The following is a 140,300-nucleotide window of genomic DNA, read 5'->3' as shown; positions in this document are numbered from 1 at the left end:
AAACATGCTCTGCCTGTAATCTAACTGTTGGGGTGTATTCCAGAAACTGAGGTTAACCATCAGCAAAACCCTGAACTTTTGGTTGATTTAAGCCCAGTATACACTGTGCAATTTTAAATCGTCATTTAGGATTGTTGCTTGCCACACTGTGCCATCAAGCCCATAGTTAAAGGTATTACGGAAGATTTTCTTTTTCCGGGTGGATCATCAAGACTATTGGTCATCCCAGTTGTAAATTATTCTGGTGATATGTTTACGTAAGGCCGTCGTACGTGCTCGTCCCTATAGGTTCGCTTTCTGCGCCTGTGCACTTTCAGGTGTATATGTGTGGTGGGCTACGGTTTCAACCATTCATTGAATCTCGCATTCTCACCGTATGTTTTTCAATAAAATGTCTGAGGGTCACAAGAGGAAAGGTGTTTACGAATTGTATGACAAGAAGCGAAAGGCCTCTGAAGAAAGAAACAAGACCAGAGTGTTTTGCGGAGAATATTTCACACAATTTGGGCTTCACACTGATGCCTCAGTCGCAAAGTTTCTACTTGACAGGTAAAGTTTGGCATGCTATTTGGAGAAATCCATTTAAAATCACTGCTAGTAAAAGTTGATGTAAGCAATGATTAGCAAGGCTATCCCTGGCACAAGTCACGAACCCGCGCAGACACGGTAAACATCTCAATGTATGAGCCATGCCGGCAGCAACTTGCAAACAGAGAGAAGAGAAGAATTAGGCTCATGCATGCTCTCTCTCGTGCACACGTTTAATAGGCTTTCCATCTCAGGAGCAGGTAGAGTGTTTCGCATGTGCACTTTTTTTATAAAAGTGGAGGGGCGGTTCTTTTAAAAAAATCGGGAAAATCTTCCCCTATACCTTTAAGTTCATGTCACACTGTATGATCTCAGTTTCCATCAATGTCAGACTGTACGAATTTAAAGACTTTTAAAAATCGGATGCACGCAAACAACCGCGTCCGTAGTTTTACGTCATCGATTGGGGAGAGTTCACGGGGGCGCGGAATCACACATGTTCACATATGAGGTAAAATTTGATGCAATAAATGTGTTCCTCTAATAATTTTATCTTTTTAAAATCATTATTCAACATTAAAATCAATCACGTGGCTATAGCTTATGTCATTTTCGTTGTTTATATACTTTATGGATTTAAAATGACATACATTTAATAGGATAATGCAGTTGTTGTGCAAAATGCATTAATGACACAATTCAACAAGTCATTAAACAAGACGTAAATAAACAAAGCATGCCGTTTCAGATGTAAATATGATGCCAATGTGTCATTATTCCGACTGAATAGTATTTGATATAAAAATTAGCCAACACTTTTGGAGGTTTTTTCATGAAGGCAGGGGCGCTCAGATTGTTAAAATGTAAGTGCCTGTGTATGCACAAATTTCTGTGAGCTGTGCACACTATGCCCCCTTAAAAAAGAATTGGTGCATGACGCCCCTGGATAAGAGTGCCTCCTACTGGTAACCGAGAATTAATGCACGTACATGGAGAATAAGACATTTTCAAATTCAAAATACCCTGGTATGTCACATAACCAGCTTCTGAAATACCCCCTTGGTGTTTTTCATATCAGTACTTTTACAGTTGCTGGCATCAATGAACGCCCTATAGCCATTTCATCAAAACCTGCTCTGCCTTTAGGCTATAACTGATGTATTTCTTATTTATTTATCAGTGTGCAGGTGACATTCTTGCAGGTATTTTGATCAGTTAACGGGTTGTTTTTCTGACAAAATAGACTACATTTTCGCTATTTTGGAGGGTTTGTTTCGGATTATTTCATCTTCTATGATTTGAGGAGTTCGGTCAAACTAAAATGAATTTGTTCACAGTGTTCGTCTCTCTGTTTATCCTAAATGGTGTGTTTAACAACAGAGTTTCACTATGATGTTAAGCTATATATCATATATCACACTTAGTCGGCAGTTGTGTTTTGAATTAGCATTTGGCTTTATGTTTGGGTCTCCATCTTTTTAACCTATAGTAATTAAAATCCTTCTTGACCCTCCATCTAAGTGCAATTTACACTTTTGAGAACCAAAGAATTCGAATATAGGTTCTTAAATATTTAAATATTGTCCTGTAATTTGTTTTTCTTGTGAGGAGAAAACAAAGTAAATATTTCATTTTACTTGGTAAATATGACAATTAAAAACTTGAAACTTAATGTTCAAAAATAAGTAAGAATGTTACACGATTAGCTACATAACTTGTTCAAACATGTTTATAGTCTACATAACAGTTTTTAAGATATAACATAATTTTCAATAACTTTAGATTTTTAGTAACTTGGTTTATATTACATGAGTGTTTCTTTGTTTCAGGTGTGTTTGGTGTTGATGGAGATGAAGTGAAGTCAGTGTCAGTGATGGAGGGAGATTCTGTTACTTTAAACACTGATATTACTCAAATACAGAAAGATGATCAGATAATGTGGAAGTTTGGACCTCAGGAGACTCGTATAGCTCAAATTGATAAAAAAAGCATTGATATGTATGACAGTGTTAAGATATTTGGTGACAGACTGAATCTGGACAGTCAAACTGGATCTCTCACCATCACAAACATCAGAATCACACACACTGGACTTTATAAACTACAGATCATCAGTAAAAGTGGCATTAAATACAAGGCATTCAGTGTTACTGTCTATGGTGAATACATTGTTTTTCATAAAATGAATAGGTTTATATAGTGTAGAATTTATTCTGGATGTTTCTTTTCATTTATATATACATCATTTTGATCCTTGTTTATTTTTACATATTTTCAGCTTCTCTGTTTGTTCCTGTCATCGTCAGAAAATCTTCATCAGGAAGATCATCAGTCTCAAAATGTGTGTTATTGTGTTCAGTGTCAAATGTGAGAGATGCAAGTCTGTCCTGGTACAAAGGAAACCGTTTATTGTCCAGGATCAGTGTGTATGATCACAAAAACAAACTCTGTCTGCCTCTGGAGGTTGAATATCAGGATACAAACACATACAGATGTGTGGTGAGCAATCCCATCACAAACCAAACTAAACATCTCAACATGGATGATGTCTGTCAGACGAGTTCAGGTAAGACGGTGTGTGATAAAAGTTATACAGTGAGACACAGATTGATATGATATTTAATTCATAGTAAAGACAATATTAATGATTGTTTTTCTTTCTCAGGACTTTCTCTCTCAGAACTCAAGCATCCTCTTGTACATGTCATTGTGCTGTTGGTTTGGCTCATACTCATACTTTAGCTGGGTAATGAAATGAAATGTAATGAAAAAGGATAATATATATATATATAATTTTTCTGTACTTGTGCAACTTGTTTTCATGGACCATGTGTTTTGATTATTTTTTTTAAACTACTGACAAGACAAACATCATTATGAACACATTCATTTTAAGTTTTTATTTTATTTTCTTGGATAAAAGATCAACAATCAGTCATCTTTACCCAGCAGTAATAGATGTTACAGTCGTGGCCAAAAATATTAGCACCCTTGGTAAATATGATCAAATAAGGCTGTAAAAGATTCATCTGCATTGTTAATCCTTTTGATTTTTTATTGGAAAAATTCACAAAGATGTATCCTTTCGTTGGATAATAGGAATTTAAAATGGAGGGGAAATATCATTATGAAATTAGTGTTTTTCTCAAATACTCGTTGGACACAATTATTAGCACCCCTAGAAATTCTTATTGGTAAAATATCTCTGAAGTATATTCCCATTCATTTTCACAATTTTCAGAACTCCAGCATGATTGTAAACACAAAATCATTCAGCTCTGGCTTCTGTTTCACAAAAATATAAAGAGGAGGGGAAACAAAGCCTAAATTCCCTTAATCATCCATCACAATGAGAAAAGCCAAAGAATATATTTCTGATGTGCAGCAAAAGATAATTGATCTTCACAAATTGGTGAAGTGGCTTTAAGAAAAGAGCTAGAGCAGTGAAAATGACCATTTCCATCATCATGGAAATAATTAAGAATTTCCAACCATCAGAAAATGTTACAAAACTGCATGAAAGAGGACCTATGCCTATATGGTCCTAATGTGCGGTGAGAAGGAGAGTTTGAGTAGCTAAAGACTCTCCTAGGGTCACAGCTGGAGAATTGCAGAAAATTGTTGAGCCTCTAGTTCAGAAAACCTTTTAAAAAATTGTCAAACAGAACCTACATCAACACATGTTGTTTGGGAGGGTTACAAGAAAAATTCTCCTAGCTCATTCAAAAACAAACTAAAGCATATTCAGTTATCAGTCATGACTGGAACTTTAAATGGGAATGGCTTCTATGGTCAGATGAAACTAAAAAATGAGCTTTTTAGCAGCAAACACTCAAGATGGGTTTGGTAAACACATAGAAAAAAATACCCCATGTGTACAATGAAATATACTGCTGTGTTTTTGATGTTGTGGGCCTATATTTCTGCTGGAGGTTCTGGACATCTTGTTAAAATACATGGCATCATGGATTCTATCAAATACAAACAGATAAAAAATCAGTAAGTGACTGACTCTGTTAGAATTCTTATAATGGGCCATGTTTGGGTCCTCTAACTGTACAATAACCAAAACACAAACCTCAAAAACAACACAAAAATGGGTCACTGAGCTCAAAACCAAGCTTCTGCTAAAGCCATTCCACTCTTCTGACCTGAACCCCACAGAAAATGAGAGGAGTGAACTGAAGAGGAGAAGCAACAACATGAAGCTGGGAATCTAAAAGGTTTGGAGTGATTCTGGCTGTAGGAATGGTCTCTGATCTCTTGTTAGGTGATTTCTTACCTCATCAGGCATTATAGGAAAAATCTTAGACCTGTTAAACTGGCAAATGGAGGTTTTAAAAAGTATTGAATAAAAGGGTGCTAATAATTTTGGACAATGTGTATTAGAGAAAAACATTTATTTCATAATCATATTTCCCCCATTTTAAATTCTTATTATCCAATAAAAGAATAAATTTTTCTGAATTTTTTTATGAAAAATCAAAAGGATTAACAATTCAGATGAATTTTCACAGCCTTATTTGATCATATTTACCAAGGGTGCTAATATTTTTGGCCACGACTGTATGTACAATGAAAAGGCTATTTTATATTTTTTTAAATATTAAATATTTTAGTTTTGTTGTTAAGTACAATGTCTGGTTTGCGTTGTAGTTTGCATCTATTTTATCTTTAAAACTCTGTCTAAAGATGTTTTAGCCTGTCCCTTTTCTGCATTAATAAATTCACTGTATACTATGTGACCAATAAATGCCAATAACCATATTGTTTTTTCACATAATTTCTTTATCTTCTTCACTACACTTTTCTGTGCAGACTCAGCAGATGCAGGACTTTTACACTGTAAAATTATTTTGTGTTTACTGAATAAAAAAGCATAATCATTCAGCTAACAAATATTTTTTTGTTGACTGGACTTAGATATATAAGTTTTTGTCCAATTCGTTCACCCAACTTGCCAAACTGAGTAATCTGAACAAGCAATTTAAAAAAAAATATTCGGAATGGTTCCAGCATGCATTGCGACATGTTCACTTCTTTGGTTAAAATTTACTAAAAAAGATTACTGTTTTAATGTTTGCTGGTTTTATTTATGTTGTTATGTTGTTAATGTTAGTTATATGTTGTATTTAAAGTAATTTTGAAAGAAAAAGCTGTGCAGCAAGTTGCCTTGAAAATTTAAGTTGTCAACTTTTTATTTTTAGTTAGTGTGGACTCGTGCAAATATTTTTGCAGTCAAAATTAGTTATATAAGAATAATGCAATTGAAGTTAACTTATTTAAGCACTTGCAGGTATTTCGCTAAAGGACCATCATCTGAAAAGATTTCTTTACTGTCCTGTGAATTGAAGCTAAACGGAAACAGTTACACTTTATAATCTTTTGATGTAGAAATTAACATTCACTTATTGCATATCATACTTCATTTACAACATTCTTGGGAACCGCTGAAAGTATTGGTGTATTATCTACAACTGCACAAAAGAGGGGAAAACACCATCTTATAATAAACTACAATTTAAAGAAGTCATTGTGTGTCTACTGTGTGCTTACCATCATTTATCTTCTTTTGTAAAAGAAACTTATACAGGTTTATAACAACATGAGGATGAGAAAATAATAAACAAATTTTTGGGTGAACTATCCCTTTCAGCTTCAGAACATGCCTGTGCATGCGTGCGCTTGCAATGAGCGTGCAACAGTGTGGAATCCAATTGTTTGCACATATTTTGCATTAAAATGTTTAATAATTAATTTTATTACAATTAAAGTCGTAAATAATGAAAACTGTATATTTCTGCCATCGAAAATTGACGCTTTACTTTAAAAAAGTTTAATATTTTTTTAAATAAAATGGATTGTTATTTGTGATTGTCCAGAAGATGTATAGAAATTATGTATAGTTAAATGTTCAGTGCATTAGCAGCATATTGGGCAAGAGGGAACACTTGAGTTTGTTGCTGTCTTTAGTTTTCATCCGCTATGTGTTTTGAGAAGGTGTGAGATTTTGTGTAGTGCACACTGTAACGCAGATAATGCTTTCTGTTGCTTCTGTAAACATTTATAAGCTTCCACGATCCATGTAAGATCATTTGTGATATATAGGAACTTCCCAGCAAACATGAGACGTCTGCCCAACGTGCAGATCATGTCTATATTAGGTCGGTTGGTCCAGGACCTTAACTGTATTTCTATACAACGTGCAGATCTGGTACAGTATCTGGACGTCTGACTATGACCCCTCTTGGACGTCAGGTAGACGTCCAAAAGGGGTTCGGGAAATCAATACAAAAACATTTAATACAAATGTGGTCTATGAGTTCTGAGTCAAAAAACATAAACATCATGTGTATTTTTGTAGAAAAAATTTGTTAAGCTGATAAAATAATGTAATCTTTATATATGAATGAGTGTTCAAAAACATAGCACTGCTCATAGATAAAGTTCCACCTTAAATGCTCTCTCTCTCTCTCTCTCTCTCTCTCTCTCTCTCTCTCTCTCTCTCTCTCTCTCTCTCTCTCTCTCTCTCTCTCTCTCTCTTTAAAGGGGTCATAGCGTGAAAATCAGACGTTTATCATGTTTAAGTGCTATAATTGGGTCACCAGTGTCTTTATCAATCTAGAAAATGTGAAAAAGATCAACCCAGTAACTTTGTTTGGGTAAGCCATTTTCTGCAAGCGTGTGAAAAATTCGGTTCAGATTTTGCTTGTTGTGTGAGCAAGGCGAATTACAATATTATTGCCCCCTTTATCTGCAATATCCAACCACAGCACTGCCATTTAGTGCAGAGAAAAAGAGAGAAAAAAATACTTGACAGCACAATTGAGTTTCAATTACAACAAACCACCATCATTGTGATCAGTGTTTGCACTTCATCCGCTCATTTGCATTTTAAACGACACATCCAAAAACGGCTCACTTTTGCTCAGGCCTACAAATTATCAATTTTTACATGCTATAATAAATTAGCTGTGGAGTATTTTGAGCTAAAACTTCACATACACACTCTGGGGACAGCAAAGATTTATTTTACATCTTAAAAATATGTCATAATATGACCCCTTTAATTAACAGAGATGTATATGCTGACGTTTTATTGAAAATGTTTTGTCACCATAATGACGATCAGTGATTCCTTTAGTTGGGTAGTTTGACTCTTTGACTTTTCATGGTCGTGTTTGGTCTTTGTAAGAGTGTTTATTAAAGCATGTTATTTGCTGCAAAGAAAATTTGTTATGAACAAAACTCACATGTGGATCTTACAACTTCATTCAAATTTTACCAAGAGTAATACCACATATTTAAAGTCTGTAAATTCATTTTGTAATCCATGTAGTATTGTCTCAATTTCTCAGTTGATTTGAGGTGTCACATCCAACTTATTATTTAGGTTCATACCACCACTGAGAAGCGCTTATTTACAATTAAAAGTCCAGATTTCATTGTCACATATGCAGACATCAAGAATCAGCCCATGAATCACAACAGTGGTAACATTCTCTGGACTCATGAGTTTTATAATATGCTGGTGCAATGCATTGCAACATTTAGAAAACTCACCATCATTGTGATTCATGAGCTGATTCTTGATGTCTGCATCTGTGTCAAAAAAAATCTAGCCTTTAGATTTTTGATTACAGCCACTAGGTTTCATTTTCAGTTACAGTAGGCAGCAGTATATGCACCGAAGTATGTTCATTGCAGCTCCAAACAAAACTGAGATAGAGGTTTACTTCTAAACTAAATTTATGATGCCTTATCTGTGTTGTTAGTTCAGTTATGTTATATTATATCATCACTTCTGACCATCAATGTAATTAATGTGAAGCCACAAGTAAGTTGCATTAGTAACAAACACTTGGTGCAATAATGATGTGTCTTAACAACACCATCATCAAGCACACACACTACAATATAAAAACAAAGAGTCAAACTACCCAACTAAAGGAAACACTGATCACCATGATGGTGACAAAACATGTTCAATAAAACATCAGAATCTTGTAAATTCTCAAAAACGAGCAGGTAGAAATGACAAAAAATAGAGTGAATTTGGTTTGTTTAGTCAGTATGGTCCTACTTCAAAACAATGCTTTGTTAAAAACTTTATAATGGTGATGACATTGTTTTAAAGAATGTACATGTAACAATTATCCAGCGAGAGCAAGTGTGGGAGGGAGAGTGAAGTTCACGTCACTTCACTTAAATTATTGAACGATAGAGAGAGAGAGAGAGAGAGAGAGAGAGAGAGAGAGAGAGAGAGAGAGAGAGAGAGAGAGATCAAGATTGCAGACGCAGACAGTTAAGGTGGAACTGGTATATTTGGGAATTATCTATAAGCAATATTTTTGAACATTTATTCATATATAAAGATTATATATACACATATAATGTTTAAAAAGGCCACATTTTAAATAGTTTTACTTTGCGTGGAGGTCCCCTTGACATCAATCTTGGATGTTCAGAACAGGTCATAAAAAGACGTCATAAAAACTTTCATTCTGGCTCCTCATGGGACGTCGAAATGACGTCTTTTTAAGACGCTTTGCTCAGTGGGCGATTGTGATATTCATAGAATTTCATAAAATTGAACATTTTAAAACTTTTAAATGAATAACATTTCTGTATTTATTTAACAATTTTTTATATTTGTTTGCCATGACACACAAAAACGCGTTTTCTCCTATGGTGTCTTCCATGCAATACATTATTATTATTACTACTAAGCAATAATTACAACAAAATACAACATAAATTTACAAAAGATGTTACTTTTATTAATTTGCTATAATCCACATCTTTAAAATTCATACAATTGCGAGGAAAAAAATCCAAATTCAGTTGTGATTCAAGACGTGAGGCTCATCGAGTGGTCGGGGGTGTTCAGTGGTGTGCTCGCCCAGGGATCGCTGCAAAAGATGCTTTCCAACAGGTGTTTTAGCATTCGTTGTAAACTTGTGGACCTATTTTTCCAAACGCCTCACACCCGTATATTCTTCCGCCGAGAGCTTGAATAATAGACACTCCAGCCCAGTTGGTGGTGATAATCCGCCATTGCCAATTGTAAGAATACAAACAAAGTTCCCGGCGCGGAGTAATATTGTACCTCACAGCACATCTAATACAAGTCAATGGAGTTGGACAAAAACTACGATAAAATACCTGTTGGAAAGCATCTTTTGCAGTGATTTTTGTGTGAGCATATCAGTGAACACCCCTGACCACTCTGTGAGTTTCACATCTTTGTAAACGAAAGTTTAATGCATTTTAGGAAGGTTTGTTCCTGTGCACCTATACACCCATTGTAGTGGTGGGAGGTGAAACAACAAACACCCGAAAATTCTTGGGACAGCATCATATGTCCAAATTTCAGTCAAAACCGTTCTATTTCATCATAAACAATCTGAAAACAGAGCTTTAAGTGTAAAATACCCAACTTGTCCTTTAAGATGACTTTATTAAAAGCATAGCTGAAATCCTTAAAGGGGTCATAGCATGAAAATCTGATTTTTTCCATGTTTAAGTGCAATAATTGGGTCCCCAGTGCTTCTATCAACCTAGAAAATGTGATAAAGATTAACCCAGTAACTTTGTTTGGGTAAGCCATTTACTGCAAGCATGTGAAAAATTAGGTCGTTCAGATTTTGCCTGTTTTGTGAGGTAGGTAGTAAGGCGAATTATAATAATACCGCCCCCTTTATCTGCAATATCCAACCACAGCACTGCTATTTGGTTCAGCGAGAAAGAAGGAGAAAAGAAGGACTTGACAGCACAATTGAGTTTCAATTACAACAAATCATCATCATTGTGATCAGTGTTTGCACTTCATCTGCTTATTTGCATTTTAAATGTCACACCCAAAAACGGCTCACTTTTGCTCAGTCCTACAAATGAGCAATTTTAACATGCTGTAATTAATTATCTGTGGAGTATGTTGAGCTAAAACCTCACTTACGCACTCTGGGGACACCAAAGATTTATCTCACATCTTAAAAATATGTCATAATATGACCCCTTTAAACAGGATACCGGCGATGGTTCTTGGGGCATCCAGGTGCTGGAGGATGGACTGAAGGCAATTAAAGATCTCAGAGCAACAGATGTGTTTATTCTTTTACAATAATGTTATAAAAGTCTATAAATGTGATACTACTTTTCATGTGATATTGTTTTATATTCCCTGTCTATCCTATTGCATAATTTATCATTTATAAGTATTTTTTCAAAATCAAGGAAAACAGAAATGTTAAACGGAAATGCCCTTTTAAAGCTTGATTTAAACCTGTATTTGTAGTTCAATTTATAAATCCAGTTATTTATTTCTCTTTTTAAATCGCTTTTTGAAATACATTTTGAAATTCCATTATTTACTTAAGAATTTGTAAATGCAATTTAAAATGATGAACTTATTGAGTGTTTTATGTTGTTTTTGTAAATTGTTATATTAATTTGAACTAAATAAAATAAATAAATAAATATTTAAGTTCTTTATTACATTGTGCATGACTCGTGTGGTCTTCCATAGTACAAACCTATCATGCGACCTCTAGACTCTTACTACACCTGAAATGTGCTACTGACAGAAAAGCAAGCACATTTTTACCTGTGATTTCTTAACAGTACATGCACATATGGGCATTTATATTCATAATAAGCAAAATGCTTGTTTAACCCACTTGTCTTATTAAAACAATGCATTAAATGCCATAGACATAAGTGAAAAGAACTAATGGTTGATGAATGGTAAAAACACAGACATCGCAGATTAGTCAAATTTTTTATTTTCAGTTAGAATCGGGTACATAATAAAATGCGTTATAAAGACTTCTTTGTTATTTCATAGCATCATTGTTATTTCTTTAAACACATGATACTAGGGATCCTTACATTACATCTGTAGTTATTTTTGTCTTTAAAAATGGGTCTTTTGCAGATGATTTAAAAAAAAAGGTGCTACTTTCTGATCTTCTAACTTCTAACTAAGATTTAAATACAGTGTAGGGTCACACAATGATAAATAATGTTCATAAATATTGTAAGTTATCTTTAACACCAATGAAATCTGAGCTAAACACACAAATGATCTGAAAATCCCAAATGGACAAGATCCTACACGCCCTTCAGTTTCACTAAAACATGCTCTGCCTGTAATCTAACTGTTGGGATGTATTCCAGAAACTGAGGTTAACCATCAGCGAAACCCTGAACTTTTGGTTGATTTAAGCCCGGTATACACTGTGCAATTTAAAATCGTCCTTTAGGATTGTTGCTTGCCACACTGTGCCATCAAGATCATATTTAAAGGCATAGCGGAAGATTTTCTTTTCCCGTGGATCATCAAGACTATTGGTCATCCCAGTTGTCAATCATTCTTGTAATATGTTTACGTAAGGCCGTCGGACGTGCTCGTCCCTATAGGTTCGCTTTCTGCACCTGCGCACTTTCAGGTGTTTATGTGTGGTGGGCTACGGTGTTAACCATTCATTGAAGTTTGCGTTCTCAATGTATTTTTTTCAAAATGTCTGAGGGTCGCAAGAGGAAAGGAGTTTACGAATTGTATGACAAAACAAGAAAGGCCTCTGAAGAAAGAAACAAGACCAGAGTGTATTGGCGAGAATATTACACACAGGTTGGGCACTGATGCCTCAGTCGCGAAGTTTCTACTCGACAGGTAAAGTTTGTCATGCTATTTGGAGAAATCCAATTTAAAATCACTGCTAGTAAAAGTTGATGTAAGCAATGATTAGCGATGCTAGCCCTGGCACAAGTAACGAACTGCGCAGACACGGTAAACATCTCAATGTATGAGCCATGCTGGCAGCAAAATTGGATGCACGCAAACAAACGTGTCTGTAGTTTTACGTCATCGATTGGTGGCGGCTAGGCAAACACAAGCTGAAGCGAAGGCTAGCAAACCGAAACATCATCTACCATTCATTTTAATCATGACTTGTCTCGAGCGTAGTCACACAGCAGGATTTTGTCTCAAAATTTCTGATACTGCCAGAATTTTGTCAAAGGATAATTTTGATCTCGATGGTCATTAATTGGCTGTCTGTAAACTTGTCAAACTAGCGACCAATGACGGCAGATTTTAGCCTAGGATTCCATGAATCTTAGGATCTCAAAATTTATCTAAGACAGCTAAATCGTGGCTGAAATCTCACGGTTTGCACTGGGTTTAAACCAAAATTTGCTTACTCTGGTCACGTCGGTTCCAAAACATCTGATAAGAGCAGAGGCGTCATGCCCATTCATTGAGCCAAATGTATTTTGCATACAACCTCAAAATCAAAGAAGCGTCCATTACTTGTCTTTTAATCTATATGCACAATATTATAAATGCTGTGCTGCCAGGCCCGGATTAAGAGGACTTTGGGCCCTGGGGCTATAGCAACACCAATGGCCCCCTTTCATCTGATTGCCAAGCCTTCTACCGCAATACATATTTGTTAGTTATTAATTAATGAATTTAATTAATGTTTTCTTTATCATTAGTTATTATTATTATTTTTGCACACTAAATATTCCAGGCTATTTAATACAGTAACCCTCTGCACAGATTTTGGGAACATTTTATTGGTAAAAAATTTGTACCCCATGTACATTTACTCCAGATATGAACTCAAAAACATAAAGGTTGCCAAAATCAGCAAAAACATTACTCATACTTCAGTCATACTTCCTCAATAAGTACTTAAAGGAATAGTCCATTTTCTTAAAAGAAAATTCCAGATAATTTACTCAACACCATGTCATCCAAAATGTCGATGTCCCTCCTTGTTCAGTCGAGAAGAAATTATGTTTTTTAAGGGAAATATTGCAGGATTTTTCTCATTTTAATAAACTTTAATAGGGCCCAACACTTAACACTTAACTCAACACTTAACAGTGTTTTTCAACGGAGTTTCAAACGAATTATAAACGATCCCAAACGAGGCATAAGGGTCTTATCTAGCGAAACGATTGTCATTTTTGACAAGAAAAATAAAAAATATGCACTTTTAAACCACAACTTTTTGTCTAGGTCCGGTCCAGCGCGACCTCACGTAAATGCATAGTGACATAGGGAGGTCACGTGTTACATATATGAAACGCACATTTGTGGACCATTTTAAACAATAAACTGACACAAAGACATTAATTAGTATCATTTGACATACAACTTTCCAATGTTGAGTTAAGTATTAAGTGTTGGGCTCTATTAAAGTCCATTAAAATGAGAAAAATCCTGCAATGTTTTCCTCAAAAAACATAATTTCTTCTCGACTGAACAGAGAAAGATATCAACATTTTGGATGACATGGTGGTGAGTAAAAAAATCTGGATTTTTCTTTTAAGAAAATTGACTATTCTTTTAACCATGAATAATTTAGTGATGTTCAATAACATCACCCTCATTTACACTGCATTTTACAATTACATAATGCTATAATTGTTATTTTAGAAGAGTTTATTGAGTTTATTAAGAGCTGATATACGAGGTGATTTTGGCTACATTACCTGTGTGTCTCATGCAGTGCAGAGCTTTACTGATGCTCTTCTCATCTTGTTGTGTTTATGAACGCTTTTAATTTTAAATGCAAGTGATAGTTGGATTTTAGATCGTGTATAGCGCAGACAATTTAGCGCAAATTCAAAAATATGAAAGAACACACTGTTACACAGAACGCGCGCGCCCTAACCCGGAAGCTTTGTTTATGCTCGCGCTTTGGTCCGCAACGCAAGCCTCCGCGGATCGCGCGCGCGTCTCACCAAACGGACGCACCGCACCATAGGGAGGGAGAGAGCTCGCACACAGAGAGCCGATGTGTGTGTGGGAAAACACTGCTATAAACGCAGCCGTCTTATCTGTTAGTAACATCTGTTTACGTGAAAATACAAGTACATGAAGGATCGCACATGGAAAACACCGCCAACTTTTAATTCTTTCACTCACATGTGAAAGCACTGTCGAGGTGCCGCACACAGCAGAGAGCGTCCGCACACGAGAGAGGCGCCACTGAGCCCTAACAACAGTGAATGAAGCCGTTTTAAATATTAAAATAAAAATGTAAATGGTAATCATGAAAAATCTATTCGTGGCGGCCAGTGTTGATTCTGTGGGGGCGCGCCACAAATAATGTATGGGAAACACTAAAATTATCATCCAAATAGTGCTTAACTCATTAAGTTCAGCTGCTTCGACGTATAAAACACGCGGATCGGGGAAGACGCAGGGGGTTAAGCTTGTTTTTCCTTTTTTTGTGAACCACTATCACTTTTTTTCATCATTTTTTAACTCCAGCGGAGATGGGTCTGTCTGCGGACTGCAAGAGAGCGGCGTAACTATTGCTCCAGCGAGCGTTGTATAGACCTACAATGTTCTACATGAAAGCATAACGAAAAGAGGCGTTTCCCAACGTCGTGGCGCAAATTGTAGAGTTAATTTGATTGGGCGGTGAATTATATCATTCAAGTCACATTTTCCAATAACGTCTTGTTATTTTATTATACACAAATCAACCACCTATGACTTGACAATCTCATTTCCTCCAGCCATTCACGGGCCCCCTATTCCCGCGGGCCCTGGGGCTTCAGCCCCACCTAGCCCTTATGTTAATCCGGCCCTGTGTGCTGCATGTCACTTTTCAGAGATTTTTGCCATTTTGATAGTGTTTTGATGATGCTACATTACTTTATTCTGCCGGCAGGCGCTGCAGTCAGCACAGTCTCAGAAGTCATCAGCGTCACGGTTACGAGCTCTTTGCTGTTGCTGCTGCATTTTGCTATCTGAGGAATTAAAACGTGAAAGAAATGCTCACAACATTTTCAAAACCCAGTACGATAATGTGCAGTTAACCTCCTCTGTGTAGAAAATGTATAGTTTAAAATGTGTCCGTCTCAACGTTATATTAGTAGAGATTTCTAGATTCATCTTGGTACAACGCCAAACTTCGCCAGAGTTCACGGGGGGGGGCAGAATCACACATGCTCACATATGAGGTAAAATTTGATGCAATAAATGCGTTCCTCTAATAATTTTATCTAAACATATTGTTTTAAAGGTGCAGTGCGTAATTTTTAGAAAAATCTCTTGAAAGAAAAGCAAAATAATATACAAAACTATATTGTCAGGGGTGTATAAAGACTTTTCATAATGAACCGTTATGTTTTTATTACCTTAGAATGAGACGTTTTATCTACATACAAAGAGGGTTCCCTTACATGGAAGCCGCCATTTTGTGCCGCCATGTTTCTACAAATCCCTTAACGGACAAAATTTTTTTCTTACTAAGTTGTCTCCGACAATGACATGTTTATCTGGTGGCAGCTACCGTAGCTTCTCTATGCGTTTCAAAAGTGAATGGTGATCAGTGAACTGAGCCATTGGTTGCAATTCGCAACCTCACCACTAGATTCTGCTATAATTTACACACTGCATTAACATTAAACTCAATCACGTGGCTATAGCTTATGTCATTTTCGTTGTTTATATACTTTATGGATTTAAAATTACATACATTTTAGGATAATGCAGTTGTTTTGCAAAATGTATTAATGACACAATTAAACAAGTCATTAAACGTAAATAAACAAAGCATGCCGTTTCAGATGTAAATATGATGCCAATGTGTCATTATTCCGACTGAATAGTATTTGATATAAAAATTAGCCAACACTTTTGGAGGTTTTTGCATGAAGGCAGGGGCGCTCAGATTGTTAAAAATGTAAGTGCCTGTGTATGCACAAATTTCTGTGAGCTGTGCACACTATGCCCCCTTAAAAAAAATTGGTGCATGACGCCCCTGGATAAGAGTGCCTCCTACTGGTAACCGAGAATTAATGCACGCACATGGAGAATAAGACATTTTCAAATTCAAAATACCCTAGTATGTCACATAACCAGCTTCTGAAATACCCCCTTGGTGTTTTTCATATCAGTACTTTTACAGTTGGTGGCATCAATGCACACCCTATAGCCATTTCATCAAAACATGCTCTACCTTTAGGCTATAACTGATGTATTTCTTATTTATTTATCAGTGTGCAGGTGACATTCTTGCAGGTATTTTGATCAGTTAACGGGTTGTTTTTCTGACAAAAAAGACTACATTTTCGCTATTTTGGAGGGTTTGTTTCGGATTATTTCATCTTCTATGATTTGAGGAGTTCGGTCAAACTAAAATGAATTTGTTCACAGTGTTCGTCTCTCTGTTTATCCTAAATGGTGTGTTTACCAACAGAGTTTCACTATGATGTTAAGCTATATATCATATATCACACTTAGTCTGCAGTGTTTTGGATTAGCATTTGGCTTTATGTTTGAGTCTCCATCTTTTTAATCTATAGTAATTAAAATCCTTCTTGACCCTCCATCCAAGTGTGATTTACACTTTTGAGAACCAAAGAATTCGAATATAGGTTCTTAAATATTTAAATATTGTCCTGTAATTAGTTTTTCTTGTGAGGAGAAAACAAGTAAACATTTCATTTTACTTGGTAAATATGACAATTCAAAACTTGAAACTTAATGTTCAAAAATAAGTAAGAATGTTACACGATTTACTACATAACTTGTTTAAACATGTTTTCATAACAGTTTTTAAGATATAACATAATTTTCGATAACTTTAGATTTTTAGTAACTTGGTTTATATTACATGTGTGTTTCTTTGTTTCAGGTGTGTTTGGTGTTGATGGAGATGAAGTGAAGTCAGTGTCAGTGATGGAGGGAGATTCTGTTACTTTAAACACTGATATTACTCAAATACAGAAAGATGATCACATACTGTGGCTGTTTGGACCTCAGGAGACTCGTATAGCTCAAATTGATAAAAAAAGCATTGATGTGTATGACAGTTTTAATATATTTGGAGACAAACTGAATCTGGACAGTCAAACTGGATCTCTCACCATCACAAACATCAGAATCACACACACTGGACTTTATAAACTACAGATCATCAGTAAAAGTGGCATTAAATACAAGGCATTCAGTGTTACTGTCTATGGTGAATACATTGTTTTTCATAAAATGAATAGGTTTATATATTGTATAATTTTCTTTTCATTTATATATACATCATTTTGATCCTTGTTTATTTTTACATATTTTCAGCTTCTCTGTTTGTTCCTGTCATCGTCAAAAAATCTTCATCAGGAAGATCATCAGTCTCAAAATGTGTGTTGTTGTGTTCAGTGTCAAATGTGAGAGATGCAAGTCTGTCCTGGTACAAAGGAAACCGTTTATTGTCCATCATTAGTGAGTCTGATCTCAACATCAGTCTCTCTCTATCTCTGGAGGTTGAATATCAGGATACAAACACATACAGATGTGTGGTGAGCAATCCCATCACAAACCAAACTAAACATCTCAACATCAATGATATCCGTCAGATGTGTTCAGGTAAGATGGTGTGTGATAAAAGTTATACAGTGAGACACAGACTGATATGATATTTAATTCATAGTAAAGACAATATTAATGATTGTTTTTCTTTTTCAGGACTTTCTCTCTCAGAACTCAAGCATCCTCTTGTACATGTCATTGTGCTGTTGGTTTGGCTCATACTCATACTTTAGCTGGGTTGGGTTACTGGAGTAATGAAATGAAATGTAATGAAAAAGGATATATATATATATATATAATTTTTCTGTACTTGTGCAACTTGTTTTCATGGCCCATGTGTTTTGATTATTTTTTTTAAACTACTGACAAGGCAAACATCATTATGACCACATTCATTTTAAGTTTTTATTTTATTTTCCTGGATAAAAGATCAACAATCAGTCATCTTTACTCAGCAGAAATAGGTGTTATGTACAATGAAAATGCTATTTTATATTTTTTAAATATTAAATATTTTAGTTTTGTTGTTAAGTACAATGTCTGGTTTGCGTTGTAATTTGTACCTATTTTATCTTTAAAACTCTGTCTAAAGATGTTTTAGCCTGTCCCTTTTCTGCATTAATAAATTCACTGTATACTATGTGACCAATAAATGCCAATAACCAGTTTAGTTTTTTCACATATTTTCTTTATCTTCTTCACTACACTTTTCTGTGCAGACTCAGCAGATGCAGTACTTTTACACTGCAAAAAAACAAACTTTAAAATGTTAATTCAACAAAGAAAATTAAGTAACTTAAACAAAGATTTCTTTGTTGAAGGGCGTCAATTCATTATTTTGTGTTTACTGAATAAAAAAGCATAATCATTCAGCTAAAAAAAAGATAATTTTGTTGACTGGACTTAGATATATAAGTTTATGTCCAATTCGTTCACCCAACTTGCCAAACTGAGTAATCTGAACAAGCAATTAAAAAAAAACAATGGTCGGAATGGTTCCCAGCATGCATTGCGACATGTTCACTTGGTTGATATTTACTAAAAAAGATGTTTGAATGTTTGCTGGCTTTATGTATGTTGTTATGTTGTTAATGTAAGTTATATGTTGTATTTAGAGCAGAGGTGGGTAATCCATGTGCCAAGAGTAAAAGTCCTCTCCAGAATTTTGTTACAATCACCTGGATTTGCTAATTAGCACAGTTTTTCAGCAGGAGGTGACCTCCTGGCTCCCTGGTGTTTAAAACGCTTGATTTTTTTCCCCAAACCAGTTCAGATAGGAGTTTCACTTAAACATGAGCTCAGGGGCAGAAAAAAATTTGATTGGTTCACAAAAATGACCAATGAAAGTCCTCAACCAGAGCTTTCAAGGCAGCTTCTGCAGTGAAGCAGTTTGAGCTCACCGTTGGTCAGATGAGTAGCGCAGATGGTTAGATAGGAATGTGACTTTTTTGGAATTCAGCACGAAGTGTTTCGAGCGTTTAAGTTATGTGTTTCCACGTTTACACGTGTCAGTGGCACGTAATGGTTACTCAATTTTTTTCCCTTTTTTCAAACCATTGTCGCTTGGGATTGGGGTTAGATTTGTGTTTTTTTTTTTTTTTTAAACTGTTTTCGTGCGAGGATGAAGTTGGGTTTGGGTTAGAATGGCAGTGGTTTGTGCATTTGTTTGTCAGAGATTTAAGGGGGACATATTATGAGATTTTTTTTAAGATGAAAACTAAGTCTAAAATAGGTCTGAGCAAAAGTGTGCCGTTTTGGGTGTGTCATTTAAAATGCAAATGAGCGGATGAAGTGCAAACACTGATCACAATGATGGTGGTTTGTTGCGGTTGAGGCTCAGTTGTGCTGTGAAATATTTTATCTCTCTCTTTCTCTCCGTGCTGGGTGGTTGCGCTGTGGTTGGATAGTGCAGATAAAGGGGGCGGTATTACCTTATTCTGACATCACAATAAGGGCCAAATTACAATGACCTATTTTTCACATGCTTGCAGAGAATGGTTTACCAAAACTAGGTTATTGGGTTGATCTTTTTAACATTTTCTGGGTTGGTGGAAGCACTGGGGACACAATTATAGCACTTGAACATGGAAAAAGTCTGATTTTCATAATATGTCCCCTTTAAATTGTTTTCACTTGATGTTGGGGTTAGAGTTGGGTTTGGATGTCATTTTGTTCTAACCCCAATCCCAAACGACAATGGTAAGAAAATAGGTAAAACAAGTGAGTAACCATTACATGAAACTGGCACGAAAAGAAAAGTCGTGCCACGGAAACGTGAAAACGTGGTAACACGTAACTTAAAAGCTCGAAACATTTCGAGCTGAAAACAGGACAGTCACATTCTGTTTTTGGGTTCGGCTCGAGGCGTTTCGGGCATTTGGGTGACGCGTTTTCGCGTGTCCGTGGCAACACTTTCTTTTTCGTGCCAGTTTCACGTATTGGTGGCTCAATTGTTTTTCCTATTTTCTTGCCATTGTTGCTTGGGATTGGGGTTAAAACAACTTTCTGTTACATAAAATGACATCCTAACCCAAACCCAACTCTAACCCCAACATCAAGTGAAAACAGTTTAAATTTCTGACAAATAAATGTATAAACCACTGCCATTCTAACCCAAACACAACTTTATCCTCACGCGAAAACAGTATAAAAATGTGCTGAAAACCACAAATCTAACCCCAATCCCAATCCCAATCCCAATCAACAAGGGTCTGAAAAAAAGTTGAGTAACCTATACGTGAAACTCGCACGAAAAAGAAAGTCGTGCCACGGACACGTGAAAACGCGTCACTTAAATGCTCAAAACGTTTCGAGCAGAACTCACAAACAGTCTCATCCTTATCTTGCCATATCTGCGCTGCTCATCTGACCAGCGGTGAGCTCGAACTGCCAGAAGCTGGCGGAAGGCTCAATATCTAGCACCAGTGCTGTGATTGGCTGAAACGCTCTGGGCATGGGGATTGCCTTCCAGGCAGTGCTGCCTTGTAGGCTTCGTTGAGGCTTTTAAACACCAGGGAGCCAGGAGGTCACCTCCTGCTGAAAAACTGTGTTAATTAGCAAATACAGGTGATTGGAACAAAATTCTGGAGAGGACTTTTACTCTTGGCACATGGATTACCCACCTCTGATTTAGAGTAATTTTGAAAGAATGATGTTTGTTCATTGTTACCATGATTGAGAAGTGTGTGTTCAGTGTAGAGGGCAGGACAGTGAGTTAGCACGCATCATTGTTGTCTCACAGCAAAAAGGTCTCTAATTTAAGCAGGGTCTAAGTCAGACAAAGGATTTGTTTATGAGACCTTTCTGTGTACTCTCCCAAAGTCCAAAACATGTAGGTTAGTTGAATTTGGATATAATAAATTACTCCCAACTTAGAAATTTGCTTATTACCTAATCGGTTTAAGTTGACATTACTCAGTAAATTGAGTTAGGTGAACTCCATCATCCAAGAGTTGAGTAAACTCAAAAAAGCTGTGCAGCAAGTTGCCTTGAAAATTTAAGTTGTCAACTTTTTATTTTTTACAGTGTAGTTAGTGTGGACTCGTGCAAATATTTTTGTAGTCAGAAATCAGGTCTATAAGAATAATGCAATTGAAGTTAACTTATTTAAGCACTTGCAGGTATTTCGCTAAAGGACCATCATCTGAGAAGATTTCTTTACTGTCCTGTGCATTGAAGGTAAATGGAAACAGTTACACTTTATAATCTTTTGATGTAGAAATTTACATTCTGCATATCATACTTCATTTACAACATTCTTGGGAACCGCTGAAAGTGTTGGTATATTATCTACAACTGCACAAAAGAGGGGAAAACACCATCTTATAATAAACTACAATTTAAAGAAGTCATTGTGTGTCTACTGTGTGCTTACCATCATTTATCTTCTTTTGTCTTCTTTAGAAAAAAGAAACTTATACAGGTTTATAACAACATGAGGATGAGAAAATAATAAAAAAAATTTTGGGTGAACTATCCCTTTCAGCTTCAGAACATGCCTGTGCATGCGTGCGCTTGCAATGAGCGTGCAACAGTGTGGAATCCAATTGTTTGCACATATTTTGCATTAAAATGTTTAATAATTAATTTTATTACAATTAAAATCGTAAATAATGAAAACTGTATATTTCTGCCATCGAAAATTGACGTTTTACTTTAAAAAAGTTTAATATTTTTTTAAATAAAATGTATTGTTATTTGTGATTGTCCAGAAGATGTATAGAAATTATGTATAGTTAAATGTTCAGTGCATTAGCAGCATATTGGGCAAGAGGGAACACTTGAGTTTGTTGCTGTCTTTAGTTTTCATCCGCTATGTGTTTTGAGAAGGTGTGAGATTTTGTGTAGTGCACACTGTAACACAGATAATGCTTTCTGTTGCTTCTGTAAACATTTATAAGCTTCCACGATCCATGTTAGATCATTTGTGATATATAATGTATGCTCAGGAACTTGTTGTGGTTAACCCTTTCCTAGGTCCTAGGTCTATCTATGATGCAAATATATTTTCATTATTGTGCCAGACGTTTGAAAATATGTTACTGAACATATGACATGTTCAAATGGAGTAACAGATTTAGAAACACATAATGCCCTGTGCTAAATAATAACCTTATTAGGTGACACCCATTGGAACCCATTCCTTTTATCAGTTAGAATAAGGTACATAATAAAATGGATTATAAAGACTTCTTTGTTGTTTCATAGTATCACTTTTATTTTTTTAAATACATAATACTTCTGATCCCTAGCTTCCATTAGATCTTTCTCTAAATCACAGTTTATTTTTGATCTTTAGCAGTTCATTTAAAAATAATACGGGTCCTGCTTTCTGATCTTGTAACTTTAAGATTTAAATACAGTGTAGTGTCACACATTGACAAATAATGTTCATAAACATTGTGAATAAACTTTAAAACCAATGCAATCTGAGCTAAACACACAAATGATCAAGTTACTACACGCCCCTTTGTTCCACCAAAACAGGATCTGCCTGTATAGGCTAAATTATGTTTTTCTTATGTATTTGTCAGTTGTGCAGGTGACATGCGCAAGTTTTCTCGTCAGTTAACAGGCATTTTTTGTGAAAAAGTAGACTTTATTTTTGCTATTTTGTTCAGTAAGATTATGTTTGTTTAACTGGATTATATCATTTTGTATGATTTGAGGAGTTCGATCAAACTCAAATGAATTTGCTTAAAAACGCTGTGCTCATCTATCTCTTTGTCTTAAATGGTAAGTCTGATTGCGTTTTACACAAGAAATGTACAAATAAAATATTATTAGCCTGATTTAGAATGGTGTACTCAAAAAATAAAACTCTAGTATACAATGTTAAAATAAATTTGCATTTAATTGATACTGAATAACTACAAAGTTTCACTATTGTTCCTTTACATGTTTTTATACAAAACCCTTCATTCCAGACGGTGCTTTTGTGCTCAGGTCTTGGTTGGATTTAACTGTTTTAAGTTAAGTTGTAGACCTTTACCAATTTTAATCCCTCTACAGTTTTAACAGTAACATGTTTGATATGTTGAAAAATGTGAAATTGCACATAAAACATGGACAGACATATAAGATAAATTAATATTTGAATGCTCCATTGGAATAATGTTTTTGTACCAAGTATTTAGTAAACATGCTGTACTGAATGTATGAAAACCAGTTATTCAACACTATTAGGTGGGACCTATTTCCACCCGAAAAAGTTAAAATTTACACCAAGTAAGGGATGGTCCACGGCTGGCCATCCATTGAAGGATTTTAATGCACGAGAGACGAAGAACCACCCGACGTGTATAGCGAAGGGTGGTTGCCTCTACGTAGTGCATTGGAGTCCTTTGATGCATGGCTAGCCGTGGATTATCCTGCTTATACCTTAGTCATTTGCCAAGTTAAAAACAAGTTAAAGCTCTAATTAATGTTTACGGTGTAATTTTTAAACAGACGGGTTAAAATTATGGTAATTTTCTTAAGTTAAGGCTCTCTCTCTCTTTCTCTCTCTCTCTTCAAGTCTTCTATTTCTTCTTGTGTCTGGGTCCATTTCTCAAAATTACCATATTCACCATACAAATTAAACAATATGCAAAGAATATCAATTTAGTCTACCTAAATATATGTCTACTTGTGCATTTAATCCACCCCTTCCAGCCAATCAGAATCGAGTATTTAAACAGACCATGGTATAATGGAGTTAAATGAACACTGGGCAATTTGCTGTGTATATTATATTATATATCATATTAACTGTCCATAGTCTGTAGTCGTGTTTTGGTTATAGGCATACCTATTACTTGTGTTTACTGGTCTCCAGCTAAGGAAAGTTTGTAAAATACAGCAATTAAAATCCTTCTTGACTCTCCATCCAAGTGTAATATTCACTTTTGACCAAAGAATTGTCTTTTAGATTAAATTGCATATGGGTTCTTAAATTATTTTTATACTGTATATACAGTATGTCACAAAAGTGAGTACACCCCTCACATTTCAGCAAATATTTTAATTCTCTTCTCAAGGGACAATACTATAGAAATAAATTTGGATATATTTTGGAGTAGTCAACGTGCTTGACTACTAAACTTTCCTTAAATATCCGGAGAGAAAAGAGCATTTTAATAATGATAGGAATTTGGTAGTGATTGGGATTTGCAATCCAGGGGCTGTACCTTAATCATACAGTAGGGGATTGGTTTACATGTCTAAAGTAAGAGGTGTGTTTCAACAGTAAGTTAAGTTTGCTTAATTATTGTTATACTTTATGATTGAATTTTGTTGTTGGGAATGAGATCACTGTACCACTTGCACTGAGCCATTTCAAATGATATCAGATTCAGATTCTTTGTGCATGTAATGTAGCATTTCATATACAGTTTAGGGGTGAGTTTTGGGGTCATCTGAACTTAAAGGAGGACAGGAGGGGGACAAAGGGAGACATATAGCTGCATTAAAAGTGCAGTGTGAAATTTTTAGAAGGATCTTTTGACAGAAATGGAAAATAATATACAAAACTTTATTATCAGGGGTGTATAAAGACCTTTCATAATGAACCGTTATGTATTTATTACCTTAGAATGAGGTGTTTTATCTACATACACAGAGGGTCCCCTTACATGAAAGACGCCATTTTGGGCAGCCATATTTCTACAGAAGCCTTTAGCTTACAATTTTTTTTACTAAGTTGTCTCCAATGATGACATGTTTGTCCGGTGGTGGCAGTAGTTTCTCTATGTGTTCCAAAAGCAAGGGGTGAGCCGTGGACTGAGCCGTTGGTTGCAATTCACAACCTCACCACTAGATGCCGCTAAACTTTACACACTGCACCTTTAAGGTGTGATGTTTGAAAACAAAATGTGGTTCTGTTTGAATTTCAATAAGAGTTTCTGTGGTGTAGATATTTCTCTTTAGATGTCCTTGTTGCTTCGGGTACCCACTGCACCCATGCTGTGTTCTTTAGTCAGGAACTGACATCATCCTTACAAGTCTTTCTTGTTAGGAGAAAACAAAGTATAACTGTTATTTAAAACTAGGACTATTACACTGTTTCCTAACTTGTTGAGACTTGTTCGTCTTTATAAAATAACATAATTTTCGATTTTCAGTAACATGGTTACTATTACATAGTGTTTCTGTGTTTCAGGTGCGTTTGGTGTTGATGAAGATGAAGTGAAGTTGTTATTGACTGAGGGAGAATCTGTTCCTCTACACACTAATATTACTGACATACAGACAGATGATCACATACTGTGGATGTTTGGACCTTATGGGCCTTGTACAGCTCAAATCTATAATGCAAGTATAGTTATGCATGAGTGTAATAAGTTATTTGGAGACAGACTGAAGGTGGACAGTCAGACTGGATCTCTCACGATCACAAACAGCACCATTAAAGACTCTGGACTTTATCAACTAGAGATCAGAGACAGAGAAACTAAGATCATCAGATCATTTAAGAGATTCAATGTTATTGTCTATGGTGAGTAAAAGTGAATCATCTTGCCATGTTTTCATATTTATTTTTATACTTCTGATGAAAAATTACAAATACAGAATAGAAAATCGTTTCTCTGTCCAATTAAAGCATCTCAGAACATGTTATAACAATAATTTGTTAGAAACATAAACATATCAAATATTTTACTTTACCTTCTCTTACATGTTTCTAGGTTCTCTGCCTGTTCCTGACATCATCAAAAAATCTTCACGACATTCTTTATTATCAGAAAGATTAGCAAACTCAAAAGGTATGTTGTGTTCAGTGTTGATTGTGACAAAAGTTGTAAAGAACATTATGACAATGAATTATAAAATAAAAATAAATTCCTCTAGCTATTTTTTTACTGCTAACATTACCAACCGTTTAACATAACCTGATCATATAACTTGTTATTATTAACCATTTGCATGTTATTTGCATTACATGGCCACATTTTTAAAAAGTAATGTTTTGTCAATCCATGTTTGTAGTTTTTGTAGTTCTGTTTTTAATTGGTTCTTGTGTCCCCAGGTGTTTCTTGTCATCTCGTTTACCCTTCAGTATACCTAGCCCTGTGTTTCAGTTGTCTTTGGCCAGTTGTTGTTGGATGTAAGTGTTAGTTTGTGCTTATTTCATGTGTTCATTGTTTTTGTTTCGGTTTTACCTTGTCTTTGAGATTATTTAATAAATTAATGCATTTGGATCTGAAGAAAGTATAAATTATAACTTAGAGTCACTAAATTAGTGAAGTGATAAATGAAGCAATCAATTGAACCAATTGCTTCGCAAAATTATTATGATAAAAATTTTTATTAATAATTATGATCACCGATTTAAAGCGCTTTAAACACCTAAATCTGTTGCCACCTGCTGATGAAAACATTGTAAAAGCAACATGATCTCATTCCAAATATTTTACACTTTTTACAAAAGAATTGCAGAAGTTTTTCTAAAAGTATATTTTAACCATAAAGTAAAAGTGTATTCTGTGTTTTTAATTTTATTTAAGGCAAACAAAACTCTAGCTCCACTTTTAATTAATAGTTTGTTATTAAATCTGTCTATGGGTGATTCTCATGAATTTAGACTTGCGAGGTGTCATGAAACATTTTGATAATAAAAGTAAATGCAAAGTAAGAGTATCAAAATAAGAAACATCCAGTTACAAACATCTCTTCGTGTACTATTTTGCACATGATTTCAAATGACATCATACAAACCAATTTTGTTGTTTTTTCCACATTTAAGGAGAAAATTTTCATTACCGCAACGTGCCCATGACTGGATTTGGGTTCTTTGACATGGAAATATTTAAAATTGGTATTTGGTGGTATTTGGTGATCATTGGTAAATGTAGAAACAATAATAAGGAATATAAATGTGTCCAAGACAAATTTTCTCATACTCCGCAACCATTTTCAATCATTGTTTAATCCCTCAATGAACATTTTCAAACAAAATTGTTGGAAGGGACATAATTGACTGTGACACTCAAGATGGCCACCAGATAAGCAGTTCATATTTTTTTCTCTCCAGATAAAAGTTGAAATTTTGTTTGTCATAGTACCTAGAAAACTTTTTAGTTCTCATTACCGAAACGTGAGTTTGTAAATGCATATATTTAATGTAATATCATGTTGTGGTAATGATTTTTTATAATGATAATCTAAAAAATGTAAATAGAAATATTTTTTAAATCCTCATAAGAAGAAATCTTATATGTGAAAAGAAATTGGCTTCAAGGGCTTTTTAAAAATTCTGATGCTGGACACCTGCTAAATCTGGATTTCGTGAGAATCACCCCTATAAACAAAAAGTAGGCAAAATGGTATTATCAGTCAGAAAGTTGAATGTTTTATGAACTTGCATAATAAAACTGACCCGAATTCACTTCATATTTAAAATTAGAGATAAAAACACACACAGACAGTGAGACAGACTGAGATTTAAGTCGTAGTCAAAGACAATAATAAAATATTTTTTGTGCATTACAGAACACAACCATTTTATACTGCTGATAGCTGTTGGTGTTGTAGTGTTGCTGTGGTCATAGCCTATCTGTACCAAGTGAAGGCAAGTATTCACATGAAAAAATATAAACCCAAAATATTGTTTTTAACTGATATGGATATTTTTTAAGTTAAAGCGTGCACTCAAAAAAAATGATTCATTGGATTAACTCATTAAAATTGTGGGCAGGATTTCCATCCAATATGAAGGTGTACCCCTTACTCATAAAAAACTGCTTTACCCAATAAAAATATATTGAGTTAGTCAAACTCAATTTAAAGTAAATGGCAATACTCAATTAGTTGCCTCAACTCAATTTAGTGAATTCTGAATAACTCGATTTAGCGTAGTTTGAATAACTCAATGTAGTGTAGTCTGAATAACTCAATACTGTTATTGTATATAAACGTTTTTATATCATACTAATTAGCATAAGCACATGTTAACATCCTTATTATAATAACATATGATACTTTGAATGAGCATGTGAGAAGAGATCTCCAAACAAGCACAGTTAGTGCTCATTGAGAGAAATACATCACATCCACAACCAAACCACAAGCGCCACTCTTCTGCACAATGGTAACCAAACAATTTATTAAAAAAAAATATATATAACGCAAACGCTTCTAAATCAATAAGATAAACAGACATTAAACACTATAAAGTCTTTCTCTTTACCTAAAAATGCATAAAATAACACTTAATTAAATAAAAATACTCTCCAAAAGCAGTTGCATGCAAAGCATGCTGGGAAATTCTTTTTCCAGAACCCAAACTCAAACTAATTGTGTTAACGCAATTAAAAGTAAATCAATAAATTATAGTACATATTCATTTTGTGTTAGACTAATTAAATATATATACTTATTGCTCTTAATGAGGTATTTTAAATTAATTGAACACAATTTTAATGTGTCAATTCTAAGAAGGGCTTGAATAATTTTTTTGAGCGCATAATGTAAGCGCTGGGAAATGTTAAGTTAACCTTATCACTGTGTGAAATGAATTGTGTGATCACTTTTTTTTTTTTAAATAACCACGAGTGCAGTGTTGTGTGGCAAAATGAAAGTGATAGGAAAAGTGAATCCTTTCTTCACACTTCAGACAAGCTTTCCTTCAAGCGTGCAACGGTCATGGATTGTATTTTGCATAATATTTATTTTATTTTATTTATTTTTTTACATTTACAGTAGAAAAATAATGATTTTTTGTCTTCGAAAATTTATGTTTTACTTAAAATATTTAAGTACATTTAATCATACACAGTAAAATCCCCAGTGTTAAATTAACACTGCTCGGTGTCTATACAATCCACACCAAGATCGGCGCTAAAAAAACACTAAATCAGTGTCAAAGTTAATAAAACAATGAAGCGATCGAGTCATCAATAGTGAACACCCGCCGGTCATTCCGTGTCAAATCAACTCAATTTTGGAATTGTTCCTGTCTTAAAATGTTTATTTTGTTGACTCTTTTTCTGGAGAAAGTAATACTAAAATGAGGAAGAAAGCCAAATTATTAAATGCAATAGATGAAATCACCATAGTTAAATGAACACTATCATCATCTCTGTTTGAAAACTAAAATTACAACTTGCTTGCAGAGTTACATGGATGATAGGTTGAACTTCTAAAGAACTGCTGTAAATCTGGTTAAAAAAGTAAGTCACCATTGCTCCGATTAGTGTTTCCTTTAGTTGGGTACTTGGGTCTTGAAGTTTGATGTTAGTTTTCTTCTGCTAATTGTGGCAGTGTGTTTATAAAACACATCTGTTAAAGCAGAGGAAGATGTGAGAGATGAAGTCTATAACTCATACTATGTTAATTAGTATGAAAGTATAAGTCTTGGGATTCAAAGATATCATAAAAAAAGTAATCACTGAATATAAGTGTAATTTATGTTCTGCCAACCCTGTGAGGCTCCCATGAAATCCAATAGTGCTGTGAAAGTCCACAAACCCTGAAGAGTTAAATATTGTTTACCCAAATCTAATCTGTGGTGTAAGTCAGACACACTGAGACATCAACAATCAGCCTATAAAACACAATCATGGTGACAATCAACAACAAAGCTTCATGCCGCAATGCATGCTGGGTACCAGGATTGTAGAAAACTCATTCATAAATCCCATCATGCATTGCAACATGACAAAAATTTAGCAACTTTCTAACCATTAACTGTCACCATTGTTGAGATTTGTATCAGAAATCATGAAGTCTCTCTTAAGCAAAACAACAACAACAACAACAACAAAAAAACGCTGAAGCATTACAGCAGTCTCATTCAATACAATGTCATTTGCATAGAGCTTTTCTATATGCCTGTTTCTTCATAATTAATTTGTGATCAAATGTTTCAATGATTTGTAGAGTAGAATATAATAAAAATAAACTGAGAAGGTCTGGAAGGTTTTCCCCTTACATGAAGCAATGAACAAGTGGTTTTACTAAAACATTGTTGCTATTGCTAAAAGAGGAGAGTTAGATCAGAGAAGACCAAGGGACAAATGCCTAACTAAAGGAAACACTAATCACAGTAGTGGTGACTTCAAGTGAACTCATAACGGGCACAAACTTAAGATTTGGTGTTATGCATTTTGTGATAAATGTCTATTTGACTTGTGAGACATCGCGTCAGAAAGAGGATTTGTCTACTAAATCACGCGTGTGGATGCTGGAATAGTTGAGCACTTGTATTTTGTTCTGACAGCTGTTTAGAAGTTTAACTTATCCATTTAAAAAATAACTCAGCAAGTTAACTTTTTATTTTCAAACAGAGATGCTGATAGAGAGGCAAACGTGAAAGCTTTTGGAGGCATACACCCAACAGTATTCATCTATTGCATTTAATAATTTGTCTTTCTTTATTATTTTAGTATTTTCTCCAGAAAACGAGTCATCAAAATAAAAATGTAGAGACAGGAAAATATCCAAAATGTAATTGATTTGAATGACCAGCAGGTGTTCACCATTAATGTCTTAATCATCACTTCATTATCCTATTAACTTTAACACTGATTCAGAGTTATATTTTTAACACCAGTCTTTTTTAACACCGATCTTGGTGTGGATTATATAAACACCAAATAGTGTTGATTTAACACTGGTAGAGTTAATTTAACACTGGGGATTTTCCTGCACTGTAAAAAATTTCCCTGTAAAAAAACGGTATTATGCTGGAAGCTGTGGTTGCCAGCATTGCACTGTTAATTTACAGCGGGATACTGTTATTAGGAAAAACAGCATGATACTGTTTTGTTACCTACAGCAGTCAACTGTTATTTTAACAGCATGGTACTGTTTGTGTTATCTACAACGGTTCTGCCTCTGTTAAATACAGTTCTACTTCCGTTAATTTACAGCTCCCCTATTTTAACAGTATGTTAATGTTATAATGCCCTGAAAGCAACTCATTTCATTTAGGAAACCAATAGCAGGATCCATTCAAGTTTATAAATAGATATATTTACATGGTGGTGTTAGTATTGTGAACTTAATTCATTTGAGTCCACTGAAAACAAATATTACTTCTAAAATTGAACTCCAAACATTTAAACTTTCACACAAATCTCATGTAGTTCATCACAAGTAAACTACACAGTTACTGCTTTAAAATAAAACAACAGGCAGTATAACATCAATGATTTACTGCCCATCCTTGACCTAAACAACCACACTACTCTTCAGCACAATGGTAACCCAAAAACTGAGACAAATCCTAACAAAACAGAACATTAAACACTAAGACGTATCTCACATTATCATCTTGTGTAAATCCCCTGATCAGTTTTTAAGTTCACATGATTTAAAAAAACAAAATACAAGGACTTTTCTCTAATGTCTGTGTGAAATTAACATATTTCTGTATGCAAATTTGACTGTTAGGTTTTCTGTTTCTAACAGCACATTCTGTTAAATAACAGTAATCAACTGGAAGCTTGGTTGCCAGCAAGATACTGTTTTTTTACGGTCTCCTTCGGACTGTTAAAAAACATTAGCATTCTGTGTTTTTATATCTTACACATTTAACCCTTTAACCCCCATCGCAAAATCCTTGGTGTCAAAGAACACTGCTTAATGTGTCCACACTACAAAGAGTAAAAGAAACAGACCCAATGTTGAAGTTAATGAGATAATGAAGTGATGATTAAGTGATTAATGATGAACAGCTGCTTTTAACAAACACAATCACTGAATGAAAGATGAACAAGAACCGAATTAAAGAGAAAACAAGCAGAAACTCAACTTACAGACTTAGATGAGACTCAAACTTACTCAGATTTCCTAAGATCTCACAAGAAGATCATCAAACAACTCCACAAACAGCATTACCATCTTCACTTATTACAAACCAGTATGATTTTATTTTAAATGTACATTAGCTCTTACTGAGAAGTAAATCATAAGGTGTGGTTTCCTGGACAGGGATTATCTTAAACCAGGAATAGTTTAATTAGAAAATATAACTAGTTTTAACAAACATGCCTAACATTACTTCTGTGCATTTTCAGGCAAAACAAAGGGCATTGATGTATTTTAAGATATGTCAGTGCAAGTTGTTTTGAGTTTGGACAGCTCTAGTCTAATAGTCTGATCCCTAAATAATAGTTACCATTCTCGTGATCAGCGGTTGCTTTAGTAGGACTCTTGATCCTTGGGCTTGCCTTTTGGTGTCATATTTATTCAGGCCTTTCAATGTGATTTGAAAGACATTGAATATGGCAAAAAAGTATAAGTAAAGTATTATCACTGACTAATGACCATTATGGTGTTAGTGTCATGAGTTAAAAGTAATTTACTGACTTTATGCAGAAGCTCATAAGTGGTTAGATGGTACGAAACTCTTTGTAGTAGTCTTATAATGTGACAGAAACTGAGTATTGAGGTAGCCAGAGGAATCTTAAAAACATTGGGAATAAATGAAATAAAAAACACAAGCAAACTACACACACAGACATCAAGAATCAGGCTATGAATCTCAACAATGGTGACTATGAAATGAAAAGCTTCATGCTGCAATGCATGCTGGGTATCAGCATAGTACAAAACTCATTCATGACTCCCAGCATGCATTGCAGCATGAATAAATTATGCAGATGAACTGTTTTCCCATTTTCTTTTGTCACCATAGTTGAGAATCATAGGCTGATTCTTGATGTCTGTGTGTGTCAGCTGAGGGCTAGGGTTTCACGTTCACCAAAGTCCATATGTATACAATTCTGTCAAGATATCAAATTACTGTAATAATAATAGTTGTAATGATTCTGATTCAAATATGTAAATACTCGATCATAAACATCCCTAAGTACTATTAATTGTTACGTTTAAGCTTCTTAAGGCTGGCGAGATAAACTACTGATCAATAATCAGACACCCAACCTCATGAGACTCTATCATCTCTTGGTTTTCTTTGCCATAATAAACATGCATCATAAAGACACAGTTACAGCAACCAGACTGAACACCAAGTCAAGAGCCCAACTAATGGAAACAGTGATCACCATAATGGTGACTTTAAAGAAAATGCTTGTAAAGTCTAGTAAACACATGTTTGTTCTCAGTAAGAACTTTTGTAAATGTATAACAGAAATAAAGTCAAAGTGGTTTATAAGTGAAGATAGTGGTAATGGTGTTTGTGTAAATGTTTAATTCTCCTCTGGTGATATATGGAGAGATTTAATGTGTTGTGTTATTTTCAGTTGATGTTCATCTAAGTCTTTGTGTCTGTAAGTGTTTCTGCTCATCTCTTCTCCTTTTATTTCTCTTTTCTTCAGTGATTCAGCATATCAGCAGCAAGTGTCCATCATTAATGCTTCAGTATCTGAACTTATTGACTTGATTTCAGGTGGATCATTAGGAAACTAATGTAGGGAATAGTGAATGAGGGTGTAGGGTGTGATTTGGGACGCAGTCTTAAACGGTGGACTCTCAGGGCCGTAAATTCACATTATTCTGAGAACTGATTTTTTACAGAATGCAGAATTTAACAGTATACTTCTGTTTTTGTTAAAAAACAGAATTATACTGTTAAATTTGGCTGTTTTTTAACAGCAATTTTTTACAGTGTGTGTACTTATTACATTTTATTATGTTAATGTGCAGTGTAAGTAATGTGGTACAAACAAATATTGTCCAGAAGACAATGTGTATATATAGAAATAAAGTTCTGGATATAGTTCTGGTATAGTCAAATGTTCAGTGCATTACTGTAGCAACAAGTTGGTAAAGAGGGAACAGCTTTATGATGCTCCATCTGCTGTTGTTTTTTGTTGTTGGGGGGTGTGAGGTTTTTTGTGTTGTGCCGCTGTCATACTACACTGTAATACAGTACGAATGCTTTCTATTGTGCTCCTGTAAAAGTTTAGAACCAGAGAAGGTACTTTTTTCTGAAGCTTCCTCAGGAAGAAAAGCACCTGCTGAGTGAGTGAGTGTTACAATCCATGTTAGATCATTTATGATATGTAGGTCAAGCAATGTGTTGAGGTTAACCCTTTCCTAGGTCTAACTATGATTCAATTATATTTTCATTATTGTGTCGAAAGTTTGAACATGTTACTGAACATATAACATGTTCAAATGCTAGAGTAAATGGGTACATTAGATCTATAGTTATGGTCTTTCTCTAAATCGCAGTTTATTATGCCTTTAAAAATTGGTCTTGTGCAGCTCATTTAAAAATAATAAGGCTCCTCCTTTCTGATCTTGTAACTTTAAGATTTAAATACTTTGTGGTGTCACACATTGATAAATTACGTTTAAAAATATTGTGAATAAACTTTAAAATCAATGCAATCTATCTAAGCTAAACACACAAATGATCTGAAACTCTTATGGACGAGTTAATACACGCCCTTCATTCTCATGTTCTGCCTGCTCCTGGTGTTTTTCTTATCTATTTGTCAGTACTTGCGCAGGTGACATTCTTGCATGTTTTCTCATTAGTTAACGGGTTGTTTTTCAGACAAAGTAGACTTTTTTGCTATTTTGGGGAGTTTCAGTAAGATTATGTTTGTTTCATTGGATTATGTCATCTTGTGTGATTTGAGGAGTTCGGTCAAACTACAATGAATTGGTTTAAAAACATCGTGTTCATATCTCATTTTTTCTTAAGTGGTAAGTCTGATTGCGTTTTACACAAGAAATGTACAAATAAAATATTTTTAGCATGATTGCCTAGTGTACTAAAAAATAAAATGTTTCATTTCAACAAAAAATAGCATAAACTTATACAGCATAAAAAAGACCTACTTGTACATGTCAGAATGTTTAACGTGATGTAAACTGATCTGCTTGAGGGTAATGTAAATTGAACAGCTCATGGCATTTTATTGTTAATTAAACTACAATATTTACCTGTTGTTACAATTATGGGTAAAAATATGTTATTTTTAATTATTGGAAAAAATTATTTGACTTTTGAAAATTATCTCACGACCCCCTCCCCCCTTGCTGTCTCGCGACCCCCTTGTGGGTCCGAATCCCTACTTTGGGAACCATTGCTCTATAAATTCTTAAAGCTGTTTGCCAGTAACTTACTGTAGATTTATATTTATTTAATTTATTATCAACGGTTTATTAACAGAAAAATTAATATTAACCCTGGAGAACCCACAAGTCAAATTTGGCCAATGTTAATTAATGCTAAGAGAAGGGTTCTTGGGTTCTCCAGGGTTAAACATTACCAACCTTTGTCTTTTCAGAATAAAATGAAAAGGACAGCCTCATGCAAAGGATTCTGGAAACCAGTTTTTTTTTTTAATTTTGGTTCCCAGAAATGCTTTGCATGAGGCTGTTATTTTATAGTCTCTGTACATTAATCCATGGCATTAAAAATAAAATAAAACTAAAAACATCAATTATACCAGACATAAAAACACTCCAGACACTGCAATATCAACACTTGTAAGCCAAGGAAAACAAGTAGGTTTTGAGTTTTCTTATAAAGTTTTCTTGAGTTTTCTTGTAGAGTTTTCTTGTAAAGATAACGTCTTGTTAATGTTTAATTTTTATTTATCTTTGAACAAACTCTTGCCAGTAAATAACATCAACTTGAATCTACAAGAAGTTACTGGCAAACTGCTGCCACACAGTAAATTCCCTGGTGTTAATTTTAACACCGGTCGGTGTACAAAATGGAACCACCAGCAGGGTGTTAAAGTAACACTGAAGCAGTGTTGAAGTTAATGAGATAATGAAGTGATGATTAAGACATCAATGGTGAACACCTGCTGGTCATTCTGTGTCAAATCAACTAAATTTTTTGGACATTTTGATTAGATTACTCTTTTTCTGGAGAAAGTAATACTAAAATGATAAAAAGAAAAATATTTGATGCAATAGATAAATACAGCAAAATCCCCAGTTAAATAAACACTGCTGGGTGTATATATGGCTCCATCTTTTTTAGAGCATTAAAAAGTAACACTGACGCAGAGTTAAAAGCTGCAATCTTTCACTTTTGCCTCTCTATCATCATCTCTGTTTGAAAACTTAAATAACTTGCAGAGTTATTTTCTAAACCTGGATGATAAGTTTAACTTTTAAACTGCTGTCAAAAACAAAATACAAGTGCTCAACTATTCCAGCATCCACACACGTGATTTAGTAAACAAATCTTCTTTCTGACGAGAGTGTAATCACAAGTCAAATAGACATTTACCACAAAATGTATCACATTAAATCTCAAGTTTGTGTTTGTTTTAGATTTATTTGAAGTCACCATTATGGTGATTAATGTTGCCTTTAGGCATTTGTCCCTTGACCTTCACTGAACTAACTCTCCTCTTGTTGCAACTTGCAATTGCAACAGTGTTTTATTGAGATCGCTTGTTCGTTACTTGATATAAACATGTTCTGAGGGCAGAAAGAATGTGATTGGTTCACAAAAACGACCAATCAAAATGCTCGTTACTGGTTTAAGCCCTCAGCGGAGCCTCCAAGGCAGCTTCTGCAGTGAAGCAATTAGAGCTCACCGTTGGTCAGATGAGTAGCGCAGATATGGTAAGATAGGAATGAGACTGTTTATGAATTCAGCTCGAAACGTTTCGAGCATTTAAGTGACGCGTTTTCACGTGTCCGTGGCATGACTTTCTTTTTTGTGCCAGTTTCACGGATTGGTTACTCAATTTTTTTTTCTTTTTTCAAACCATTGTCGATTGGGGTTAGATTTTTAAACTATTCTCACACGAGGATAAAGTTGGTTTTGGGTAGTGATGTTACGTTTGACACCGAAGCTTCGATGCTTGCTTCAGACTCGAAAAGTCCTTGCAATGAACCACTGCTTCGGAGCTTGTATCGTTACGTCACTAGTCACGTGAAATACGACGTCTGAAGCAAACACACTGGTTCATTTCTCTAGTGAACCACACGACTGCTTTGATAGCCCAATCCGACGTTGACAGGTTTGAAACTGGCGGCTTTATTTTCCACACAAGTGAAGCCAAACCATAGAAAAGCTTTCTAAACAATTTTTGTGTACTCCAGCATCATCTGTTTCATGTGAGAGAATATTCTCCAAAGCTGGTGAATTTGTTAAAAAAAGAAAGAAATCGCCCACATCACCAAATGTGTAGCCTATTAGGCTATATTATAAAATTATTAAAAAATATAAAATTATATTATAATTAATATAAAATTATATTTCTGAATAAAACCACATCATTTAATGAATAACGTTATCCTCCACATTGTCCAAGCCCTGTCCAGTTGCCCTCTGCCACATTATAAATACATTTTTAAATACATAAATGTCCAGTTATAGTAAGTTGTAGAGTGCTGTCTTCTACGGCTAAATATTCACACACAAACACATCTCATGTTCAATGTTTTATTGAGGGTTTGAAACATGAACACAGCCCAAATGGGGCGGGTACATTAACCTACTCGCATTGTCAGCTTTGTTGCATTACATTTACTTCACCAGCAGATGGTGGTGTGCACTTTCTGTTTGAATGAAGCTTCGAGTAATGAACCATTTTCGACACAATTGTATCGGAAAGCAATAATGCTTCGAAACGCTTCATTTGGCCATCACTAGTTTTGGGTTAAAATGACATTGTTTATACATTTATTTGTCAGATATTAAATTGCTCTTGCTTGTAGTTGGGGTTAGATTTGGGTTAGGGTGAGGATGTCATTTTATGTAACAGAAAGTTGTTCTAACCCCAATCCCAAGCGACAATGGTAAGAAAATAGGAAAAACAATTGAGTAACCAACACGCGAAACCGGCACGAAAAAGAAAGTCGCGCCACGGACACGCGAAAACGCATAACTTAAATGCTCGAAACGTTTCAAGCTGAAGTCAAAAACAGTCTCATTCCTATCTTACCATATCTGCGCTACTCATCTGACCAACGGTGAGCTCGAACTGCTTCACTGCAGAAGTTGCCTTGGAGGCTCCGCTGAGGGCTTAAACCAGTAACAAGCATTTTGATTGGTCGTTTTTGTGAACCAATCACATTCTTTCTGCCCTCAGCACATGCTTGAGCAAGGAAAACTCCCACGAGCGAGAAAGAGAGAGAAAATAAGGAATTGACAGCACAATTGAGCTTGAACTACAACAAACCACCATCATTGTGATCAGTGTTTGCACTTCATCCGCTCATTTGCATTTTGAAAAACACACCCAAAACGAGACATTTTTGCTCAAACCTACAAAGTGGCAATGCTAACATTTTCATGATATGACCCCTTTAAGACTATATAAATTCTTGCAGTACTGTTGGACTTCAAAGTACCACAATGATGATAAAACATAAAATTACACAGCAGCTTTACTCAAGTATTAATTTTTCAATTGATTTGCAAGACATAGGCTTCACTTAAAAATTTGTACAGCAAGAGTTTAAGACTTTATTTATCTCATCCTCTTCTGACCTAACAGATGTGTTTTATAAACACACTGTCACGATGAACAGAAGACAACTAATACTAAACCTCAAGACCCAAGTACCCAACTAAAGGAAACACTAATCAACACAATGGTGACTTCCTTTTTTTAACCAGATTTACAGCAGTTGTACAGAAGTTAAACTTATCATCCATGTAAGCAAGTTGTAATTTTCGTTTTCAAACAGATATGATGATAGAGGGCAAAAGTGAAAGATTACAGCTTTTAACTCTTCTTCAGTGTTACTTTTTTACACTTTGTAAGATGAAGTCATATATACACACGCAGTGTTCATTTAACTCTGGGGATTTCATCTATTGCATTTAATATTTTGTCTTTCTTTATTGATTTTTATAAGGCAGTGGCTGGAAGTCAGCTGTAGTTCTTGTATTTTTGGTCCTTCAGTGATTTATTGTCATCAGGTGTCTTCAACAATCAAATAATCATCACTCAAATTAACACTTAATTATCTTATTAACTTTAACACTGCCCCAGAGCCACTCTCAACACCCCGCCGGTGGTTCCCATATGAACACTGACCGGTGTTAAATTAACACCAGGGAATTTACTGTGCAGTAATACTGTAATTTCTACAGATTTTTAAAGTATATACAGTAATTAACATCCTTTTTGACTCTCCATCCAAGTGTAATAGATTTGCACTTTTGAGAACCAAAAGAACTGTCTTTTAATTGCATAGAGGTTCTTAAAATTGATTTATTTTAAATATCGTTTATTTGTCTGTAATTTGTCTTTTGATGTGAAGCCAAAGTAAAAATGTAATTTTACTAAGTAAATATCACAATAAAAAACCTGAAACTTGAGGTTCAAAAACAATGTTACGCCTAATTTACTACAGTGACTTGTTCAGATTTGTCTAGCCTACATAAATAACATCATTTTCGATAACTTTTGATTTTTAGTAACTTGGTTTGTATTACATGTTTCTGTGTTTCAGGTGATTTTGTTAGTGATGAAGTGAAGCCAGATGAAGTGAAGCCAGTGATTGAGGGAGATTCTGTTACTCTATACACTGATATTACTGACATACAGAGAGATGATCTGATACTGTGGATGTTTGGACCTCAAGAGACTCGTATAGCTCAAATATATATGAAAGACATTATGTTTACCATGAAGGAGATATTTGGAGACAGACTGAAGCTGGACAGTGAAACTGGATCTCTCACCATCACAAACATCTCAATCACACACACTGGACTTTATAAACTACAGATCTTCAGGAAAACAGAAACTAAGTACAAGAGATTCAGTGTTATTGTCTATGGTGAATATAACATGCTTTTCCCTAAAATGAATAGGTTTATAAAGTGTAGAATTTTTAAGTGATTTTGAATCTTTATTCAATTTGTATTAATTATGTCTTACGTATTTTCAGCTCCTCTGTCGGATCCTGTCATCGCCAGAAAATCTTCATCAGGAAGATCATCAAGCTCAAAATGTGTGTTATTGTGTTCAGTGTTGTATGGGAGAGATTTGAGTCTGTCCTGGTACAAAAGAAACAGTTTATTGTCCAGCATCAGTGAGCCTGATACAAACAACAAACTCTCTTTAACTCTGGAGGTGGATTTTCAGGATACAAACACATATAGCTGTGTGGTAAACAATCCCATCAGACACCAAACTCTAGATCTTAACAATGTCGATCAGAAATGTTCAGGTAAGATGGTTTGTGATAAAAGTTACCCAATGAGACACAGACTGATATAATATTTAATCAGTAAAGACAATATTAATGATTGATTTTCTTTCTCAGGACTTTCTCTTGAACTCAAGCATCCTCTTGTACATGTCATTGTGCTGTTGGTTTCGTTCAGTGAGCTGGGATGAGTTACTGTTGCAACCAGCAAGAGAAGGCGAGTGCCTACATGGAAAAATGTGAACTTACACAGCAAAATCCCCAGTGTTAAATGAACACCGGCTCAGTGTTTATATGGGTACCACCAGCAGGGTGTTAAAAGTAACACCGAAGCAGTATTAGAGTTAATTAGATACTTTAGCAATCATTTGAGTGATTATTTGATTATTGAAGACACCAGGGGCCCGTTTCAGAAAGGTGGTTAAGTGAAAACTCGGAGTTTGTTAACCCTGAAATAAGGGAAACTCTGAGTTTTCTGTTTCAAAAAGGGAGGTAGGTTACACCTGAGACAGCGGGGTAAGTCAAGCCTGTTTCAGAAGGAGAGGTAACATACTCAGAGTCTGTTTCCAAGGTAACTTACTCTGTGAACCTAACCTGGTCGGGAGCAGGTTTTATCCTTTAAACTCTGAGTTTCTTGTGGTCTCCTCCCCTTTTTTAAAGCAGTGTTTAATCTTGTTAGTTGCTTTAGTACATTCATTCATTGCGCACATTTTTATTATGTACACTGTAAAAAAAAATTTAGCTGTGTTTAAGTTATAATTAAATTGCCAGTGCAAACCATTTTAACTTACTACTTTATATTTTTATATATTACACTAAACTTTCAACTAAAAAATTAAAACAGTAAATTGAAATGACTTGTAAAGCTAATATGATATACTTAGGTGCATAGATCGTCTTAGTGACTAAAATGTCAAGTACTTTTATAGAGAATCCTGTAGATGATGATGTTGCATTCATTTGTAGAAAGTTTAGTTAGATTTATGTCGCGAGAGGATTTTGAGACCCCGAGTGTTTTTTTGTTATATCCACTTACATTTATGTGAGCGAAATTATTATTTTTTGCAGTCATTTTAGATATATAAATATCCTTATATGACTAATATCAGTCTTTGTGGTGCTCTTACATCTATACAGTTGCCTTGACATTTCTTATGTAACCACATGTCATTATCGCTGGTCTAGTGGGTAGTGCTGTGTGCAGTAGTTAGGGCAGACGTACTGTTGGCAATCAGAGTTCGAATCCCGGATCGGTGAATTTTTGTTTTATTCATGACAAACATTTGTAAAGTTCGTAGCCTTATATGACAAAGTATTATGCTTAATTTCATTTTTAGCTGAGCTGCTGTCATCTTTTTGTCCATGGGATTGCATATGCATAAAAATGAATATAATAACGTACAGTCCTCAGTTTATTTACTTCTGATATTTTAACTGTGATGAAAAATTAAATGTACGCATTTACTAGAGTAGCAATTTACAAAAACAACTCTTTTCTTTAAAATATATGCTCGTAGTTGCTGTACACTTGTTTTTTTCCAGTCACTGCCTTAGATAAAATCAACTGAAAAGACATCTCTCTTATTACAAACCAGACTGACTTTTGTCTACTTTGAAATTGTTTGGTCACCATTATGGTGATCTGTGGTTCCTTTAGTTGGGCAGTTTGACTCTTAGAGGCTGTTTGCGCTTGGCGTTGACATGTGTTTTCGTCGATCGGATCACAAGTGGACGAGAGAGACCCATGACGTTTACACCTGGTATTTAAATCCGTCTCTTTTGTCCACTTTCGACCGCTTCTGTGCTGAATACTATGAGGGGTGGTCTGTGAGACGGTGGGCGAGTCTCTCTGCTGTCATTCAAACCCGAGCGGGAGTAATTATGAGTTTACATGGATGCAAACTAATATTAAGTCGGAGTGCACTGCTTGTTTAGCAAGTAAACATGCTGCACAGTGTTTTGTACATGAGTATGTAAGAGCTTTCTTTGAATTTTCAGCGCAATTGATGAAATAGGATCGCGCAACTTTCACACGCTTTCAGAACGAAACTACGGAGATCAGCCGCTTAGTTCTATCAATGAAAGGCTAAAAATAGCGCTGTTCACCGAATGTTCACGCCAGAAGTAAAAAAAGACGTAAAACTTGTGTTTAATACCTCAGATTAGATAAATGGGCGGAGAGAAGGCGGTCGCGTGTGGCTGTTCGAACGTATTCAACCACATGTGCGTTCCGCAACTCCAAAGCGATCCGATCGAATGTGGTTTCGACCACCTCTGGATGTGGTTGAAAGTGGTCGAAAGTGGACGAGCTCAAAACGTTTTGAACACCGTTTACACCTGGCATTAACGTCGTCCACTTGTGATCCGATCGACGAAAACACATGTTAATGCCAAGTGTAGACAGCCTCTTACTTTCCTTTTGAGGTCTTTGCAACAGTGTTTACTGAACACATTATTTGTTGTAAAGGTTGTTAATGTAAAATTTATAAAGTTTTTATAACAGAGATTGTAGATTTAAGTAAATTGTTTACATAGTCAAAGAATTCAGTATTCATGGAAAATAAAATGTTGAAAGTGTTAAATATGTACACTACTTCAAGAGTAAATTTGTACACATTTGTACATTTTTACATCCAACAGCAGTGTGGATAACCCTTTAAAGTGTTATTTTCTCCGACTAGTGTTAAAATGTACACCCATGTAAGATTAAATACACACCAACAGTGAGAGTTTTTTCACCCAAAAGTAGTGTCTGTATATCCCGTTGGTGTTATCTTCTCTGAAAAGTGTTAAAATGTACACCATTGTAAGATTAAATACACACCAATAGTGATGTTTTCTGCATCCAAAAGTATTGTATTTATATCCCATTAAAGTGTTTTCTTCTCCCAGTAGTGTTAAAATGAACACCCTTGTAAATACACACCAGCAGTATTAATTACTCATGCAATAATATTAATTGCGTTTGTTAATTAAGTGATATTGATTACTTTTACTGTACTAATTTTATGTGACAAGCACACAATGATGAAACAAACATATAAAATCCTTTATATTTCTGTAAGTGTCTTTTTTGCCGTTTGTTGAAAGAACAGAAATCATTTCAAAGACATGTATTGAATGCAATAGGAACTTCCTTTTCTGAATAATCAGTAATAAGTGCAAGAACATAAAACAATATGTAAAACTGCACTGTAAACTACATTTTAAAACAAATTTAATTCAGTACAAGTTTGCAACTCATGGCTAAACTCATTTAAATGTAAAATTTTTCTTTAATATTCTTTCTTAACATTGTACGCATGACCATACCATTATAAAAATAACAATACTATTCTTTCACCCTTAAAAGCATTCAAGTATCAATTCAATTGGATTGTCATATTATTGTAATAACATTTTACAGGTATAGAAACAGCAAATGTAAAGTGCAGTATTAAACATCTTCACTTACAAAACTATGCACTGGAACAACATACAAATACGGTTCTTCAAAACCGTAGGATGCTTGTAAATCAAATGGTCTGAAAAAAGGAATATCCTCTACTCTTAACAGACCAAAAACATTCTGTTCTCTAACATGGTAAGCATGAAGATGCTCCACAAAACCAACAGTTTCAAAGTCTTTAATCACCAAAACGTTTTGGTCATCTATTAAAACAATTTCAGCAATTTAACTAAAAATTGGTAGGTCCTTCTCAATTTTAGTGCAAACCAGTAGATCACTATTATATTCAGTTCCAGAATGTTTTAACCATGAAGTTACTGTAATGTAATGATCTGAATAATTTGGATATTTGTTAAGAATAATGTCACTGTACAGCAAATCCTCAAGCTCTAGAGTTTTTAAGGGCCCATACTCAACATTTTTAAAGGGCAAACTTTCCCAGTGGTAAGCAATTGCATATTGATGTTTTAATGCAAGAGACTTTGTGATGTTTTTAAAAAATTTTACACTGTTTTTAAAAAACTTATGTTTAGCCTCGAACCGCATGGTCCATACATGTACTAATGGACCAATCTTGCGTATGCAACGCGGATAATGTAACATGTAATGGTGTTTCGGAATTAAATTCTTGTGTGGATATAACTCTTTAAAAAGACAATGATGATCCACAATAAGATGTTTTAGATAGTAGGTCATTCCTTCTGTGATTACAGGACAAAACACTATGTTTATAATCTGCAACAACAGAAGTAGTAAATGCCAGTGCTTATTTCCCTCATTAACAATGTCACCAAATATTAACGGAATATTCCGAATCAAACAGAATGTCTGAATGACATTTAGTCCAATACCATTCCCTGCCTGGTCTAGATTTAATCTAGTCGGACGATTTTTTCGTTCCAACACAGGAAAATCCCCAGTGTTAAATTAACTCTATCAGTGTTAAATCAACACTATTTGGTGTTTATGTGGTCCACACCAAGATCGGTGTTAAAAAAGACTGGTGTTAAAAATATAACTCTGAGTCGGTGTTGAGGTTAATGAGATGGTGAAGTGAGGATTGAGACATTGGTGGTGAACACCTGCTGGTCATTCAAATCAATTACATTTTGGACATTTTCCTGTCTCTAAATTTTTATTTTGATGACTCGTTTTCTGGAGAAAATACTGGAGTGATAAAGAGGGACAAATTGTTGAATGCAATAGATGAATACTGTTGGGTGTATGCCTCCAAAAGCTTTCACGTTTGCCTCTCTATCAGCATCTCTGTTTGAAAATAAAAAGATAACTTGCTGAGTTATTTTCTAATTGGATAAGTTTAACTTCTAAGCACATGTCAGAACAAAATACAAGTGCTCAACTATTCCAGCATCCACACGCGTGATTTAGTAGACAAATCTTCTTTCTGACGTGATGTCTCACAAGTCAAATAGACATTTATCACAAAATGTATCACATTAAATCTTACGTTTGTGTTTGTTATGAGTTCATTTGAAGTCACCATTACTGTGATTAGTGTTCCCTTTAGTTGGGCATTTGTCCCTTGACCTTCACTGATCTAACTCTCCTCTTTTAGCAATAGCAACAATGTTTTAGTAAAACCACTTCTTCATTGCTTCATGTAAGGGGAAAACCTTCCAGACCTTCTCAGATTTTTTTATAATATTCTACTCTACAAATCATTGAAACATTTGATCACAAATTAATTATAAAGAAACAGGCATATAGAAAAGCTCTATGCAAATGACATTGTATTGAATGAGACTGCTGTAATGCTTTAGTGTTTTTTTTGTTGTTGTTGTTTTTGCTTAAGAGAGACTTCATGATTTCTGATACAAATCTCAACAATGGTGACAGTTAATGGTTAGAAAGTTGCTAAATTTTTGTCATGTTGCAATGCATGATGGGATTTATGAATGAGTTTTCTACAATCCTGGTACCCAGCATGCATTGTGGCATGAAGCTTTGTTATTGATTGTCACCATGATTGTGTTTTATAGGCTGATTGTTGATGTCTCAGTGTGTCTGACTTACACCATAGATTAGATTTGGGTAAACAATATTTAACTCTTCAGGGTATGTGGACTTTTACAGCACTGTTGGATTTCATGGGAGCCTCACAGGGTTGGCAGAACATAAATTACACTTATATTCAGTGATTACTTTTTTATGATATCATTGAATCCCAAGACTTATACTTTCATACTAATTAACATCGTATGAGTTATAGACTTCATCTCTCACATCTTCCTCTGCTTTAACAAATGTGTTTTATAAACACACTGCCACAATTAGCAGAAGAAAACTAACACCAAAATTCAAGACCCAGGTACCCAACTAAAGGAAACACTAATCGGAGTAATGGTGACTTACTTTATTAACCAGATTTACAGCAGTTCTTTAGAAGTTAAACCTATCATCCATGTAACTCTGCAAGCAAGTTGTAATTTTGGTTTTCAAACAGAGATGATGATAGTGTTCATTTAACTATGGTGATTTCATCTATTGCATTTAATAATTTGGCTTTCTTCCTCATTTTGGTATTACTTTCTCCAGAAAAAGAGTCAACAAAATGGACATTTTAGGACAGGAACAATTCCAAGATTGAGTTGATTTGATACGGAGTGACCGGCGGGTGTTCACTATTGATGACTCGGTCACTTCATTGTCTTATTGACTTTGACACTGATTTAGTGTTTTTTTGGCACCGATCTTGGTGTGGATTGTATAGACACCGAGCAGTGTTAATTTAACACTGGGGATTTTACTGTGAAGTATCCATAATTAAATGAATAAACTCTGTTACACATGTCTTGTCTGGATATAATGCCAGATAGATACTCAAGAAGTAATTTTATTTCATATTGTTTCTGAGAATAATGTAAATGGCTCCGATTTTGTGGATGCCATGTTTGGAGCCCAGGGGATTAGCAGATTCAATTTCATCATAAAATAACTGAATCTGGAGTGCATTTTGTTGTTTACTGAACAGTGGGTGGTTTTTATAATAACTTCCATCACAAAAACCCTTATAGACACTGCTACTCTTACTTGAATTTGACATGTGTGTCCATATCTTAGAATTCCTAAAAATAAACTGCTAGGTTTCCAACAGGTGAATGTAAATGAATTTGTCAGTTACAGGGATTTGATCATATGTCCGTGTCACCCGATTCAGTCTACTATCATATCTTACCCCTAATTTGATCTCTCCCACTGAGCAAAGCGTCTTAAAAAGACGTCATTTCGACGTCCCATGAGGAGCCAGAATGAAAGTTTTTATGACGTCTTTTTTTTACCTGTTCTGAACATCCAATATTGATGTCAAGGGGACCTCCACACAAAGTAAAACTATTTAAAATGTGCCCATTTTAGACATTATATTTGTTTATATAATCTTTATATATGAATAAATGTAAAAAAAATATTGCTTATAGATAATTCCCAAATATACAAGTTCCACCTTAACTATCTGCGTCTGCAATCTTGCTCTCTCTCTCTCTCTCTCTCTCTCTCTCTCTCTCTCTCTCTCTCAATAATTGAAGTGAAGTGAAGTGACGTGAACTTCACTCTTCCTCCCACGCTTGCTCTTGCTGGATAATTGTTACATGTACATTCTCTAAAACAATGTCATCACCATTACAAAAAGTTGTTTTAACAAAGCATTGTTTTGAAGTAGGACCATACTGACTAAACAAACCAAATTTACTTTATTTTTTGTAATTTCTACGGCTCATTTTTGAGAATTTACAAGATTCTGATGTTTTGTTGAACATGTTTTGTCGCCATCGTGGTGATCAGTGTTTCCTTTGGTTGGGTAGTTTGACTCTTTGTTTTTATATTATAATGTGTGTGCTTGATGATGGTGTTTTTAAAACACATTATTATTGCACCAAGTGTTAGTTACCAATGCTTGTGGTTTCCCATTAATTACATTGTTGGTCAGAAGTGGTGGTATAATATAACTGAACTAACAACACAGATAAAACATTATACGTTTTGTTTAAAAGTAAACTTCTATCTCAGGTTTGTTTGGAGCTGCAATAAACATACTTCGGTGCATACTGCTGCCTACTGTAATGGAAATTGAAACCTTGTGGCTGTAATCAAAAATCTAAAGTCCAGAAATGTTTGACACAGATGCATACATCAAGAATCAGCCCATGAATCACAACGATGGTGAGTTTTCTAAATGTTGCAGTGCATTGCACCAGCGTATTATAAAAACTTATGAGTCCAGAGAGTGTCACCACTGTTGTGATTCATGGAGTGATTCTTGATTTCTGCATATGTAACAACAATATCTGGACTTTAAATTTTATATAAGCGCTTCACAGTGGTGGTATGAACCTAAATAAGTTGGATGTGACACCTCAAATCAACTGAGAAATTGAGACAATACTACATGCTCTACAAAATTAATTCACAGACTTTACATATGTGGAATTACTGTTGATAAACGTTCAGTAAAGTTGTAAGATCCACATGTGAGTTTTGTTTATAACAAATTTTCTTTGCAACAAATAACATGCTTTAGCAAACACTCTTAGAAAGACCAAACACTACTATAAAAAGTCAAAGAGTCAAACTACCCAGCTAAAGGAATCACTGATCGTCATTATGGTGACAGAAGATTTTCAATAAAACGTCAGCATATACATCTCTATTAATACATCTCTGTTAATTAAAGAGAGAGAGAGAGAGAGAGAGAGAGAGAGAGAGAGAGAGAGAGAGAGAGAGAGAGAGAGAGAGACAGCATTTAAGGTGGAACTTTATCTATGAGCAGTGCTTTGTTTTTGAACACACATTCATATATAAAGATAACATGATTTTAACAGCTTAACAAAATATTCTACAAAAATACACGTGATGTTTATGTTTTTTTGAATCAGAACTCATAGACCACATTTGTATAAAATATTTTTGTTTTGATTTCCCGAACCCCTTTTGGACGTCTACATGACGTCCAAGAGGGGTCATAGTCAGACGTCCAGATACTGGACCAGATCTGCACGTTGTATAGACATACAGATAAGGGCCTGGACCAACCGACCTAATATAGACATGATCTGCACGTCGTGCGGACGTCTCATGTTTGGTGGGCTGTAGGGTCAACAACTGCCCATTTCTCTTTGAAGTATTTTTTCCATTTGTTTTCTGTACTCAGTTTTGAAAATGGACAAATCTATTTTGGATGCTGTTTCAATATCATCTGCACGAAGCAGATTCATCACATTACTTTTGATATTTGAATGAATTTCATGGACCAGTTCTTCCATATCCGATACTACAGATGTTACAACACTAGTTGCTACTCCACTGTTTTGCAATCTAGCAATAATAGATGCACACATTTCTTGGGTTTGAGTAACCATCCTTTTGTCATTGAAAGTCTCTGTTGATTCAACATCGATATTTAAATCTGACATTATGTGATCATTATCCCTGTCAGTTTGGTTTTCTGTTACAATTTGGTCATTTCTTAAATCTGGCATTATCTCCATCTGTTCATCATCTCCGTCAGTTTGATTTTCAGTCACAATTTGGTCTATAAAGTCATTTCTATGTAGGTCATAAAGCTATGTTTACAATTGCTCTGTGCACATTTTAAGTTCAGTTTTTTTCCTGGATAGCATGGGCGTAGATTTAGGGTGGGACGCTAGGGACATGTCCTTACCAATATTCAGGGAAGACTGAATTGTCCCTAGCAATAATTTCGACCAAACAATTCATCTGTATTTATATATAACCACTGATGTCCGTCTTATTCTTGTGTTTTCTATTTTTTACTTATTATATTTTTTTTCAGGAATCATTTAAATGAGATTACACAGTAAAACTCCCAGTGTTAAATTAACACTGCTGGGAGCATATATGGGCCCACTCTACAGGGTGTTAAATTTACACTGAATCAGTGTTAAAGGGGACATATTATGAGATTTTTTTAAATGGGTCATATGATGAAAATGTCAGCATTGCCACTTTGTAGGCTCGAGCAAAAATGTGTCGTTTTGGGTGTGTTTTTTAAAATGCAAATGAGCGGATGAAGTGCAAACACTGATCACAATGATGGTGGTTTATTGTAATTGAAACTCTATTGTGCTGTCAAGTCCAAAAATGTGTCGTTTTGGGTGTGTTTTTTAAAATGCAAATGAGCGGATAAAGTGCAAACACTGATCACAATGATGGTGGTTTGTTGTAATTCAAACTCAATTGTGCTGTCAAGTCCTTCTTTTCTCTCTCTTTCAGAGTTCAGATTAAGGAGGCGGTATTATTCTAATAAGATATCCTTATGACATCATAATGAAAGCCAAATTTCAATGACCTGTTTTTGCTCACACCTACAAAGTGGCAATGCTAACATTTTCATCATATGACCCCTTTAAATATGTAAACTAAGTCTAAAATAGGTCTAAGCAAAAGTGTGCCGTTTTGGGTGTGTCATTTAAAATGCAAATGAGCGGATGAAGTGCAACCACTGATCACAATGATGGTGGTTTGTTGCAATTGAAACTCTATTGTGCTGTCAAATATTTTATCTCTCTCTTTCTCTCCATACTAAATGGTTGTGCTGTGGTTGGATAGTGAAGATAAAGTGGGCGGTATTACCTTATTCTGACATCACAATAAGGGCCAAATTACAATGACCTATTTTTTCACATGCTTGCAGAAAATGGTTTACCAAAACTAAGTTATTGGGTTGATCTTTTTCACATTTTCTAGGTTGATAGAAGCACTGGGGACACAATTATAGCACTTAAACATGGAAAAAGTCAGATTTTCATAATATGTCCCCTTTAAAGTTAATGAGATAATGAAGTGATGATTAAGACATTAATGGTGAACACCTGCTGGTCATTCCGTGTCAAATCAACTTAATTTAAAGGGGACATATTATGAGATTTTTTTAAAGATGTAAACTAAGTCTAAAATAGGTCTGAGCAAAAGTGTGCCGTTTTGGGTGTGTCATTTAAAATGCAAATGAGCGGATGAAGTGCAACCACTGATCACAATGATGGTGGTTTGTTGCAATTGAAACTCAATTGTGCTGTGAAATATTTTACCTCTCTCTTTCTCTCCATACTAAATGGTTGTGCTGTGGTTGGATAGTGCAGATAAAGGGGGCGGTATTACCTTATTCTGACATCACAATAAGGGCCAAATTACAATGACCTATTTTTTCACATGCTTGCAGAAAATGGTTTACCAAAACTAAGTTATTGGGTTGATCTTTTTAACATTTTCTAGGTTGATAGAAGCACTGGGGACACAATTATAGCACTTAAACATGGAAAAAGTCAGATTTTCATAATATGTCCCCTTTAAGAATTGTTTCTGTCTCTAAGTTTTTATTTTATTTCTCTGGAGAAAGTAACACTAAAATGATGAAAAATGTCAAAATATTAAATGCAATAGACACACAAAAACCGCTGTGTGTGTATATATGATTCTATCTTACAGAGTTTTAAAAAGTTACACTAAAGCAGAGCAAAAAGCTGCCATCTTTCACTTTTGCCTCTCTATCATCATCTCTGTTTGAAACTTAAAGTTACAACTTGCTTGTAGAGTTACGTGGATGATAAGTTTAATCTCTACACTCTAAAAAAATAATCCGTAAAAAAACGGACAAAGTACTGTGTAAATATGAAGGAATTTTCCGTATTTATGTTTTACAGGCATTTATCCGTTTTTTAATAACGTTGCATTATGGGTACAATAACCCCTGCTGCAATCTTTCACTTTTGCCTCTCTATCACCATCTCTGTTTGAAACCTAAAATTACAACTTGCTTGCAGAGTTATTTTCTAACATTGATGATGTTTAACTTCTTAACAAATGCTGTCAGAACAAGATACAAGTGTTAAACTATTCCAGCATCGACACATGTGATTTAGTAGACAAATGTTCTTTCTGACATGACGTGTAAGTCAAATTGATATTTACCACAACATTTATCACATTAAATCTCCAGTTTGTGTTTGTTTTAGATTCATTTGAAGTCACCACTATGGTGATTAGTGTTCCCTTTAGTTAGGCTTTTGTCCCTTCACCTTCACAGAACTGACTCTGCCTTTTAGCATTGCAACAGTGTTTTTGGTTGTACAGTTACAACTTGTTTGTTGCTTGGGGAAGGAGAATTGACTATGATGTCATATAAGCTTGGTTGTTGTTATGTTATGCTGCCTAACATTTAATTATGAAATGATAAAATAAGAATAATGATCTGAAATGTATAAGAGTGACACTCTATGCTGATCTAAAACACACTATATTTAATAAGATGGCTGAAAATTTGTCAGCTGTGGTTTTTGCTTCAGAGACATGAATACTTTGGATACAAATCTCAACAATGGTGAGAGTAAATGTGAAGAAAGAGTTTTCTGTCCTGGTACCCAGCATGCATTGCGGCATGAAGCTTTGTCGTTGATTGTCACCATTGTTGCGTTTCATAGGCAGATTGAGGTGTCCCTAAAGGCTACGGAAAATGTTCTGTAAATCTACGGACAGTGTTCTATAAATCTACAGAATGTTCAGTTTTTGAATAAACAGAAATTCTGTAAACATAACGGAAAAGGTGCCGGTAATTTTCTGCCAGGACATTATCCGTTTTTTACGGATTATTTTTTTAGAGTGCACAGTGCTTTTGTCCGTTTTTTTGCGGATTTTTTTAGAGTGTATACAACAGCTGTATTTCTGGTTAATAAAGCGAGTCACCATTGTGCCGATTAGTGTTTCCATTAGTTGGGCACTTGAGTCTTGAAGATTAGAGTTGGCCTTCTTTTGTTCATTGTGTTTATTAAACACATTTGTTAGAGCAGAGGGAGGTGACACAGATGAAGTTATAAACTGTTGGTGTACTACAGTAGTTGTTAAATATTGTGGTTCACTGATCTCAAACTATAAAAAAACACTAAACGTAAGTTACATTATTTTTATGTTCACTCAAACCTGTGATTTTCCTGCTTTAAATCCAAACCCTTAAGAGTTAATTTTTTTACACAAATCTAATCTGTGGTTTCAGTCGGACACCCTGAGACATCAACAATCACCCTTTAAAACACAATCATGGTGACAATCAACAACAAAGCTTCATGACATCAACAATCACCCTATAAAACTCAACCATGGTGACAATCAACAACAAAGCTTCATGCCGCAATGCATGCTGGGTACCAGGATTGTAGAAAACTCTTTCATAACTCCCATCATGCATTGCAACATGACACAATTCTGCAACTTTCTTACCATTTACTGTCACCATTGTTGAGATTTGTATCCGAAGTCATGAAGTCTCTCTGAACCAAAAAACAAACAAACTATAGAATCAAAGCATCCTTATCCAAAACTGTGTCATTTGCATAGAGAAACACTTTTATGCTTTTTTCTTCACCTTCCTCATATCATATCATATACTTTTAAAACAAGCAATTTTAGGTGGGTTGATAGGATTTTTTTCTACGTCAAGCAACAAGCAAGTGCTTTTATTGAAACACTGTTGCAATTGCTAATATTGGAGAGTTAGTTTAGTGAAGGACAAATGCCTAACTAAAGGAAACACTAATCACAATAATGGTGACTTCAAATAAATCTAAAACACAAACTGGAGATTTATTGTGATAATTTTTGTGATAAATATCCATTTGACTTGTGATTACATCGTATCAGAAAGAAGATTTGTCTACTAAATCACACGTGTGGATTCTGGAATAGTTGAGCACTTTTATTTTTTCTGACAACAGTTGTTTAGAAGTTAAACTTATCATCCTCTACAACAGTGGTTTTCAACTCCAGTCCTCAGGCCCCCCCTCCCAGAAAATTTTAGATGTCTCCTTATATGAAACACCTGAATTCACTCACCCAGCTAACAGAAAAAAGTTCCAAGAACGTTCCCCGAAAGCTCCCAACGCTCCCAAAAACGCTCTGCCAACGCCAAAAGTGTCCAGTTTTCTTGTTGTTCTAAGAAAGTTTTTGTGTTGTCTGAACGTTAGAGGAATGTTACATTTTACAATTTTTAAACGTTATGACAATGTGTTCTGAATGTTCAGTAAATATATTGCTGTAGAAAACAATTCACTTATTAGGTTTAGATGTTGATGTTTTGTTTAATTTAAAGTCACCCTTATTGTGATTAGTGTTTGTTTTAGTCGGGCTCTTGACCCTTGACTCATTGCTTGTTAGTTTTTTCCCTGGTTGTGTTAACTTTGTGTTAATACACCATATTTGTTATAAACATTTAAAGTTAGTAGTGTAATTCTGTGGTTCTTGATACATAATAGTAAAGATTATCACGTTATTAATTTGCTTATCAAAAGTTTGTTTAATGTCAATAAAGTTTGAGGTCCAGCACTTTCACAACAGTTTGTCATTAAGGAGTTTTAGAAACTTTGGACAAAAAATTCCGCTGTATAACTGGGATGCACAAACATCAAGAATCAGAGTATGAATCTCAATCATGGTGACAATTAAATGAAAAACTTCATGCTGCAATGCATGCTGGGTCTCAACGAATTACAAATTCCATTCAGGACTCCCAGCATGCACTGCAGCATGGATAAATAATGTTTTTTTTATTTTTATTTTATTTGTCACCATGGTTGAGATTCATAGTCTGATTCTTGATGTTTGTGCGTCCCAATTTTTCAGCGGATATTTTTTGTCCAAAGTTTCTAAAACTCTTTAACATTATTGACAGAAAATAAACTTTTGATTAGTAAATTAACCAGGTGATGTTCTTTACCAATATGTACCAACCACAGAACTACACTATTAACTTTACACGTTCATAACAAATCTGGTGTATTAAAGGGGTCATATTATGAGATATTTTTAAGATGTAAAATAAATCTTTGCCCCAGAGTGTGTATGTGAAGTTTTAGCTCAAAATACTCCACAGCTAATTTATTATAGCATGTAAAAGTTGATAATTTGTAGGCCTGAGCAAAAGTGAGCCGTTTTTGGGTGTGTCGTTTAAAATGCAAATGAGCGGATGAAGTGCAAACACTGATCACAATGATGGTGGTTTGTTGTAATTGAAACTCAATTGTGCTGTCAAGTACTTTTTCCTTTCTCTCTTTCTCTCTGCACTAAGGCAGTGCTGTGGTTGGATATTGCAGATAAAACCACCATCATTGTGATCAGTGGTTGCACTTCATCCGCTCATTTGCATTTTAAATGACACACCCAAAACGGCACACTTTTGCTCAGACCTATTTTAGACTTAGTTTACATCTTAAAAAAAATCTCATAATATGTCCCCTTTAAAATGAAACAAAACATCACCATCTAAACCTAATAAGTGAATTGTGTTTCTACAGCAGTTTATTTGCTGAACATTCAGAAATAATGTTTTCTAACAGTTTTAAAGTAATGAAGTGCAATGTTTCTCTATCATTTACATAACAATAAAAACAAGTCAATATAATAAACATGTTTTAACATGTTGTTTTGAACATTGTGTGAGCATTGAAACATGACATTGTCATACCGTTTAAAATGGTAAAATGTAACATTCCTCTAACGTTGTGACAACACAAAAACATTCTTAGAACGTCAAGAAAACTGGACACTTTTTGCGTTGGCAGAGCGTTTTTGGGAACTTTGGGAACTTTTTTCTGTTAGCTGGGTGAATGGATTCAGGTGTTTCATATAAGGAGACATATAACATTTTCTGGGAGGGGGGGCCGAGGACTGGAGTTGAAAACCACTGTATTAATTGATAGATGCCTTTTCACTTCCTAGCAGCCGAACAGAGTACTCTAGCAACCGTCTAGCAATATCTCTTCATCATAACATTGTGGAGACTTGGGTGGATTTGTTTCACTTTGTTTCACATGGTTTTGGTGTATGCCAAACCAATCACTAGCAATCAATGAGACTACCCAAGCAGTCATTTAGCAAGACCTATATCTCTGCATCAGAACATTGTAAAAGACATGGGAGTGGCATTAAATCATGATCATTTCGTAAGGTTTGTCCATTTGTGCCATTGTTTGGCTTGACCCCACAATTGTTGCTTGCAGATATATTTGTTGTTGTTTTTATTAATATTGTTATTATAAGTATTATTATTATTATTATTATTAAAACAGCTGAGACTCAGGAAACGAATGTTTGCAGAAGAAATATGGTAAGATGATTGGTGATATTTTTACTGTTGTTTTTCTGTGTTATCTGATTGAGGCGTACACAGCAAAATCCCCGGTGTTAAATAAACACTGTTGGTGTATATATAATCCACTCCCAGATGGGTGTGTATAAAGACTGGTGTTAAAATTTAACACTGAAGCAGTGTTAAAGTTAATGAGATAATGAAGTGATGATTAAGACATTAATGGTGAACACCTGCTGGTCATTCTGTGTCAAATCAACCTTAATTTTAGAATTTTCCCTGTCTTTAATTGTTTATTTTGATGACTCTTTTTCTGGATAAAGTAATACTAAAATAATGCAGAAAGACAAAATATTTAAATGTAATAGATGAAATCCCCATAGTTAAATAAACACTATCATCATCTCTGTTTGAAAACTAAAATTACAACTTGCTTGCAGAGTTACATGGATGATAAGTTTAACTTCTATACAACTGCTGTAAATCTGGTTAATTAAAGGGGACATATTATGAGATTTTTTTTAAGATGTAAACTAAGTCTAAAATAGGTCTGAGCAAAAGTGTGCCGTTTTGGGTGTGTCATTTAAAATGCAAATGAGCGGATGAAGTGCAACCACTGATCACAATGATGGTGGTTTGTTGCAATTGAAACTCAATTGTGCTGTGAAATATTTTATCTCTCTCTTTCTCTCCATACTAAATGGTTGTGCTGTGGTTGGATAGTGCAGATAAAGGGGGCGGTATTACCTTATTCTGACATCACAATAAGGGCCAAATTACAATGACCTATTTTTTCACATGCTTGCAGAAAATGGTTTACCAAAACGAAGTTATTGGGTTGATCTTTTTAACATTTTCTAGGTTGATAGAAGCACTGGGGACACAATTATAGCACTTAAACATGGAAAAAGTCAGATTTTCATAATATGTCCCCTTTAAGTTAGTCACCATTGTTCCGATTAGTGTTTCCTTTAGTTGGGTACTTGGGTCTTAAAGTGTAGTGTTAGTTTTCTTCTGCTCATTGTGGTAGTGTGTTTATTAAACACTTCTGTTAGAGCAGAGAAAGATGAGAGAAATGAAGTCTATAACTGTTACAATGTTAATTATTATGAAAACATAAGTGTTGTGGTTCAATGTTCTCATACAAAAAAATAATCACTGTATATAAGTGTATAATTTTATATTTGGTCCAACCCCATGGAATCCATATAGCCTTAAAAGGTAATATTTTTCACCGAAATCTAATCTGTGCTTTCAATCAGACACACTGAGACATCAACAATCAGCCTATAAAACACAATCATGGTGACAATCAACAACAAAGCTTCATGCCGCAATGCATGCTGGGTACCAGGATTGTATAAAACTCATTCATAACTCCCATCATCATGCATTGTGACATAACAAACTTGTGCAAATTTCTTACCATTTACTGTCACCCTTGTTGAGATTTGTATCAGAAGTTATGATGTCTCTCTTAAGCAAAAAAAATAAAAATAAAATAAAGCATTACAGCAGTCTTACAGAACAGTGTCTTTCATAGAGCATTTTTGTATTTGCATTGCTGTCTTTATCATTTATTTATGATCAAATGTTTTAATGATTGGTAAAGAATAGAATAAATAAACAACCTCAGATGCTATGAAAAGTTTTCCCTCTACATCAAGCAATGAACAAGCAGTCTTAAACAAAACAATGTTACAATTGCTAAAAGAGGAAAATTAGTTTAGTGAAGGTCAAAGGACGAATGTCTAACTAAAGGAAACGTTAATCACAATAATGGTGACTTCAAATGAACCCATAACAAACACAAACTTAAGATTTAATGTGATACATTCTGTGATTACATCATGTCAGAAAGAAGATTTGTCTACTAAATCATGTGTGTGGATGCTTGTATTTTGTTCTGACAGCTGTTTAGAAGTTAAACTTATCATCCCGGTTTAGAAAATAACACTGCAAGTTGTAATTTTAGTTTTTTTTAACAGAGATGATGATAGAGAGGTAAACGTGAAAGATTGCAGCTTTTGGAGTCATAGACCCAACAATGTTCATTTAATAATGGGGATTTCGCTGTATTCATCTATTGCATTTTGTCTTTCTTCATCATTTTAGTATTACTTTCTCCAAAAAAAAATCCAGGAAAATTGAGTTAATTTGACACAGAATGACCAGCAGGTGTTCACCATTAATGTCTTAATCATCACTTCATTATCTCATTAACTTTAACACTGCTTCAGTGTTACATTTTAACACCAGTCTTTATACACACCCATCTGGGAGTGGATTATATATACACCCACAGTGTTTATTTAACACCGGGGATTTTGCTGTGTAATATTTAAAGGGGACATATTATGAAAATCTGACTTTTTCCATGTTTAAGTGCTATAATTGTGTCCCCAGTGCTTCTATCAACCTAGAAAATGTTAAAAAGATCAACCCAATAACTTAGTTTTGGTAAACCATTTTCTGCAAGCATGTGAAAAATAGGTAATTGTAATTTGGCCCTTATTGTGATGTCAGAATAAGGTAATACCGCCCCCTTTATCTGCACTATCCAACCACAGCACATCCATTTAGTAGGGAGAGAAAGAGAGAGATAAAATATTTCACAGCACAATTGAGTTTCAATTGCAACAAACCACCATCATTGTGATCAGTGGTTGCACTTCATCCGCTCATTTGCATTTTAAATGACACACCCAAAACGGCACACTTTTGCTCAGACCTATTTTAGACTTAGTTTTCATCTTAAAAAAAATCTCATAATATGTCCCCTTTAATGTAATATTAGTGTGTCTGATTGTATCATTTTTATTTGTATTTTATTAAAAAGTAACACATTTTTACATACACAAGTAACACTGAAGAAGAGTTAAAGGGATAGTTCGGCCAAAAACGATATTAAACCCATTTTTTACTCACCCCCAAGCTGTCCAAGTTGCATATGTCCATCGTTTTTTAGACAAACACATTTTCGGATATTTTAGAAAAAATATTCTGTTGATTAAATGTAATGTTACGGGGTCCAGCAATAGTCCACGACCTTCAAGTCCAAAAAAAGTGCGTCCATCCTTCACAAATTAAATCCAAACGGCTCCAGGATGATAAACAAAGGTCTTCTGAGGGTAATCCGTGCGGTGTTGTTGTAGAAATATCCATAATTAAAATGTTATTAACGTAATTAACTTCCTTCCGGTAGCGCCGCCATCTTAGACTCAGGAGAGAGTATTAGCGTAGTGTACGCACTTTTCTTAGTGACGTATGACAAATTCGGAGGGCGGGGGACAGAGCAGCAGCAGAGAAACCGCTGTATGCTGCGTAAGCGCTCATCCTGAATGCGGATGACTCTAAGATGGCGGCGCTACCGGAAGGTAGTTAATTACATTAATAACATTTTAAATATGGATATTTCTACAACACCGCACGGATTACCCTCAGAAGACCTTTGTTTATCATCCTGGAGCCGTTTGGATTTAATTTGTGAAGGATGGACGCACTTTTTTTGGACTTGAAGGTCGTGGACTATTGCTGGACCCTGTAACATTACATTTAATCAACAGAAAGATCTAAAATATTTTCTAAAATATCCGAAAATGTGTTTGTCTGAAAAACGATGGACATATGCAACTTGGACAGCTTGGGGGTGAGTAAATCATGGGTTTAATATCGTTTTTGGCCGAACTATCCCTTTAAAGGGGTCATATTATGACATATTTTTAAGATGTAAAATAAATCTTTGCTGTCGCCAGAGTGTGTATGTGAAGTTTTAGCTCAAAATACTCCACAGCTAATTTATTATAGCATGTAAAAATTGATAATTTGTAGGCCTGAGCAAAAGTGAGCCGTTTTTGGGTGTGTCGTTTAAAATGCAAATGAGCGGATGAAGTGCAAACAAAGTTACTGGGTTAATCTTGATTACATTTTCTAGGTTGATAGAAGCACTGGGGACCCAATTATAGCACTTAAAAATGAAAAAAGTCTGATTTTCACGCTATGACCCCTTTAAGAACAAATGGTGCCACCGAATTAAGTAAAGAGTTAGTTATAAACTAGCTAGTAGTTACTAAGCCTCTAGTTTGGACTTTACGTCCCAGTTTAAGTAAGAACTTACGAACGACTGGTGCAACCCTACCCTGATTACTGCGTCAATCTAGTTTGCAACATTTCTCGTGGTGAATGTTTATATGCATGTTATCTCTCGTTTTAAGGAGCTGAACCATAACTTTTGTTGTGATGATGCGCGCATCCTCACTACGACACGCCCATTACGGCATTCTTTCGGCTTTTTGTTCACACAGAGGGTTATCCGGGTATCTGACTAGGTCCTCTTACCGGCAACGATCCCAGAAGATTAACGGAACGAGTTTTTGTTCAGACAGATGCTTGTCTGGCAATTTTACGGGAATTTTCTGGGACCTAAGGTCTGTGTGAATGGGGTTTAAGAGGCATGGAATATTCTACTGATAACGGCACAGTAACCGCTTCAATGATTTTGTATCATTCCGCCATCTGCTGGTCATTTTAGTATTAGTGGCTCATCTCTGACTGGAAAAACTGCACGCACGCAGCCACGCACACACACAGACGGCACGCGCTGTTTTAAACACTCTGCGTGTGTCTCATTAGTTCACTAGCTCGTGAATCAGTGTGTGAATCACAATCGGAAGTTATTATTCCGTCAAAGATCAGCGCTCTTGGATGTTAAGAGTAAATGGAAAAACCAATAGTAACATATAGTGTAGTTTTATTAACTTTTACCTCGCGCCAAAACAATAACAACACAAAAGACACTAAATATGAATAAGAAAACAAGTAATAGTTTCATCATGACACCAAATACTGCTGATTTGATCTAATTTTTGATCATCAGGCCAACATGAGAGCCAGGGAATCCCTGTCAGAGATGTAGCCAGAGAGGGCGGTGGTCAGTGAGGCGAGTGAACACTGACGTCCGCTCATGCTTTGGTTCTCATACGTACCGAATCTCACTAAGCAAACGTTCAAACAGGCACTATCTTTACTAATCGACCGCAGATTTAAATATAATACATTTACATTCTCAACTGAACTAATCTTAAAACTACACTTTGTGACCAAGAAACGGTAATATAAAGAAACGGCTTTTCCGTCCATTGAGTTGTTATGAGATTCAAAGCAGCCGAAAGTGTTACCTGTCAATCTGGCCGCCCTCAAATCCGTGGCGGACGAAAGTAGTTCCCAAACAAAGAGGCTTTTAAAATAACTCCGTTGTTGTTTTCTAGTATTCTTTTTTCAAACGTGTGCCGTCGAACTGTTGTATAACAGTTGTATAACTACGGCCTCGTGTGTCAGGGATGGGGAAGACAGAACCCAAGTGCAGACAGCTCTCAACCAAAAAGACTTTTATTATATAACAAAAACACCCTCGAGGGGGTAAACAAGGCAAGAATATAAATGATAACATACAACAAGACATGGCAAAACAAAACAGGATCCATGACAGTGCCAAACGTGACACACACAATGATCCGACACAGGACATCACACACAATGGCTTTAAATAGGGAAGAACTAAACTAGGGAACGAGGACACACAGGTGAAGGGTGTAAACTTATAATGAATAATTAACAAGGCAATGAGGGGGCGGGGTCAAAACTTAAGACAGGAGAGCACAAGGCACACAAAACACAGGCCACGTGACTCTCCACACAAAACAAGACAACAGTGAGGGCTGCCATGATCCTGTCACATGAAACACATAAGACATACAGGGCTGACAGGATCATGACAGTGTGCCTCTGGCCTAATCACAGCCATGATGATATAGAGCTATATCACACTTCTACTCGAGCGATATTGCTAATAATTGATAATAATTAACATAAACAAGTCATTTGGGCTCTATCTTACACCCGGCGCAATGCAGCGCAATGCGCAACGCAAGTGTCTTTTGCTAGTTTCCACCCTAATTTTCATGTTTAGCGCCGCGTTGTTTAAATAGCAAATGCATTTGCGCCCCCTTTTGCGCCCATGGGCGTTCTGGTCTGAAAACGAGGTGTGTTCAGGCCCATTGTTGGCGCGTTGCTATTTTGAGGCAACTAAAATAGACTACGCTATTGACCAACAAAAACCTGCTCTAAAGTCTAAAGTCAATGATGCAATGTGTTTTATGTTATTCAGTGATGGAGTACTCGAGTCCTGGACTCGGACTCGAGTCGGACTCGAGTCACTATTCTTTGGACTCGAGTCCGACTCGAGAATCCATTTCTGGACTTGTGACTTGACTTGGACTCGCGGATTGATGACTCGTACACAGCAAAATCCCGGGAGTTAAATTAACACTGCTCAGTGTTTATATAGGTCCACTCTCCAGGGTGTTAAAAAAGTAACACCGGAGAGAGTTAAAAGCTACAATCTGTGACTTTATCCTCTCTGTCACCATCTCTGTTTGAAAACTGAAATTGCATTTTACATCTTACTTGTAGAGTCATTTTCTTAAAGGGGTCATATGATGAAAATGTTAGCATTGCCACTTTGTAGAGACACCCCTCGCTGCAGCCTGCAGCGCGATGACGTAGTGGATTAATCCAATACGTAGTGGATGTTCAAACACGCATGCGCAGTTAATATAATGTTACGCGCATGCGCGGTGCTGTGTTGTTGTTGATGAACAATCGCACGTGCTTTGGTATTTCAAGAAGAATCTGCCGAAAAACGAAGGATTATTTAACAACAGTGATTGTATAAAGGTAGGTAATTAATCTTTATTTACTGATTTGTTGTTTCAACATGTATAGTCTTGTGTAACGTTAGTGTTATGTGTCCGAAGCGGTATAAAGGTGACTTAATATGCTAACAGCGATTCTCATTTTAATCATAACGTTACTTCAGAACATAATGCCACGCGTGGACATACTGCAGGTCTAATGTAAAACTAACCTGATTTTGCTAGGCTAACTAATGCTTTTTTTTAGGCTAACTAATGCTATTGCATTGTTCTAGATGAATGTTTTTTTAAAGGACAGTTGCCCAGTAATAGGTGCACATACTGTAACCAGTGTCACTTAATCTTAAATTAATACATCTGGATTGGATTTTTTTATAAAAGAGACTTAGTACTTGTATGTTAACAATCCTTTGCATTTTTATTTGAAAAGTTCAACTTAATGAGATTTGACTGTTTTTTTTGTAGATTTGACTGGATTTGGCAAGATGCCCTTGGTCATTAAAGAAGATGGAGATGTGGCTTTTATCAGACTGTTGACATGCCAGCTTTTTCACTATGTTGTTAGTAAAACATCTTTCAGAGAAAAGGCTCCTGTAGTCTGGCTTGACAGTAAGTTATTTAATTTAAAAAAAAATCCATAGCTCAATTAGAGCATTACATTATTAGCAAATATCATCAGGTAACACACATACTAATTAAAACATGTCACTGTAAGTCACTTTGGATAAAAGCATCTGCCAAACGTGTAAATGTAAGTGTGTGTGTGTGTGTGTGTGTGTGTGTGTGTGTGTGTGTGTGTGTGTGTGTGTGTGTGTGTGTGTGTGTGTGTGTGTGTGTGTGTGTGTGTGCTTATAGTAACAGTGTTTTTATTCTAAATTCATATAAAGTATCCCTAGATTTAGACTATACATTTAAGTTAATTTTTAATATTTACTTCTCTTTGTTAAAATAGGTGTTGTCAACTGGAACACATTCTCCGGGGTGTAGAGATTTATTTACAGACTGTCCACCAGGTCGAGATGGAGGAAGGGTGTCCCAGGGATGAATTGTTCATCTATTCTGCATCAGTAAAGCAGTGGTGGCGTGGCACTGACTTTAAACTATTTAAGATCAAACTGTGACAAAAGCTTTACCTGTGCTGACTGCAGTCAGTTATATGTGAAAAAACATTATTAGTCTTGAAATGTAATTATGATATAATGAGCATCAAAGTGTTATTTTCATTACTTTCACATTGATTTTGACATTTGACATGATTTTACTCAGTCAACCCCACACACCCAGCCAACTTTTTCTTTGAACTTTTGCCCTTTGGCCAGCGCAACAAAGCACTGAACACTATAAACAACAGTTTGTTCCTCAGGTTATATACCTAAACAATTAAAGCACCCATAACTTCCAAACCTGTCATAACTGTATATTGTTTATAATCACCACATACTGTACATCTGAAACTACCATTCTAAACTATGCTACTGTAAATATCACCTATTATCTATCTGTACAACAACAGCATCTGAACATCCATACAGGCATCACTACACACAATTGTAAAAAAGGAGAATATATATATATATATATATATATATATATATATATATATATATAGATATATATATATATATATATATATATATATATATATATATACTTATATATACTTACTGTACCATGCTGCTTATTTAAATTATTTTTGTTTTTATATTACTAGTGTGTTATTGTCTTTAATTTAACTTAGTCATTCTATTTATGTCCGTAACATGTCACCAAGACAAATTCCTTGTATGTGACAAAAACATACTTGGCAATAAAGCTGATTCTGATTCAATATTAAAGATATCAATGTTTTTTTTTACAGAATGTTGTTTACATTATGTAGAATGAGTTAATGTAGAAAACAGTAAATCACAGAAAGATGACTAGCTGAGTTTTCACTAAGTTCATGTTTAGGCCTAATGTTTATTGTTAAAATGTTTTAATATTTGCAGTCACTGATCATCAGTGAATTGAATAAGCTGTGGGGTAAAAGTTAAATAAACAAACAACTTAAATAAATGACAAGTTATTTTTGTTTCCATTTAACAGTAACTTGAATAGATATATATATATAAAAGAATATTTTTTAAATAACTCCAATACAACACTCAAATAAATGATTGATTAAAACGTTACATGTATCATTGCTAATATACCTTATCTTGTGGTAATGTTAAGATGTATTAAACAATCATCTTTAAACAACATGTTAAGATAATACATTACACAATACTAAAAATGTAAAATGAGTTTACAGTCCCTTACGAAAATTAACCATGGTTTTATTGTGGTAAAAGTGTAGTAACCATTGTTTTTGGTGTGATTATCAGCAAAACCATGGTTTTACTACACTAACCATTGTTTAACTATTGTTTTTGAAAACCATGGTTATCAAAACTATTGTTATTTTGTGGTTACCATGGTTTTACTACAGTACCATGTTTTTTTTTTTGTTTTAACTGTAGTAAAACCATGGTTAATTTTCGTAAGGGGTAACGTTAGCCTACTCATTCAATACGATCAGCTTTTATGGATAAATTATGTGAAAATAACTGCACTGAACACGCGAAAACATGGTTTTATTTTGCACGTGGGTATCCACGTAAACTTATTAACTAATCTAGGACAACAGCACGTTTATCGGCATTTGACGGCAAATGTGTTAATGTTTGTGTTCAAATACACAACCGAGCACTGGATTTGGCTTTATATTCACTGCGCATGCGTGTTTGAACATCCACTACGTACTGGATTAATCCACCACGTCATCGCGCTGCAAGCTGCAGCGAGGACTTCTTGACTTTGTAGGTTTGAGCAAAAATGTGTCGTTTTGGGTGTGTTTTTTAAAATGCAAATGAGCGGATGAAGTGCAAACACTGATCACAATGATGGTGGTTTGTTGTAATTGAAACTCTATTGTGCTGTCAAGTCCAAAAATGTGTCGTTTTGGGTGTGTTTTTTAAAATGCAAATGAGCGGATAAAATGCAAACACTGATCACAATGATGGTGTTTTGTTGTAATTCAAACTCAATTGTGCTGTCGGGTCCTTCTTTTCTCTCTCTTTCTCTCTGCACTAAACGGCAGTGCAGTGGTTGGAGAGTTCAGATTAAGGAGGCGGTATTATTCTAATAAGATATCCTTATGACATCATAATGAAAGCCAAATTTCAATGACCTGTTTTTGCTCACACCTACAAAGTGGCAATGCTAACATTTTCATCATATGACCCCTTTAACTTAGGTTTAGATGTTGGCTGTTTCATTTAAAGTCACCATTATTGTGATCAGTGGTTGTTTTAGTTGGACTTGACTCTTGACTATTAACTTGTTAGTTTTTTCTAACTGCTATATCTTAGTGTGTTTAAAACACATTGTTATAGCAAAGAAAAAGCAATTGTGTAATTGAATGTTGATGGTTAATATATAATGGCAAACATAAACATTTAAATGAACAGATTTATTGATATAGATTTCCTCCCTCATCAAAAGCATATTTCTCTGTTAATAATGAAATACTACAAATTAAGCTCCAGAACTCTCATAGCAGTTTGTCATTCTGAAGGATTTTGATAGTGTGCACATAAACATTAACCACTGAACAATGTAGATGCACAGACATCATGAATCAGAGTATGAATCTCAACAAGGGTGACAAAGAAAATGGTAAAAAGTTCATTATTTATTCATGCCCCAGTGCATTCTGGGAGTCCTGGATGAGTTGTAATTTGTTGATACCCAGCATGCATTGCAGCATGAAGCTTTTCATTCTATTGTCACCATCATTGTGATTCATACTCTGATTCTTGATGTTTAATTGTCTACATAACACACCAGTTAATTCTAAGTGTCAGTGTTTAAAATTGTTCAGAATGAAAAACTGTTATGAGAGAGCTGTATATCATACTACAGCATCATATTATTAACAGAAATAAACACTTCTAGTAAGAAATCACTGAAGAAATCATTTTTAAAGAGAGTGATATTTGAAAGTATATCCTAACAACCATTATAAACATAGAAATGCACTATTGTCTCCTCTTTGGCCACAACAAACATGTTTTAAACCCATGTAATTATAACAGCCAAAAAAGCTGAAAAGTTAAGACTAACTCAAGAGTCCAATTAAAACAACCACTGATCACAACAATGGCGACCCCAACCGAAACAGCCAACATCCAATCCCAAAACAAAAAAATAACTCTACAAGTCAGATGTAAAATGCAATTCCAGCTCTCAAACAGAGATGGCGACAGAGAGGACAAACTCACAGACTGCAGCCTTCAACTCTCTCCGGTGCCACCCCCCCAACACTCTGGAGAGTGGACCCACACAAACACTGAGCAGTGTTAATTTAACTCCCGGGATTTTGCAGTGTACTTGGACTCGGACTCAAGGATATATACAATCGGACTTGAGCATTCATCACTTTGTTTTTGACTAAATATGTTATAAAAAATTATATAAGGTGTTACACTTTTCCTGTTTCGTGCCCAAGACCGGTCGCGATCTCCCTTCACAGACACTGCTACCTCTCGCTCTCTTTGCTTGACAACACACTCACTGACGTCACTCACTTTTACGCTCGTGCAATGCATGATGCATGATTCGCGGGCTATATGTTCACATTTGTAAAATGCAGAAAGACGTGCCCCGGATCGTGAAGTTCGCCTACGCGAATTTTGCTTTTAATGCTGGAAAGAGCAGCGCTAAATGTTGTGTGTGTATAATCGCACAATTTAGGAAAAGACTGGGACAACCTCAAACTTTAACAGACACGGATGCACCCAGAAAAGTAAGTAAAATGCTTTCCATTGCCTAACGTTAGCTTTTTTCAAAAAAATATTACTGACTAATGCATATATAGCAAACAGAAGAAGCTAAGGTTAATGTATGTCTGGTTCAGATTACAGCATTTTTTTTGTCTGTTGATAACTTAAAAAGAGTAACTAAACCCTAATCCAAGTTTTTTTAGTTAGTGATCTGTAAGAATGATGGTTTATTAGTGCTGTTCATTGATTTTGATGTACATTTTTTGACATTTGGATATAAAGTTTTTCAATACTACAATATATGGTTTAAAAACGTCTGAGTGCTGCCCTCTTCAGGTTGAACGGTGGCTACTGCAGTTGAATTTTCCTATTGCATGTCGGGTCCAAAAAATGACTCGTGACATAAGCAGGTTCAAGCTTACCACGACCTTGTTACGGTCTCACCACACACTTGGTACTCTCCGTTGGGATCTGCCCACTTTTCTTAAAGGGGACATATTATGAAAATCTGACTTTTTCCATGTTTAAGTGCTATAATTGTGTCCCCAGTGCTTCTATCAACCTAGAAAATATTAAAAAGATCAACCCAATAACTTAGTTTTGGTAAACCATTTTCTGCAAGCATGTGAAAAATAGATCATTGTAATTTGGCCCTTATTGTGATGTCAGAATAAGGTAATACCGCCCCCTTTATCTGCACTATCCAACCAAAGCACAACCATTTAGTATGGAGAGAAAGAGAGAGATAAAATATTTCACAGCACAATTGAGTTTCAATTGCAACAAACCACCATCATTGTGATCAGTGTTTGCACTTTATCAGCTCATTTGCATTTAAAAAACACACCCAAAACGGCACACTTTTGCTCAGACCTATTTTAGACTTAGTTTTCATCTTAAAAAAAATCTCATAATATGTCCCCTTTAAATTTTTCAAATATTAAACTTAAACTGTCTATTTACCTCCATCACTCCTGGTCTTCATCAAATCATACACAACAAGCTCTTGCTTCTCCTTTTCTTGTTTGTGTGTGCTATGGCGGTATGCGTTGGTTTTCATAAATACTTCTGCATCGTCGTCCGCATTGTACACATGCAGACTGCTAATAGTATCCACGGCAGGACCAATGCGTGTAACCCACAGTAGTAGTGCAACAGGACCTGATCGATCTTCGGGGTCAACAGTAACTCACTCCGGCCAAAGTATGAGCCTCAACTTAGCCCATCTTTGTTCTTACCATTCCAAGTGGAAATGCCAAAGAAGAAATGGAATATTTTTAAGTGGACCAATCACAACCCAAAAGTGAACCTTACTCGGTCCACATCCCAGGAGAATCTAGGTTTGGTTCACTTTAAAGGGACATGAGATCGTTTGGCGTGTTTACATTTGGGGTAGAAACACAGCAAACTGTGCTCAGACCCCTTCAAAGGACAAAGTGTGAAAACACCCTTGCTGTAAGGCATGAAACAACAATGTGGGGTTTTTCTGTGATGTCACTGGGGTCAGGTAAGAAACCCTTGCGTGTCCTCCCAGCTAGAAATAAAAAGCTCCAAGAACGCTCCCTGAAAGCCCCCGAATGTTCCCAAAAACATTCTGCCAACGTTAAAAGCGGCTAGTTTTTTTTAAGTTCTAGGAACGTTTCTGTTGTCTGAACGTTAGAGTAATGTTACATTTTACCATTTTTAAACGTTATGACAATGTCATGTTTTAATGTTCACACAATGTTTGGAGCAGCAGCTGTTTATTATATTGACTTGTTTTGTTGTTGTGTGAATGATGGAGAAACATTGCATTTTGTTATTTTATAAAGCATTGTTTCTGTATGCAGTGGATGTGTTGCTGTAGAGAACACAATTCACTTGTTGGATTTGGATGTTGATGTTTGTTTCATTTTGAGTCGCCCTTGTTGTGATTGGTGTTTGTTTTGGTTGGTCTCTTGACACTTGGCTTTTTGCTTTCTGGTTTTTTCCTGGTTGTGTTGACTTTGTGTTGATGCACCACATTTGTTATGAACATGCCAAGTTAATAGTGTTATTCTGCGGTTATTGTCATGGTAGAGATCATCACCTAATTCATTTACTAATCAAAACTTTATTTTCTGTCAAAAATGTAAATGAGGGCCAGCACTTTCACAGCATTTTGTCATTAAGGAGTTTTAGAAACTTTGGATAAAAATATCCGATGTAGAATTGGGATGCACAAACATCAAGAATCAGACTATGAATCTCAATCATGGTGACAATTAAATGAAAAACTTCATGCTGCAATGCATGCTGGGTATTAACAAATTACAAACCTCATTCAGGACTCCCAGCATGCACTGCAGCATGGATAAATAAGGATTTTTTAAACAATTTTAATTGCCACCATGGTTGAGATTCATAGTCTGATTCTTGATGTTTGGGCATACCAATTATACAGCGGATATTTTTTGTCCAAAGTTTCTAAAACTCCTTAATGACAAACTGCTGTGAAAGAGTTGGATCTAATATACATTATTGGCAGAAAATAAACTTTTGATCAGCAAATGAACTAGGTGATGATCCCCACCATTATGTACCAACAACCACAGAAATACACTAACAACTTTTCTTAACAAATGTGGTGCATTACCACAAAATCAACACAACCAGGAAAAAACCAGCAGGCAAAAAGTCAAGTGTCAAGAGACCAACTAAAACAAACACGAATCACAATAAGGGCGACTCAAAATGAAACAAACATCAACATCCAAACCCAGTAAGTGAATTGAGCCCTCCACAGCAATATATTTACTGAACACTCAGAAACAATGCTTTATAAAATAATAAAATGAAATATTTCTCCATCATTTACATAACAATCAAACAAGTCAATATAATAAACAGCTGTTGTTTTAAACATTGTTTGAACATTAAAACATGACATTGTCATAACGTTTATAAATGGTAAAATGTAACATTACTCTAACGTTCAGACAACAGAAACGTTCCTAGAACTTAAAAAAAACTGGCCGCTTTTAACGTTGGCATAATGTTTTTGGGAACATTGGGAACTTTCAGGGAACGTTCTTAGAACTTTTTATTTCTAGCTGGGCTGGGTATTGATGATAAGGCCAGAAAAAGGCCTATAGCAGAGTTAAGATGACTGTATTAGAAGCAGATCTGAAATCCTTAAACAGGATCCTGGCGATAGTTCTTGGGTCCTCCAGGTGCTGGAGGATGGACTGAAGGCAATTAAAAGACTTCATCACCACAAATCTCAGAGCGACAGATGTGTCTATTTTTTACAATATTTTTTTTTTTTTTGAATGTCTATAAATTTGATTCAATTATATACACTATTTTTTGTGTGATATTGTTTCATATTAACTCTATATCCTATTGCATAATTTATCATTATAATTAATTTATTGATGACAGTTTCAAAGAAGAGGCTTGATGAAAAATGTAATGCAGTGTTTTCAGGCGAAATAAACAACTATTAAACACCAATGACTTTTATTCTATTAAAAAAACAGATTATCATCTTATTTATTTTCTGACATGGTACTTACACAAACCTATCATGTGACCTCTATACTCTTACTACACCTGAAATGTGCTACTGACAGAGAAAGCAAGCTTATTTTACCTGTGATTATCTTACATGTGGCATTTACATTCATAATGAACATAATGCTCTTTTAAACCACTCCTGATTAAAACAATGCCTTAAATGCCAAAGACATAAATTAATAGAACAGATGGCTGATGATTGTTAGATGCAATAAGATTTTTGTTTGTTTTTATAACCTAAATTCACTGTGAATACTAAGCGTTCACAACCAACATGCAAACTGTATCAACTATTTGAAAAGTTTTTGTCTTTAACTCATCTTGTTCTACCGGTTAAATACATTTATGTAAAACACAAGCAAGTTGAAGTGTTTATTTGCATATTCAACTGAAATGTTCTGAACAAGTATTTTCCCTTAAAGGTTCTCTAAGCGAATTCACACGTTTTAGACCATAAATTTTTTTTGTTACATACAGCAAACATCTCCTCACTATCTGCTTGCTGCCTGTCCGCTGATCAAACTGTAAAAAAAATGCAATCTCTGTAGACAGCCCAGGCTTCACAAACTGCAATAAAAACAAAGTGGCCAAACCTAACACCACGAAACATAACAAAGTGTTCCAGCCAATAAACGACAAGAAGGATTTGGGGGTGGGGGTTGGGCGCGTTCATGAAAGCACAGAAGAGAGGGGGAGGAGTTAGCTACGCTCTGTTTGTTTGAAAACAGTTCAAACATCAACAAAAAGTGATGTCGCACAGTTTCGCTTAGAGCGCCTTTAAGGAACTTTCGAGATTGCGTAATATACTTTTGAAAGTGTTGTTGACTCTATGCCATCATACCGGGAGGGAAATTACTGGGCGTATAACGGATTAGGCTATGTGCTAATATTTCTAAATTTGTTTTTCTTGTGTTGTTGCTGTTTTTTTTTTCTTTGTGACTCTTACAAGTTTGGCCAAGTTAAACCTTGAGAGTACTGACTGCTTTTACTTTCGCTTCGAGGCTATTATGAATGCGAAAATAATAGCAAACACATCCAGTCTTCAGCAAACACAGGAGAAACTGGTCAGCTAACCCCAGTTTCTGTCAAACTTTATCCTTTTATAGCCAAGTTGCCAAATAAAAAAATCCCCTATGGCATCACAGTCTGGGGAATGCCCTTAAAGCGATACTCCAGCCAAATAATAAAATTACCCCATGATTTACTCACCCTCAAGCAATCTGAGATACATATGTTCATCATCTTTTAGACAAAAACATTTGGAGTTATTTTAGTAAAACAGGGATCAGGGAACAACTTCTGACTTTGTACCTTAGCAAAACTTTGAAAAGTGAAAATCTTACTTTGGACTTAATTTATCAAGAGCTTTCTTTTTGTTGAATGTATTGTTTATAATTTGACGTCCACCTCCAGCTTTTGTGGTCGAGACCTCATTACTGATTTTTTGTGCATCTCTTTTTTTTCTTCCAGAAACCTGATGGACCAGTTAATACAATTTAGTGTTGCGATACGTGTCTTAAACTAAACCCTGTGAACCCACTTGCAAGTCCAAATGAAGATTAAGTTTAAATGTCCATGTGGATCTCTGTTATCATGTGTGGTACCATAACTCTGAGTCTCTTTTTCCTGCTGAAGTGCACCACATTGGCATTAGTGGAGAGCTTTTAAATTGAGTATGCCAAAATGAGGCAGTAATAAAATCAGTAAATTACTGTAGAAAGAATATAAAAAATATAAAATGAAAGAAAACAGTATTAGCAAACACGTATGAAGGAGAAACAAACAAATACGACTTGTAGTGCGTGTGTTCACCATTCACTGGATGGGTTAAAGGTGGAGGTCACATTGGTCATTTCATCACCTTTACTTTACTTTCTCTATGATGTTCAAATAAAATTAACCAATTCAAATGAATGAACTTATTTAGAGCTGATAGAGATGTTATTATCTCTAAATTAATTGAATAAATGTGCAAGCAATTGCACCCGGACTCTTCTTCCAGCCTATGAATAATAAACCCATGCAAAAGACAGAAACTTGTTCTCAAGTTATTCCATGATGTAAATGTCTGAACCTGTAGGAGCGTCTCAACTCCAACAAAACATGTTTAAACTTGGGCCCCGGAGGTTGTAATGTAATGTGAGTCACCACAGTAAGATCTATCAACACTTGAACCAGATCATATCTATCTCATACAGACATTTTTATGTGTATTTTTTAATATTTTTTCCTCCTAGTTGTTTTGTCAATAACAATTTGGTAGCCATGGCTGTAATAATGTTTGTTAATTAAAAGTAGTAAACAAACAATAAACAACGTTAATGCATTTATTAATCGGTGGCAATGGTTAGAAACTAGGAAAAAACAATGAGAAAACAATACATAAAATGACACGAAAAGAAAGTTGTGCTACGGACACGAGAACTATTTATAGAAATTAGTGCGAGGTACACGAAAAAGACATTCATGCTCAAGGCAGAAACAAGGCTGAATATCGTGCCATGGACACAAATAAATTTATATAAATGTTTGTGACTATAACAGACTTTCCACAAGATCAGTCTGAAATTCAGGGCTTTCCAGGGAGACAAGTTAAAAATGCCTAAAAAGATGAAAAAGCGCCATCTGCTGTTTGTGAGAAAATCATGCCAAGAGAACCTCTGCTGCAAAACACAGTACATATTTGTAACACCTCTGCATTTTCTCTCAAATTGCCTTTTGTATTTTGTAAAGCGTTTTCTGTTTGTTTGTGAGTTGAGTTTTCCTTTGCAAAGCAGATTGAGTTTGTTTGCAACATGATGGGTTTGTTTGTTTAAACATGGCACAAAATTCACTCCATAATAATAAAATAAAACAAACATTAAAATATTTCAACAAAATATCTGAAACCAACAAAATTTATGTCAAACTCTAGAATATATTGGTAGGATGTCTACTTTGTAGACACCACGTGCATTGGCATGGTCATATCAACAGATGGCGCTATTTACCATTTTAGCCTTTCTATGATGTGGGATGTACACATGTATATGAAATAATTATATATAAATAAATAAATAATTTCAAGCGTGGAAAGAATCAAAATATATGTATTTAAAATGTAATAGTTGTTTTAGTGGTTGAAAGGTTTATTTAAGCTGAAACCACTACCAGTCATGACTCATGTGGTACCTGAGGCTGTTTCTTTGACTGTCTGTGTTCAACAAAAGCAGATCTTTGTTCTTAATGTTTTTTGATGTGGTGTTTTATACAAAAAATGTGGGATTTGGTAAGGGTTTGTTATGTATCACTTACACTTTAATCACATTGCCTCACTGGCAGCTGCAACTGGCAGCTGCAGGGCTAATAAAATGCATTAAGGATCCTCAAAACTTTTTCTATATTATAATGAACTAAAATTTAATTTTAAGAGTCTATTAAAAATGAAAAAAAAAATATATATATGTATATATATTTACTTTTTATTATAAATTATATTAAGCTTTAAGAGTCTTTCTTCTTGGGGCATTTTGTAGCCAATTGGTCCCAAAAGACCCAAAAGGTCGCTGATTTGAGTCTCATGATCTGTGACTGTGGTACACATGAGAAAGGTACCTTGACCTTGCGTGTGGATCTTCACGACTTGCAGTGTGTGTGAACCAGGTGCTAAGGATTGACGTACGTGGGTTCAAATAACATGCACTTCATTGACACTAATGGGGAGAGCTGTTCTTTAATTTTCCGAGCAGGTGATGTTTAAGTGTTTGTGTGGGAAAGGGAAATAAATGATGCTTCATATCTTGGACGACTTCATCACACTGGATCATTTGTTTCTCGGTAAGCTCGACTGTGTGGTTTAAGCTGGTATGTACCCTTTAGGTTTCACAGGATGTGGTTTAAAGTGAAAAAATGGACAGAGAACATAGACGTAATGAAGATATAAATGTATGAGAGCTCATGTTGTAAACTGTTTTATTTTTATTGTTAATTTCAATAAATATTGAATTACAATTCATTCAAAATATTTGATTGTAATCAGGAACTAAGAAGCCTCTGTGAAACACTTTAACTAGCAGAAAGTATCATTCAAATTATATAAAAATATTATAATGTGTTTACTATAAATTGTTTAAGGTTTAGATTAATCCAGAACTAGACCTTATTTATTTTAAGACCTTCAAGTAGTTTTTACAAACATACCTTACAAAAACCAAAACCTGAGTACATTTTGAGACAAACAATGACACTTGATATGTTAAGGTGTGTCAGTACAAGCTGTTTTTAAATTAAGCACCTTAAACATGCATTTTAGTCTGAGATTAGGATAAGCCCTTTCTGGGAAACCGTCCCTGAATGTCTTATTTCTCACGAGTCTTCATGCACTTTGACTTGCAGCGCATCTTGAGACAAGCTGTGTTGTTGTTTTTTGTTTTTTTTGGTCAGTGTGCACAAATGTAAATTCACATGATCTTATTCAGGTTGAAAGCAGCAGCAGGTGTATTACTGGATATGTGTGGTAAATGTTTTTGAGGTTTTCAGCATGTAAACTGTGCTTTTACCACAATAGGTAGGTGAGAGTGTCTCTTCTCACAAACTTACAGTATGTGAACTTCCTGACCTCAACACTGCACTGAAAACAACTGTGTGATAATGCTTTATAGTGTTTCTAATACAGTATTTGTCTGTGGTTACTTTATAATAAGTCTAGTGATGTTCCCAAACTATATAATAAGTGAGGAGAATCACATCATACAGCATTAATTGTCATATCGTCTTATTGAATGCTTTAGTAAAGGCTTGTTGGAGACATAAAAGTTTTTACACTTTATACAGAAATAATATTAATGAAAAGTAATTTTAAAAGTATCTTCAAGATAAACTTGGTGATTTACATTAAGTTAAAAATGGAAAAACTGTCAAACAAAAAGTCAAACCCACAAAAGTCATAGCCCCATAATCGTTCACCCATATGCATATTGAAACAATGGCAAGATCTGTAAAAGTTGTACAAGTTTTCTTTAAAACAAAAGAAAGATTGCAAGCATCCTCATCGTCGCCTCTTTCCATCTCTATTCACTCCTGGATACCCTACATCACAAATAAGGACAAATGCCATAACCCGGACGGACGCCTGTGACTTTTCCGGTGTATGTGTTTGTGCTGCAATGTTCTGCTTCAATAAATATACTTCTGTTTGACTTACCTCTCTGTCAGTCCTGTGTATATCATTTCAATGCCAGTAAGATAAGGAATCGAACAAAGAACTTTGCTAACCACGCAGACAAACATTTACTTTATTCAACAGATCCGTTTAAAGAACAAACATTATTTCGTCAGGCGCATATTCAATATTTGATCATTGGAAAATTAATTTGTCTTGTAAATTTCATGTGCAGGTGCTCTGAGGTTAAATGTAAATCACTGGTTAGCAAAGCAACATCAATGATAAAATGAATTATTAAAAGACATTATAACAAAAACGATATAATATTTATTTATTTATTTATTATATAATAATAAATATTACCTTAAGTTAAGGTAAAGGACCATAGTTAGCCTATTCATTAATGATTTGTCATTAGGTGCAAGAACAGCAGGACTGTGCTATAATGAATGTTTTTTTTTTTTTTGAATGAGGGAGGGGTTAAACGATAACAAGAGATGATGTCATAGGATAGACTGAGTGCAGTTGAGACGTGTAAAGTTTGATCCTCTCTTCTCTGAATGCAGGTGTTATTAATGCATTTGTTGGTGAAAATTTAAAGCATTTTCTTTAAAGCAGAACATTTTATTATCTGTCTGCCAGCCGTTCAATGTCGTTTATTTATGAAATTCACTCGGTTTCTGCATTATGTGGAGTTTATGTCGGAGGATTAGAGTGTTTTTTCTTCATGTATTATTTTTTGCTCACAAATGGTAGGTAATAAATTCTCTTGGTAACACTTTTAAATCTATACTGTATATGCAGCAAAAAATATTAATTGTTGGTCTTGCATTAACTAATGTTAATAAATGAGACCTCAGTAATATCCTGGAAATTAACTGGATGAGATTTTGTGTTTCAGGTGTGTTTGGTGATGAAGTGAAGTCAGTGTCAGTGACTGAGGGAGATTCTGTTACTCTACACACTGATATTACTCAAATACAGAGAGATGATCTGATAGTGTGGGTGTTTGGATCTCAAGAGACTCGTATAGCTGAAATCATTAAAAGGGCTAATTTGAGTTTTATAGATGATAATGATGGGAGATTTAGTGGCACACTGAAGCTGGACAGTCAGACTGGATCTCTCACCATCACAAACATCACAAACTCTGGACTTTATCAACTACAGATCATCAGTAACAAAGTGACTTCATTCAAGAGATTCAATATTACTGTCTATGGTGAGTAAACTGATGTGTGTATTAATTCCCAAAATTGATTGGGAAGTATTCCTCAGTGGATTAAACAAAAACTTTTCTGTGTTATGGATTTCATTTACTTCAGTGAATAATCAGCATGTTATAAAAACAAGTGACAAGCCCACATTTACAGAAAGACATTGTATCTCTATGTGAAAAAAATACAGTTTGTAAATTGAATAAATTGTTGCAAACATTTAATTATGTCTGCATGATAGAAACTAAATGCTTTTCTTAAACCCCTTCAGACCTGATTTTTCCAGTGTGCCTTATTTAGGTTGACCAGGGACCAATTTGCATTTTATTGGTTTGAACAACAAAACATGCAACCCTGTATCATGGAATTATGTACGTATAGACACGTAAATTTGTGAGTCTTTAGCATGACATTGACACGGTTTTCAGCCTTTTTGCGTGAACGTGTCACACATTTCTGTTTATAGGTCACTATCACGTATTGGTTACTGTTTTGTCCTATTTTCAAACCATTCATGCTTCGGTTTAGGGTCAGGTTAGGTCAGTTTAAGTATTGGTTTATATCTTTTTTCATTTTTTTTTCATATTCAATGATTTTTAAACCATTGTTGCCTGGCATTAGGGTTGGGTTTAGGTAAGGATGTAATTTTATGTTATCTAAGCCTAAACTAAAGACACAATGGTACGAAAATAGGACAAAAAATAGGACAAAAAAAACATGCATAAAGGCAGAAAACCGTGTCAGTATCACACTTAAGACTAACATTTATATGACTATAGGTACGTAATTTTGTGATACTAACGATTCTGGGTAGACGTGATGTCCATTCCAGTGGATGCAGGGTCTGAAGGGGTTAATACCCAAAGCATTAATTTTTGTATATTTTTTCCCATATTTTCAGCTCATCTGCCCGTACCTGTCATTACCAGAAACTCTTCAAACTGTTCTTCATCATCATCATCATCATCAAGCTCAAAATGTGTGTTGTTGTGTTCAGTGTTGAATGTGAGAGATGTGAGTCTGTCCTGGTACAAAGGAAACAGTTTATTGTCCAACATCAGTGTGTCTGATCTCAACATCAGACTCTCTCTATCTCTGGAGGTTGAATATCAGGATACAAACACATACAGATGTGTACTCAACAATACCATCACAAACCAAACTCAACATCTCAACATCAATGATGTCTGTCAGACGTGTTCAGGTATGTCAGTGTTTGATAAAAGTTATAAGATAGAGATTTAAATCGTAACAAAGATAATAATTATGTTTTTTGTGCATTACAGAGCTATATTTTAGATTAATGATAGCTGCTGTTTTAGTGTTGCTGATTCTGGTTGCAAGTGTGATCTACTGCTGTTACAAAAAGTTTAAACAACCAGTTAAAGAAGGCAAGTTTTTACATGCAAAAATATGAACTTTTTAATTTTTATCTAATATAGACACTATTTGAGGTTAAAACATGTGATTATTATTATTAAAACAGCTCAGACTCCAGAGACAGAGATAGTTTACACAGAGCCATTCTTTACACAAAGGCTTCAGCATACGGTAAGATGTTGTATTTACAAACTTTACTGACCCCAAATAAAAAAGAAACAGGCAGAAGGTTAGTCAATCTGTAGTCTGCAATACTGACCTGATGTTTTGACATAATATTTTTGCTATAGACTAGTGTTAGCTGTTATTGGTAAGATTGTAATTTCCAATGATGGGAAATTCCTCTCTTATACAGTATGTTTGGCCAGTGTCTTTATTGCTTTTTCTGTTTTTCTAACAGGATTTTGTTGAAGCAGATCGCACAGAATACTCAAGTGTAGTGGCAATGAGTACATAAAATAAAAAACTTTTTATATAACTTTGACTGGTTGTCTGTTTAATTGAACCAAACTGTCCCCACTGCTCATGTTAAGCAGATAGAAATATTTCTCAGCTGTTTGAAGATTACATAAGTGGACTGATATTATATAATGCAATCATTATGGATCAAAGCATCAGCGGATAAATCATCAAATGTAAATGTCACTTGAATTTATAATATTTCTAATGCAGGACTTATTTCACTTAATCCAGCTGACGTGGTTTCTAAAATATGACTTATATTTAGTGGAAGCATGCTATTAAATTGACATTTAGTAAAGAAACAATTTATCTGCTCGCACTTTGTGCACAAAAGCGTTTTATCGAGCCGAGTAATAATGTCTGCAACTACTGCAGTAAAACTTAAGTTACACCCTGAGGGGTGGTTTAGTTTAAACCAGGAGTAGGCCTTAGTTTAAATAGAGAATATAACTAGTTTAAACAAACATGCCTTACTAAAAACATTACTTGTGTGCATTTTGATGCAAAACAAAGATCACTGATCTATTTTGAGATATGTCAGTGCAAGATGTTTTCAGTTTGGACAGCTTTTGCATTTATTTTAGTCTAGGACTAGTCTAATCCCTGTCTGGGAACCACCACTGAGTGTTTGGCGCTCATTTTAATCGTTTGTTTGCTTTCCAAAAATAAACAAAAGTGGTCGTTATCATATTTTTCTGGTAAAGCCTGTTTTCATTATGCAGCCAGCAGCTTTACTGGAACATCGGCTCATTTTACACCTGCATGTGCTGATCCATGCTTTGTGTTTTAAAACAACAATCTAAAATTTCAGTGTATATGTTTTTAATAAAATAATGTATTTAATATTATTTCCCCAATATCTCTTTTTTTATGGTTTCTGTAAAATGTAATTGGTCTGGTTTGTGCTTTTTTGGATAATTTACATTGTGAATTTACTTTGCATTTAGCTGGCAATTTTCCAAGAAACTGTGTGGGAAAATGATCTGTAATGAAGATAAATATAAATGTCATATCTACCCTAATTTTAAAAAATCTATGATAATTAAACTATTAAAACTTTTATATGATATGAGAACTAAAAGATAAGTTTAATAGTTTTTAATGATACACTATAATAATGATGACAGGAAATAAATGTGGTGCAGATATAACAAACAAGAGATTATCAGCTTAATAACACAAAGAACTCATTTTGGGCTTCATAAAAATAAATGTTTGCCATCCACTGCATCATTTATGGTCCAGTTATTGCCATAACTTAAATGTCTGAACCTGTAGGAGCGTCTCAACAACCCCAACAAAACATGTTTAAACTTGGGCCATGGAGGTTGTAATGTAATGTGAGTTATCACAGTATGATATATCAACATGGCACTGGATTCATCAAACTGATCATATCTACACCATACAGAATTTATTTTTTAATATATCATTTTTAGTATTTTTGCCTTCTAGTTGTTTCGTCAATGAGGCATTTGGCTTTAATAATGTATGTTTGTTTAATTAATAGTAGTAAACGAACAACAAACAAATAATTCTTAATGCATTTATTAATCTAGTTTATTGTTAAATTATAAATATTATACTGTTGTTTAAAACATGTTTAACTGCTAACCTTTAACTTGCAGTCCTGTATACTCACCACCAGAGGTCGCCCTTAGCTATTTGATTGGAAATAATACACACCTGTGCCTGGTTAGTCTTCATAACATTTGTTCAATTGTGAGCTAATTTTTAAAATTGAACTTATTTGTCTCTGATTACAAAGATACAAATACAGCTGTGAGCTGAATAGGTATGTGAGAATCACATTTATATTGTCAATATCAATAATCCAAACATTATGAAGTATTTTCCCTTCAGAAACTCTTTAGATATATTTGCATATTTGACTAAAAGCTTTCTTGATTTATGTATGTATGAGCTCATTGTTTACTTTTATAACAGAGACATTCAACAGATCCTTCTGCTGTGACAAAGGCTTGCTTATACAGAAGTAATGAAAAAGGATGTGATGTAAGCATCTTACAATAGTGGTTGCTTACAAAATAAACCACCATTATCTTGCATATAATGATCTAAAAAGTGTTTACAGGCGTTTAAATGAGAATTGACCTATAATACTGTCACTCAATGATGAATGCTGACTGTTTAGTGCCACAAAAAAAGCTAAAACATCTCTCCATGTCATTTATCTTAAGGAAGCTTTTGGCTGAATCAATTTTGAGTCTGTAAACCAACTTGAGAAGTGGTGGTCTGTGCTCACAAATAGCATGAGGAACATACAGTAGATCACGTGCTGTTAGAAGTGTTCAGACATGCTTATCACAATGTTTGGAATGATGAAGCTATATGGTGATGTATGGTTGATTGGCTTTGGCCTTTTTAAGTAGAAGTTGGTGCAAGTGCGTAGTGGCATAGCACTATTACAGAAGACAAAACACTCTTTTCTATTTACACTCATTTTAATGGTGCTGTTGATGGCCAGCAGATGCATAAAGGATTGCATGTGTCTGCATCCAGTAGAGACATATGTTTACAGATACAGATGTGGCCATTAAGAATGCACGTTTATGTTTAATAAAAAACCTACATTTACGATCACATGCTTGATGTCTGCTGTTTCTCTCTTGACTGTGTGGTTTATGCTTTGTATGCTCTACAGGATGTGGTTTGAAAGCGAGAAATGAAGACTTCATGAATCACTGAGAGATCACACGAGAAAGTTCATCAGCTACAGTTTAGCTTCTTAACACATAGATAAGTACAACTCAAATATGTGGGGTGATGTTAATTCTGAATTCTGTGATAGACAATGATGACTTAAAAGCAAATCCAGTATACAGGAAGCAATTTTGCCTCATGCAATAATAGACATTAATCCCATTGGAAACACTGTAGAAAAAATCTTTAGCCAGCAGAGAGCACTTGTGCAGCATCTGATTATATGAGGGAAATTAAAGCTAAGTTGATCAATTTGTTACGTCAAGGTGTGTAATGTAATAATGCATTATGGCAATAGCCAAAGGTAACGGCATATAAAATAACAAGATTGAAAATCAGCTAAATAATCAAAACCTTACTGGAAGAGAAAGCCTGTATTCATTTTCTAATAAATGTTAAACAATCTGGAGATATAGATTACTTTATTAGCTAAATAATGAAAACCTTACTGGAAAAACATAAAAAAGCTGCAAGTCAAATAAGACAAGCCTGTATTGTTCTTATCTCTATTAATCTGACTTGTATGTCCTTAACCATTTTTCCAAAACTGTACGTTTGCCACTACATAGTAATTGTGAGAAACGTGTCTGTATTCTGCTGAAACAAACCAGCACGAGGGTTTTTTTTAAAACACTGACTCTTCTTAACTGGCACAGAATCAGTCTACCCCTGAGTCAAAGTGAGATGCTTTGCTGTGGTCTGGTTTAAAGGCCATTATACTGAAATGATGAGGTTTTTGTGGGGCAAATGTGCATGAGAACCTGTTTATAATCGTATATATAAAGCAAACGTATATATGTGTGAGCGTGCTTGTGTTTTTTTTTGTGTATATGTGTAGGGCTGCTTTGGTTTATAAAAGAATCATGACCTTGTTTTGTTTTGTTTTTTGTAATTTTCTTTAAGTTGGGGACACGCAAAGATAATTATTGTCATTTGGTCAAATCAACTCAAGTTTTTCCAGTTGTGCTTAGTGTTTGTTTAAAGTCATAAAATTAAATAATTAAAGTGCACCTATTTCATTACTAAAAAACAATGTTGTTTTGTGTATTTGGTATAATACAATGTGTTTGCATGGTTTATGGTTCAAAAACACATTATTTAATAATAATAATAATAATAATAATAATAATACATTTTATTTAAATTGTAAAACAAAATAAAACAAAACACGATAAACAAAACAAAAACTAGAGAAAACATTGGACAGATAATTATTGTTAAGATAATTATTGCTATGCACACTTTACATTAAATTACGTTTATGCATTCGGCAAATGTTTTTTCCAAACCAAAGCATTTCAATGCGATGAAAAAGCCAAGCAGGCGTCTACTGTAGGTGCTTGCCAGCTTTATACAGCTAAGCGCTTTGTTTTTTATCTAAAACTTAAAATAGTAGGTTAAATTGACTTGCAAAACCAAGTTGTTTTAACTTCATGCTGTATATTGTTTACAGTGTACGATACCTTTGTTTTCTTTATCAGTCGTTGAACAATGTGCGGGTTTGGTGTTGTGATTTTGTCCCTCCACTCCTCCACTGTGATTGGATGGCTGAGTGAGAAATGACATTGACAAGCTGAGCTTTTTAGCCAAAGTTGAATATTTTTTAACTCTCGGCACTCAGAGAAGAAAAAACTGACAAAAACCCGCCAGCTGCTGTATCACTTCAATTGAAATCAATTACATATGCTGAAAAAATCATTTAAAAAAAACATACGCTGACTGCCAGTGTAAGTGCCTTGGTGTGCATGCTACTTAAATGAATAGCAACCTTTAGCTCCACTAATGCAAATTGAGCTACAGATGAATGCATTTCCAATCTATTAACTTTGACTCAACACACTTTTATTTCCCACAAAGTGTGCTTTTTTTAGAAGCCATTGCTTGCATCACATTCTTCCAGATGCGATACAGGTACCCCTGAGTGATTTCATCGGCAATACTTGGATTTGGCCATGAGAAATGGTCACATATCACAGATGGTTAAAGGAAAGGCCTTTCACTGACTAAAGTGTCTTCATTGAGAGTTTATAACAAGGAGTGAATAGAGATTGCAAAGAACAAACGTTGTAATCTGTCCCCAGACTTTTGAGAAGGCGAGTCTCATAAGGATGGGGATTTTTTTTAATCTCAGTTGCATTCTTTATCAAAACAGTGATCTCTTGTGGGCTTTAAACACAAGTTGTTCACAATAGAAGAATCCTACTTAAGAAAAGTATGAAATAACATCCAAGTATGGTCAGGCACTGATAGGTTTAGCACTTATTGTATCAGGATATGATGATCTTGACTTTAAAAAAGCGTCCAATTTTGTGTGCATGACTCATATAATGGTACGTTACTATAGTCTGAGTTTTAAAAAGACCTCTGTCTCTTTGTTGTACAGGAAATGGTGGCATTTACCAGAAGCCAAAGTGTTAAAATCACTAGAAAGTGTGAATTATGAGTTGGGTTTAAAACAAAATATCTTCTTGCCACTTCCAGTTGTAATACTTAGATATTTCATCACGACAAAATAAATCTGTCCAATGATTTATGAAAGGTGTGTGTGTGCCATTTATATTTATTGTATAAAGAACAGTTTGACTACTGAGGCCTTCAAAACAAGCTAAGCGCAGATTCCTATAAGCCGTGTGTTTTGGTCAATGCTGAGTTTTGTAACACAAAATTTCCTTAAGAACATTGTTTAACTAAACTATTAAAGCAGGTTTGTTGAAATAATAATATTTTGTCTTAAATGTTCTGTTAGATAGATAGAAGAAGATAGACATTGATGAAAGTTTATGTAAGGTTAAAATAGATAAGATCTAAAAATACAGTGAAACAGCAGTAGCAACAATATTTCTTGTTAATCAGATATAGAGCAGCACTTTAAAAGCTCAGTTTTTTGCAGACAGGCACATGACAGGAAGGAGAAAAGCTGCACAACACAGTAGGAGAGCAGTACGCTAGTAAAAAAAGTAACTGTTGATCATAATGTTCTGCTTGACAATTTAAAATACTTCATTACATTAATTTTACTCATTTGTAAATCAAAACAAGGCAACATGTTTAGATTTTGTTTTATTAGGACTTCTCAATAGTGAGCTCATGTCGTTGTACTGGGAGAGTATGAGGGACATTACTGGGCGTAACTTACAGTATAACGGTACGTGTTGCTTTTGTGTGCGCTTTTATAAATAATACTTATAGATTTGCTCGATTTGTTAACTAATCGCTGCATTTCCGTCGTTAATCTGCCCAAATCCCCGACAACACGCAGACTGTGATTTAAGCGAATTGCGTGAGCTGTTTTTTTTTTCTTTGTGACTCCTGCAAGTTTGGACACGTCTTACAGGATAAGATTTACACCCGCTTTCGTTTTGTGGATAACCCCGGATTTCCACCGACTGCGGAGCGGCTGCAGATCGGCTTCGCTGCGTTACGGCTCCGCACTCCACCGTCCCAGCTAGAAATAAAAAGTTCTAAGAACGTTCCCTGAAAGTTCCCGAATGTTCCCAAAAACATTCTGCCAACATTAAAGGCGGCTAGTTTTTTTTGGGTTCTAGGGACGTTTCTGTTGTCTGGGCGTTGGAGTAATGTTGCATTTTACCATTTTTGGACGTTGTGACAGTGTCATGTTTTGATGTTCAAACAATGTTCAAAACAACAACCGCCTATCACATTGACTTGTTTAATTGCTATGCAAATGATAGAGAAACATTGCATTTTATTATTTTATAAAACATTATTTCTGTATGCAGTAAATATATTGCTGTAGAAAACTCAATTCACTTACTAGGTTTAGATGTTGATGTTTGTTTCATTTTAAGTCACCCTTATTGTGATTAGTGTTTGTTTTAGTTGGTCTCTTGACACTTGACTTTTTGCTTGCTATTTTTTTCCTGGTTGTGTTAACTTTGTGTTAATGCACCACATGTGTCACGAACATGCCAAGTTAATAGTGTTATTCTGCGGTTGTTGGTACATAATGGTAAAGATCATCACCTACTTCATTTACTAATCAAAACTTTATTTTCTGTCAAAAATGTAAATGAGATCCAGCACTTTCACAGCAGTTTATCATTAAGGAGTTTTAGAAACTTGGGACATAAAATATCTGCTGTATAACTGGGATGCACAAACATCAAGAATCAGACTATGAATCTCAATCATGGTGACAATTAAATGATAAACTTCATGCTGCAATGCATGCTGGGTATTAACAAATTACAAACCTCATTCAGGACTCCCAGCATGCACTGCAGCATGGATAAATAAGGATTTTTTTAAACAATTTTAATTGTCACCATGGTTGAGATTCATAGTCTGATTCTTGATGTTTGTGCATCCCAATTATACATCAGATATTTTTTGTCCAAAGTTTCTAAAACTCCTTAACGACAAACTGCTGTGAAAGAGTTGGATCTAGTGTACATTGTTGGCAGAGAATAGACTTTTGATTAGAAAATGAATTAGGTGACGATCTTTACCATTATGTACCAACAACCACAGAAATACACTAATAACTTTTCATAACAAATGTGGTGCATTACCACAAAGTTAACACAACCAGGAAAAAAATAGTAGGCAAAAAGTCAAGTGTCAAGAGACCAACTAAAACAAACACGAATCATAATAAGGGTGACTTAAAATGAAACAAAACATTAACATCTAAACCAGGGGTCTCCAACCTTTTTATGAGCAAGGGCTACCACAATGGATAAAACAATCTGGAGGGCTACTTTTTGATATAGTCTACTTAAACTTTTTTGGTTTTACTTGTTTATTTTATTTTATTTGACTTGTTTATATGTTTTAGTATTGTTTAAAATGTTAACATACGTAAACCAAGCCAAGCTAATATAAAAAAATATGTAATGAATAAATATTACAGTTGAGACTCTTAATAGAATGTGCTTTGGCGGGCACCTCACAGACTCTGTGCGGGCTACCTGGTGCCCGTGGGCACCACGTTGGTGACCCCTGATCTAAACCTAGTAAGTGAATTGAGTTTTCTACAGCAATATATTTACTGAACATTCAGAAATAATGTTTTCTAAAATAATAAAATGCAATGTTTCTATATCATTTACATAACAATTAAACAAGTCAATATAATAAACAGCTGTTGTTTTAAACATTGTGTGAACATTAAAACATGACATTGTCATAACGTTTAAAAATGGTAAAATGTAACATTACTCTAACGTTCAGACAACAGAAACGTTCCTAGAACTTAAAAAAACTGGCCGCTTTTAACGTTGGCAGAATGTTTTTGGGAACATTGGGAACTTTCAGGGAACGTTTTTAGAACTTTTTATTTCTAGCTGAGCATCCGCCATACCCACCAGGGGGTGTATTACAGAAACTTTCTATCTTAGGTCTTAACTTAAAGGGGACATATTATGAGATTTTTTTAAAGATGTAAACTAAGTCTAAAATAGGTCTGAGCAAAAGTGTGCCGTTTTGGGTGTGTCATTTAAAATGCAAATGAGCGGATGAAGTGCAACCACTGATCACAATGATGGTGGTTTGTTGCAATTGAAACTCAATTGTGCTGTGAAATATTTTATCTCTCTCTTTCTCTCCATACTAAATGGTTGTGCTGTGGTTGGATAGTGCAGATAAAGTGGGCGGTATTACCTTATTCTGACATCACAATAAGGGCCAAATTACAATGACCTATTTTTCACATGCTTGCAGAAAATGGTTTACCAAAACTAAGTTATTGGGTTGATCTTTTTAACATTTTCTAGGTTGATAGAAGCACTGGGGACACAATTATAGCACTTAAACATGGAAAAAGTCAGATTTTCATAATATGTCCCCTTTAAGATATGATGTGTTAAGTTAAGATTTTTCACAAATTCATATTACAGAAGCAAATCTTAAATTGATTTAGGATTCTCATCTTATCCCACCAAATCTTATCTCATCTCTAGTTAGGAAATCCCAAGGCGCTTAATCATGTTCGGCTATCAACTGTCATGTCTGTTACCAAGCAACCAGCAATGCGTGAGCTGCTGCTACAGTAAACAAAAGAATTGTCCTTTTCATTTCAATGGGCCAGAAAAATACATTTTATTAAATTCATAGTAACCATAGTCTGTGTTTTTATTAGTGTTTTAGCACATCATCTTTGAGTTACCATTAAATTTAAACATTTAGCAAATTTAGCTAAACAGTTAAGATAAGATTTTAAAGTTAGGACTTTTCTGTAATACGCCAGATCCGTATTTGTTGCAGAGCGGCTGCGTGCTGAAGTGACGACGAGGACCCATGAGGTCTCGCAAATGCACGTGATGATCGCGCGATACCTAGTTCTGTCTCTGCCCATTATGCCGTTGAATTATGACGTTTTTACAAACCAGCCCAGATTACAACACGAGATCTCGCGAATTCAGGTATGATCACGCGATAAAGTCATGGCTCCGCCCTGTGGAGCTGTCTGGCATCCGTCAAAAATAGAAGCTCGTATTTGTGCCAGAGGGCTGCGGATGGCCGGAGCTGTGACGGATTCGGAGCGCAGTCAGTGGAAATACACACATTGACTTGAATGGAAACCGATTGACTCCGCCGCCGTTCCGCAGCGGATCCGCAGTCTTTCCGCAGTCGGTGGAAATTGAGGGTTATACTTTTGCGTCGTCGTCCGCGTCGACGTGCAAACACACGCGCGACCGCTGGTAGGCAGTATCCACGCGTGTAACCACAGTAGCAGCACAAACGTGAAAGAAGAAGCTGCTTAGCAAGTTAACCCACAAACGAAGAAGAGACAGCAACTTGTTGTGTATAATTTGAGAAGACCATCAATGATGGAAGTAAATAAACAGTGACTTTTGATGCAGTTTGATTTAAATCACTCCTCAACTTGGCTCATCTTTGTTTTCACCGTCACAAATGGAAATATCTATGACGCAGTTTTTTTTACCTGACGGGAGGGGTTCTGGTGGACCAATCACAGCGCTTGGGGTCCGCGTAGATCTGACATGCTGTTAATTTTTTTGTGAGGTGCGCGTCAGGCTACGCAAAGCTACGCACAGGCTACGGATAGCCTACACCGTAGCTACGGCGTAGAACCCACGCACGACTATAAATCGCCCTTTACTTTTATAAAATGTGGAGTTTAAAGCGTAACTAAACCCCTGGTCAGAGCCTGACTCCACCCACTGGCAATATTTGAAAAATGCAAGAAAAGTGGGCAGATCCCAACGGAGATAGAGGGGACGAACTTAAGTGTGTGGTGAGATCGTAACAAGGGCGTGGTGAGCTTGAACCTGCTTACGTCACGAGTCATTTTTTGGACCCAACATCCAATAGGAAAATTCAACTGCAGTAGCCACCGTTCAACCTGAAGAGGGCAGCACTCAGACGTTTTTACACCATATATTGTAGTCTTAAAACACTTTATATCCAAATGTCAAAAAATATACTAAAATCAATGAACAGCACTAATAAACCATCATTCTTACAGATCAGTAACTAAAAAAAGTTGGATTAGGGTTTAGTTACTCTTTAATGATCAGAAAGTTTCTGGTGAACTTCAGGATTCATACATCGGTTTTCTTTTGTCTCTGCCTGTGTTTTACACGTGGTAAGTAAGAATAGCGAACTTTTACATAAACCGATTTGCATAATTTAATGTTTTTATCTTTCTTTACAGAGGGAGAGCAATTTACCGTAGTAAATAAAACAATCTTTGGTAAAAAAAAAAAAGGTGTTCTGTCAGAAAAACAGCTTAGCTGCATATGAGAACGCTAAAATATCTCCAAACGACAGGAAGTTTTATGTCATTATATAATAAACAAAAGTCAGTTTTTAAATGAATATTACCTATTCGTTATCATTGCAAGTTAATTTATTTTACCATGTATAGAAATTAACTTGTGGAAATTAATTTTAAACTAGTGTCTGTATTTGTTTCAGGTGTGTTTGGTGTTGATGGAGTTGAAGTGAAGTCAGTGTCAGTGATGGAGGGAGATTCTGTTACTCTACACACTGATATTACTCAAATACAGAGAGATGAGATACTGTGGATGTTTGGACCTCAAGAGACTCGTATAGCTGAAATCAAAAAGAAAAGTATTGATATGTATGACAGTAATGAGACATTTGAAGACAGACTGAAACTGGAAAATCAGACTGGATCTCTCACCATCAAAAACATCAAAATCACACACACTGGACTTTATAAACTACTTATGTTCGAAAACAAAGTGACTTCATATAAGAGATTCAATATTACTGTCTATGGTAGGTAAAGGGAAAATGTCTTGTTATGACTTTTTATGGTTTAATTTAGTTCTTAATGAGAAATAACAAATGAAACAAAACAGCATCTTGTTTCTCAGTCACTTACAAATTCAGAACATGGAGATCAGTGTCATGTGTACAGTGAAAAGCACTATTATGATCAAGTTAGCTGATGCAGAAAAATGCTACATCATCTATTCTCACAGCAATGGCCTTTCAAACGTGTGTTCTGACAAAGTAGGATAAATTTCAAATATAAATGGTTAATTTATCTCCCTTGTGTTTTCCAGCCCCTCTGCCTGCTCCTATAATCGTCCGTAACAAAGACTTATCACATTGTCCTTCATCATCAGAAACATCATCAAGCTCAAAATGTGTGTTGTTGTGTTCAGTGATGAATGTGAGAGATGTGAGTCTGTCCTGGTACAAAGGAAACAGTTTATTGTCCAACATCAGTGTGTCTGATCTCAACATCAGACTCTCTCTACCTCTGGAGGTTGAATATCAGGATAACAACACATACAGCTGTGTGGTGAACAATCCCATCACAAACCAAACTCAACATCTCAACATCACTCATCTCTGTCAGACGTGTTTAGGTATGACTGTAGTGATACAAACTGCTTATCGAATCACGTAAAAATTCTATACCATAAGACAAAGTAGATATAGGAAGTACTGAGAAAGTAATTAAGCATCTGATAAGCTTGTTTTAAAATAATTCTGGTGTTTTTAAATGCACAAAAAGATAAAGATCTGTGATTTAAGAGTATTAAAAAAATGTCAGTTCTACATTTTAAGATTTCTGAATTCCACTTAATCTCACTTAAGACCACTTTATTATCAGACTCTTTTGGTTAAATGAAGAATTTGTGACAAATATGTCAACAAACTGAAATCATGGGTGTTTAAGTCCACAATTGGACAAATATTCCCAAAATATACATATTGCATTTTTAATTCAGCATATGAGCATAGACTTGAACATGTTAAATGGCTGTATATAGAGGCTATGTAACCTTGTTAGATTTACAAAAGCTAAACTGAAGTCAAACATTGCAGGATTTATTTACTGTTTTACTGTTTCTTTTAGCTGAACGCAATGATTCAGGTTTGATTGGAGGAGTGGTTGTTGGTGTGATATTACTTATACTTGTAGTTGTGGCTGTGGCTGTGATATACGTTTGCAAGAAACCCAGAGACTGCAGACAGCCTGAATGTAAGTATTATTTATGTCTGATCAGTTTTTTTACAACAATATCAGATTTATATATATCATTTTGTAGTCTGAAAATTGATTATTATCGAAACAGTTCAGACTCATGAAGAGGTGATTTACGTCCAGACTACATGTTGCACACAACAGCTTAAACAGAGTTTGGTAAGATATTGAGATGCAGTTTGCACTGCACATTTCTGTCTGTGCATAGAAAGCTCTGCATTTAACACATATCACAAAAGATCTCAATTTGCTTGCAAGTGGATGAGCCACAATTTTAATTAGTTTTTTGCTTCTGCTTGTTTTTGTGTTTATGCATGATAAATGCATGATTGTCGGCGTGTTTATTTTACAAAAGCCGACAATCCTTCAATGTTTTGTGGTTGCTAACACATGTCATTTTGAGGCTTACTTGTCCTGCTTTTTTAGATGTTCTGCTATCATTTTATGCAGCTTTGCATGTGGTTCACGTTTTGTTTAATGAATTTGTGTCTTTTATGATTGGTTAGTTTTTTATATACAGTATGTGTAAATATTGTTAGTTGGAATATGACCAATGATTCTGTTTTATGGTGTGGTATTAAACATCTTCAGCCTTTTTTACTATTCAGGCTCAGCAAAAGAAAGTCAAATCTATCCTGATTGTAAAAGTATTACTCTATCACATTACCCTATCTTTAGTAGTAATCTAGGATTTTCATACTAATAACACACCAAACACAAAGTATTGTGTTCCTCGCACTAGATTACTCACTGGATTAACTTTGTCATGAAAATTTTTCGCCAAGGTTTTTAAAGGAACTTTTAGCAAAACAGCATTTTTAAAGTGAAAATCTTACTTTGGACTCAATTTATCAAGCACTTTCTTTTGTTGAATTTCAGTGATTCTTGGGAATTTGGATAAAACAGGTTTAAATTTTGGAGAAAAATTTTTTAGTTTAATACAAAATCTGAAGGTATATCATTCTAGATCAAGGTCTTGGCTGTTCAGCAATTTACAGATGCAACCTCCCCTGTTTGTATTTTTTTATAAGATAGCCGTTTTTCCAGTTATTACTCATACAACGTTTACTTTAAGCCTAAATAGAAAAGGTAATATTTTTTTATTTAATTAACATATTTTTGTATTAATAGAGACTAACTCAACAGCACTGAAGAAACATATTGTAAGCATATTCATTTAAAACAAATAAAACTACGTCTGACAGTGGTGACACTAATCTGACGGTGGTGACATTGGCCTCATTATTCCAAAATGTAAACCACTCAAGTCAATGGTGTCTTGCTTAAACTTTATGTAAATATTTGGTCCAAAAAATAACAATCCTGAGCACTGTGATAAAAAAAAAATCAAATCATAACTTCCTGAAATACATAAAACCTGACAGAAAAGACAGAAAACCTGACGGTGGTGACATCTGACGGTGGTGACAAAAACGTAATATAGATTAAAAAAAATAGATGAGTTGTTCACATTAGCCATCTTGTTTCCCCTCTGTTGCTAGCTACTTCAGACCTCTTCTTAAAAAATATACATTTATTTCATAATCTAATCTAATATGTTTTATACAACGATGTTATTGACATGTTATGGTTGTCACAGTAGCAGTGTCCAAAAATATGAAGAAGTTTAAGAGAAAATGGGCCAGCATATAATCATTAAATTAATAAAAAATAAAAATAAACCTATAAAAGAACATTGCATATGTGCAAAGGACTCCCTGATTATAACATTGATTCTTTTTCTTCATGAAAATGTTATTAATTACCAACAGAATTAGCACTTTTCTTAGTGGGACATGTTTTTGCCAAAGTTTCAAGAATCAGAATCATTTAATGTGCACCTCCAGTATTTTGTATTTGAAATATGATTGATTTTTTTGTGTATCTCTGTTTTCTTGCAGAACCCTGATGGACCATTTAAATCAGTTTACTCAAGTGTTGTAATGCGTGTCTTAAAATAAACTCTGTGGAGCCGCTTGCAAGTCCAAATCAAGATTAAGTTTAAATGTTCCTGTGCAACTCTGTTATCATGTGTGGTGGAAAAAAAAGAAAAAAATCAGGCAGTAATATAATTAGTAAATTACTGTATAAAGATTATATACAATGAAGGAATAACGTGTATTGACAAATCTATATGAAGGACAAACAAACATGTGCATTGTGTACAAAATAGTATATTGTGCAATTTAAAGAGCACTTTTATACAATCTACCTCACATTAACTGATCAGTAGTGTCTGATAGAGTAGCTCACAACACTTACCGTCAAATAAGAGTAAAAGTTATCATTGCAGTGGTGCGTACATGACTTGTATAACATGAAGGATCAAATTTAATCTTTAGAGCTGATAGAGATTTTATATAGAGAGTTATAATGTAATTTATAAATGTCTAATTTTTAGCTGGAAGCTTTTGATTCTGTGAATAATGAACCCATAAAAAAAGACAGAAGCTTGTTTTCTTGAGTTATTTTTTTTTTATTTAATGCAGATAATTTCCTTGACCATATCATATTGACAGAACTGAATACTTGTTTTAATCTAAGAATGCTTTAGATTTTAAAAATGTATTAATGCTAAAAACAAGAAGATGTAAGAAATGCTGAAAAACTGTATTGGCCATATTCAGTTAGTTAATAATAGCATGTTATTAAATAGGCATTTAGTAAATAAACAATAGATCTGTTTATAAAGTGTAAATTTCATTAACACACTTTGTGCATAAACGTATGTAGTAACTACCGCAGTAAAACTTTTTTTATTTTTTTGATCGTTTTCCATCTGTAATATCACTGTTATCAGTTGTTATTTTTTTTGGTAAAGCTTGTTCCCCTCATTGTTATTATTCATTTTACATATGCATGTGCTGATCCATGCTTTCTGTTTTAAAATCATAATCTTAGATTTCAGTTTATGTTTTATAATAACATAATGTATTTAATTTTGTTTTTCCAATATTGCTTTAAAATAAGTTTTTTTTTTTTTAATTAATAGTAGTGAAATAACAATGCACAACAATTTCTTAGTTTAGTTGATTGCTAAATTATGAATATGCTATTGTTTATTAAAGCATTTTGAGGGGTGGTTTCCCAGACAGGGATTAGACTAGTCATAGACTAAAATAAATGTAAAGCTCAAAATGCACACAACTAATGTTTTTAGTAAGACATGTTTGGTAAAACTAGTTATATTTCCTAATTAAACTAAGGTCTAGTTAAGATAATCCCTGCCCAGCAAACCACCCCTTAATGTTTAATTGCTAAATCTGCTGCAGTCCCGCATACTCACCACCAGATGTCATCCTCGGCTATTACAATGGAAATTATACACACCTGTATATGTCTGGTTAGCAGCATTTATAACATTATCAAGTTCAACTGAACTAATTAATCTTATGTGTCTCTGAATACCACGATACTCATACATACTCGACGTCTCAACATCACTGAAGTCTGTCAGACCTCATCAGGCATGTGAGAATCGCTTTTAGTAGTGATTGGAGAAACAAAGCTTTTCCAAGCTTCGAATCAATTGAACCAATTGCATCGAAAAATTATTCCCCTTTTCGAAGAGCGCGAAACACCTAAATATGGCGGTGAAAACTGCTGGTGAAAACGTTGTAACAGCGTTACAGAAGATCTCAGTCCAAACATTTTACATTTTTACAAAATAATTGCAAATGTTTTTCTAAAAATATGTTTAAAAATAAATTAACTTTAGCAATTAAGTGTTTCCATCACTAATCTAACAGTAAGGACTCTGAAGTGGATGTCGGTCAATAATATGGCGGGTTAGGCCACATGTAAACCGGGTATTAATTTAGGTCATCATTTTGAATGTAACTCAATGTCGACCTCTGTCTAAAATGACTGGAATTTATGTTTTTACCTGAATTCACAGTGAATATTGAACGTTCACAATAACACGCAAACTATATGAACTATTTGAATAGTTGCATCTTGTTCTGTGGGTTAAAACACGTTTAGCTAAACTCTTTGTAAAAACACAAGCATTAGTTAAATTTTAAAGTGTTTAATGCAAATGTATTTTTCCCTTAAGGAGCTTTTTGGAAGTGTTGTTGAATGATAACTTTTTATATCATGCAACTGTAATCTTCTGCATTTTAAAGAGAGACTACATTCAACAGAATGACAAAGGCTTTCTTTGAAAAAGGATGTGATGTAAGCATCTTACAGTAAGGGTTACTACTGTATTACACAATAAACCACCATTATCATGCATATAATGAACTAAAGAGTGTTTGCAGGCGTGGGAAGGAGGATTTGACTTAATGATGAATAGTAACTCTTCTGTTTAATGCTAAAAAAAACTTTTTTTCCACACTCATTTAAGTTAAGGAACTTGTAAGCTTTTGGCTGACACATTTTTTGAGTTACCAACTTGAGAAGTGGTGGTCTGTGCCCACAAATAGCATAGAGGAACATACAGTAGATCAGTGGTTCTCAAACTTTTTCAGCATGCGGCCCCCCTTGTGTACGGTGCATTCTTTCATGGCCCCCCGAAATAAAATTTATGACAAAAATAGTTCTAAAATGTAATATTTTAATTAAACAAAACATATTAAATTATACCTAGTAGCGCTGTTGGTTAGTTGGCTTATTATTTTTTAGCTTTAATTACACAGAATTCATGATAAATGAATGTATTTTATAAAATGTCATAAAACTGGAGCCCCTCCGGCATCATCTCGCGGACCCCCTGGGGGCCCCGGCCCCCAGTTTGAGAACCACTGCAGTAGATCATGTGGTGTTAGAAATGTTCAGGCATGCTTATCGTCATACTTTGGAGTTATGGAGCAATGCTGATGTATGGCTGGTTGGCTTTGGCATTTCAAGTACAAGTTGGTGCAAGTGGATAGTGGCATAGCACCAAGAGAGGAGGCAAAAACATTTTCCCCATTGACATTGATTTTATGGTGCTGATGATGGTCAACAGATGCGTGTGCATGATGGATGGAAAGTGTTTGCATGTCTACGTGCATCCGGTAGAGACTTTAAAGATGTTTACTTATTATAAAACAACCTACATTTATGATCACATGCTTGATGTCTGCTGTTTCTCTCTTGACTGTGTGGTTTTAAGCTTTGTATGCAGTACAGGATGTGGTTTTGAAGCAAGAGATGAAGACATCATGAATCACTGAGAGATCACATGAGAAAGTTCATCAGCTACAGTTTAGCATCTTAACACATAGATATGTTGATAATTTAAAGGGGACATATTATGAGATTTTTTTAAAGATGTAAACTAAGTCTAAAATAGGTCTGAGCAAAAGTGTGCCGTTTTGGGTGTGTCATTTAAAATGCAAATGAGCGGATGAAGTGCAACCACTGATCACAATGATGGGGGTTTGTTGCAATTGAAACTCAATTGTGCTGGGAAATATTTTATCTCTCTCTTTCTCTCCATACTAAATGGTTGTGCTGTGGTTGGATAGTGCAGATAAAGGGGGCGGTATTACCTTATTCTGACATCACAATAAGGGCCAAATTACAATGACCTATTTTTTCACATGCTTGCAGAAAATGGTTTACCAAAACTATTGGGTTGATCTTTTTAACATTTTCTAGGTTGATAGAAGCACTGGGGACACAATTATAGCACTTAAACATGGAAAAAGTCAGATTTTCATAATATGTCCCCTTTAAATATGTGAGATGATGTTCATTAGATTGCTGTGTTTATGAAAAACAATTCGGGGAACTGAATTCTGTGATAGATAAGAAAGATGATCATGACTTAAATGCAACTCTGGTATACAGGAAGCAATTTTGCCTCATGCAATAGACATTAATCCCATTGGAGACACTGTAGAAAAGATTTTTGTCCAGCAGCTGGTGAGCACTGTGAGGCATCTGATGATATGAGGGAAATAAAAGCTAAGTGGATCAATTTGTTACGTCATGGTGTATAATGTAATAATGCATTTTGGGAATAGCATGTAACAGGAAAGAGATGGCGTATAAAAAACAAGATTTACTGTAAATATTGATTTTTTAATGTTAAAACCTGGCCATTATGTATCCAATAACCAGTTTTGAGACCAGTCTAGATGTTAACCATTTCTCCAAAACTGTCTGTATGTCTGCCACCACATTAGTAATTGTGAGAAACATGCCTGTGTTCTGCTGAAAAGGTTTTTTTTTCAACACTGACTCTTTTTGACTGGCACAGTATCAGTCTACCCCTGAGTCAAGGTGGGATGCTTTGCTGTGGTCTGGTTTAAAGGCCAGATACTGAAGTGATGAGGTTTTTGTGGTGCAAATGTGCATGAGAACCTGTTTATAATCGGATGTATAAATCAGGCGTTTATGCCTTGAGCGTGCTTGGTGTTGTGCATGTTTTGTTCGTGTATATGTGTAGGGCTGCTTTGGTTTCTAAATGAACCATGACATTGTTTTTTGTACTTTTCTTTAAGCTGGGGACACGCAAAGATAATTATTGTCATTTGGTCAAATCATTAAGTTTTTCAAGTTATGCTCAGTCTTTGTTTACAGTCACAATATAAAATCATTAAAGTGCACTTATTTCGTTACTAATAAAAAATGACGTTGCTTTGTGTATTTGGTATAGTACAATGTGTTTGAGTGGTTTATGGTTCAAAAACACAATGGGCCCTATCGTGCAACCAGCTCAATTGACTTTGTCAGTGACGCATGTATCATTCATATTTTGGACCGGCGCACAGCGGGTTTTTCACTCCACAGACGCACGTCGGCAAACTAGGGAATGAACTTGCGCTCCCTGTGCAGTTCAGCGCAAAAAAGCAGGCGTGTTCCGGCTCAAACCATCCCTGATGCTATTTTGCAGTTTCAAAAAACAATTGCGCCACTGACCAAAAAAAAGGAGTCTAAAGTCAGTGGCGCGTGGTTCATTATGCTATTTTAAGGGCGCATGCTTGACCATAATGTATAGCGTGCACAACGCGCACACACTTTGCTTATGTAATCTACACAGATGCAACAGTTTTTTTGTTTTTTGTTTTTTGATGTGGGAGAGGGGAGGATTGTGTGAGAGGGTGGTGCTGATAGTAGATCTAGGTGTCATCAGCATAGCAGTTAAAGTCCAGGTTGCAGTGACAGAGAAGCTGATAAAGGGGGAGGATGTAGATGGTGAAGAGGAGGGGGCCAAGTACGGAGCCTTGGGGAACGCCTTGAATGACTGAGGCGACATGAATAGTTCCACATGTCGTACATTGTTGTAGCTCCAGATATCCCTGCCTTCCTTAAACACTTTTTTGCAAAGCTCATCGATTTTAACTTACAGGCTGTGAGTACGAAGCGGGAGGAATTATGATAATGTCGGTCTTTACTACATCACCAATCCCACACTGTAAAAAATGTCTGTAAATTAAACAGTAAAATACCATATAAGTGATACAGAATAAAACCGTATTTCACAAAACATGTGATAACCGTAGGATTCACTGTGAAAAACTTTAATTAGTTTTACAGACTAAGACCTTACATTTAACAGTAAAAAACATATAAAAATATGGTGTATTGCAGTAAAATTAACAAGATACTGTATTACCATAAAAATGAAAAAAAAAATTCTTGAGCAATATCAGCGTAATAGATATGGCATTATGCGTTATTGGTGTAACATTAAAACTTTTAGAGAATATATTTGTTACCAATATACTGAACCATCTGTTTATATTTTACTAAATCCTTGTTGATAGAGTTTAAAAATTAGAATAATATCAGTCTGCACTATAGTGGTCATCATGCAGGCATTTGTCATCAAGTTTCTACTTTTATCACACTAAATTTACTTTTAAACATAAAATTACAATTATTTTCTAAACATGGACGATAAGTTTACAACTGCTGTCAAAACAAGATACAAGTCCTCAACTATTCCAGCATCCACACACGTGATTTAGTAGACAAATATTCTTTCTGACGTGATGTAATCACAAGTCAAATGGATATTTTCCACCAAATTTATCCCATTAAATCTCCAGTTTGTGGTTGTTTAAGATTCATTTGAAGTCACCATTATTGTAATTAGTGTTTCCTTTAGTTAGGCATTTGTCCTTGTGCCCTTTATTGACCTAACTCTCCTCTTTTAGCAATTGCAACAGTGCTTTATTAAGGCCACTTGTTTATTGCTAGAGGAAGTAGAAAAAACTATCATGTGATCTATTGATTGCTTGTATGTCATGCATATAATTTTATATGCATAAAATTTTATAAATATTTTATGAACATAAAATGATAAAAGAACAATAAAGATATAAAGCACAAAAAAGTGATGCTCTATGCAAATGACACTGTTTTGAACAAGACTGCTGTAATGCTTTAGTTAGTTTCTTTTTTTAGTTTCTTTAGACATCAACACTTTGGATACAAATCTCAACGATGGTGACAGTAAATGGTAAGAAAGTTGCACAATTTTGTCATGTCACAATGCATGATGGGAGTTATGAATGAGTTTTCTACAATCCTGGTACCCAGCTTTGTTGTTGAATGTCACCATTGTCGCGTTTCATAGGCGGATTAAAGTGTCTGTAAAGACTACGGAGAATGTACTGTAAATTTACAGTATTTTAAAGGAATTAAAGGAAATGTCTGTAAACATAATGGAAATAGTACTGGTAATCTATTTTACTGATTTTTTTTACAGTGTAGCATTTAAATTAGACAGTTCTGAGCTGTAAAATAGATGGTACTGAACCGTCATTTGTACAACATAAACCTTTACAATAAATAATTTTGAGCTGTAAAAAATGGTAATGAACCATAAATATTACAATGTTAACCCTTGAATTTGACAGATATAAACTGTTTTAGCAACATAAACATGTTAAATAGACAGTTATAAACTGTAAAAAAAAACATTTAAAATTTGTAAAATATACAGTACAATGGGTGCAATCCCGTAAAACCAATAACATTGCTACCGTATTTTTGACGGTAAAGATCTGGCAACCACAGCTGCCGGTTTTCTACCGTAAAATGTACGGTTTATTTTTAACAGTGTACTACCTATAAAAAACACTCAATATAGAAAAGTACCAGATGTTGCTCTGAGAGCTAATATGATAGCATTTGCTAAATGGAAACATGCCGCAGAGACATCACCATTTAATTGCAAATGATATCCAGCCAAATTAAGAAAAACTTAAAGAGACATGATTGAAGGGTCACACCTTTTGATAAAATGTATACCTTGTAATGCACTGTTTATGCTTAAATAAAATTATAATAAAATTAACAAAACAATTTAAAGCTTTGATGTTTTGTATAATTTAACCCATTTAAGAAAAAATAATATTTTGCCTCTCATAGCAGTCTGATCTGTTGCATGACTCCTGGCATCGAACAGCGGTTCTCGTGGTTTTTCAGCTTCAAAAAAGGTCACTGTACTTTCTCAGGCACTGTAATGTGTATCAGATCTTTTACTTTATATAAGTTTATATTGCTTTTTGTTTATATAATTTTTATGGTTTCAGAGAAAGATCTTCTTGTTTCAGTTGTCGGTTATGTCTTTTATGTTTATTTCATCTCCCACTCTCCTCTTAACTTTCTTAGACTCCTGCCATTGGCTAACCCTCCTGTCCGTCATCCTGTTTCATCTCACCAACTCCACTTATATTGTTATCATCCCATTATCCATAAAGAAGTACACCAGACCACCCGCTTCAGCTATCTTTGTTTGTTGTGTTTACATTGCATAATTTTGTTATGGCAGTCGTGTTTTTGTTTATCGTATATGTTTTGTTGTTCCCGTAATTTTATTTCAATTTACCATTTGTGTTCCCCGTAATCCCGCCGTGTTATCTCTGGCTGGGAAAAGTGGACAGCGTGTGCGACATAGCCTACATTGTACACATTCAGTTCAAATTTCTTTATTAGACACACGCCGTGCTATACTTTGGGGCCGAGAGTGTAGTTTAGTCAGGACGTCCTTGATGCTGAATATTGTTTTTCTCTTTGACATACAGACTACTCATGAAGAACACAGCATTGGGAGTTTTGTGTACAAATTAACTTAAAATGCAAATGTCTGAAACACGCCAGATCAATCCCAAAGACGGCAAAAGTTTGTCCACCCACCTTAACGCATTTTTACTCACACAATCAAATTTACTGCCCAATTTGGCGGGACTAACATCTGGGGTCGTAACACTTTTGGAGTAGGTTTCTTGTCGTTCGTTTGGTGTAATTGTATATTCAACAGATGTCACTGGGAACCCCCCACACACCTTATCTTTGTTCTGTTGGCAGATGGCATCTGTTCATAATTTTTTTTTCTTTATACTGTAATCGAGTAGTAAATGGCCTTTAGCATTGACCCTCTATTCTGTCTCTCTTGTATTTCATCAAGTCTAGTTTGATGATAGTTGCTATGAGGCCATGGAAAGTAAACACTTAATGATGCTTGTATAAAAGACACGTCAGTGGAAATACACTTAACACATGCAGCACAATATAATGCTAGCTGAGCAGATGATAATCAAAGTGAATGGTGGTAGGGGGGTGTTAAATAGCACCTTTTTGACAAGCTACACATATGAAGATTATTCAACCTATTAGAAACTTATTTTTGGCCTTAAGTATACTTTGAATATAATTATATCAGGTTTTACATAATTCAACAAAAAAATACAGTTAAACTAGATACGTTTTTATGTATCTGGTTATGAAAATCACCTCAGAAGAACAGGTTATTAAAATGCACTTGGAGCAGAAATGTAACCATTAAGTTTCTTTTTTCTTGCGTTTGCATTGAAAATGACCTTTTATAAACCCACACGCAGAACGTGAGATGCTTTATCTCGCTCAGTTCTTGACTCATAGCGAGGCATGATGCGGTCTTGAGTATGTAGGCCATTATAGGGCATGGAGCATGTAAACTAAAGTGCATGAGCGCATGTCTATTATTGGATGTGTGCGCAGAAAGTATTGAACAATAGCTGTGTGCAGCTAGAGAGTCGAGAGTCGCTTGTATTCACGGTCGGAAAGAAACCTCATTATAGTTTTTGCCAGGAAGTGCATAAACACATGTACACAATGATTTGCTATGCACACTTTACATTAAATTACGTTTCACTAGTTCACCTGTGCATTCAGTTATTAATGATTAATGGTAAACGAACTTGGCTTGCTGTCCTCGAATGGGAGCTCTGTACCTGAGCTCTGAACCTTCAGAGAAAGCGAACCTAGGCTGGGACTCGAGCCCCAAGTTCAACCCCAAGCAACAGAACTGCAAAGAGGAAGAAAGAGAGAGTGAAGAAAGAGATGGGGAGGAGGAGGGATGACGGAAAAAATGCAGCTGCACGCGGAGGCCTGAAGGCTGCCTTATATACACCCATAATGATGATTGACAGCCTTGAATGTTTAGGCTCCTCCCAACCCTACGTTTAGAACTACATTTATGCATTCGTCAGATGCTTTTTTTCATGTAAGTGACTTACATTGCATTTGATGTTAGGGGGTGTGCACACCAAAGCATTTAAATGCAATGAAAATGCCAGGCAGACGCCAACTATAGGCGCTTGCCAGCTTTTTTCAGCTGAATGCTTTGGTTTCCATGATACTTCTGTTTTCTTTATTGTTTTCTTTTGTCCCAATGCACTGGTCAGTTGTTGTGATATTTGTCCCTCCACCTCTCCACTGTGATTGGACGGCCGAGTGAGAAGTGACATTGACAAGCTAAGCTTTTCACCCAAAGTTGAATATTTTTCTGCTGCCGTTTTTGATAAGCACCGCACTTCCATTGCATACGCTGAAAAAAAAATCATACAAAAAAACATATGCTGCCCACCAGTGTAAGCTCTTTGGTGTGCACGCATCTTTAATGAATAACAACTTTTTGCTTCACTAACGCAGTACAAATTGAGCTACAGATTAATGCATTTATCACAACAATTCAACACACTTTTATGACTCACAAAGTGTGTTTTTATGAAGCCTTTACTCCTATCACCTTAACCCAGATGCGATATGGGTACCCCTAAGTGATTTTATATGTAAGGCAGAACTTGGGAAATGGTCACATACCACAGATGGTTGAAGGGCTGAAGTGCTTTACTATAGATGGTTTCAACAACATAAACAAGCGCATTTCGTGAAAATAAGGTAACTTTTGGTAAACTCTGCTAAGAATAAATAACAACAAAATCCGTTTAAAGTAGTATATTTATATAACAAGCAAAATAAACAACACATAGATTACCTAGGAGGAAACCAAAACATTTGTTATTTTCGGTGAGGTATTTGTTCAAGAGTTCAGTTTCAGCAACTAGTCAGATCATTAAACAAACAGAAACTGGAAGTAAAGTTCGGACCAGACGCCTAATCGCGTCACCCAACCGTCACCGCACGTGCGTCCTATGAAACGGTCTATTGGGCCCCAAGGAACTGAGCATCCACAGAAAACAGACCTTTCACTGTGGACAGTGTCTTTATTGAGTTTATATGAGAGTGAATAGAGATCAACAGATTACAAAGAACAAATGGTGTATCTGTCCCCAGATTTTTGATGAGCCGAAAATGGAGGTCATAAGGATGGGGATTTTTTTAAATCTCAGTTTCATTCTTTATCAAAACAGTGATCTCTTATGGGCTTGAAACACAACATTTCACAATAGAAGATTCTTATTGTCAGGCAATGATTGGTAGCACTTATTGTATCAGGATATGATGATCTTTTGATATAAAAAAGCTTTCCAATTTTGTGTGCATGACTCATATGATGGTATGTTACAGCTGTTCATTGTAAATACAGTCTGAGTTTTAAAAAAGACCTCTGTCTCTTTGTTGTACAGGAAATGGTGGCATATACTAGAAGCCAACGTGTTAAAAACACTAGAAAGTGTGAATTATGAGGTGGGTTTAAAAGGAAATATCTTCTTGCCACTTCCAGTTGTAACACTTAGATATTTCATCAAATCAAAATAAATATTTTGAATGATTTATTAAAGGTTTGCCTTTAATATTTATTGTATAAAAGAACAGCTTGACTACTGAGGCCTTCAAAACAAGCTTAGCGTGGATTCCTATAAGCCGTGTGTTTTGGTCACTGCTGAGATTTCTAACACAACTTTCCTTAAGAACATCGGTCAACTGAACTAAAACAGCAGGTTTGTTCAAATAATAATTTTTTGTTTTAAATGTTCTGTTAGATAGAAAGAAGAGATAGACATTGACGAAAGTTTATGTAAGGTAAAAATAGATAAGATCTAAAAATGCAGTGAGACAGCAGTTAGCAACAATATTTCTTGGTTATCAGATATAGAGCAGCACTTTAAAAGCATTTTTTTTGCAGACAGGCGCATGACAGGAAGGAGAAAAGCTGCACAACACAGTAGGAGAGCAGTACGCTAGTAAAAAAGTAACTGATCATAATTTTAAAAAACTTAATAACATTATTTTTGCTCATTTGTAAATCAAAACAAGGCAACATGTTTAGATTTTGTTTTATTAGGACTTCTCAATAGTGAGCTCATGTCGTTGTACTGGGAGAGTATGAGGGACATTACTGGGCGTAACTTACAGTATAACGGTTAGTACGTGTTGCTTTTGTGTGCGCTTTTATAAATAACAATAATATTTCTAGATTTGTTTTCCTCGATTTGTTAACTAATCGCTGCATTTCCGTCGTAAATCTGCCGAAAAGCACGACAACACATGCAGACTGTGATTTAAGCGAACTGCGTGAGCTGCTTTTTTTCTTTGTGACTCCTTCAAGTTTGGACACGTCTTACAGGATAAGATTTACACCCGCTTTCGTTTTGTGGATACAACTTGAGGACGCATGGCTTCCTAAAGGCTTTTCCTTTTCCTTTGGAGACTATTATGAATTTGAAAATAATAGCGTTCAGAGAAATGGTCGTACGTGTTACGCGTTGGAATCGACCCAAAGAAACATGCTCACTTTTATAAAATGTGGAGTTTAATGATCAGAAAGCTTCTGGTGAACTTCAGGATTCATACATCGGTTTTCTTTTGTCTGTGGCTGTGTTTTACACGTGGTAAGAATTTTTTATCTTTCTTTATAGTTCTTATTATATAATTATAATTTTTGAAAAGACAGACAGAGAGAGAGAGAGAGAGAGAGAGAGAGAGAGAGAGAGAGAGAGAGAGAGAGACCGTAGTAAATAAGAAAATATGGTATATGTTCTGTCCTCCGAAAAATGAGATGAGAACACTAATATAAAATATCACCAAGCAACAGCAAGTTTATGTTATTCTAAAATAAACAAAAGTCGGTTATTTAGTGAATATTACCCAATTGTTATCCACATCTATAAGGCATGACTTTTACAATGTAGTAAAATTATTTTTTGGAAATTAAATTTAAACTAGTGTCTGTATTTGTTTCAGGTGTGTTTGGTGTTACAGATGAAGTGAAGTCAGTGTCAGTGATTGAGGGAGATCCTATCACTCTACAATCTAATATTACTGATATACAGCAAGATGTGATACTGTGGATGTTTGGACCTCAAGAGACTCGTATAGCTGAAATCAAAAAGAAAAGTATTGATATGTATGACAGTAATGAGATATTTGGAGACAGACTGAAGCTGGACAGTCAGACTGGATCTCTCACCATCACAAACATCACAATCACAAACTCTGGACTTTATAAACTACAGCTCTTCAGAAACAAAGTGACTTCATACAAGATATTTAATGTCACTGTCTATGGTAAGTAAAGGGAAAATGTTTTGCCATGACTTTGTATGATTTAGTTTTTAATGAGAAATAACAAATAAAAGAAACCAGACGCTTGTTTATCAATCATCCCTCCAAACATGAGACGTCTCCCCGACGTGCAGATCATGTCTATATTAGGTCGGTTGGTCCAGGCCCTTATCTGTATGTCTATACAACGTGCAGATCTGGTACAGTATCTGGACGTCTGACTATGACCCCTCTTGGACGTCAGGTAGAGGTCCAAAAGGGGTTCGGGAAATCAATACAAAAACATTTTATACAAATGTGGTCTATGAGTTCTGAGTCAAAAAACATAAACATCACGTGTATTTTTGTAGAAAAATTTTGTTAAGCTGATAAAATAATGTAATCTTTATATATGAATGAGTGTTCAAAAACATAGCACTGCTCATAGATCAAGTTCCACCTTAAATGCTCTCTCTCTCTCTCTCTCTCTCTCTCTCTCTCTCTCTCTCTCTCTCTCTCTCTCTCTCTCTTTAATTAACAGAGATGTATATGCTGACGTTTTATTGAAAATGTTTTGTCACCATAATGACGATCAGTGATTCCTTTAGTTGGGTAGTTTGACTCTTTGACTTTTCATAGTCGTGTTTGGTCTTTGTAAGAGTGTTTGCTAATCATGTTATTTGCTGCAAAGACAATTTGTTGTAATCAAAACTCACATGTGGATCTTACAACTTCATTCAAAGTTTACCAAGAGTAATACCACATATGTAAAGTCTGTAAATTCATTTTGTAAACCATGTAGTATTGTCTCAATTTCTCAGTTGATTTGAGGTGTCACATCCAACTTATTATTTAGGTCAGGGGTGGGCAACTCCTGGTCCTGAGGGCCAGTGTCCCTGCAGAGTTTAGCTTCAACCCTAATCAAACACAGCTGAAAAATCTAATTGAAGTCTTCAGGACTGTTTGGAAATGACATTCAGGTGTGTTCGATTAAGGTTGAAACTAAACTCTGCAGGACTGCGGCCCTCGATGCCCACCCCTGATATAGGTTCATACCACCACTGGGAAGCGCTTATATACAATTAAAAGTCCAGATTTCATTGTCACATATGCAGACATCAAGAATCAGCCCATGAATCACAACACTCTCTGGACTCATGAGTTTTATAATACGCTGGTGCAATGCATTTTTGCAACATTTAGAAAACTCACCATCATTGTGATTCATGAGCTGATTCTTGATGTCTGCATCTGTGTCAAAAAAAATCTAGACTTTAGATTTTTGATTACAAAAATTTGATTTTCACCAATGGCCTTTCATTTTTGTTCTGACAAATTTAGAGAAATTTGAAATATAAATGGTAAATGTATCTCCCTTGTGTTTTCCAGCCCCACTGCCTGCTCCTGTAATCGTCTGTAACAGTAACTCTTCAAACTGTTCTTCATCATCAGAAAGATCATCAAGTTCAAAATGTATGTTGTTGTGTTCAGTGTTGAATGTGAGAGATGTGAGTCTGTCCTGGTACAAAGGAAACAGTTTATTGTCCAGCATCAGTGTGTCTGATCTCAACATCAGACTCTCTCTATCTCTGGAGGTTGAATATCAGGATACAAACACATACAGATGTGTGGTGAACAATCCCATCACAAACCAAACTCAACATCTTAACATCAATCATCTCTGTCAGACGAGTTCAGGTAGGACTAGTGATACAAACTGCTTATCGAATCACGTAAAAATTCTATACCATAAGACAAAGTAGATATAGGAAGTACTGAGAAAGTAATCAAGCATCTGATAAGCTTGTTTTTAAATACTTCTGGTGTTTTAAAATGCACAAAAATATAAAGATCTGTGATTTAAGAGTATTGAAAAAAAATTTAGTTATACATTTTAAGATTTTGAATTCCACTTAATCTCACTTAAGACCACTTTATTATCAGACTCTTTTGGTTAAATGAAGAATTTGTGACAAATATGTTGATAAACTGAAAATCTTTGCTGGGTGTTTAAGTCCACAATTGGACAAATATTCCCAAAATATACATATTGCATTTTTAATTCATGGCAGCATATGAGCATAGACAAGAACATGTTAAATGGCTGTATATAGAGGCTATGTAACCTAGTTAGATTCACAACAGCTAAACTGAAGTAAAACATTGCAGGATTTATTTACTGTTTACCTTTTCTTTTAGCTGAACGCAACAATTCAGGTTGGATTATAGGAGTGGTTGTTGGTGTGATATTACTTATACTTGTACCTGTTGCTGTGGCTCTGGCTGTGATAAACTTTCGCAAGATCCTCGGAGTCTGCAGACAGCCAACTGAATGTAAGTATTATTTATGTCTGATCAGTTTTTTTACAACAATTTCAGATTTATATATATCATTTTGTAGTCTGAAAATTGATTATTATCGAAACAGTTCAGACTCATGAAGAGGTGATTTACGCTGAGACTACATTTTGCACACAACATTTTAAACAGAGTTTGGTAAGATATTGAAATGCAGTATGCACTGCGCATTTCTGTCTGTGCATAGAAAGCTCTGCATTTATCACAGATCACAAAAGATCTGAATTTGCTTGCAAGTGGACGAGCCACATTTGTCACACGTCTATGTGCTTTTGCTTAATGATTTTTTGTTTGTACATGATGATCAGAAAACCAAGCAAATTACAACGAAAGAAACGTATTGTGTGCTAATGGAGTTATTGATTATGGTGTAAAAATGCTATTAGCTATTACTCAAATGGCTTTTAATTGCTCACATTTGACTGATATACATTGTCAGTAGATGTCTGTTGCCTTTAGTTTCAAACTGTCTGGTATCTCCAGTTTTCAGAATGGAAGTTTTTGTTTGCATCATATATTTGTGTGTACTGTCTATAATAATTATGCAAGTATAAATACACACAGATGCAAGCATATATTTAAGAAAAATTTACATGTGTATATATATTTTGTATTTATTTTTTATTATAAATACTTACTATACATTTTTTTTTTCTTAAAATAATACATGCATATAATTATTATACACAGTACACACACATATATGATGTAAACAAAAACTTTTATTCTGGAAATTATTAGTCATGATTAATCACTTTGCAGCCCTAATGAACATGAAATTTTATGTGCAGATCGTGTGCTCTATGTTTGTTGATCAAATCCATGTTTGATGTCATTAGTTTGATGGCAATTTTGTTCAAACTGCTTCATTTTTCAGTGTCAAGTATGCTGCTTTTTAGCTTCCATAATATTGTGGCCCTAAAAGCAAAATTGTCCGATGGTTCAGTGCACTACACAAATAAAATATAAAACCAAGTGGCGCCTGCAAAAAAACTTGGTTTGACATTTTGTTTAATGCAGAATCACTTAAAGGCTATGCTTACATTAGTGCGTTTTCGTTTTTAACCCATTACTTTTGCCAACATAACACTGTCCTCTATTGGAGTGGATTTAAAGTGACAGTGCATCGTTTGCATCCTAAATAGTTCAACCAATTATTGCCACAGATTATAAACACTAACCAACTTGTTTTTAACACAAATCCTGAAGGATGTATATAATTATAAGTGCTTTGTTTTAAGCTGCCTATATGCGCAAGATGCAAGCTGTTATCCACTTGTTAAGTCATGACACAAGGAATACTGTTTCCGGGTCCAAGCATCCACTCATTTCAATAGAGGATATTAATAAAACAAAAGTTTATGAGCACTATTTATTCATATTACACAAACAAATGTATGCAAAATAATAAAAAAACACTGACAATAATTTATTAATAATTCATAAAAAATCCATGTCCACGAGTCCATGTCTGGTCATCTTGGATTTTGTTATGGAGATCAAAATTAGGATTGGGTGTTTTTTTAGTTTTGCATTATGATACGAGTGTATATCAGGGTGATTTTCGTGTTATTTTCATGCGGCATTTGAGATCATTTGGACCTGGAAGCGGTGCATGACGTCAGACTTAACAAGCGCATTAAAGCATTAAGCTCTTTTACACCTGACAGTGTACAATTTCTGCTTCAAAGGTTTCATGCATTGTCATTTGTGAATATTTTATCTTTTTTTAGAAGGCCAACATAGACAAATATAGTTTTCATTTTAAAACGCTGTGTTCAACGAAAACGCAAAAATGTAAACATAGCCATAGATTACTGCATGAAGCCAGACTGTCCAGATATATTCTGGATGATTAAAGTGATTTGATTGCAGTTTCTATAGGAATTCTTCATGGTTTGTTTATCACGCTCCAATTTCTGTCTATTTTCTTACAGAATGCTGAAGACGACCATGTAGTGTACTCAAGTGTTATTAAGAGATGACTTAAACCTCAACCCCCAATAGTATTTTGTTGGACAAATCAATATAGGAAGAGTTGGTTCCAAATTAGTTATTCTGTTTTGGAACCAAACTTTTCATATCATTCATGAGATATTTCCTGCACTGACCCACCTATTCTCAAAGGCTTTAGCTGCCCTAAAAAGTGTCAGGATTTTCTCTAGAGCACTGCTGAGTCATTTTGTTTTTTAATGAATACTGAAAATCAAGAAAGACTTGTGAATTGCATAGTGAATTATAGCTCACTAATCTGGCTTTAAACCAACTCAATAACAATATGTTCAGTTGAACATAAATGGGGTGTTAGTTGCTTAACCTGTTTACACACAACATGTTCCCACATGGTTTGCAATGCTAAGTTCATTGAAACATATACTACAATTTCAGTTAAACATTTTCTTACTGTACTCACAATGTTGAGTATAAAGTTATAATTTGATCTATCACATTTATTTATCATCAAATGCAGTATATTTGTTTGCATTTGATAACAAAAGCCTGTAGTGTTACACTTGAAATTACTAACTTGTGTTTTAACATCACATACCAATGGTTTTTATATTAGCATTTATGGTATATAAAAGCTTATATTTTTCCGTACATATGTAGACTATGTGTATGCGAATATATGCCGTCTATGGTTCATATACAGTATACAGTATTAACAACTTACTATGCTGAACCTGCTATAAGGGGTTAATGTCGATGTGGGATCAGCCAATCAGTATTAACGCATGCAATTCCAGAATTATGAGTGTAAGCTCAACTGATTGGTAAATAAAGTTTTTTGTAAACAAATGACTCTGAGGTCATCTTCTGATTCAGATATTTTAAGGGGTGTCGAACAGCAGACAAAATGGACTGTTGACAGATCTGCAGACACATTAGAAGTTTTTGGTTTTGTCATCTATTACCTGTAATAGATTCTGTTCACAAGAAGGGCTAGGGATGTCCCAATTTTATTTTAGTTGAAGGTGTAGGTGTAGGGCAGTGTTTCCCAGTCCTGGTCCTTGAGCACCCCCTACCAATTTTTTTAATGTCTTCTTATTTAAAACACATGATTCAACTCATCAGCCTCCTTCCAGAATTGTTAACATGTCTTACCATGAGTTAAATTAGTTCTGTTAAATAAGAATACAATTAAAACATTTTGGGAGGAGGTGCTCTAGGACCAGGATTGGGAAACACTGGGGTAGGGCCAAATAGCCCTTGAAACATAGATTTTTCAGGACCTTACTTCAAACAAAAGGGGTAAGAAATTTTACAACATGATGCTCATGCAAGTATAATTTAAGTCTTTTTTTAAATTAACAAAGTTTTTAATGACAAATAATCATTGATTTATGTTATTTTCAATCTTGTCATATTTACAGTCATGTTATTAAAAGAAATGTTCGCAAAAAAACGTTAAAGTTTGCTAACATATCCCGCTTTACTAATTCAGGGTTCCCACGGGTCCTTGAAATCCTTGAAAGTTTGTGAATCTGGGGGAAAAATTCAAGGCCCTGGGAAGTTTTTGAGAATATTCATTCATAGATACAGGTCATTGAAAGTGCTTGAATCTATTTTATGCAAGAAGTTTTCTGGAAAAAAATCCATATTATTTCCTGTGTAGTGTAGGATAATATCATAAAAATTCTAGACTTTTTAAGCACACGTGCTAAACTTTAAATGCTTATATCTTCTGTATGCGAATGTTGATTCATACCAAAATGCTTTTTTGCATAGTTGTGTTTGACACATGCAAACGTGTCGGGTTACGAATGTAACTGTTGTTCACTGAGAAGGGAACGAGGCGCTGCGTCTCCCTTGCCATACTTCCTGTGTCCCTGTAACGCCGTCTTTGGCAATATTTCAGATAGCGATATACTTCCTGGCTCCCGCGTCACTCTGTCTTTGTCGTTAAGCCTCACTAATGGTTGAATTTGATATATACATTCAGACGCACTTACCCCTGGAGGCGTCCCCAAAGTGTCACCACAGTGACGCAGCGCGAGTTCCCTCAAAAGGGAACTGTAACAATGTAACACGCTGTAACCTTGCTCTCCCTTGAAACGTGTCCCCACATTTAGTCCTTGAATTTGAGGGTATTGGACCTGGAGAGTTCTTGAAAGGTCCTCGAATTTGAAGTTCACTAAGGTGTGGGAACCCTGGAATCGCACAATACTACAACAACATTCTGTGCAAGCCGTGTACACAGTACGGTAAAGATACTGTATTGCTGTGTGCACTGATTTAACAGCTCCAGTGGGAAAACAATTTTGTGTGCTTGCTTGTTCAATGTTTTATTCAGTTGCTTCTTTTCTAAAACGTCAGTGCAATTTATGATGCTTTTAGTGGAGTAAACAAAAAGATTTGATTTCTGGAAATGATCGAGCCATCTGTATTATTAATATTAATGATCAATTACTGCACATAATACAGTGTAATGCTTTAATGCGTCATACAATACACACACACTAATTGGACAGTTTCTATGTATAGCATGTGTATTAGTTAATATAATTATGGAAATGGTAATAAAAGTGATAAATTGAGATCTTACTTAAATAAACAGTGAGAACTGAACTGATTATCTTTTGACTTTATTTATCAAGGACCATCTTTTTGATGAATTTACTGTTTTGCATTTTGGAGATCTGGCATCATTGCTGATACCTGTTGTTACTGTTTCTCTTTATTATTATTATCTTACAGGAAGCTGATGGACCAGTTGAGATGATTTACTGAAATGTTCTGATGAGCTAAAGATTTAAGTGCCCATTATTTTGCCTTTTGGTGTTATAGTATCATACATTGATGTTGTTTGGCTCTTTTACTCAAAGCGAGGTATACATTTTATCAGTATGTGTATTACCTTATACAAATTGATAACCTTTGCACTGTTAACGCAATGATCTTAATATAGTCATTATTATATGTAAATATAGTTTATTTACATTAAATTAACTATAATAATAGTTTATGTAAAGAATAATTGACGACGGGTCATTGAATTATAAGAAAATAATGCACACCCAAGGTGGTATTGTGCCACGCCACGAAGCGGAGGTGTGCATTATTTTCAAATAATTCAAAGGACCGGAGTCAATTATTCCATTTATACCACGGTAAGACATTTTAAGGGTAAGGTGTGCGGTTATTGAAAAATAATCAACACCCATGGAACATTTCTCAGCCAATCAGAATCAAGCATTCAACAGCCCCCGTGGTATAATATGTAAATATATACTATGCTGCCCAGTTATGCAAATAATGCATGCCAATTCATGGGTTCATCTACCCTTCCAGTTTTAATTAATAATAAATGTAAACAAACTTGGCTTGTTGTCATTGATAGAAGGGTTCAATTTAGGGACTTTCTCAAGTTATAAACCAGCTAGATGTGAATCAGAGATGATTCAGTAGTTGCCTACAAACAAGATGTCAGCAAGATTATGTCGGGACAAGTTCTTGTTATTTATCTGTCTTAAAAAAACAGGCATCAGTGTTTCTGCACCTCGAGTATTAAATGATCAGGTATTGTATGTTCTGTACACTGAACACATGTTAAAGCATGCCTTTTAATAAATTCTTAATTTTTACTTTATTTTATTTTGTCACAATTTGGGCATTAGGTTTTCTTTTTGTCTTAAGAAATATACATCGTACTATTGTTTGACAGATAAATTGATGCAGCCTCTGAAAGTTTTGTCCAAACAAAAGGGAATGATTATATTTTTTTGTCTAGTAGTTAGTTGGATTAAAACAAGTTCTAGTTAGTCTATCACTTTCATTATTGCTGTTTTTCTCAGTGTTCCCGTCTTCAGGACAAGTTTACACTTGTGCTGAAAGGCGGGAAAGCCCAGAGTGATTTAATCTCTATTATCTTCTTCAACAGATCACATTTGTTTATCATTATGGAGCCGGGTGGGGTTCCATATAAATTGTAGGCTACTATGCATGGTAAATTATTAAAATAACAAGAGTTGCTCTTTCACCTTTTTTCATTTTTATTTTATTATTTATAACATATTCAGGTATATAAATGAGTTTTACCTGTGTTATAAAAACATGAATTAATGTTTATTAGTGGATCTGAAGATTGAATTAAACTTAAAATGCACTTGATCATTGTAATCAGTGAGGCGACCAATCACGAAGAGCTGTGTCATCATCAGGGGCACGTTCAGGTTCAAACCGGTGCGCAACGTTTTGCTACAGTTTCCGGGTTGAACAACATGTTTCCTGGAAACAGTAGGGCTGCGTCCGAAACCGCATACTGTATAGTAAGTACTGAATTAGATGAAGTACCTACTTACTTGATGTTAAAACAGTAGGTACTGTATAGTATGAATCCGGGTAGTATGAATGAGATTCGGACGTACTACATCCGCCATGTTGCTACATCACGTGACATACGTCGTCAGCACGTGATGTCGTTCCAGCGCAAAAACAGCCGCATGCCTCTTCTTCTTCGTTGGATAACTCCTCTGCCAGGGCATCATGGGATAGTGAAGTGTCCATCGTATGCACGCTGCAAAATCTAACCGGAAGTAGTAGGTCATCCGGGTACTTTTCGCATACTGTTTTTCGAATACTATGTATTCGGACATACTACACTGCAAAATCCCGGGAGCCAAATCAACACTGCTCAGTGTCCACACAGGTCCACTCTCCAGAGTGTCAAAAAAGCAACACCGGAGAGAGCCAAAAGCAGCAATCTGTGACTTTATCCTCTCTATCACCATCTCTGTTTGAAACCTAAAATTGCATTTTACATCTTACTTGTAGAGTTATTTTCTTAACTTAGAATTAGATGTTGGCTGTTTCATTTAAAGTCACCATTATTGTGATCAGTGGTTGTTTTAGTTGGACTTGACGCTTGACTATTAGCTTGTTAGTTTTGTCTAACCGCTATATCTTAGTGTGTTTAAAACACATTGTTATAGCAAAGAAAAGGTTACTGTGTGATTGAATAAAAGAAAATGTCAAACATAATCTTTAAATGAACAGATTTATTAATATAGTTTTTCCTCCCTCATCAAAAGCATCATTTTCTATTAATAATAAATTACTACAGTTTAAGGTCCAGAACTCTCATAGCAGTTTATCATTCTGAAGGATTTTGGTAGTGTGCACAAAAACATTAACCGCTGAACAATGTAGATACAAAGACATCAAGAATCGGAGTATGAATCTCAACAATGGTGACAAAGAATATGGTAAAAAAGTTCATTATTTATTCATGCCGCAGTGCATTCTGGGAGTTCTTAATGATATTTGTAATTTGTTAATACCCAGCATGCATTGCAGCATGAAGTTTATCATTTGATTGTCACCATGGTTGAGATTCGTGGTCTGATTCTTGGTGTTTGTGCATCCCAGTTGTGCAGCGGATTTTTTTGTCCAAGGTTTCTAAAACTCCTTAATGACAAACTGCTGTGAAAGTGCTGGATCTCATTTACATTTTTGACAGAAAATAAAGTTTTGATTCGTAAATGGGTTGGGTGATGATCTTTGCCATTGTGTACCAACAACCGCAGAATAACACTATTAACTTGGCATGTTCATAACAAATGTGGTGCATTAACACAAAGTTAACACAACTAGGAAAAAACTAGCAGGCAAAAAGTCAAGTGTCAAGAGACCAACTAAAACAAACACTAATCACAATAAGGGTGACTTAAAATGAAACAAAACATCAACATCTAAACCTAGTAAGTGAATTGTGTTTTCTACAGCAATATATTTACTGAACATTCAGAAATAATGTTTTATTAAATAATAAAATGCAATGTTTCTCTATCATTTACATAACAATTAAACAAGTCAATATAATAAACGGCTGTTGTTTTGGACATTGTGTGGGCATTGAAACATGACATTGTCATAACGTTTAAAAATGGTAAAATGTAACATTACTCTAACGTTCAGACAACAGAAACGTTCCTAGAACTTAAAAAAAACTAGCCGCTTTTAACGTTGGCAGAATGTTTTTGGGAACATTCGGGAGCTTTCGGGGAACGTTCTTGGAGCTTTTTATTTCTAGCTGGGATAGCACTTCCTTCTTTCAATGACGCAAAATGACACTTTTTGCATCATTGAAAGAAGGAAGTGCAGCACTAAAATATTTATTTCTACTGTCTCAGGGAAAAGTGAGGGAATGATGCACAGCCATTTAAAACATGACTGGGTTTCTAACGATGCAAAGCTTAATGCAAATCGTTGAAGTGTCCCTTTAAAGCCCCCTGTGGTCAATAATTATATCGCATTAAACGCATCTTTGATTACAGAAATAACATATTTAAATGTTTATCCTGTAAACAAACATCTAATACCTTAAAATGTAACTTAATGTAAATTTAATCCTACACCATTGCACAACCAAGCCATTTTTAGGGACGTGTCTTTTCATATTTTACCCATTGTCTGTATGAATGTATGTGTCATTTTGAAGTTTATATGCAAAGTGTATGTGCTGTTCTTGTGTAAATAAAACTCTTGCCGTGTGGTTCCTTGAATAACCACTAGAGTGCAGTGTTGTGTGGTGAATTGCATAATTGGTGTCATTTGTCCTAAAGGTACACAAACTTGATCTTAAAGGGGTCATATGATGAGGATGTTGGCATTGCCACTTTGTAGGTTTGAGCGGGGATGTGTCGTTTTGGGTGTGTTTTTTGAAATGCGGATGGGCGGATGGGGTGCAGACGCTGATCACAATGATGGTGGTTTGTTGTAATTGAAACTCTATTGTGCTGGCAAGTCCAAAAATGTGTCGTTTTGGGTGTGTTTTTTGAAATGCAGGTGAGCGGATGGGGTTCGAACACTGATCACAATGATGGTGGTTTGTTGTAATTGAAACTCAATTGTGCTGTCAAGTCCTTCTTTTCTCTCTCTTTCAGAGTTCAGATTAAGGAGGCGGTATTATTCTAATAAGATATCCTTATGACATCATAATGAAAGCCAAATTTCAATGACCTGTTTTTGCTCACACCTACAAAGTGGCAATGCTAACATTTTCATCATATGACCCCTTTAAAGGGGACATATTATGAAAATCTGACTTTTTCCATGTTTAAGTGCTATAATTGTGTCCCCAGTGCTTCTATCAACCTAGAAAATGTTAAAAAGATCAACCCAATAACTTAGTTTTGGTAAACCATTTTCTGCAAGCATGTGAAAAAATAGGTCATTGTAATTTGGCCCTTATTGTGATGTCAGAATAAGGTAATACCGCCCCCTTTATCTGCACTATCCAATCACAGCACAACCCTTTAGTATGGAGAGAAAGAGAGAGATAAAATATTTGACAGCACAATAGAGTTTCAATTGCAACAAACCACCATCATTGTGATCAGTGGTTGCATTTCATCCGCTCATTTGCATTTTAAATGACACACCCAAAACGGCACACTTTTGCTCAGACCTATTTTAGACTTAGTTTACATCTTTAAAAAAATCTCATAATATGTCCCCTTTAAACTTCATGCATATAATTATTTAAAGGGGTCATAGGATGAAAATCAGACTTTTTTCATATTTAAGTGCTATAATTGGGTCCCCAGTGCTTCTATCAACCTAGAAAATGTGATAAAGATCAACCCAGTAACTTTGTTTGGGTAAGCCATTTACTGCAAGCATGTGAAAAATTAGGTCGTTCAGATTTCGCCTGTTTTGTGAGGTAGGTAGCATGGCGAATTATAATAATACCGCCCCCTTTATCTGCACTATCCAACCACAGCACTGCTATTTATTTCAGAGAGTAAGAGGGAGAAAAGAAGAACTTGACAGCACAATTGAGTTTCAATTACAACAAATCACCATCATTGTGATCAGTGTTTGGACTTCATCCGCTCATTTGCATTTTAAAGGAAACACCCCAAAACGGCTCACTTTTGCTCAGACCTACAAATTTGCAATTTTAACATGCTGTAATTAATTATCTGTGGGGTATTTTCAGTTAAATCCTCACCTTCACACTCTTGGGACACCAAAGATTTAACTTACATCTTAAAAAAATCTCATAATATGACCCCTTTAAATAATACTTCTCTGTTTATCTCTCTTCAATTGTTAATAAAATGATATATTCTTGTGCGTGTGCTGTACCCTTTGTCCTCCATATCTCTCATTGAACCTTTGCTATATTTAAAGGAAAGTGGGTTAAAAAAATCACACAAAATTTTAACAACTTGCACTTAATATAAACTTAATCTGTGATACATTTTAAGTGAATTACATATAATGTGCATTCAGGTAGTGGAAAATATTAAAAATTATGTTTTTTAGTACATTGTTTACATAATACTCTTTATAAAAGTAAAGCCTGCTTAACCCTCAAGAGTTCCTTTAAAAAACTTCCTTAAGTGTTCCTAAGGCCACAAAATGACACCTTCCCAAAACTGCTCTAAAAATGTCATACGTCAATATTTTCTTTCATTTTAAACGATGCTATCTTTTAGAACTACTTCTGCCTGAAACATACATATCAAATATTAATATAATTTGTGAAAATTTTAACCCTTTACATGCCTGTTTGTTTACATTAGCCCATGTTTTTTTTAACAGAAAAAACAAAAAAACTAAATATTTTCCAAAAAACACATTTGAACCACCATGTGATTATTATTATTATTATACCCTGAGATGGGTCAAAGATTGGTAGCAACATTGATTTTCATGCATTGTTATTTTTTGAACAGGGTCAGATTTTATACAAAACTCACACTTGTGATCCTAAGGCCAAAATGACACCTTCCCAAAACCTGCTCTAAAAATATCATACATCAATATTTTTTTCCACTTTAAACTATTAAATCTTTTAACACTACGTCTTCCTGAAACATACATGTCAAATATTAATTAAATTTGTGGAAATTTTAACCCTTTAAATGCCAATATGTTAACGTTAATCGAACCACAGTGTTCAGCTGATGTCGTAAAACCTTTTGTGGGACATCGTAGCCCAAATAGTGACCTGTCCTGATTTCTCACTCCAGAGACTGAGAGCTAATAAATTTTTTAGCTGTAAACACCGGTCAGAATGAGCAGCCCCACATAAGCCTGCAGTTTCTCTGTCTCAAGATCTCTCCAGTCTGTGACTGTCTCCCATGTAGGTTTGTCATGGCCCCAATATGCTGCAGGATTTCATGCATCAGCATCAATGAAAACCTTGAAGTCAGGGCTGATTCGGGCAGTGGCATAGTGTGTGAGCCCTGGGGTCAAATCTCTGGCTGCTGGAAAGTAGCGGAGCGTCTCCCTGCAAGTAAGCCTACAATGGCCCTTTATGGGCCCACTTAGGGCTAGTCTAAGGGCCCCGCGCAGGTTTGCTCATTGGCAAAACGTTGGCCCTTTAGCGCTGGCCCTGCGCAGGCAGTCCTCACTTAGCCGCCAGGAAGCCCTCATACAGAAAAATCCCCAGAGTTAAATAAACACTGCTGGATGTATATACTGTCCCATCTTACAGAGTGTTAAAAAGTAACAATGAAGCAGAATTAAAAGCTTTGTTATCCTCTTTCTCAACATCTCTGTCTGAAATATAAAATTGCATTTTCCATCTTACTTGTAGAGTCATTTTCTTAAAGGGGTCATACGATGAAAATGCCAGCATTGCCACCCCGTAGGTCCGAGCAAAAATGTGTCGTTTTGGGTGTGTTTTTTAAAATGCAAATGAGCGGATGAAGTGCAAACACTGATCACAATGATGGTGGTTTATTGTAATTGAAACTCTATTGTGCTGTCAAGTCCAAAAATGTGTCGTTTTGGGTGTGTTTTTTAAAATGCAAATGAGCGGATAAAGTGCAAACACTGATCACAATGATGGTGGTTTGTTGTAATTCAAACTCAATTGTGCTGTCAAGTCCTTCTTTTCTCTCTCTTTCAGAGTTCAGATTAAGGAGGCGGTATTATTCTAATAAGATATCCTTATGACATCATAATGAAAGCCAAATTTCAATGACCTGTTTTTGCTCACACCTACAAAGTGGCAATGCCAACATTTTCATCATATGACCCCTTTAACTTATGTTAAGATGTTGGCTGTTTCATTTAAAGTCACCATTATTGTGATCAGTGGTTGTTTTAATTGGACTTTGACTCTTGACCGTTGGCCTGCTAGTGTTTTCTAACCGCTATATCTAAGTGTGTTTAAAACACATGTTATAGCAAAGAAAAGGCAATTGTAGTTGAATATTGCTGGTTGATACATAAACATTGTCAAACATAATCATTTAATGAACAGATTTAATATAGTTTTCCCCCCTCATCAGAAGCATCATTCTCTGTCAATAATGAAATACTACAGTGTAAGGTCCAGAACCCTCACAGCAGTTTATCATTCTGAAGGACTCTGATAGTTTGCACATAAACATTAACCGCTGAACAATGTAGACGCACAGACATCAAGAATCAGAGTATGAATCTCAACAATGGTGACAAAGAAAATTGTAAAAAAAGGTCATTATGTATTCATGCCGCAGTGCATTCTGGGAGTTCTGGATGAGATTTGTAATTTGTTGATACCCAGCATGCATTGCAGCATGAAGCTTTTCGTTTTATTGTCACCATCATTGTGATTCATACTCTGATTCTTGATATTTGTGTGTCTACATTGTAGAGCAGTTAATTTTAAGTGTCAATGTTTCAAAATTCTTCAGAAAGACAAACTGCTAAGAGAGAGCTCGATCTCATACTATATAGTATCACATTGTCAGAGAAAGATCCTTCTGTTAAGCGTGCAAACAATAAATGAATACATAAGTTTTTATATGATGATGTTCAGACTTTATTTACTGAACTGACCACCACCAAAGGATCGCATGCTGCCATAACAAACATGTTTTAAACACACAAAGTTATAGCAATCAAAAGACTGAACAATGCAAGAGTCAAGAGTCAAGTTTAACTAAATCAAACACTGATCACAATAGTGGTGACTTTAAATGAAACAAAATCTCAACCTAAAGTAAGAAAATGACTCTACAAGTAAGATGTAAAATGCAATTTTAGATTTCAGACAGAGATGTTGAGAGAGAGGATAACAGCGGTTTTAATTCTGCTTCATTGTTACTTTTTAACACTCTGTAAGATTGGGACAATATATACATCCATCAGTGTTCATTTAACTCTGGGGATTTCTCTATGTGAGGGCTTCCTGGGGGCTAAGTGAGGGCTGCCCATGCAGGGCCAGTGAGCAAACCTGTGCGGGGCCCTTAGGCTATGCCCATACAGGCCCATCGTAAGCTTACTTGCAGGGCTCCATGTTTGTGGGAGACCAGAAGATTTTTCAATTTTTGACGTCCATCCTGCCGCCACTTCATCCATCTCCTCTCTGCTCTCACCTTCTGACAAGTCTTCTGAAGATCTCTCTAATGAATTAGACTCCAGCTGGTCTACTTCTACCTCTGAGGCCTCCGTGTCGACCTCAGAATCCTCGGAGGAAGATGAGGAGCCATCCTCGCTCTTGAAGTGCATGATTATTTCAGGAGCCTTATGTGTGCTGTAATGCCTTGCCATTTTCACTACTTCTGCTATACTGTTCATACTTATAGCAGTGTATTTGCATAAACAACATGAGCGAGAAACAAAATGAAAATTGATTTTGTTTCGGTTCTGGCCTCTCATCGTTTTTATTACTGAATTAGTTTATAACGCAGAATGTGCCTTTCAAAGAGAGAAGAATTTGGATATGTTGAATATGCCCCCCATGCCCCACTCATCACCGAGCCCACCCCGACATCACCCCACCCCCTTACCACTCAGACACACTTTTTTCACACACACACCAATTTTCAACATTAAAGGTTTATCTTTTCAGCAGCTATGCGGTCCGCAGAAAACAGCAAAAATTGTGACATTTTGATGAATGCATGAAATGGTAAAAAGTAGCGCCACCTGGTAGACAAGTATAAAAATTAAAACTTCAAGGCCAGTAGTTTAAAATGATATATTGACATAAAGGTATGTATTAGTTTATGTTAAGATAAATGGGGGGTCAAAAATGGTGGTTATAATGGTTTTCAATGGGGCATTTTTTGTCCGAAGGAACACATTAGTCGGTTTTTGCGTAGCTTAGCCATTTTAAGCTAATTTAAAAAACTGAAACCAATATTCTAAAATGTATCAAAAATGATTAACCTTTGGCAAGTTTGGGCAATATTCAATCATCACAGTCAAGATGGTTTAAAAATCAAAATCAAAATGGCACAAAATGTCCCTATAGGAACTCTTAAGGGTTAAGTGCGCTTTTTTCACTGATATGTTTTCATCAGCTGTTTGTTTGGAGGGCTTAAGGTGATTTTTATTGAACAGAAGAGACTTACTTTAATTGAACCATCAACTGAACCATATGCTTCGACAAATGATTTACTCTTTTGAAGCGCTCGAAGCACCTGAATATGGCGCCACCTGCTGGTGAAATCATTATAAAAGTGATCATAAGTCTCATTCTCAGGTCAAATATTTGACACTTTTTACAAAATGATTGCAAAGGTTTTTCTAAAAACATGTTTTTTACAGAAAAATTCATTATTTAACTTAATTAAGCCATAAAATAAATGTGTATTCTGTTTTTGGTTTTATGAGGGCAAACAGACCATAAACACACTAATTCCCCTTTTAATTATGCACATGTTTGTCATTAAATCTGTCTATAAACAAAAAGTAGGCAAATGTTAGCGCTTTCAGCCAGAAAGATGAAGGTTTTATGAACTTGCATAATGAAACTGACCCAAGTTCACCTAACTATATATTAAACCCTGGTCATTTGTGATCAACTCTCCCTAGTGGTGAACCATCCACAGATCTATATAGGCCCTGTCCCCAATGGCACACTCCGGACTTGTGGTCCTTCTCAGAGTCCACACTTTGATGACATCATGTAGACTTTAGGGATCCTTGACGCGCGTCCACGAGGGCGCACTGGAGTCGTATTTTGGGACAGAGGCCCTGTCCCAAATGGCGCACTTCATGTGGACTTTCGGTCTCGTGGCCTTAAATTGCGCATTCTCGCTTAGTTTATGAGTCCGTAGGGTGTCCCATCTGTCATTTTTATGCTCTGAAGTGTGCTCATCAGCACCTCCTTTGCCCCCTTGATGCGGTCTTCAGCGAAGCCCGCACTGCAGAAGGCTTGGCGCACTTTACCAACCCAGAAGTCCTTGCAAAAGAGCAATCAGACCAATAAGACGACGGAAGGGAGGAGTTCAGGGGCGGCAGTGGCTCAGTGGTTCATGCAGGTTGTCTACAACCAGAAGGTTGGTGAATCAATCCCCAGCTCCACCTGACCAAGTGTCGAGGTGTCCTTGAGCAAGACACCTAACCCCACCTGCTCCTGATGAGCTGGATGGCGTCTTGCATGGCTGACACCGCCGTCGGTGTATGAATGAGTAAGTGAATGGGTGAATGTGAGGCAAATTGTAAAGCGCTTTGGATGGCCATTAGTCTATGAAAGTGCTATATAAATGCAGTCCATTTACCATTCACACTGAATGGCAACTTCTCTACCTATTTCTGGTGTGATGCTTGAGTCTGTCCCAAAATATGACTCCGGTGCACCCACATGGACTCGCATCAAGGGTCCCTAAAGTCTGGACTATGTGATGTCATCAAAGGAGGACCACAACTCCGGAGTGTTCCATTTGGGACAGGGCAATTCTCGAGCATCACGCCGGAAATAGTAAGAGAAGTTGCCTGTCAGTGTGAACTCCTCCCATCCGTCCTCTGATTGGTCTGATTGCTCTTTCGCAAGGACTTCTGGGTTGGTAAAGTGCGTGAAGCCTGCTGCAGTGCGGGCTTCACTGAAGAACGCATAAAGGGGGCAAAGGAGGCGCTGATGAGTACACTTAAAAGTGTAAAAATGACAGACAGGACAGCTTAAGGACTCGTAGACTAAGCGAGCATGCGCAATTTAAGGCCACGGTACTGAAAGTACACATGAAGTGCGCCATTTTGGACAGAGACATAGATGACTGGATTGCACATAGAACGCTTAACGTAACAGCATAAGGTGAAGCCAGCGCAGAATTCGAGCATGAGCATGATCAAAGCATGATTATTTAGATTTCAGATTGAGCATGTTTGTCATTAATACTAAATATGCTGTGGTCTGTCCGTTGATACTGTAATAAAGATGAATGTATAATAACAAAATCTGATAACGTTAATTGATTTAATCGAATGTTTTGGCATACCAACATGGCGGCGCGGAGGGTTCACAATTGTGACGTCTTGCGAAATCCAGTTATTTATATAGATCAGTGGAACCATCTGATTTTCGAAATGTTTTCAAACTTTTTATGACATAATGGAGCCTTGTTTGCTAAAATCATGTGACTTGGCCAGTTTAGAAAACACGCTCAATACAACTGATTTAAAAAAAAAAATTAACGGCATTGTCTATTATTTAATTTTTTATGTGTCTTGTTCATAATCCATATTAAAAACACAGGTTTTTATAATGTGGTTGGAGCAGAAATGTTGCACATTTCTTATTTTTGCCCTTGCTTTTGCATTGAAAATGACTTTTTATAAACCCACATGCAGAGACGCTTCTGTGCACTATGACACAGAACTTGCTCAGTTCTCAACACACAGTGAGATGTGCTGCGGTTTTGATTATGTAGGCCAGTATAGGCCTTGAGTATGTAAACTGATGTAAGCACATGTCTATTATGGAATGTGTGTGGAAAAAAGTATCAGGCAATAGTGTTCATTTTGTGGGTGAGTTGCTTGTATTCACAGGTCAGAAAGAAATCTCATTATAGTTTTTGCCAGGAAATAAACACATATACACATGATTTGCATTGTGCACCTAAAATGAAATTGCTTTTATGCATTCGGCAGGTGCTTTATCCAAAGAGATTTACAGGGCATTGAATGTTTACGAATAGCAAACTTTTGCTCCACTAATGCAACACATTTGGCGGGTGATTTATGTCTTTTATGACTCAGCAAAGTGTGCATTTTTTTAGAAGAGGTTTTCTTTGGGAAGCGATTGCTTTACACTACAAGGATTTTTCACAGTGCTCCTTGCACAAATGTGAAATAACATCCAAGTAGGGTATGTGCTATCATGCAGTGATTGGTTTCTCCTCCCTATAAAGCATTTGGACAGAACCTAAGTGCAGGCAGCTCTTTAACACGACTTAATTATGCAGAATACCTACATATCTATATTTACATACATATCTATGGCGTGAGGTATTGTGAGAGTGGAGGTGGGGGCTGCTTCCGTTATGCATCACCGCCTGGACAAGTAAGTTAGCTTAAAACCAAAGGATACCCCGAGTTTTATTTAGTGGGAAACCCCCTACCACTTTTCGTTTTGCTTCGGAGACTATAATGAATGTGAAAATAGCAACAGTTTGAGAACGAAATGGACGATTCATTCGGATTTGATGCATAAAGCAGCTCAGTTTACACAACATGTGGAGCAGAAAGGTTCTGGTGAACTTGGATCATGATTTATACATCGCGTTTGTTTTGTGTGTACCTGTGTTTGGCATGTGGTAAGTATAAGGGACTGGTTTTATGATAAAGATCTTGATTTGCATAAATGTCTGTTACAATTTATCCCAATTTTGTGCTTATTAATTTGAAATCACTGTATCTGTTTGTTTCAGGTGTGTTTGGTGTTGAAGTGAAGTCAGTGTCAGTGATGGAGGGAGATTCTCTTACTCTACACACTGATATTACTGAAATACAGACAGATGATCACATACTGTGGATGTTTAAAACTAACAATACAGACACTCGTATAGCTCAAATCTATAAGCAAATCATCTCTATCTATGACACTGATGATAAAAGTTTTAGAGACAGACTGAGTGTGGACAGTCAGACTGGATCTCTCACCCTCACAAACATCACCATCACAAAGTCTGGACTTTATAAACTAACCATTATCAGTAAGACGGTCTCATACAGGAATTTCAATGTTTCTGTCTATGGTGAGTGAAGATTAGGATTATGGCTAGATTTAAATATTTAGTTTGAACCCCACATGTCCAATGAAAAAAAAGGATTAATTGGAATGTTATTTAACAATTCATTATTTGTAATAATTAAAAAAAGTGTGTGTATGTACGTATCTTTTTGTGTCTTAATTTGTACATACAATAACAAATTAAAACTTAAAAAATATATATTTTCTTGTTTTTGTATTTCCAGCTCATCTGCCTATTCCTGTCATCAGCAGTAACTCTTCAGACTGTTCTTCATCATCATCAAGCTCAAAATGTGTGTTGTTGTGTTCAGTGTTGAATGTGAGAGATGTGAGTCTGTCCTGGTATAAAGGAAACAGTTTATTGTCCAGCATCAGTGTGTCTGATCTCAACATCAGACTCTCTCTACCTCTGGAGGTTGAATATCAGGATACAAACACATACAGCTGTGTACTCAACAATACCATCACAAACCAAACTCAACATCTCAACATCAATGAACTCTGTCAGAAGTGTTCAGGTGAGTCACAAATAATATAGCATTTATTTTAGCAGTTTGTTTTGTATAAACAGTGGTGGTTTCTACTGAGTTTAACTTGACATTACATTAAGCCCAGACTTCAAGCTAACCAAGAGTGGAGTGAAAATAACCATTTTCCTCCCACTCAGCTTCATGTTAACAGGTGGCTTATGCTTACTGGTGAGAGTCTAGACCAGTTATCAGATTCAGTTATACCAACTAATTAATACACTAACATTTATTAATTTCTAATAAAATCCCTTGATCAGCTTTCTGTTGGTCTAAATTAGTCTGCACTCCAATAAATCAGAATTGTTTTAAACTGTAAATTAAACTTGAATGCCTTCGTAAAACATGGAAATAAAGACAGAAGCACGAGTATTTGGCTTGCATGCACACATCTTGTTTTCCTTTCTCAGATTATGCTCATTGTTGTGGTTATACCGAAGCTGTGATCCGATTGGCCATCTCTGCTCTTGTGGGCGTGGCTTCTGTTGTTGTTCTGGTTCATCACTTCAGATCTACAGATGAGAGCACAAACGCAGCTGGACTCTAGAGGGCAGCATTTTTAGGGGAAAAAGGCTCCAGTGTTAAAGCAACACTAAAGAGTTTTTTTACCTTTAACCTTTAACGTTTCCAAAAAAGTTTCAGTCGTTCATCCACTCGAAACAGGGTGAACGGCACTTTCACATTCGCTTTGCAGCCCTCTATCGGCCAAAACTGCACTAAAGAAGTTTCCAACCGTCGGGTCGCATTCCTGTAGTTTGAGTGAAAACTACAAAAACCTGCTTTACAGCAGACCTACAATCCAATCAGAGCCAGCTTTGCTGCAGTAGGCTAAACTATTTACGACAGTGGTAATGGACAATTCCGCTTCCAACCTGTAGGGGGAGCAAAGAGCAAAAACTCTTTAGTGTTGCTTCTGTGTATGTCACAGTGTTCAAGAATTGTTGATAGATATCATGTATGAGAATGACAAAGTATCCATGTTGTATTTGCATATATTAAAAGTGAAAGGGAGTTTTTTAATATCTTGGCACAAGTGTTATAAATATGGAAGCACAATAGCCATTCCAAGCGGTAAAATGCAATAAGTTTAGATAAATGATGAAATTGGCAAAAATGTTAACATTGAAGGAGCCTCAGATAGTATAAACATGGCTTAGTTTAAATAAACATAATCAGTTATAATCTCTAATGATTTGGATGATGTAACTTATAAAGGGTTCCCACTATGAGTGTCTAACATATTTTAGCTAACATTTCACAAATGGATATTGTATCTATTGTATTTTACTGTGGATGTTGATGCTTGGACTTTAGATCATGCTACCAAATACACAAAATAATGTTGTTTTTAGCAATGAAATAGGTGCACTTTAAGGAAGAACATTTTGTGGAAGGCAAAAAAATTGTGTGAAAATCATTAAAAGTAGCAAAGCAGCATAATTTATATCACAATAATATAATAATAATATTATATAGATAGATAGATACGGTAGATAGATCTATGTGCACTGACAAAAAATATTCATTGAATTTAATCAATTTTTTTAAGGTAAGTGGTTGCAATCAATTTATTTAAGCTACATTTAAACAAAAAAGATTTGTAACGTAAAGTAAAATATAAAACTTTTGTTTAAATGTAGCTTAAATAAATTGATTGCAACCACTTACCTTAAAAAATTGATTAAATTCAATGAATCATTTTTTTCAGTGTGTTTTCAGTCATGTGTTTCTTTTGTTTCTCTGTTGTCTGACAGTGTGGTTGACACTTTGCTGGTATCACAGGATGTGTATTGTGTGGTTTGTACAGAGAGATATGGGGGATGCACAAAGGCAGACATAAAACCCACAAAGAAAAACTTGATTGGGGAGGAAGTTGACTTTTAATAGTAGGAAGATCAAATTCTTTAGTGACACGTTTTTTTTATACTGACATTGCTTTGACCTTGGAACAGCGCTGGATTAAAATAACTTTGACTTTCTTGTAATTACTGCGTGTGACATGAAAACCTTAATGGTGTAACATGTTTTTTATGATGTTTTGCAACTAGTGGCCATTTTTGTTCACTTGCTTGTTAACACCTCCTACAGAACCAAAGAAACATGTTAACAGAGAACCATAACCAACATTGATCAATCTCATTTTGTGCCATAGACAAAAAGGTCACACATATATGTGTGAAATCAAAGCTGGATGATATCAGAGAGTCAGCAACTGAACCATGGTCCGCCATTTTTCCCAGTGTCACTTTTATTTGCCTGTAAACCATTTTGAATTTTGTCAGTGAAATTGCATAATGTTTCTTTACAGTTGTTTTGCATATTTAAATCAAACTTACATATTTATCATGTAAACAAAAATCTAAATGCCTTAAAATGTAACTCTTGACACCCTACACCCTTGCATAACCAAACCATTTCTGGGAAGGTGTCTTTCTATATTTTACCCATTGTCTGTATTAGTGGATGTATTGTAATGCGTCATTTTAAAGTTTATGTGCAAAATAAATATTCTATGCTTATCTTGTTTGAAACTTTATCACTGTGTGAAATGAATTGTCTCTGAACACAATTATTTTTTATCATGGGTGAAGTTTTGCAGTGTGGTTCCTTGAATAACCACTAGAGTGCAGTGTTGTGTGGCGAATTGCATAATTAGTTATTTGTCCTAAAGGCATAAAAACTTGATATTAAGGTATTTATTAGGGGCCAAGCACCGAAGGTGCTGAGGCACCTATTGGAACTGTCAATATTATTATTCTTCATCTTCTTCCCCAATGGGAGTCTATGGCAGCCCTATGAACCGTACGTAGGAAAATGATGACATTTGGCACAGTTGTAGTGGTGGTCTTAAAAAGTCATGTGATCAAAAATTGGGTCTCTAGTTTAAATAGTAGTTTTCTATTTATCCCTCTTTAATTGTTAATAAAGTAATATATTCTTGTGAAGTCCTGTTGTGTGAAGTCCTCCATATCTCCTCTGCTATATTTAAAATAAAAAAAATTAACCAAGAAAGTGGGTTTAAAAAAATCACACAAAATTGTAACTACTTGCACTTAATATAATCTTAATCTGTGATACATTTTAAATTAATTACATATAATGTGCATTTAGGTAGTCGAAAATATAAAAAAAATGTGTTTTTAGTAGGCTATATTGTTTACAAAATAAGTCTTCATAAAAGTATACTAAAGTGTGCTTATTTTTCACAAGGATAGTGTTTATATTTTTTTATCAACTGAGTTTATTTTCTGTTTTGTATGGAGGGTTTACACTGATTTTTATTGAACACAAGGCCTACATTAATTGAACAATATGCTTCTAAAAATGATTTAATCTTTTGAAGCGCTCGAAACACATAAATATGGTGCCGCCTACTGGTGAAATTATTATAGACCTCTTCACAGTTCACGTCACAGGCGGTTCCCACTGCGCATGTCGGGGTCAGAAAAGTCATTACAGCAGATTGAATTGCGTATTATATCGTCAAAAATGCCTACTTACGTCGTGGGCTTTGAAAATCGCATCAGGTCTGCTGTTAAGTTTTTCGTGATTCCTGCAGAATCTCAAAAACAAAAAATACAACATCTGTGGCTGCAAGCAATTAAACGTGCAGACTGGGACAATGCAAAGATTAAAGAGGCTTGTGTTTGTAGTGCTCACTTCATTTCAGGTAAATCATAATTTCTCAGCCCTGTTAGATTAAACTAGAAAGCCTAAATGATATGAACAGTTTGACCTCATGCTGCGCGTGCACCCAATAGTCTTTTCATGTTTAAACCTTGTATGCATGTAAACCTTGAAGGGGTCTATAAAAACAACAAGATCTCAGTCCAAATATTTTACACTTTTTACAAAATAATTGCAAATTTTTTTATAAAAACATGTTTTTTTTACAGAAAAATAAATTATTTAATTGAATTAAGTCATTCAATTAAAGTGTATTCTGTTTTTAATTTTATTTAGGGCAAACAGATCATTAACACTCGAGCTCCCCTTTTAATTATGCAAATGTTTGTCATTAAATCTCTCTATAAACAAAAAGCATGACAGTGTTAGCAGTCAGAAGGATAAATGTTTAATGAACTTGCATAATAAAACTGACCCGAGTTCACCTAACCATATTAAATTCTGATCACTCTCAACTCCCCCTAGTGGTAAACCATCGGATTTGTTTTATTCATTTCAAGAACTTTGCATACATACAAGAGGATTGCAATGTGCTTATTTAACATTCAAAATAACAATGGATCAAATAAAATAAAATAAAATAATTAAGAAACAACATGGGGATATTCTACAATAATTCAATAAAAGAAAAGGTTTCAAAAATTGTATATAATCGCTTTGCTTTTTTATTTTTTAGACTTTTAATAGTTTCAAAATAATTTCTCAATTATGTTCTAAATAAAATGCTATTGGGTTTATTATTTGCCCATTTTTGTTTATGGATATGAAATTTTCCATATATAGCCTAATCAATAAGTTGATTAAAGGTGCAGTGTGTACTTTTTAGAAGTATCTCTTGACAGAAATGCAAAATAACATACAAAACTGTATTATCAGAGGTGTATGAAGACCTTTTTATAATGAACTTTTATGTTTTTATTACCTTAGAATGAGACGTTTTTATCTACATACACAGAGGGTCTCCTTACATGAAAGACACCACTTTGTTTACTCAGTTGTCTCCAATGATGACATGTTTTGCAGTGGCGGCTACCGTAGCTTCTTTATGTGTTTCAAAAGCGAGAGGTGAGCAGTGGACTACGCCGTTGGTTGCAATTCACAACCTCACCACTAGATACCGCTAACATTTACACACTGCACCTTTAAACTCTGGCCATTTGTGATCAACTCACCCTAGTGGTGATTTTCGAACCGTTTTCAAGCGGTTATGATGTAATGAAACCTTGTTTGCTAAAATTACGTGACTTGGCATGTTTTAAACACACTCAGAACCACTAGGCTTGTTCAACTTGATCCGGTGCCGCTAGAACCGACAGCCGGATGAGGTCAAAGTTCCGGAGAGCGATTTAAAGAACTATGTCGCGAATCGCTCTCGCGGTACTTTGCCGTCATCCGGCTGTCGATTCTTGTGGCGCCGCATATAGATTTGAAACATTCACTACTAGTTAGTTTGGTTCAACTATCAGACTGCTTTTGTTCATTTCTTTGATTTGGTCCCCACCTGCATTCTCTTTTCCCTTCTCTTGTGCGCATGTGTCTTCCAGCCCTGTAACTATTGTATATAGCTTTTACACTTTTTCTCACCTGTTAATAGTGTAAATAAAACTTGTGATCTGTTTTGTACTACACCAGTTTTTATTTATTTTATTTTAGCTGTTACACCCGCAACCCCACTGACTAACATCTAGGTCATAAAACGTCTGGACTAGATTTCTTGTCGTTTTTTGTTTTTGATGTTATTTTATATTCAGCAGATGTCTCCAGGACCTCCCCCCCAAACACACACACCCACTCGCTTTGTACTGTTAGCAGATGGCATCTGCTGTGTATTGAATATAGTCCAGTAGCAAATTTACACCGTGCATGTTCTTCGTTGCTTTCTTTCATCAAGTCTATTATGATAGTTGATGGTTGCTATGAGGTCATGGAAAGTAAAAACTTAATAATGCGTGTTTGAAAGACACGTCAATGGAAATACACATAACACATGTGTACAAAATAAAGCTCCTGTTAACTGAATGGTGTGGGGGGTAAATGGCACCTGTCATTGTCAAGCTACACAATTGTTAACTCTTAAAATATGGACTTATTTTTAGTGTTTCTTGCAATAACGGCTTGTATAGCATTATTACAGTACTTAAGAGATCGTGTCTTTGCGTTGAAAGCATAAAATGAAAAGCATAAAAGTTTTTCCAGCTTTTGCATTGAAAATTACTTTTTATAAACCCACACGCTTCTGTGCACTATGACCCAGAACTTGCTCAGTTCTTGACACATAGTGTGGTGTGCTGTGGTTTTAAAAATGTAGGCCGGTAAGCCTTGAGTATGTAAACTGATGTAAGCACATGTCTATTATTGAATGTGTGCAAAAAGTATCAGGCATTTTGTGGGTGAGATGTTTGTGTTCACAGGTCGGAAAGAAACCTCATTTTAGTTTATAGTTGTCCAGGAAATGTATAGACACGTATACGCATGATTTGCATTGTGCACTTTACATTACATATATGCATTCAGCAGATGCTTTATCCAAAGTGACTTACAACGCATTGAATGTTTACGAAGAGCAAACTTTTGCTCCGCTAATGCAGCGCTCTACCAAACAAGCTACAAGAACACTTTAGAGTCAAATGAATGCACTTACAATCCATTCAACACATTTGGCGGGTGATTTACGGACTTTTATGTCTCAACTAAGTAAGCGCAGTGTGCATTCTTTAGAAGAGGTTTTCTCTGGAAAGCGATTGCTTACATCACCTTTACAGCTGAGATTCGGGGACCCTTCATATAACAAATTTACCAGGATATTTTGATCAGTGAAAATTTAAGGTAGAACTTAAATTTAATCGTGAAATGTCACGAATGATTAAGGGGAGGTTGGTAAGGTTAAGAAAAAGTTGACAGATGAAAATGTAATATTCTCAGACGTCTGAAATGACATGCTCAATGATTTGAACACAGTTTTTGTAGAAATGTTTCATGAAGAAAGTTTAGGAGGAACATGTTCAAACTCAGGCGGGTGTGTTCTGAGTTCGAGCCAAATACCGAGACCAGAGCTATCTCTTTTGGGGCGTGGTGCACTGAGTTCGGGCCAAATACAGAGAACACAGCCCTCTCCCCGGAGCCCTCTCCTCGAATAGCAGTATTTTACTTTATGAAAACAATGAGCTTTTAGGGGGCTTGAAACATAAGTTGTATAGATTTCACAATAGAAGATTCTTACTCTAGAAAACACCACAAGGTTTTTTCACAGTGCTCCTTGCACAATTGTGAAATAACATCCAAGTAGGCTATGTGCTATCAGGCAGTGATTAGTTTCTCCTCCCTATAAAGCATTTGCAAAATGCATTCCAATTCTCTGTGCATGAATCATATGATGGGAAGTTAGACGCAGCTGCTTATTGTAACTATAATGCGAGTGTTAAAAGAAACAGGAAATTGTGACATATACAAAAAGCCAAAGTGTTAAAATCACTAGAAAGTGTGAATTCTGAGATGGGTTTAAAAGAAAATATTATGTTCGTGCCACTTCCAGTTGAGTAATACTTATCCATAAAAAACATCAAACTCTGTGAAATAAAATTCCCACTTTTCATGTCTGGGGTGGACAGAACCTAAGTCCAGTCAGCTTTTTAACAAGACTTTTTTATGTAACAAAAATACCTTTGAGGGGCCAAACAAAGACAATAATTCAAATGATATACATGTACAAACCAAAACAGGACAAGCCACATGAGACGTTAAAGACACAACCATTCAACATAAAACAGCAAACACAAGGGCATTAAATAGGAGATGAACTAAACAAGGTGATGAGAGCAGGCAGGTGGAGGGCAACTATTTAGTGATGCACCGATGTATCGGCCGCCGATATTTATCGGCCGATTTTTGATGAATTTGAAACCATCGGCAAAAGCACGAGAAAGGCAGATACCGATTGTTTATTAATTAACTGCATAAAGAAATCCATTATATGTAAAAAATGAGTTAATGTTGTTAATAAAATAAATGGTGATTAGTTAAAACCACCTTTGAAGGTTGTCATGCTGTCTTATTATATTTGTTTTAGCTTAATTTGTGCCTCTCTTATTATATTGAATGTTAATTAGATCCATCCATGTTCAGGAAACATAATTTGATGCAGAAATAAACTAGCTAATAGACCAACTGTGTAGTATTGTATACAAGTGTTTAATATGAGTATCGGCCAGAAGTTTTCTGTTTAAATAGATATCGTATCGGCCCAAACCCCTATCGGTGCATCCCTACAACTATTAATTGAATAATTAACAAGGAAACAAAGAGGTGGGATCAAGACACAAGACAGATGAGCACATACGCAAGACCCATAGCATGAGTTTGGAAAAAATGGAATTTGGCCTACGCATTGCATGACTTTTCATACTGTGTGCTATTTATGTGCAGATCGTGAGAATGGGCTGGTAGTTCAAGTCATAGATGTTATGTTTGGATGCCTCATAGACTCAGCCCTGAAATGATTTCAGCACAGCTGTCTCAGCTCTGCTTCTATGATGCTCAAACCTGTTAAGCCTGGGATACACTGCAAAATTTTTGGCTGTCCCAGACAAAAGTTTGCCATTGTGGAACAATCGTCGCGATTTCTGTGATTGTGGCTCTTCATGATGGCTGTTTTCCCGGACTTGCGTCCAAAGATAACCTCAATAGTTTTCTAACAGTGTCAGAAATTCAGCGTGATCAACGCACAGTGTGTTTGTTGCTTCGACCTGTGTACTGTTATTTGTTTACCACTAGCGCATGCTGGTGATGTTGTGCTAACATGCGCTAGCCCTCAAAGCTTTCGTGTCATATGCTTTTCGTACCCAAGTTTAATAATTCCTTACATTTATAACGCTTTTCTCAGTACTCAAAGCGCTTTACATATAAACGGGGAATCTCCTCAACCACCACCAATGTGCAGCATCCACCTGGATGATGCGACGGCAGCCATATTGTGCCAGAACGCCCACCACACACCAGCTTATTAGTGGAGAGGAGACCAAGTGATATAGCCAATTAGTATAAATGGGGATGATTAATAGGCCAATGGGCAGGTTTGGCCAGGATGCCGGGGCACACCCCTACTCTTTTTTTGAAGGACATCCTGCGATTTTGAATGACCACAGAGAGTCAGGACCTCGGTTTAACATTTCATCTGAAGGACGGTGCTTTTTAAGCGATCCATGTCACACAGTGACTCTTATAGGAGTGCAAAATCCTACAGTGTATTCCGGGCTTTTAACATTAGCGTTTAAAGATTAGTGCATGCAGTTCACGTATGTGTCACAGGTCGGAGCGGACCCAGATACTATTGAGTCACGCCCCTTCCTAGTTTCCACCTCGAGGGGGTTCCCAAAGCCACCCCAATGACCAGACACACAAGGTACAAGTAAAATTAAAATAGACTTTATTTAAATTTAAAATGGTATTCAGGGAAGGGGAAAAGGGATTTTAAAACAGGGTTTCTTCTGGCCTCCAGGTGGGGGGGGACTCTGGACTGTCCTTCTTGAACCCGTGGCGCCCTCCACTTCTCCTGGAGGCAGAGTTTAAGAGGGAAAGGCTGCAGTAAGTATTCCTCTGGTAACTGACTCGTCGTCTCCTTGTTCACAAAGTACGTACTGTAACACAAGATCAACACTTTCACTGTTGACTATGACTTTTCTCTCTTACAGGTGGCTGGTAGCAGTGGATGCGGTAGGTATTTCTCAGGTAACTGACTCGTGGTCTCCTTCTTTAGAAGGCTCGTGGCTGAAACACAGAATCAACACTTTCACAATTAACCCCTCGTTCAGACAGCCAACGACAAGCAGTAGCAGAGCGACGCGATCTCATTCATTTCAATGGAAACCTGCCGACTTCCGGCGACACGAGCGACAGTGACCGTTGGCGACCGTATGGGCGTGTCCAGTGACGCGAGAAAGTTAAGAAAAGTTTAACTTTATGCAAATGTAGAGCGACTACCAATGAGAACAAAGCAGTGGAGTTCACATCATCCTACTCTCGTCAGTTACTGGCGAGGATGATACTCATTTGTTTATGACAAGCAGAGTTAGAAACGCCTTATTGAAAGAGACAAGCGACACACAGCGATAATGTCGCTGGCTGTCTGAACGAAGGGTAACTGTGGCCTTTCTCTCTTACAGGTGGCTGGTAGCAGTGGATACGGTAGGTATTTTCCCAGGTAACTGACTCGTGGTCTCCTTCTTTAGAAGGCTCGTGGCTGAAACACAGAATCAACACTTTCACAATTAACTGTGACTTTTCTCTCTTACAGGTGGCTGGTAGCAGTGGATACGGTAGGTATTTCTCAGGTAACTGATTCGTGGTCTCCTTCTTTAGAAGGCTCGTGTCTATATGTGGCTTTTGATGGCCTAACGTGTACACTGTGGGTGGATTTACTCACAGCCCTTTCGTGGTAAGATGTTTTCGCGTGGACTTCCCTCCAAGGCCTCTGATACGACCAGGGAATTCAGTACTGTCACAGTCGAGCCGAACGCTGCCCTCTCCTCTCCGTACGTGTAGCTCCAGAGATCTGGACGATGGCGCACCTTTGAAGAGGCTCCGCGACAGGCAAGTTACTACACACTGTGCTTCAACAACAATGTACTTTTTCCTCACATATGCACCAGCACTCTGAAATTCTACTCACGCAAAGGTCTGGGTCTTCTGTACAATCCACCACCGTCTCTACGATCTCCAAGACAGGGGCTCTTGACGCCACACCCGTCTCCACACTGTATCGCTGAACAGCATATAATTTAAGAGCACTTCACCCACCGCACAGCGTCTTCTCTCACGGTCGATTCCCTATAATGGCTCCTGACAACAGATACACAGCACTGCACTGCAAGACATCAAGTGTACACACACGCTCAGCAAAGTCAAGACTCACCCACGACACACTTCAAGTGAAAAGAAATAAGGTCAGGCCATGATCTTCCCGGAGCCGGGAAAAGCTGATGGTTGAAGGTAGCTGTTGCGATGATCCTCCCTCCTTGTAATGCTACGCTGCCGGCTCGCCCACCACTCTGCTCCGTGATAGGGCCGCTATCCTTGTTCGCTGGGGGCTCACACACACACATTGAACAATGCACTCTAAAGAAACACATCCAGCTGTATATTCCTTGTACTCACGGTAAGTTATCGCACTTCCTCTCTTTGTCTCCGCTGTATCCACACTGGCTGGTTTCCTTTACGCTGCACGTAATCCAGTCAATTCATCTGACTATCACACTGAAGATATGCATGTCAATACTCTCAAAATGACAAAGAACTTCCAATATACTCAGCCAATCTATTATCCTCTTCCTTCGTTTCCAACCAGAGTCTCGTTTAGTTCTCCGTCTCCACGCCACAGCAGCTCGATATCCACTTCACCACCGAAACTCAATGTACCGACTGCACCACCACAATACACGGCTAAACCACCTCCAACTGCAATTAAACAACAACACTAACCTTTGGTTTTCGTGTCCTCTTTATACTCCTTCGCTTCCTTACGTCCTCCAATCCTCGATCGCTGCATTTATTTGCCACACCTGTGTTTAATCGGCTTGATTTTGCCCGCAGCGTTTTCCCGGAAGTTCCGGTGTTTCTGCTCATCCCGCCAGGTGGAACTCAACTCCGGGCGGAACCAATCTTCTAGATTTTTGGTTCCACCCCATGTAATCGTCACCGTGTGACATCTGCATTGTGTAAAACTTAGAACTTAGAAATTATGTTTCTGAACTAACGATGTAAAATCTATTTACATATATATCTATGGTCAAAAGTGGCGCGAAAGAGTGGAGGCGGGGACTAATTCACATATTCATATTTATGGTCTGAGTGAGATTGAGTAGAGGCGGGGACTAATTTGCATATTTATAGATCTGCATATTGTCACGATACGTAGAACAGGTAAGAGGATGCAGACGCAAGTTACCAAAAAACATATATTTATTTTCAAATAACACTAAACGAATAAAACAAACAGGCAGTTAGACAAGAACGTATATGAAACAGAGACTCTATGACAATGCTAACACATCAGCTCAGACAACAGACAGGCATATATAAAGAGTTTCGTTGCAAAACGAGATAAATCCATTTTTTTACATTTTTGTCAAAACATGTTTATTATTATGTTATCATGTTATTATTTTGTTTTTTTTAAGTTATGAAGGTTTAAATCAAAACAAACCAACTGCAGTTGCATTGAAATCAATTGGAATGCACAACCTAAAAACGAGATTTCTGAACAATTAAAAACCCGTGGTTATCTCGTTTTGCAACGAAACTCTTCATATATACAGACTAAAACAGGTGTTGATGATGATAGTAATTAATGAAATGTCCAGGTGACAACAATCAAAGTAACAAAACACACACAAAAACAGATCACGCTGATTAACCATGACATAACCTCACCCCTAAGGAGTGGCTACCAGACACTCCACCTCACGGAAAACTCAAGTCTAGGTGGGTGGATCTGGGGGAGGGACGGAAGGTCAAGAAACCAGGGCGGAGCTGGTAGATCGGGCGGCCAGTCCGGATCCGACATAACAGGACTGCCCATCTTGATCCAGGCAGAGCCTTCGTCCAACGATTCGACCGCCTCGGGAACCGACTCAGAAGATTCGACCGCCTCGGGAACCGACTCAGAAGATTCGACCGCCTCGGGAACCGACTCAGAAGATTCGACCGCCTCGGGAACAGGCTCATGTATGGCGGCGACCACCCCGGGTAATAAATCAAGCATGGCGGCGGCCAACTTGAGAACTGGAGCTAGCATGATGGCGGTCATCCCAGGAACTAAATCAGGCCTAGCAGTGGCCATCCTGTGTCAGGCAAGGAGTTCAGATTGGTGAGCTGGTTCGCTACTGCAACAACCTTAAGTATTGAAGCTTTCTTTATTGTTTGTATATAAATAAAACTTGATTTTAGTTAGATCTGTTTTTCTGTCTTTAATTTTGCAGTGTTACTGTGATACATGTATTATTAGGCTAGTAACGTAATAGTCATCTGGTATGTTAAACATCAGCACCCAGCACTGGCTCTGTTGGTGCTATCTTACAAAAACTCCTCATTTTGACTGAGGCACGTCCCTTCTTTCTTCATGACGGTTGCGTGCGCAAGCAGTGATGACGTCGCCGAGAAATCCGTATAAAGAATCACTTTTAAGGGGCCATGGCATGAAAATGTCAGCATTGCCACTCTGCAGGTCCGAGCAAAAATAGGTCATTGAAATTTGGCTTTCATTATGATGTCATAAGGATATCTTATTAGAATAATACCGCCCCCTTAATCTGTACTATCCAACCACTGCACTGCTATTTAGTGAAGATAGAAAGAAAGAGAAAAGAAGGACTTGACAGCACAATTGAGTTTGAATTGCATCAAACCACCATCATTGTGATCAGTGTTTGCACTTCATCAGCTCATTTGCATTTTAAAAGACACACATTTTTGCTCAAACCCACAAAGTGGCAATGCTAACATTTTCACGCTATGACCCCTTTAAAAAGTTTTTTTGCAGACAGGCAAATGACAGGAAGTTAAAAAGCTGCAGACCACAAAGTTGAACAGGCAAAATATAAATCAGTAACTTACTGCAGTGCACAAAGTAACTGTTGATAATATCTTATATATCAAAATAGCTGTAGCTATAAAACAAAAACAAATGGATATGTTTTGTAAAAAATACATGCATAGTTTGATAAAATAATAATGTTAAAAAATTTATAATTGTACAACATTGCTTTAAAA

The 140,300-nt window shown here is 35.7% G+C and overlaps 2 protein-coding genes and 2 long non-coding RNA genes across 8 annotated transcripts; all 4 read left to right on the top strand.

Moving 5' to 3' along the window:
- The first annotated feature begins 22,491 nt into the window (after nucleotides 1-22,491).
- Nucleotides 22,492-43,680, top strand: LOC129453807 (hepatic and glial cell adhesion molecule-like). 3 transcript variants are annotated; one of them, XM_055218187.2, is made up of 9 exons: nucleotides 22,492-23,098; nucleotides 25,503-25,838; nucleotides 26,029-26,106; nucleotides 26,370-26,447; nucleotides 27,833-27,911; nucleotides 34,897-34,963; nucleotides 39,698-40,027; nucleotides 40,139-40,420; nucleotides 40,517-43,680. In XM_055218187.2, the coding sequence occupies exons 6-9, from the start codon at nucleotides 34,915-34,917 to the stop codon at nucleotides 40,588-40,590; spliced, it is 735 nt and encodes a 244-aa protein (XP_055074162.2). In that variant the 5' UTR covers nucleotides 22,492-23,098; nucleotides 25,503-25,838; nucleotides 26,029-26,106; nucleotides 26,370-26,447; nucleotides 27,833-27,911; nucleotides 34,897-34,914; the 3' UTR covers nucleotides 40,591-43,680. The 3 variants fall into 3 exon arrangements, with proteins under 3 accessions (XP_055074162.2, XP_073718006.1, XP_055074165.2); XM_073861905.1 differs by having other exon boundaries at nucleotides 23,290-25,838; XM_055218190.2 differs by lacking the exon at nucleotides 27,833-27,911.
- Nucleotides 43,681-62,482: 18,802 nt separating this feature from the next.
- LOC129448340 (uncharacterized) lies at nucleotides 62,483-64,504 on the top strand. The gene is made up of 3 exons (XR_012365964.1): nucleotides 62,483-62,691; nucleotides 63,135-63,278; nucleotides 63,622-64,504. It is a non-coding gene; the product is annotated as an uncharacterized lncRNA (long non-coding RNA).
- Nucleotides 64,505-76,692: 12,188 nt separating this feature from the next.
- LOC129453804 (uncharacterized) lies at nucleotides 76,693-110,773 on the top strand. Of its 3 annotated transcripts, XM_073861422.1 has the most exons (6): nucleotides 76,693-76,906; nucleotides 89,840-90,166; nucleotides 90,457-90,765; nucleotides 91,260-91,385; nucleotides 108,472-108,539; nucleotides 110,339-110,773. In XM_073861422.1, exons 1-6 carry the CDS (start codon nucleotides 76,804-76,806, stop codon nucleotides 110,384-110,386), a joined length of 981 nt encoding a protein of 326 aa, XP_073717523.1. In that variant the 5' UTR covers nucleotides 76,693-76,803; the 3' UTR covers nucleotides 110,387-110,773. The 3 variants fall into 3 exon arrangements, with proteins under 3 accessions (XP_073717523.1, XP_073717524.1, XP_073717525.1); XM_073861423.1 differs by lacking the exon at nucleotides 108,472-108,539; XM_073861424.1 differs by lacking the exons at nucleotides 108,472-108,539; nucleotides 110,339-110,773 and adding an exon at nucleotides 93,290-94,030.
- On the top strand, nucleotides 78,278-79,368 carry LOC129453805 (uncharacterized). Its single transcript, XR_012365689.1, has 3 exons — nucleotides 78,278-78,575; nucleotides 78,658-78,922; nucleotides 79,152-79,368. It is a non-coding gene; the product is annotated as an uncharacterized lncRNA (long non-coding RNA).
- Nucleotides 110,774-140,300: the final 29,527 nt, after the last annotated feature.

This window comes from Misgurnus anguillicaudatus, chromosome 23 (assembly GCF_027580225.2).
Source record: "Misgurnus anguillicaudatus chromosome 23, ASM2758022v2, whole genome shotgun sequence".
In the NCBI taxonomy this organism is placed as follows: Eukaryota; Metazoa; Chordata; class Actinopteri; order Cypriniformes; family Cobitidae; genus Misgurnus; species Misgurnus anguillicaudatus.
Note: the sequence above shows the minus strand (reverse complement) of the source record. Positions and strands in the feature narration are given on the sequence as shown.

Bases quoted from the DNA above. Each gene is read 5' to 3' on its own strand.
- LOC129453804 (XM_073861422.1), top strand. From the start codon at position 76,804: ATGTCGTTTATTTATGAAATTCACTCGGTTTCTGCATTATGTGGAGTT. The intron at 91,386-108,471 runs GTAAGTATTATT...TTATCGAAACAG, and splicing joins AGACTGCAGACAGCCTGAAT to TTCAGACTCATGAAGAGGTG. The intron at 108,540-110,338 runs GTAAGATATTGA...ATTTTCTTACAG, and splicing joins AACATTTTAAACAGAGTTTG to AATGCTGAAGACGACCATGT.
- LOC129453807 (XM_055218190.2), top strand. From the start codon at position 34,915: ATGAATTGGTTTAAAAACATCGTGTTCATATCTCATTTTTTCTTAAGT. The intron at 40,028-40,138 runs GTGAATATAACA...ACGTATTTTCAG, and splicing joins ATTCAGTGTTATTGTCTATG to CTCCTCTGTCGGATCCTGTC. The intron at 40,421-40,516 runs GTAAGATGGTTT...TTTCTTTCTCAG, and splicing joins TGTCGATCAGAAATGTTCAG to GACTTTCTCTTGAACTCAAG.